This window comes from Triticum aestivum, chromosome 2B (genome assembly GCF_018294505.1).
Source record: "Triticum aestivum cultivar Chinese Spring chromosome 2B, IWGSC CS RefSeq v2.1, whole genome shotgun sequence".
Taxonomy (NCBI): Eukaryota; Viridiplantae; Streptophyta; class Magnoliopsida; order Poales; family Poaceae; genus Triticum; species Triticum aestivum.
This window is the reverse complement of record NC_057798.1, coordinates 796395844-796540022: the sequence shown is the minus strand read 5'-3', so window position 1 is coordinate 796540022 and position 144179 is coordinate 796395844. Positions and strand designations below refer to the sequence as shown.

The 144179-nt window shown below is 43.0% G+C and overlaps 1 protein-coding gene across 1 annotated transcript; it reads right to left on the bottom strand.

Annotated features, from left to right (window-relative positions):
* Positions 1 to 51348: 51348 nt before the first annotated feature.
* LOC123042832 (uncharacterized) lies at positions 51349 to 52024 on the bottom strand. The gene has a single exon (XM_044465210.1). The coding sequence runs from the start codon at positions 51891 to 51893 to the stop codon at positions 51537 to 51539; it is 357 nt and encodes a 118-aa protein (XP_044321145.1). The 5' UTR covers positions 51894 to 52024; the 3' UTR covers positions 51349 to 51536.
* Between the last annotated feature and the right edge of the window lie 92155 nt (positions 52025 to 144179).

Sequence of the window (144179 nt, the reverse complement as noted above, 5' to 3'; positions counted from 1 at the left end):
ACTCTTCATGCTCGCATCATGCATCATCATATATAATAACAAGTCCTACTAATTAATCATCATCATACAACTTCTACTCATTATTAATAACAAAGTCATACGATCATCATCCTCATAGTCGTCGAACCAACCCTACTTAATTGTTCTCAGCACATGATCATCGGTATTAGGTATAAATACCCTCTTTTAAGGTAAAATAGCATAAAACAATATAGACCTTGACTCTTCATTATGGAGAATGGAGATCATCCTGTCTCCAATTCTTGCGCTTCGCTTCCTTTGCTTCCAAGAACCTCCTTACGATTGTCCATACATTTTTTCCATTCTTTGATTGTCATGTCTCCACTTCTTTTAGAAATCCGGTATGGACAGTTGAGATTCGTAGGACGACCTGGTTGTATGTTCAAAACATCAAGGCGACCGTGCTGATACATCAGATGAGGCACACAATCATTCGGGATTATCTGTTGAAAAACATAGTAATAACTTCGTAGTTAGCAATGATGTACTAGTTTTAGAAGTATGCAAAAGATGCACGGATGTAGTAATAGTAAAAAAGCTTACAAGGATATCTCCATGGTAGTTACCATAGTTCAACACGTGCACTAGTGGCACGTATTGACCATAATGTTGAGGAATTCGATTGTAGATATTGTAATTCTCAAGATCAGTACAAAATGCGATCAAATGATTTTTCTTCTGATAAGTTAATTCGGAGCCATCGGTGTAGTGGGTTTTGTCTACCATCTTCCGCACATTCTTTTGAGAATGAAAATAAGTTGTCAATGGAAATAAGCTGTCAACTATTTTGAAATAAACAATATAAATTACTTAATAACTATGTTTGAGAAGCTCACATAGGGAAAGAATTGGAAGCGTATCAACAAGGACCCAAATGTCCATATTGTCTTGCTCGATTTTAGGATCACCAAGACCCATGGTGACAAGCATACCTTCATCAAAACCATACATCTTACAAAGTGTTTTCCAATTTTTACAACCAAAATGGGTTACACTCTGAGAATTGTACAACTTTACTTCAAAATCCACACCATGATGGGTCCTTAGGTGAATTTTCTTTGTTTCCATACTTTCATGGTCTTCAAAACCCATCCTCTCCAAGACATAACGTCTTGGATAGCATGGGATAAGCTAGTCGAATTGGAAAAGATGAAAAATACACGTTTAAATAGTTGAAGTCGTGCTTAATTACCAAAAACTATTGTCGCCGTTGCGTACCGTTTCAACATCAAAGGTCTCCTCGAGCTTAATGCTGAAGCGCTGATCTTCGTCCATCTCAAGGAACATGTCGCACATACCTCTATCGTCATGGCACGAGTCGCACTCCCTCGGGCGGTTTTCATCATCCGAGTACGACATTTCCTATGTTTATAATTCAAATATTAAACTTGTACAATTAAATATATGTACTAAAAAACCTAAATTAAATCATTATTATTCATCACGGGTTTACTATCGGTTTGACGAGCCTTTTCTTGAAAACTCTCATCTCATGTGGTGTACATATTCGACCGTCGGTGATGGTAGCTCCTTCTTTCATTCCCGAGTGCATTACACGGGAACGAAGGAGAAGCTACCCCCACGACAACAGTCGGGATTCTTCGTCCTCTCATATAGGTGGAGACTCGACAGACTTAAAGTCAACCCGAGGACTCATATTATAGGACTCATATTGACATGGAGATTTGGTTGGTCTCATCTCGAGGTCGGAGGGGGCTCGGTGACGGGGACGACGGCGCGGATGATGGAGGGGGCTCCTAGATTTCTGCATAGTGCTCTCCAATGTTAGCATTCAAAGTAGGAGTACTTTTCCAATTTGAGCATTCAATAAGGAAAACCAAATTGTAAAATAAAGTAGTATTCAAATTAGCATGCATTCAATTATAACCAAAACTACATCATCTCTTGTGTTTGTACATCGTCGAATATTTATCACTAATACTCCTCGAATACTATCATTCATATAGCATCGCTAATACAACTAGAACCATACCGCCCGAAGGGTATCATCACGGGCGGTGGACACCCAAAGATAAGGAACCATCACAGGATCATAGATCCAGTGAGATCCCTGAAGAACCTGCCAGGTATTGTCGAACCTGCCCTCCAATGCAACCATGTAGCGACGGACGTGCTCGTTCTCCTCGCTGACACGGTGATGTACCACCTCCGCGGTGTCCGGAAGCCTCGGCACCGTCACTGGCCCACGCAACCGCCACCAAACAAGGATCGGGTCAACAACGGGATGCCTCCTCACCAACCTATGCCCCCGGAAGGTAGCACCTCCCAATACCTGCCCGGCGGAGCCCAGTCCCGGACATGGCCCCTCTGATCAAACCAGCCTCCTCCGCCGAGTCGACGACGAGGATGCAGGATAGGCATCGTAAAATGAACTAAAAAAATAAACTAATTCTATTAATTTTCTTGCTAAAAAGAAACTACTTCTATATATAGTAAAATAAAGTAGTTTTATTAAATCAACTAGTTCAACTACTAAGCTCTTACTATAAATAAATAAAATAAAGTAGTTCTTACTAAAAATAAACTACTTCTATATATAGTAAAAGTTAATAAAGTAGTTTTATTAAATCAACTAGTTCAACTACTAAGCACTTACTATAGATAAATAAAATAAAGTAGTTCTTACTAAAAATAAACTACTTCTATATATAGTAAACTTTAATAAAGTAGTTTTGTTAAGTCAACTAGTTCAACTACTAAGCACTAACCTAAAATCAATATCTACTAACCTAAATAAAAAATTAATACATATATGAAAAAAAACATATATAAACAAAAAAATGCTATGAACATTCTATTCATACATACATAGGCACATCCATTCATCATATAGCTACCACATACATATATACATTATATATATGAACAAATGCAATGAACAAAAAAATTATACAAATTATATGAAAAAAACAGAGCCGTGGCGGCGGCAGCTCACATCGGGGGCGGCCGGGGCGACGCCGTGGGCGGCGAGGGCGATGGTGACGACGACGGGGGGCGGAGGGCGACGACGATGGTGACGGGCGACGACTCGGGGGCAGCGGAGGGCGACAGCGACGGCAGCGGGGGGCGGAGGGTGACGGCGACGGGCGACGGTGTGGTGTTGGGTGGCGGAGGGCGACGGGCGACGGGCGACGGCGACGGGCGACTGGCGACGGTGACAGGGCAGCCTGGCGGCGCCGCGGATGAGCTCGCGGCGTCGTCAGGTGGGGGGCAACTGGCGATGGAAACCTGAAAAATTTCCAAGTGCTGGCTTATATAGCAAAGGCTTTGGTCCCGGTTCGTCGCACCAACCGGGACCAATGAGCCCTTTAGTCCCGATTGGTGGCACCAACCAGGACCAAAGGCCTCTTTTCAGCAGTCCAAAGGGCGGGAAACAGAGACCTTTGGTCCCGGTTGGTGGCACAAACCGGGACAAAAGAAGGGCATTGGTTCCGGTTGGTGCTAAACATCGGTACCAATTCCTTCCATTAGTCCCGGTTGGTAGGACAAACCGGGACAAAAGAAGGGCATTGGTTCCGGTTGGTGCTAAAAACCGGTACCAATTCCTTCCATTAGTCCCGGACCAAAGGTCGTGTGCTGGCGCGGTGCGGTGCTATGTTTAGTCCCACCTCACTAGCCGAGAGGGGCTCGGAGTGGTTTATAAGCCCTGCCGAACCAACCACTTTGAGCTCCTCTCTACTGCAGGCTTATGGGCCTAAATTCACTCTCTGTGCTTGTGGGCCTATTGGGCCTACTGCGGGCCTGCATCCGGGCCCTAGTAATGGGTTTCTAGTCGTATGCACGCCTTGGTGGCCCTATAGGTGGCACTTTTTTTAAAAAAAAAATTCCAGTTTTTTTATTTCTTTTTTGTTTCTAATTACTTATTTATTTTCTTTTATGATAATTCTTTTTGCTATTAAAGTTTGTAAAAAATATTCTAATTACTTATTTATTTTCTTTTATGATAATTCTTTTTGCTTTTAATGTTTTGAACAGAATATACTTTTAGTTGCATAAATTCTATATAATTTTAGTTTCAATAATACTAAAGGTTTATAAAGGCTTTTTAGTTGATTCATTTAGTACCAGTTCTAAGGCTGTTACAAAGGCATTTTATTTGGTACAGGTTCTAGGGCTGGGGCCCCACGAGCACCTTTTAGTATCGGTTCGTGGCATGAACCGGTAAAAGAGTTTTTTAGTTGATTCTTTCTGCAGCTGTTTTTTAGTCCCACCTCACCAAGCGAGAGGCACTCGCAGCGGTTTATTAGCCCTGAGTGTAGAGACGATGAAGGGAGAGGCGCAGTGCTCACCTGCACGTTGCTTAGCTTCAAGCCTTGAGGAAGTGGTGTAGTCTGCACGGAGCTACCAGGGTTTCGGACAAAAATTACACATAGCTCCGTGCAGTCTACACTATTTACTCAAGGCCTGAAGCTAAGCAACATGCAGGTGAGCATTGCACCTCTCTTTTATTTTTAATAACTTATTACAACTCCGGACTTCTTTTTTTATTAAAGTTTATTTTATTTTATTTGCTTTCTACTTACATCATTAATTTTCATCCCTTTCTGACTTCATTTGTTATTTTTCATGCATTTACTGATTATTTTGAGCTATGAGACCCTGAAATTGAAAAGCATTTCAAATGAACTCTGAAAAGGTTGGAATTTGGCATGGTTTCATCATTTCACCCACATGGCATGTGCAAGAAAGTTGAGAGGGTTACGGCAAAAACTGGACGCACTTCGTGTACAAAACGGACAATCTCTTTCGAAGTATCAGGATTTCATACGGAAACTTGTCTGTTACAAAGGGATTTCATTTTTTTAAACTTATTTGAACTCCTGAATTTTTGTGTTCAGAATGCACCATTCAAAGCCACATCATCAATTTTCAACCCTTTCTGACTTCACTTATTATTTTTCATGCATTTACTGATTATTTTGAGCTATAAGACCCTGAAATTGAAAAGCATTTCAAATGAACTCTGAAAAGGTTGAAAGTTGGCATGGTATCATCATTTCATCCATGTAGCATGTGCAAGAAAGTTGAGAGGGTTACGGCAAAAACTGGATGCACTTCGTGTAAAAAACAGACAATCTCTTTCAAAGTATCAGGATTTCATACGGAAACTTGTCTGTTACAATAGGCATTTCAAATGAACTATGAAAAGGTTGAAAGTTGGCATGGTATCATCATAATAGTTGTGGAGAAAGTCTTCACTTTTTCTTCGCTTGTGTCCTTTCCTTATTGCATCGTAACCATGGATAATCTTCATCATTTATCAGGATGCTTGGGTCAGCCTTGACTTTGAAGGGAGGAATTTCATGAAACTTTTCATAATCTTCGGACATGTCTGTCTTTCCCTCCACTCCCAAGATGTCCCTTTTTCATGAAAGAACTATGTGACGCTTTAGCTCATCGTATGATCTATTCACTTCCTTATCTTTTCTTTTTCTTGGTTTGGTAGACATGTCCTTCACATAGATAACCTGTGCCACATCATTGGCTAGGACGAACGGTTCGTCAGTGTACCCAAGATTGTTCAGATCCACTGTTTTCATTCCGTACTGTGGGTCTACCTGTACCCCGCCTCCAGAAAGATTGACCCATTTGCACTTAAACAAAGGGACCTTAAAATCATGTCCGTAGTCAAGTTCCCATATGTCCACTATGTAACCATAATGTGTGTCCTTTCCCCTCTCGGTTGCTGCATCAAAGCGGACACCGCTGTTTTGGTTGGTGCTCTTTTGATCTTGGGCGATCATGTAAAATGTATTCCCATTTATCTCGTATCCTTTGTAAGTCAATACAGTCGAAGATGGTCCCCTGGACAACGAGTACAACTCAGCACAAACAATGTTGTCACCTCTGAGACGTGTTTCCAACCAACTGCTGAAAGTCCTGATGTGTTCACTTGTAATCCAGTCGTCACAGCGCTTCGGGTGTTTGGAGCGCAGACTGTTCTTGTGTTCATCGACATACGGGGTCACCAAGGTAGAGTTCATTAGTACTGTGTAGTGTGCTTGAGACCAAGAATATCCGTCCGTGCATATTATCGAGTCCCCTACAAGCGTGCCTTTTCCAGTCAGTCTCCCCTCATACCGCGATTTAGGGAGACCTATCTTCTTAAGGCCGGGAATGAAGTCAACACAAAACCCAATGACATCCTCTGTTTGATGGCCCATGGAGATGCTTCCTTCTGGCCTAGCGCAGTTACGGACATATTTCTTTAGGACTCCCATGAACCTCTCAAAGGGGTACATATTGTGTAGAAATATGGGGCCCAGAATGACAATCTCGTCAACTAGATGAACTAGGACGTGTGTCATGATATTGAAGAAGGATGGTGGGAACACCATCTCGAAACTGACAAGACATTGCACCACATCACTCCTTAGCCTTGGTATGATTTCTGGATCAATCACCTTCTGAGAGATTGCATTGCGGAATGCACATAGCTTCACAATGGCTAATCGGACGTTTTCCGGTAGAAGCCCCTTCAATGCAACCGGAAGCAGTTGCGTCATAATCACGTGGCAGTCATGACACTTTAGGTTCTGGAACTTTTTCTCTGCCATATTTATTATTCCCTTTATATTCGACGAGAAGCCAGTGGGGACCTTCATACTAAGCAGGCATTCAAAGAAGATTTCCTTCTCTTCTTTGGTAAGAGCGTAGCTGGCAGGACCTTCATACTGCTTTGGAGGCATGCCGTCTTTTTCATGCAAACATTGCAGGTCCTCCCGTGCCTCAGTTGTATCTTTTGTCTTCCCATACATGCCCAAGAAGCCTAGCAGGTTCACGCAAAGGTTCGTCGTCACGTGCATCACGTCGATAGAAGAGCAGACCTCTAGGTATTTCCAGTAGGGTAGGTCCCAAAATATAGATTTCTTCTTCCACATGGGTGCGTGTCCCGTAACGTCACTCGAAATAGATAGTCCGGTGGCACCCTTTCCGAAGATTACTTTTAAATCATTGACCATAGCAAGTACGTGATCACCGTTACGCATGGGGGGCTTCTTCCGGTGATCTACCTCGCCTTTGAAATGTCTGCCTTTCTTTCGACATTGATGGTTGGTCGGAAGAAATTGATGATGGCCCAGGTACACATTCTTCCTGCATTTGTCCAGGTATATACTTTCGGTGTTAGCTAAACATTGTGTGCATGTGTGGTATCCCTTGTTTGTCTGTCCTGAAAGGTTACTCAGAGCGGGCCAATCGTTGATGGTTACAAACAACAACGCGTGCAGGTCAAATTCCTCCTACCTGTGCTCATCCCACACACGTACACCGTTTCCATTCCACAACTGTAGAAGTTCTTCAACTAATGGCCTTAGGTACACATCAATGTAGTTGCCGGGTTGCTTAGGGCCTTGGATGAGAACTGGCATCATAATGAACTTCCGCTTCATGCACATCCAAGGAGGAAGGTTATACATACATAGAGTCACGGGACAGGTGCTGTGATTGCTGCTCTGCTCCCCGAAAGTATTAATGCCATCCGCGCTTAAACCAAACCATACGTTCCTTGGGTCACGTGCAAACTCAGCCGAGTACTCTCTCTTGATTTTTCTCCATTGCGACCCGTCAGCGGGTGCTCTCAACTTACCGTCTTTCTTACGGTCCTCACTGTGCCATCGGATCAACTTGGCATGATCTTTGTTTCTCAACAGTCGTTTCAACCGTGGTATTATAGGAGCATACCACATCACCTTCGCAGGAACCCTCTTCCTGCGGGGCTCGCCATCAACATCACCAGGGTCATCTCGTCTGATCTTATACAGCAATGCATCGCATACCGAGCATGCGTTCAAATCCTTGTACGCACCGCGGTAGAGGATGCAGTCAATAGGGCATGCATTTATCTTCTGCACCTCCAATCCTAGAGGGCATACGACCTTCTTTGCTGCGTACGTACTGTCAGGCAATTTGTTATCCTTTGGAAGCTTCTTCTTCAATATTTTCAATAGCTTCTCAAATCCTTTGTCAGGCACAGCATTCTCTGCCTTCCACTGCAGCAATTCCAGTATGGTACCTAGGTTTGTGTTTCCATCTTCGCAATTGGGGTACAACCCTTTTTTGTGATCATCTAACATGCGATCGAACTTCAGCTTCTCCTTTTGACTTTAGCATTGCATCTTTGCATCGACAATGACCCATCGGAGATCATCATCATCGGGCACATCGTCTGGTTCCTCTTGATCTTCAGTAGCTTCCCCCGTTGCAGCATCATTGGGCACATCGTCTGGTTCCTCTTGATCTTCAGCAGCTCCCCCCGTTGCAGCATCACCATATTCAGGGGGCACATAGTTGTCATTGTCCTCTTCTTCTTCGCCGTCTTCCATCATAACCCCTATTTCTCCGTGCCTCGTCCAAACATTATAGTGTGGCATGAAACCCTTGTAAAGCAGGTGGGTGTGAAGGATTTTCCTGTCAGAGTAAGACTTCGTATTCCCACATTTAGGGCATGGACAACACATAAAACCATCCTGCTTGTTTGCCTCATCCACTTCGAGAAAATTATGCACGCCCTTAATGTACTCGGAGGTGTGTCTGTCACCATACATCCATTGCCGGCTCATCTGCGTGCATTATATATAATTATGTGTGTGAAAAGTAAGAAAATCAGACAAGTATCTATCTAAAGTAAGAAAATCAGACAAGTATCTATCTAAAGTAAGAAAATCAAAAAGAAGATAAGAACAAGAGGCTCACCACGGTGGTGCCGGCGACGAGATCGGCGCGGGCGATCAACGGCGGTGAAAACGGGGACGGGGCGTGATGGACCGCTAAATGTAGACTAATCTCGGGAAAAATGGAGCTCTGAGGTCGAGCTTCGAGAGGAGAAAGCTTAACTAGTGTGGCTCGGGCATTTCATCGAACACCTCATGTGCATAGGAGGTGAGCTAGAGCACCCAAATGCCCTCCCCTCGCCGGCCAGAAAAAACAGAGTACTCTGCCGCTGCGATGGGTATATATAGGCAAATTATTTGTCCCGGTTCGTGGCATAAACTGGGACAAAAGCCCCCCCCCCCCCTCGGAGGGTATGGTGTTGGGGTGTCAGGTATGGTGTTGGGTTGTGCTCTAGGCAAAAGGTTGTCAGGCTCTTGCCGTTTGACGGTGCCGACGCCGTGGACAGCGTTTGACCTCCTCGGAGGCACCGGCGTGGATTCAATCCCCTGCACACCCTCGGATCCAGTTCTTTAGGTGAAATGCTATGGCCCGGCCAGGTCAGGCGACGGTGTCGACATTATCACTTCCCTCTTTGGGACATCGTTCTGAAGACCTTTGGATTCTGTTCGCGCTCCATGCGCTAGACGGTTACGACATTGCGGTCGACAGGTGCCCGACCAGCAATGTGTTAGTGTTGTGTCCAATTTTGGCAATGATGAAGGCCAGGAGTGCGCCACTTGTTGCAACCTGCGTGTTTTTCTTTCGTCGTAGATATTTTTTCAAAATGTTTTATCTCTTTAACCCAAATCACAAACGGTTTTCATCATTGATTTCTTGTGGGGAGATCATCAAAACTATATCCTTTGTTAATAGGTTTCAATGTTCTTTTTCATGAAAGAAAAGAAACCAAATAAAAACCAAAACAAAAAACCTCGAAGCCAAAAGAAAAGAAAATAAAAAGATCGTAATCAGAAAAAGACCAAAACTGAAGGAAAAAGATACCTCTGGTTCACCATTCGCTATGAGGAAGCACGGGTTGTGCTTCCCCTTTGTTTGGAAAACATGGACTATGCTTCACCTTTTTCTAGGGGCGAACAATCGTGCCTCTCGTAGAAACACTTGTTGGGCTTCTCGCCGAAGCACAACTTGAAAAATGTGAAAAACCGCCAAAACATAGGAAAACTAAGCAAATGGTGAAAAGTGGAAAAAATACAAAAAATAAACAAAAACAAAAATCAGGTGCGCACAGCGCACGACAAGCGTCAACGAAAAAAAAGGAAACAAGGATGAGCAATGTGAACATTGGTTTAGCCCACGCAATCCACTTGCTTTTTTTAGGTTTTTTTCGAAAAGGAGGATTCCCCGGCCTCTGCATCAGAACGATGCATACGGCCACATTTATTATAAAATAAAGTAGTTCAACAATGTCTTGCAGTCTGCAACAAAATGATAGCTCACAAAGAGCAATAGAAACAAAGACAAAAAAGGCCCAAAAGCCACAACCGGCTGGCAAAATATAGATAGGTAAACTAATCGCCTATCCTATTACATGACCGCCATCCAAACCGGTTGAATATATCCCGCGCTACCATCTCCCACCGGAGAGATGCAGTAACCAAACGCTCCCTGGCCTCCACCGGAGTGAGTAAGGACCACATACGGATTAGCGCAGTAGCTCGGAATAAAACCTGCAAAAAATGGATTGTTGATGTTCTGTTAAAAGCCAAATCATTTCTACAGTTTCAGATTGCCCATAACAACGCACATGCTCCTACTCGAATTTGTCTAGCTGTTTCGGACTCTATCCCAACAAGCCACGTTCCAAATAACGACCCGACCGAAATCGGAGGAGTAATGTTAAAGGAAATTTGTACCGAGCGCCACAGAACCCTCGCCAACGGGCAATCAAAGAAGAGGTGCTTGATATTTTCATCCCGATCACAGAAACTACACCTAGTAGAGCATGTCCAGTTGCGCTTAACCAAATTATCTTTCATTAAGATAACTTGTTTATGTACAAACCACATAAACACTTTGATTTCTAGCGGAACCTTAACTTTCCAAACATGTATGGAACTAGGAATAACATTAGAATTGATGACGTCAATCTTTAGGTAAGAGGAATCCACTTGCTTGGTTGTTTCTTTTGGCGATATTGGCCCTGACCTCTGGTTGCCGAATGTCGCTGGTGTTAAGGTGCCACAAACTCGAGTTAATCACTGGATTGCACAGCCATTGGGGATGGTCAAGATCAGTGTAAATGCCGCAGTAGGCCGGGCGCGAGGTGCAGCGGGAGCAATCTGTAGAGACCAAGACGGAGTCTTCTTGGGAGCTTCGGCGGTGGTTTTCTCCCATCTTTCAGACCCCGGCACCTTGGAGATGCTCGCAATGAGGGAGGCTCTGGCATTGGCAGATGACATATATGTCAGGAGGGCACATGTTGCTTCGGATTGTAAAGTGGCCGTCGACGACATCCAACAGCAAAACAAAGGAAGCTATGGGGCAATTGCACATGAAATCATACAACATAGGTCTGAATTTGACGCTTGTAATATACTTCATGAATTTAGGAGCTCGAATATCGAGGCTCACAAACTAGCAAAGCACGCTTTATCTTCCGGGGTTGGCCGCCATGTTTGGTTAGGCCAGCCCAACGATCTTGATTTCGTCCCTGTAGACATTGTGACGACGTAATAAAGCTTTGCAGTTTGTCTCAAAAAAATGTACGCTGGAGTCAACCCATGCACGGCGGCATAACCCTTTTTTTTGTTATTTCTTGTTGGCAGATGATTTAATTCCGCGTGCTAAAAAATAAATATGATTTAATTTCACAAGAAAGAAGAACCATAAAAATAAAGATGGAGATGCCAGGAATCAAACCCTGTGCCTCTATTCCGCATTCATTAGCACTCTACCAATAGAGCTACATCCCCTTTTCGAATGAGCTACATTAATTCATGCAACTAATATTAATTAACAGATTGCAATTAAGAAAAATACTGGTCATAAATATATATCCCAAGAAAAGCGTGAGTTTGTTTACATGGAGTGATAATCTTGTTAAACGGCAACCCGCCCCATATTTGACGTGGTTTCTTCAGATTTTCCGATGTTCCTCAACGAGCAAGTTAAGCACCATGCGGGGTTTGTTCATGCATGCGCGGATATCTATTTATTTTAGTTTTTATGAAAAGATGATATCCCAGCCTCTGCATTAGGACGATGCATGCAACTATATATTAATAATGTAAAATCCAGCAGCCGAACATCATCGACCCGAAAAAAAGTGAAAAACAAACACTGAGGCTGTATACATCGCGACAGTAACTTCCCCAGATAGCCACTAACCCTATGATACAAGACACAACATAAACGAAAAATACACAACTCCTAGGCTACGCCTTTAAGAAGGAATCGCCGCACGTGCGCTAATGATGACGAGTTCATCACAAGGTTGAACTTAGGATTTTCATCCCCAAAGCAAATCTTCATTCCACCACCTTCAACAAGGATACAACGCAAGCGCGCGACGACATTGCCCGTTCAGAGAACTTGTGTTTCCACCAGAGTGCATAAGCTCTTCGTTGAAGCCATCTTTACCATCCTCCCTTATCCAGCTACCGACGACTTGATAGTTGGATACCTCTGGAGGAGACAAAGGAAGACAAAGACATCCCATACCGCCTGCCTCCCGCTACTATCGCATCACCTTCGATCCAACAATAGCAGGCTAAACTTGACACCACCGCCAGAAGCACTGTGCATCACCTGCCGGCAACAGGCATGACTTGACGTCTCCATATAAGACGTCATGCGTAGCATCCGCCGGTAGCACATCCACTGGTGGCTTCGCCTGCCGACAACAGGCACCGCCCGACAACTCTGAAAGAGGCACTTGTGTCACCTGCCGAGCCGCATTGAACCCGGTCTGTTGATGGAAGGGACGTCCCATAGTGCCACCAGCCTCAGAAGGTCGTCACTCGTCACCATCTCGAGATCCGGACTCCGAGTCACCCACACGACTCCGGAGTGCGCCGCCATTGAAGAAGAGGGGCCGCCACCCCGATTCTAGGCGCTACAAGGAGCACCCAACGTCACACCAGCCGCTGTCTTCGCCCATACAACGGCAACCGCCGCAATCCCGCATCAAGCGCCGTCGACGCCAGAGAAAGCTCCGGCCGCCACGCACGTCCTGCGACGAGCTTGGACACGGGATCCCAAGATCCGCCGCCACCGCCGGCGCCACAAGGACCCACCACCTGGCCAGTCAACCCCGACGGAAGGGACGCTGCCACCACCATGGTCGGATCCGGGCCTGCCGTTGTTGTCGCCACCGCCAAGACCGGATCTGGGCTGAACGCAGCCGCCGCCACCGCCAAGACCGGATCTGGGCTGAACGCCGCCGCCGCCACAGCCACCTGCCACGCCGAGCCCCACCATCATCTTCTAGCCGCGTCCATCCGTCCGCACACGCTACGCGCAGCCGATCTCCACCCGTGCCGCCAAGCGCCACCGCCGGGAGCCGCCGCGCCGCCGGGCCTTGGATCCACTTGACGTTATCGCCGAAGCCGTCGTCCCGTGCTGTACGACATGGAGCGAAGAGAAGGGAAATCCCCTCCGCCGCCAACGCTGACCGGATCGGTGGCGCACACCAGTGGCGGTGAGGGAGGGAGCTGGGAGGCAGCGGACGAGCCCCGGCGGCTAGGGTTCGCCTCCTCGGTCGCTCGCGGGAGGCGACGCGACGGGGTTACGTCTAATCAGGAGGCCTCGTACCAGGCATGAAAAGCTATACATGCGCCATGCCATTGAGCAGGCTATACATAAACTAGTTTATATTCCTGTAACAAACAAAACAATCAACCAACACATGACGACACATGACCAGTTCAGCCAGCGAGAAAGGCACAAACTAAGTTAATTTGTGTGCTCGCTACTATCCATCACACAAGATCAGGTTGGGTACAAACGATGTGATCGCTGAAAGCTGGAGGTTCTCCGGTCTATCCAATTACCCGTACTCTCACACCGAATGGCGTGATGGCAACGCCAACGCAACGCTGCCATGAGCGTTGATACGGCCGTGTGTAATTTAAGTACCATGGTCGCTGATGATATAACAACGTCTCCACTTAGTACTGAATATGCGACGGACATTTTCCAAGATGAGGGTGGATTAGAAGACACCAAGTCTAAGCATGACATAGTTGTACAAATAATGAGCAAGTAGGGAGGTATGTTTCTATATCCCATTGTTACATTGTAGCCCAAGATGAGGCCTTCTCAGGGCATGTGTTCTCTGGACCGTCCGATTGAACTTCCAAACGAATCCTGGCCGTCGTTTTTCTTAATGGAATGATTCTGGCCATTGGATCGGAGTTGATGTGACAATCAATGAACAGTACACGTCGTTTTCACGCGTTCTACCGTCCTGTGTGTCTATGAGAGGTGGGGCACAGACGGAGCAGGCCCCTGTTGTCATCAGCTGCAGAAATGGGTCTGGCCGGTTCCGGTTTTAATAGGCGCAGGGCTCGTGCCACCGTCAGTAAATTTTGGGTGCCGCCGAGGGCAGACTCGGGATTTTAGGTGCTGGCACTTGCGTGGCGGTCTGTAGGTGGCTGGGCTGCGCGTATGGAGAGGATGGAGACCTTTGGTTGAGAACCCTAGCCGCGAATATCTCCTTCACACGCATGCGAGATGCATCATGCCGCCGCCGCCGACATCGACGCCAGCTGCCTCCTCCCCACGGCGGCCCTGCCCCTTCTCCTCTTCCTCCTGACTGCCGACGCTTTGCAGGAGGAGCATGAGCAGTGGCGAGCCGCCTCCTATTCAGCAGTGTGCATGATGGCGACCTCCTCCAAAGCATCAGCGGCAAGCCTTGGACTAGGCCACGGCACCAGCAGCGGACGATGAAGGCCACTGCAAGGTCCGTTCATCCCCCTCCTCTCTATCTCTATCTCTCTGTGTGTGTGTGACTGATTATGCTCTCCATATTGTTGCTGACCAAGATCTGAGCATACCCGTTGCATCCGTTGTTCGCCGTCCTCTTGGTCGCAGCCATCCACAATAAGAGGGGATGTCACGGCAGCCAGGTCCTCATCTATGTCCACTCCCTGACCACCATGTTCTGGTTGTAAGGGTGCTGAGTAGCAGCTGAGCCTAGAGGCATTATTGTTCTTGATTTCCTAGCTGAAGGACTAATGAAACTCTTTGGATTGGATTTCGATTTTGTAGCAGTTGTTCCTTGTGAGGGGGATAGCATATTATCCTGAAATAATAGTAGTGTTATCTTGAACATGTGAATCAGTTCAAGATCTTTGGCTATGAGACGTTTTGTATTGATTAGTTCTAGGACCTAAAGAAATCTAAAGGTGTGGATTTTATCTAATCATGTGGTGCCTCCAGCTTTGAGCTTGCATCTGAACCTAGCTAATCTGGTACAGTTATCAATAGCCGATGCTATTACTTACTTTTATCAAATCTGGAGTATTTCCCCCTCAGCGAAATAAAGAAATATATTGAGGTCAGTCACATTGTACACCCCTTTTTGGTTTCAGTGCAGCGTGGTCATATTGTGACACCAAGTTTTACCTTTGATCCTTGCCATACTACTCCTTTGTTGATACCATGTGAAGATGTATGGACCTGGTTCTTGATAGGTACATAGTTCTTCTATTCTTCAATGCATTTTAGATAGCGAAACTGCATAATTATTCGATGCCGCAGTAGAAAAGATGCATCTCTATATGATAATCGTTATGTATTTGATTTGGTGCTGCTATAACTGATGTGGATTCTTCTATGCTTGGACTGTTAACCATCTTTAGAAAAAGCTGATGCATTTGTTAATTCCCACGGTACATAATTTGTGATTATGATTATGCCTGTCAATTTGTATTCATGCTAAATTCATCCTGTTTCCTCTGTTGATGTTGTTTCCTTTGCATGCAAATAGCAATTATCGGGTACAAGTATTTATACCCTAATTTGTATCCTAACCTTACTATTTATAACCCTCTGAATTTTTCACCACCGATGATAAATTAATATATGCACGTGATGCTCCTAGGTTACTCCAGAAGGAAATTAAATGATATGGAACTTCATGTGATGCATGTTCCTTGATGTCAAATGAGTGCTGGGCACTCTCCCGCAAAAAAAACATATAACAAGCGAGTGTTGCGCTGGTGCATATAATTGTCATCTTTCTTATTTCATTTCCATGTAATATTTTTTGGTAGTCATCGTGAAATTGTCAATTCTAAACTTGTTATTCCTGTGCTGTCATTCCGTGAGACCCATTTGTTGACACCAGATTTTGGCATGGTCAAAAACATAATTAAGAAGGCTTTAAATGGAAAAGTGCTCAAAGTTAGAAAGTTCCATATCGTCAAAAGGAGAAACTTTGATATTTGGGCCATAGCCATCCAATCTCATCTCTAAGGCCGAAGATGCGTTTGAAGCACTGAGATTTTGTACTCAGAACACTATTCTGCTGATTACGCCCCCAAGATGGCATCATATCAGAAAAGTGTGTACACAGATTGTCTTCGTCTCGTCGAAACGATCGATTTTGATATGAGAAACGTCTAAATCAGAGTTCGTATGCAAAATTTAGAGCCAAAATAGTGTGATCCATAAGTCTGCCCCGGAAGTTCCAGGCAAAACTTCCGGGGAGGTTCCGGGCTAAACCGAAAGTTTGCACGCGGTGCACCCCAAAACTGGAATTTTAACATTATTTACAGATTTGCGGGGCCAGTTTCAACTAAGGAATTTTTCTACATTGCAAGATCTACAACTTTGTTTTGGGGACCATCGCGATCCGAAGCCATATGCAACCTGCAGGAGCTGTGCAAGAGGGCAACTTGATGTAATTTTAGCCCGGAAGTTCCGGGCTGACCGGAAGTTCCATCCCTCGTAGTCCGAGTTAGGTTATCTTTTGATGTTTTGGACGGGATTTGAGTCCTTTTCTTGTACGGAAAGTCCAGCCGCCTCATATATATGTAAGAGGTGATGGCCGATTGAATAACAACACACAATCGATCAAATCATATACCACTTTCATCTTTTCTCTTTTCTCCTTAACCCTAGTTCTTCTTCTTCCTCGTTCTTCGTTCGTTCTTCTTGTTGTAGGGCGCCGAACCTCGAGGCCTTAGGGGTGGTCAGGCCGACCTAGGGAAACCCATAGCGGCGGCGCGCCCTGACGGGGTCCCTCCCGGGCGTGTGGGGTTTCGGGTCATCAAAAACGCCCGCCGGATTGTTTGCGTACCGCACTTCCGGACGGGTCTCCTTCGACGTGAGCTGCGGTGCATCACCCTCGGCGTTGGAGATACACGGTGACGTGTTCGTGTGCGAACACACTTTTTGGCGACTTCGCTGGGGACGAAGCTTTGAACGGTCTCCGGCCCGTTCTTGCTACGAAGAGATCGTCATCTAGGGTTTGCAATCTGCAAAGGTAATATGAATACCCAATTCACATATGCAGATGCAAATAATGCATATTTTGTTGCCAGATCATCTAATGAGCATAATGTATCGGCTAGCCCTAGCTTTATCAATCATGCATCTAATTATGTGCAAGAGCCGATGTAACATAATCTTCATGCTTCAACTTTATATAATTTTAGCAACATGCAACATATGTATCCCAACTCCCATGCATAGGCAACCCCGCAAATCTATATGCCGATGAACAACATGATGAGTTCGGTTAATCAAGTTGAAACACCCCATGTAGGAACTTTCAATGGCATGCAACATAGTGTTTCATCTTTTTATTCATCGGCAACTAATTTGCAACATGTTATGTTGGGGAACGTTGCAGAAAATAAAAAGTTTCTATGCTTCACCAAGATCAATCTATGAGTTCATCTAGCAACGAGAGAGAGGAGTGCATCTACATACCCTTGTAGATCGCGAGCGGAAGCGTTCAGGAGAACGGGGTTGAGGGAGTCGTACTCGTCGTGATCCAAATCACCGATGATCCTAGTGCTGAATGGACAGCACCTCCGTGTTCAACACACATACGGTTGGGAAGACGTCTCCTCCTTCTTGATCCAGCAAGGGGAAAGGAGAGGTTGATGGAGATCCAGCATCACGACGGCGTGGTGGTGGATGCAGCAGCGATCTCGGCAGGGCTTCGCCAAGCTTCTGCGAGAGGGAGATGTGTAGCAGGGGGAGAGGGAGGCACCAAGAGCATGGGTGCGGCTGCTCTCCCTCCCCCCTCTTTATATAGGGCCCCTAAGGGGGGGGGGGGCTAGGAGATGGGATCTCCAAGGGGGGGCGGCGGCCAGGGGGTGGCTTGCCCACCAAGCCAGGTGGAGGCGCCCCCACCCCTAGGGTTTCCCAACCCTAGGTGCAGGGTGGCCCAAGGGGGGCGCACCAGCCCACCAGGGGCTGGTTCCCCTCCCACTTCAGCCCATGGGGCCCTCCGGGATAGGTGGCCCCACCCGGTGGACCCCCGGGACCCTTCCGGTGGTCCCGGTACAATATCGGTGACCCCCGAAACTTTCCCGATGGCCGAATCCTGACTTCCTATATATAATTCTTTACCTCCGGACCATTTTGGAACTCCTCATGATGTCCGGGATCTCATCCGGGACTCCGAACAACTTTCGGTTTACTGCATACTCATATCTCCACAACCCTAGCGTCACCGAACCTTAAGTGTGTAGACCCTACGGGTTCGGGAGACACGCAGACATGACCGAGACGGCTCTCCGGTCAATAACCAACAGCGGGATCTGGATACCCATGTTGGCTCCCACATGCTCCTCGATGATCTTCATCGGATGAACCACGATGTCGAGCATTCAAGCAACCCCATATACAATTCCCTTTGTCAATCGGTACGTTACTTGCCCGAGATTCGATCGTCGGTATCCCAATACCTCGTTCAATCTCGTTACCAGCAAGTCACTTTACTCGTACCGTAATGCATGATCCCGTGACCAGACACTTGGTCACATTGAGCTCATTATGATGATGCATTACCGAGTGGGCCCAGAGATACCTCTCCGTCATACGGAGTGACAAATCCCAGTTTCGATCCGTGTCAACCCAACAGACACTTTCGGAGATACCCGTAGTATACCTTTATAGTCACCCAGTTACGTTGCGACGTTTGGTACACCCAAAGCACTCCTACGGTATCCGGGAGTTACACGATCTCATTGTCTAAGGAAAAGATACTTGACATTGGAAAAGCTCTAGCAAACGAACTACACGATCTTGTGCTATGCTTAGGATTGAGTCTTGTCCATCACATCATTCTCCTAATGATGTGATCCCGTTATCAACGACATCCAATGTCCATAGTCAGGAAACCATGACTATCAGTTGATCAACGAGCTAGTCACCTAGAGGCTTACTAGGGACATGTTGTGGTCTATGTATTCACACATGTATTACGATTTCCAGATAACACAATTATAGCATGAATAACAGACGATTATCATGAACAAAGAAATATAATAAAAATCTTTTATTATTGCCTCCAGGGCATATTTCCAATAGTCTCCCACTTGCACTAGAGTCAATAATCTAGTTACATTGTGATGAATCGAACACCCATAGAGTTCTGGTGTTGATCATGTTTTGCTCGCGGAAGAGGTTTTGTCAACGGATCTGCGACATTCATATCCGTATGCACTTTGCAAATATCTATGTCTCCATCTTGAACATTTTCATGGATGGAGTTGAAACAACGCTTGATGTGCCTGGTCTTCTTGTGAAACCTGGGCTCCTTAGCAAGGGCAATAGCTCCACTGTTGTCACAGAAGAGAGTGATCAGCCCCGATGCATTGGGTATGACTCCTAGGTCGGTGATGAACTCCTTCATCCATATTGCTTCATGCGCTGCCTCCGAGGCTGCCATGTACTCCGCCTCACATGTAGATCCTGCCACGACGCTCTGCTTGCAGCTGCACCAGCTTACTGCTCCACCATTCAACATATACATGTATCCGGTTTGTGACTTAGACTCATACAGATCTGTGTCGAAGCTAGCGTCGATGTAACCCTTTACGATGAGCTCTTCATCACCTCCATAAACGAGAAACATATCCTTAGTCCTTTTCACGTACTTCAGGATATTCTTGACCGCTGTCCAGTGTTCCTTGCCGGGATTACTTTGGTACTTTCCTATCAAACTTACGGCAAGGCTTACATCAGGTCTCGTACACAACATGGCATACATAATAGACCCTATGGCTGAGGCATAGGGGATGACGCTCATCTCTTCTATATGTTCTGCCGTGGTCGGGCATTGAGCCGAGCTCAATCTCACACCTTGCAATACAAGCAAGAACCCTTTCTTGGACTGATCCATATTGAACTTCTTCAATATCTTATCAAGGTATGTGCTTTGTGAAAGACCTATGAGGCATCTCGATCTATCCCTATAGATCTTGATGCCTAACATGTAAGCAGCTTCTCCAAGGTCCTTCATTGAAAAACACTTATTCAAGTAGGCCTTAATGCTGTCCAAAAGTTCTATATCATTTCCCATCAAAAGTATGTCATCTGCATATAATATGAGAAATGCTACAGAGCTCCCACTCACTTTCTTGTAAACGTAGGCTTCTCCATCAGTCTGCATAAACTCAAACGCTTTGATCATCTCATCAAAGCGAATGTTCCAACTCCGAGATGCTTGCACCAGCCCATAAATGGATCGCTGGAGCTTGCATACCTTGTTAGCATTTTTAGGGTCGATAAAACCTTCCGGCTGCATCATATACAGTTCTTCCTTAAGATAGCCGTTAAGGAATGTCGTTTTGACGTCCATCTGCCATATCTCATAATTATAGTATGCGGCAATTGCTAACATGATTCAGAAGGACTTCAGCTTCGCTACGGGAGAGAAAGTCTCATCGTAGTCAACCCCTTGAACTTGCCGATAACCCTTAGTGACAAGTCGAGCTTTATAGATGGTAACATTACCATCCGTGTCCGTCTTCTTCTTAAAGATCCATTTGTTTTCTATCGCTCGCCGATCATCAGGCAAGTCTGTCAAAGTCCATACTTTGTTTTCACACATGGATCCTATCTCGGATTGCATGGCTTCAAGCCATTTGTTGGAATTTGGGCCCGCCATCGCTTCTTCATAGTTCGAAGGTTCACCGTTGTCTAACAACATGATTTCTAGGACAGGCTTGCCATACCACTCTGGTGTGGAAAGTGTCCTTGTGGACCTACGAAGTTTAGTAGCAACTTGATCTGAAGTACCTTGATCATCATCATTAATTTCCTCTCCAGTCGGTGTAGGCACCACAGGAACATTTTCCTGGGCTACACTACTTCCCTGTTCAAGAGGTAGTACTTCATCAAGTTCTACTTTCCTCCCACTTACTCCTTTCTAGAGAAACTCTTTCTCCAGAAAGGATCCGTTCTTGGCAACAAAGATATTTCCTTCGGATCTAAGGTAGAAGGTATACCCAATGGTTTCCTTAGGGTATCCTATGAAGACGCATTTTTCTGACTTGGGTTCGATCTTTTCAGGTTGAAGTTTCTTGACATAAGCATCGCATCCCCAAACTTTTAGAAACAACAGCTTAGGTTTCTTCCCAAACCATAATTCATACGGTGTCGTCTCAACGGATTTATACGGTGCCCTATTTAAAGTGAATGTAGCGGTCTCCAGAGCGTATCCCCAAAATGATAGCGGTAAATCAGTAAGAGACATCATAGATCGCACCATATCCAATAGAGTACGATTACGATGTTCGGACACACTGTTACGCTAAGGTGTTCCAGGCGGTGTGAGTTGTGAAACGATTCCACATTTCCTTAAGTGCGCACAAAATTCGTGACTTAAATATTCTCCTCCACGATCTGATCGTAAGAACTTTATTTTTCGGTCACGTTGATTCTCTACCTCATTCTGAAATTCCTTGAACTTTTCAAAGGTCTTAGACTTGTGTTTCATCAAGTAGACATACCCATATCTACTTAAGTCATCAGTGAGAGTGAGAACATAACGATATACTCCACGAGCCTCAACACTCATTGGACCGCACACATCAGTATGTATGATTTCCAATAAGTTGGTTGCTCGCTCCATTGTTCCGGAGAACGGAGTCTTGGTCATTTTGCCCATGAGGCATGGTTCGCATGTGTCAAATGATTCATAATCAAGAGACTCTAAAAGTCCATCAGCATGGAGCTTCTTCATGCGCTTGACACCAATGTGACCAAGGCGGCAGTGCCACAAGTATGTGGGACTATCGTTATCGACGTTACATCTTTTGGTATACACACTATGAATATGTGTAACATTACGTTCGAGATTCATTAAGAACAAACCATTGACCAGCGGGGCATGACCATAAAACATATCTCTCATATAAATAGAACAACCATTATTCTCGGATTTAAATGAGTAGCCATCTCGTATTAAACGAGATCCAGATAAAATGTTCATGCTCAAAGCTGGCACTAAATAACAATTATTGAGGTTTAAAACTAATCCCGTAGGTAAATATAGAGGTAGCGTGCCGACGGCGATCACATCGACCTTGGAACCATTCCCGACGAGCATCGTCACCTCATCCTTCGCCAGTCTCCGCTTATTCCGCAGCTCCTGCTTTGAGTTACAAATATGAGCAACGACACCAGTATCAAATACCCAAGAGCTACTACGAGTACTGGTAAGGTACACATCAATTACATGTATATCACATATACCTTTAGTGTTGCCGGCCTTCTTGTCCGCTAAGTATTTGGGGCAGTTCCGCTTCCAGTGACCCTTCCCTTTGCAATAAAAGCACTCAGTCTCAGGCTTGGGTCCATTATTTGACTTCTTCCCGGCAACTGGCTTACCGGGCATGGCAACTTCCTTGCCATCCTTCTTGAAGTTCTTCTTACCCTTGCCCTTCTTGAACTTAGTGGTTTTATTAACCATCAACACTTGATAATCCTTTTTGATTTCTACCTCTGCTGACTTCAGCATTGAAAATATTTCAGGAATAGTTTCACCATCCCATGCATATTGTAGTTCATTAAAAAGCTCTTGTAGCTCGATGGGAGCGATTGAAGGACTCTGTCAATGACCGCCTCATCTGGGAGGTTAATGTCCAGCTGGGACAGGCGGTTGTGCAACCAGACATTTTGAGTATGTGCTCACTGACAGAACTATATTCCTCCATCTTACAACTATAGAACTTGTCGGAGACTTCATATCTCTCGACCCGGGCATGAGATTGGAAAACCATTTGCAGCTCCTCGAACATCTCATATGGTCTGTGTTGCTCAAAACGCTTTTGGAGCCCCGGTTCCAAGTTGTAAAGCATGCCGCACTGAACGAGGGAGTAATCATCAGCACGTGGCTGCCAAGCGTTCATAACGTCTTGGTTCTCTTGGATGGGTGCTTCAGCTAGCGGTCCTTCTAGGACATATGCTTTCTCGGCAGCTATGAGGATGATCCTCAGGTTCCGGACCCAGTCCGTATAGTTGCTTCCATCATCTTTCAGCTTAGTTTTCTCTAGGAACGCGTTGAAGTTCATGTTGACATGAGCATTGGGCATTTGATCTACAAGACATTTTTGCAAAGATTTTTAGACTAATTTCATGATAATCAAGTTCATGTAATCAAATTATTTAATGAACTCCCACTCAGATTAGACATCCCTATAGTCATCTAAGTGTTACATGATCCGAGTCGACTAGGCCGTGTCCGATCGTCACGTGAGACGGACTAGCCAACATCGGTGAACATCTACATGTTGATCGTATCTTCCATACGACTCATGTTTGACCTTTCGGTCTCTGTGTTCCGAGGACATGTCTGTACATGCTAGGCTCTTCAAGTTAACCTTAGTGTTTTGCATGTGTAAATCTGTCTTACACCCGTTGTATGTGAACGTTAGAATCTATCACACCTGATCATCACGTGGTGCTTCGAAACAACGAACTTTCGCAACGGCGCACAGTTAGGGGGGACACTTTCTTGAAATTATTATGAGGGATCATCTTATTTACTACCGTCGTTCTAAGTAAACAAGATGCAAAAACATGATAAACATCACATGCAATCAAATAGTAGTGACATGATATGGCCAATATCATATAGCTCCTTTGATCTCCATCTTCGGGGCTCCATGATCATCTTCGTCACCGGCATGACACCATGATCTCCATCATCATGATCTCCATCATCATGTCTCCATGAAGTTGCTCGCCAACTATTACTTCTACTACTATGGCTAACGGTTTAGCAATAAAGTAAAGTAATTGACACGCAGGTCATACAATAATTAAGACAACTCCTACTGCTGGTTGTCATACTCATCGACATGCAAGCCGTGATTCCTATTACAAGAACATGATCTCATACATCACATATATATCATTCATCACAACTTTTGGCCATATCACATCACAAAGCAATTGCTGCAAAAACAAGTTAGACGTCCTCTAATTGTTGTTGCATATTTTACGTGGCTGCAATAGGGTTCTAGCAAGAACATTTTCTTACCTACATAAAAGCCACAACGTGATTTGTCAACTTCTATTTACCCTTCATAAGGACCATTTTCATCGAATCTGCTCCAACTAAAGTGGGAGAGACACACACCGGCTAGCCACCTTATGCAACTAGTGCATGTCAGTCGGTGGAACCTATCTCACGTAAGCGTACGTGTAAGGTCGGTCCGGGCCCCTTCATCCCACAATACCGCTGAAGCAAAATAAGACTAGTAGTGGCAAGAAACTTGACAACATCTACGCCCACAACAAATTTGTGTTCTACTCGTGCAAAGAGAACTACACATAGACCTAGCTCTCATGATGCCACTATTGGGGAACGTTGCAGAAAATAAAAAATTTCTACGCTTCACCAAGATCAATCTATGAGCTCATCTAGCAACGAGAGAGAGGAGTGCATCTACATACCCTTGTAGATCGCGAGCGGAAGCGTTCAAGAGAACGAGGTTGAGGGAGTCGTACTCGTCGTGATCCAGATTACCGATGATCCTAGTGCTGAACGGACAACACCTCCGCGTTCAGCACACATACGGTTGGGAAGACGTCTCCTCCTTCTTGATCCAGCAAGGGGAAAGGAGAGGTTCATGGAGATCCAGCAGCACGGCGTCGTGGTGGTGGATGCAGCAGCGATCTCGGCAGGGCTTTGCCAAGCTTCTGCGAGAGGGAGAGGTGTAGCAGGGGGAGAGGGAGGCGCCAAGAGCATGGGTGAGGCTGCTCTCTCTCCCCCCTCTTTATATAGGGCCCCTAAGGGGGGGCGCCGGCCCTAGGAGATGGGATCTCCAAGGGGGGGCGGCGGCCAGGGGGGTGGCTTGCCCCCCAAGCCAGGTGGAGGCGCCCCCACCCCTAGGGTTTCCCAACCCTAGGCGCAGGGGGGGGGCAATGGAGGGCGCACCAGCCAACCAGGGGCTGGTTCCCCTCCCACTTCAGCCCATGGGGCCCTCCGGGAAGGAGGCCCCACCCGATGGACCCCCGGGACCCTTCCGGTGGTCCCGGTACAATACCGGTGACCCCCGAAACTTTCCCGATGGCCGAAACCTGACTTCCTATATATAATTCTTTACCTCCGGACCATTCCGGAACTCCTCGTGACGTCCGGGGTCTCATCTGGGACTCTAAACAACTTTCGGTTTACTGCATACTCTTATCTCTACAACCCTAGCGTCACTGAACCTTAAGTGTGTAGACCCTACGGGTTCGGGAGACACACAGACATGACCGAGACGGCTCTCCGGTCAATAACCAATAGAGGGATCTGGATACCCATGTTGGCTCCCACATGCTCCTCGATGATATTCATCGGATGAACCACGATGTCGAGGATTCAAGCAACCCCGTATATAATTCCCTTTGTCAATCGGTACGTTACTTGCCCGAGATTCGATCGTCAGTATCCCAATACCTCGTTCAATCTCGTTACCGGCAAGTCACTTTACTCGTACCGTAATGCATGATCCCGTGACCAGACACTTGGTCACATTGAGCTCATTATGATGATGCATTACCGAGTGGGCCCAGAGATACCTCTCCGTCATACGGAGTGATAAATCCCAGTCTCGATCAGTGTCAACCCAACAGACACTTTCGGAGATACCTGTAGTATACCTTTATAGTCACCCAGTTACGTTGCGACGTTTGGTACACCCAAAGCACTCCTACGGTATCCGGGAGTTACACGGTCTCATGGTCTAAGGAAAAGATACTTGACATTGGAAAAGCTCTAGCAAACGAACTACACGATCTTGTGCAATGCTTAGGATTGGGTCTTGTCCATCGCATCATTCTCCTAATGATGTGATCCTGTTATCAACGACATCCAATGTCCATAGTCAGGAAACCATGACTATCAGTTGATCAACGAGCTAGTCAACTAGAGGCTTACTAGGGACATGTTGTGGTCTATGTATTCACACATGTATTATGATTTCCGGATAACACAATTATAGCATGAATAACAGACGATTATCATGAACAAGGAAATATAATAATAATCTTTTATTATTGCCTCTGGGGCATATTTCCAACATGTTAATCCAAACATGCCGGTGGATAGGGCAATTGGCCATGCTACTACTAGTTATTCGGCCAATTACCCTCAAACATCATATGCTACACCTCATGCTACTAGTTTTTTGGCACCATACGCAACTGTTGATGTCCATAATTCGGCTCCGCCCCTTAATGGTCATGGCCGAATAAGTGAAACTTGTACAGGAGCACAAATGCCTTCACTTACTACCGTGGCATATCATGTTCCCCCTACACAATTACAGAATTTCTGCAACATCTCATTGCCGAAAGAGTCTAGGAGAATTGGGGGGCAACCATATCCATACTGGGTAGTTGAGAACAAGCTTACATTCTCTTGGGATTTGTGCAACTCCATTTGAAAGGAACTAATAGAAGGCAGGAAGCCTCATGATTTTGCTACAGTAAAAGCTAGATTTGTGCAAATGATGCAGTTGCCTAGTGTTGTACCATCTAGTGCACCTCGTAAACAATTGCAAAGTTTCGGCACCTCATTGCCGGAAAAGTCTGAAAGTATTGTGGGGCAATCACATGAGGAGTGGATGGAAATTGAGATGAAAAAGTTTAAAACTCGCCAAGCTGAGATGTGGGCTAAAATTAGACAAGAGCGAGAAGCCTTGCAAATTCAAAAAGATAAATTTGTTGATTCAGGTAACAAAGAAAATTCGGTTATTGGAGAATCAAGTAGTATATATTCTGAGTCCATCAAATCCAAAGAGGCAAGCATTATTGAGAAAAGGCATGGAAAGCATAGAAAAACAACCATGCTTGATTTTTCTGAAGTCAATGGAACCTACTTCCTGCCCTATGAGTTCCGTGTCGTAGAAATTGACAAGCCTCAAGCACAAGAGCAAGTAGCCGAACAAAGTTCGGCTGATAAGGATCTTCAAGGTAATGATGCACAGAATAAAGAAAAGGATGATGAAAAGGCGTTGGAGAGTCATCCAAAGACGAAGCTAGATATTGTTCAAGTCACACCACCATCATGCTCTCCCAACGTATTTGAAGAGGTATGCATAGCGAGTAATTTACCTATTTTCAGATTTGGTCGCAACTTCATTATTGATGCATCTATAAGAAATATTCTCGTAAGTAATTTTGAAACACCAATGAAGAAGGGTAATTTACTTGTTAGCAATTGTTATGCAACATGTCGGTCAACCCATTGCGCCATTTATAAAGACCGATAATGACTTATTGTTACAGGCAAAGCTTTCCCCGTTGCTTTATGTAAAGTTCATATGTAGTTGGGTAGCTTTGCTTATTTCGTACATGGCATGCACTTGGTCTCAACTGAGACATGTATGTTCTAACTATTTTCATTTTAGAAATTTAAAGCCAAGGTTAAAATCTTCTGAGCAAACCGATGCAAGTATAGTACCTTATCCAAAGACATCGGAGATAGAATGGAAAACACAATGCATAGCCGAATGGGGAGATTCCAAATCTGAACCATTCGTTTTCTTATCTCCAAAGCCGTTCAAACAGCAAGATCGGATAGAAAACAAGAAGTATACTTTCAATTCAAGCATGTGTGATCAAATATTTGATTTGTTGCTAAAAAATAATTACATTACAATTCTTGATCACCATGTTAAGCCATCAATCCAAGGACAAATGTATTGTAAGTTTCATGATTAGTCCAAGCATAATTTTGAGTATTGCAACATGTTTCGTCAAATAGTAAAATCGGCCATTGAAGAAGGACGATTGAAGTTTGTTGAAACACCAAGAGATCACCACTCTATTTCGATTGGTCCTGATGGCAAAAAGTTTTTGCATTGGATTCTTCAAGCCGATCCATTTAAAGAGAATGTATAAGCTGCAGGTGATGGGATCAAGCTTTCAAGTAAAGAAGTTGTTGAAGAGCATAACGAATATAATCTTGAGGGCAAGAATTCCATCGAAGCTACAATGGAGACGCCAAGGACTGGGGGGGGGGGGGGGGCAGCAAGCAAATCCAATGATCGATGAAAGCAAACCAAAAGAAAACAAAGGCCGAAATAAGCGCAAGTGTAAGAGATCAAAAATCACCTTCACTGAACTATTGGATAAATATCAAAAGAAGAGTGAAGAGAAGAATGCTTATCGGCCAAATCATGCAAAGAAACCAAGATCACCCCCAAGGCGCAAATATAAGGATTGGTATTGGCAACGTGATAATTTTAATGCAACATATTCATATCCTTATTTTGGGACGCCAATGCCAATGTCGTCGATGCCTCCCTATGCTCATATAGATACATATTCATCATGGGACATGTATGATACAAGGGGACATTGTACATCTTATTCTGGACCATCTCACCAATACTATGCAGCTCCAAGAAGATCAACATTTGAACAATCACACGTCAAAGACCATTTCAGTCATAAGGAATCGGTCCAGAGCTCAAGGAAGAAGAAAGAGGTGGTAAAGCAAGTTTACCGCGTGCAAAGAGATGGTCATAAGTGTGCTACTTCAGATTTGATCTCAAATAACAACGAGTCAGTTAAAGTGTTGACATTGGCTACAAAAGGCAAAGAAGTGAAGCAATCAATTGATAAAAATCAGAGTGCCAAATCTGAAGAAAAGAAGTTGAGAGTACACAAGGTAAAACAAGAATTGCCACTGCTTCAAACAAAATCACAGCCAGGGTGCCCACTCGGCTTATCGTATTGGCGAAAGAAGGAATTACAAAAACTTAGTGCACAAGAGCTGAAAAACAAGAACATGACATGGGTTCCCAAGAGGAGCAGTCAAAATAAAAATGATGTGCAACCTTCTATTGCAACAAGTGTTACAAAAGTGAAGAAAGAGAAGGATGGAAGCGAAAAACAATTAAGCCGAAGGTTTGCATCACCCCATAAAAATCTTTGGTTAGCACATCATCCATATTCTTCAGCCATACCATTGATGCCTTTGGCATGGAATTCATCATCAGGTATGATAAATTCATCGACGACAAATTTGTGGCAATGGCCAAGGTGTTGGTGTTCTTTATTTATCTCCATATGGAGCTATTTTGTGAAGCCTCATGCCGCTTAAAATATTTTTGCACAATCATCAAAGCTGAATACGCATTGTCATTTGGATTGGAGCTTTGCCTTGCTATAGGTGCTATACATATTGAGGCTTTCGGTGATTCGTTATTAGTAGTGCAACAAATATCCAAGGGTTATCAATGTTTTGACGAATCACTTATAGTTTATCTTTTGGTATGTCTAGATGCAAGATTTACCTTGGGTTGCTTTAAAATTGTTCATATATCTAGGCATGACAATTCGAAAGAGTTGGCACAGCAAGCATCCGGCTACTATGTTAACCATGGTGTATTGCATTTCTATCAATAGCAGATGCTAGCTCTTGTCAACATAGGTAAGGCTGAATCGAGGCCCACCGCTTCGGCCACTAATGAAACTTTTATGCAGGCGAAGTAAGGATTGGAGGAAGTTCATTCTTGATTATCTGCAAAATCCTAGCGAAATGGTGAACAATATGGTTCGGAGGATGGTTTTGATCTATGGAACCTTATCACCGGATTGTTATAGAAGCTGAGAAGTTTTCACCCAAGTTTGCATTAAGAGGTTCAAACAAACAATGGCCGATATATACTTGTCGTCCTAAGAACATGCAAAATGGCCAATGGAGTGTTGACATCGTCCTTAGAACAAGCTATGCGGAAGTTATTTTTCGGCACACAAACTTTGCCGAAAAACAGGGGGGCATGTGTTGACACCAGATTTTGGCATGGTCAAAACATAATTAAGAGGGCTTTAAATGAAAAAGTGCTCAAAGTGAGAACGTCCCGTATCATCAAAAGGAGAAACTTTGATATTTGGGCCATAGCCATTCGATCTCATCTCCAAAGGAGAAACTTTGATATTTCAAAAGGACAAGCACTGAGATTTTGTACTCAAAACACTATTCAGCTAATTACGCCCCCAAGATGGCCTCAGATGAGAAAAGTGTCTACACAGATTGTCTTCATCTCGTCGAAACGATCGATTTTGATATAAGAAACGTCTAAATTGGAGTTTGTATGCAAAAGTTAGAGCCACAATAGTGTGCTTCATAAGTCTGCCCCGGAAGTTCCGGGCAAAACTTCCGGGGAGGTTCCGGGCTAAACCGAAAGTTTGCACGTGGTACACCCCGAAAACTGGAATTTTAACATTATTTGCAGACTTGCAGGGCCAGTTTCGACATCAAGATGACCTTGGATGAAAAAGTGATCAACTAAGGAATTTTTCTACATTGCTGGATCTACAACTTTGCTTTTGGGACCATCGCGATCCAAAGCCATATGCGACCTGTAGGAGCTGTGCAAGAGGGCAACTTGATGTAATTTTATCCCGGAAGTTCCAGGCTGACCGGAAGTTCCGGCCCTCGTAGTCCTAGTTAGGTTATATTTTGATGTTTTGGACGTGATTTGAGTCCTTTTCTTGTATGGAAAGTCCAGCCGCCTCATATATATGTAAGTGGTGACGGTCGATTGAATAACAACACACAATCGATCAAATGATATACCACTTTTATCTTTTATCTTTTCTCCTTAACCCTAGTTATTCTTATTCCTCGTTCTTCGTTCGTTCTTCTTGTTGTAGGGTGGCGAACCTCGAGGCCCTAGGGACGGTCAGGCCGACCTAGGGAAGCCCATAGCGACCGCGCGCCCTGACGGGGTCCCTCCCGGGCGTGTGGGGTTTCAGGTCATCAAAAGCGCCCGCCAGATTGTTTGCGTACCGCGCTTCCGAACGGGTCTCCTTCAACGTGAGCTGCGGTGCATCACCCTCGGCGTTGGAGGTACACGGCGACGTGTTCATGTGCAAACACCATTGGCATCAACAAACTGGTACAGGTTAGACACGGTAACTATAGTCAGTGCATTGTATTATCTCCTCATGCCACTATCCATTGTACTTTTAGTTCAGATTTTGCTTTCATACTCTATTTTTTCTATGCGTGGACTGCTTATTGTGATGCTTCTCATTATAATTTTCTACAATAGAAATAGTCATTACAAATGATAATGTACATCTTCCCTTTTCTAAGAATGAAATCTGTAACCATCTTTTCGATAAATGCTTATGAACAAGTCCGTTTTACATACTAACATGTCCTCATGATACAAGTCAGTTGGTTTGTTTATTAAAAAGGAACTACAATGTCCAGTGACAATAGCTGGGTAGAAACATTCGTTCTGACTGAACTGTAGTTTATCCAAATGACTATAACAATAATGTATTCAGATTTAAATATGTCCTGTACCAACAAGCAAACTCACTGTCCACTCTGTTGTACATTAATTCATATATAGGTAAACACACCAGACTGACTCAGATACTTATGAAACTTATGATAGCTGCAACATGAAAAGGAGCATAGATCGACGACCGAATACACATCACTAATGATGAAGGTATTGATTTGCTCCTCTGTTTATCAGCTTCTCATGGATCATAATGCATTGGATTAATATATAAAATGGTATTTGATGCTTCTTCCTGAAATAAACTAGGTGCCAACACTTCGTATAATTGATTACTAAGTTCTCTACCAGTATGCATAAGTATATAATTAGCTCTCATCTTTAATTTGACTTTTGAATGAGGTAGCTGAGCCACTGAAGCTTATTTCTATTTCAGACAGTAGTTGAGCATAAAGCAATAAACTTATTGGGCCAGCAGGTTCAAATTCAGCTCTTATGTTTTTATTCTATTTCCTATTGCAGAATCATTTGTTGATACTTTTCTCCCTTTTTTGTCATAAATTAAATGCAACTATCTCATTGTTTTCGCAATATTACACATTTGGTTCAAGATTTGTTTTTCATATGTTCAGTTTACTTAACCTTCTGATCCATTAAGATTGTCTCTTTTTGTGTGTGTGGTCATCGATACACTGCTTAATTGATTTGACAAATAATGATGGTAATAATGCCTATGTTGCGTATTTGCTTCAACATATAGCATGTGTTTTTAGTTTCACTGATTTTCACGACGGTGTTTTTGTTTATAAATAGCAGGAACCGAATATGCAGAGAGTATTGCATTTTTCATATCTTTGTGCATGTAAGGAAGACTGTCAGGCAATGAAGTTCCTGGAGTTGCAGGCCCAGTTGTTTTAGAATTTCTCAAAACTACATATTATTCCATCAATTGTTATTTAGTGTTCATATGAGAATTGAGCTGTGCATGCAAGCCAGTGTGTATGTTTTTGTGCTTGCATGAAAGAAATTTTGGCTCGCTGAAGAAGACCGTTGATTTTTTCAAAGACAAAAGCATAGTATGCCCAGTTTGTCAACCCTTCAATATTTGATGGCCTCCAGCACATCAACACGGGTACGCTGATAATTGGAAGAAGCTAGATCGTGTAATTAGATTACAACCCTAATGTTGATCTATATAATTAGAGTAATTTATACTACATTATGACGTGTTTCTCATAAGCGCGTGCTTCGGGGACTTGGCAGATAGGATCCGCTAATAGAGAGATTACATCGTGGTTGGTAATTTGATATGGACTCTATCCGAAAACTTGTTTAAAGACCAGGACTCTTATAACTGTATAAGAGGCGGACTCTTTGGAAATGCAGTATCAGAAGGTCCCTACCCCTAGACTCGGATATGCGATTATGAGCGGCACCATAGAAAATCACAGAGGAATAGAGGGTAGACCACACATATTCCTAACAATATATCCATTTGGCATGGCCTTTTCTCTTAGATACAATCTACGATGTGACAACTTACTGCCCATATTTTATGTTTTTGGTTGGGTGCCAGTTGTTTCTTTGTATTTAATGTACATTCTCCATATTTCTATTGCTGCAAAAATTCCAATTCTTCAAGCTGTAGGTTTTATTATAAGGCCATCTTCCATATATTGTGAGGGTGAGAAATTGTTGATCTATGCATGTGAACATAAAGAAATTTTTTAAGTGCTGTTAAGAATGTTACACTAGTAGAAAACAGGGCTTTCGTCCAGGCCAGTTTAGCCCATTAGTCCCGGTTCAATCCAGAACCGGGACCAATGGAGCTATTTGCCCCGGTTCGTGAGCCCAGGGGGCCGGCCGGGCCACGTGGGCCATTGGTCCCGGTTCGTCCGGACCTTTTGGTCCCGGTTGGTGGGACGAACGGGGACCAATGGTCCTGGCTCCTGGCCCACCACTATTGGTCCCGGTTGGTGGCTTGAACCGGGACCAAAGGGTTACCTTTAGTCCCGGTTCATGCCACCAACCGGGACTAAAGGGTTGGCCCTCGTTGCACCCAGCTTTTAGTCCCACCTCGCCAACAGAAGGGCGCCCACACCTGTTTATAAGCCCGTCCCTCTCTGTGTTGTTGATCTCCTCTCAAAGTGAAAATAGATGCACCTATAGAGGAAATTGGACCTAAATTTATAAATAGAAATTGATTATGAATTTATGTTTAATTTTCTCTATAAGTGCATCTATGTTCACTAACAGAGAAGTTTTTATTTTTTGTGACCTAAAAGAAAAAAAGAAATCACGAAAAAAATGTAAGTATTTATTTCTAAGTAGAACTGAAAAAATAATGGCACTAGTAAAGTTAATCACAAACTTCAAATTCACACAAATTTCAATGAATTCAATTTAACTATTCACACAAATTTCAAAAAATTAAAAAATAAAGCAAAAAACCAAAAGAAAATAATTAATGCAGAAAACAAAACAAAAAAACTGGAAAAAACTAAAAATAGCAACAATAAGTATTTTATTGTAAGTAGAAACAAAATAAAATGAATAAAGCAACAAAGAAAACAAAAAAAGAGTTTCCAAATTTGAAAACTAATGGCACTAACAGAAAGTTTATAATTTTTCTAAAAATAAAAGCAAAAAGAATTAAAAAATAAAGCAAAAAACAAAAGAAAATAAATAATGCAGAAAACATAAAAAAAACTGAAAAAAAATAAAAATAGCAACAATAAGTATTTTGTTGTAAGTAGAAACAAAATAAAATAAATAAAGCAACAAAGGAAACAAAAAAAGAGTTTTCAGATTTGAAAACTAATGGCACTAACAGAAAGTTTATAATTTTTCTAAAACTAAAAGCAAAAAAAATTAAAAAATAAAGAAAAAAACAACAAAAACTAAATAATGCAGAAAACAGAACAAAAAACTGAAAAAAAAAATAGCAACAATAAGTATTTTGTTGTAAGTAGAAACAAAATAAAATAAATAAAGCAACAAAGGAAACAAAAAAAGAGTTTTCAGATTTGAAAACTAATGGCACTAACAGAAAGTTTATAATTTTTCTAAAACTAAAAGCAAAAAAAATTAAAAAATAAAGAAAAAAACAACAAAAACTAAATAATGCAGAAAACAGAACAAAAAACGGAAAATAAAATAAAAATAGCAACAATAAGTATTTTGTTGTAAGTAGAAACAAAATAAAATAAATAAAGCAACAAAGAAAACAAAAAAAGAGTTTTCAGATTTGAAAACTAATGGCACTAAGAGAAAGTTTATAATTTTTCTAAAACTAAAAGCAAAAAGAATTAAAAATAAAGCAAAAAACCAAAAGAAAAATAAACCAAAACCAAAATAAACTAAATAAAGCAACAAATAAAACAAAAAAACAAAAAAAATGCCACCTACTGGGCCCCCACGGCCTGAATACGACTAGAAACCCTATGGGCCAAGATTCAGGCCCGTGGAAGGCCCAGTAGGCCCACAGGCACAAATGGCAGAGTTAGGCCCGAAAGCCTGCTTTAGAGAGGAGCTCGAGAGGGGAGCCGCACCGCACCTTATAAACTGGTGTGGCTCCCTCTCAACTAGCGAGGTGGGACTAAACATTTGGCGCGGGGCAGCACAAGGCCTTTGGTCCCGGTTGGTGGCACCAACCGGGACTAAAGGGGGCCTTTGGTCCCGGTTGGTGGCACCAACCGGGACTAATGCCCCCCTTTATTCCCGGTTGGTGCCACCAACCGGGACCAAAGGCCGCCGCTTCCCGCCCTTTGGGCTGCTGAAAATTGGCCTTTGGTCCCGGTTGGTGGCACCAACCGGGACTAAAGGGGGGCATTAGTCCCGGTTGGTGCGACCAACCGGGACGAATGCCCTTGCTATATAACAAGGACTTGTGAAAATTTCACATCTCCCTCGCCTTCCTAGCCAGTTGCCCCCGCTGCCAGGCTGCCCAAATCGCTCGCGTGCTCCTCGTCGCCGTCGCCGCCGCCGGCCGCCATCCCCATCTCCCCGTGCCCCTGCCCCGCGCCCGAGCCCACGCCGGCCGCCGCCCCGTGCCCCTGCCCCGTCCCCGAGCACGCACGAACGCGCCCCTGCGCCCCGGCCCGCCCCCACCATTGTCGACGTCGTCGCCGGCGCCCGCCCCCACTGCCGCCCCTGCCTCGACACCGCCCCTCCTCCCCGTTCGGTCCGGCTCCGGCGACCCCCTTTCCTTCCTGTCCCCTCGATCCTCTTTATATAATTTTTTCATATAATTTTTTTTCATATGCATATGTTGATTATATGGATGGATGGATGATGTATATGTTCATTATATGGATGGATGGATGATGTACGCTTTTTTTCATATAATTTTTTTAGGCAGATTTTTAGATTTTTTAGGCAGATTTTTAGAATTTTTTGTGTATGTATGTTATGTTTATATGTATGTATGTATGTTCATATGTATGTATGTTTATATGCAAAGCATATGCAAAGAAAATGTATGAATGGTCATATGCAAAGAAAAATGTATGTATGGTCATATGCAAAGAAAATGTATGTATGTATGTTCATATGAAAGAAAAATGTATGTATGTATATCTGTTTATATGTCTTTTTTTTAAAATTTTTTGTTTTTTGCATTTTTATAAAAATGTATATATGTTCTCTGTGTGTATATATGTTTTATGTTCATAGATTTTTATTTGAACATTATTTAAAAAAAACAAGCAATACAAGAAGAAGAAAAAGAATGAGAGGAAAAAGGAAAAAGAAGAGGAAGAAAGGAGAAGAAGAGGGGATAGGAAGAAGAGGAGAAATAAATAAGAAGAAGAAAAAAGAAGAAAAAGAAGAGGAGAAGAAGAAAAGAATAGAGGAGAAGAAGAAAAAATAGAATTTTTTTTCTATTTTTTCTTCTTCTCCTCTATTCTTTTCTTCTTCTCCTCTTTTTTTCTTCTTTTTTTCTTCTTCTTCTTCCTTCTTCCTTCTTCCTCTTTTCTTCCTTTTCCTTATTTTCCTTTCTCGAGGGATAAGAAGAAAAGAAGAGGGGAAGAAGAAAGAAAGGAATAGAGGAGAAAGAAGAAACTTTGACACGAGGGGGGGGGGGTACCGATACCCCCTCCCCGATAACATTATTTTCCCATGTATATGTATGTTGCGTCGTTGTCGATATAACGAGGGTGTCGAGGATCGCCGAGGGGTCGAGGGTCGGGAACTAGGGTAGAGGGTCGAGGGTCGTTAAGGGGTCAAGGGTCGAAGGTTTCAGGGTCGAGGGTTCCTATAGTGTCAAAGTATTGAAGAAATCCAATAGCTTGTGGGCGTCGATGCCCACGTCACTTGTGGGACATAGATGTACTGTTCAACGCCGACCCCCTCCCGATAGCTTCAACACGTGGGGGGGGGTCGATATTACCCCCTCCTAGCTTGAAGCGTTCTCGAGGCCACCCCCTAACCCTTGAAGCGTTGTCGAGGCCACCCCAAACCCTAGACGAATCCTTATTGTGATTAGCTAGCTAGTTCTACGTTTGCCACTAATATATCCATATCTGTCATGTTTGAATAATAATTGCCATGTTGTAAATATTTGTAGAAACTATGGACACCCCCCGAGACGAAGCACAAGAAGCGTTGTTGAGGGACATAATCGCAGAAGGAAGTGATGCCCTCTCGATGTTTCTCAACGACAACGATGGTCTGGAAGGAGAGGGTGAAGAAGCAGTTGGCCCTCTCCTCATTGATTTACATGGCTCTGATGACCCAATGCCGGTGCAAGAAGGAGAGGGTGAAGAAGTAGACCGTGAGGACGGCTCCGGTGATCACCAAACCGAGTCCGGCCAGGTATATATATTAGTTAAGCCTGTGCTGACTAGCTAATTGATGCATTCATTGTTTTGGTATGTACACATATTAATTAACTCTCGTCTTTGTTCTTTTTTCTAGCCCTCCGGATCGAGCACAACTTTGGTAAAGAGACGAGGCCCGAAGAAAAAGTTGAGCTCGGATGAAAAGTTTGAGATCATACAAATCACGCGCGACGGCCAACCGATTGAACCCTACCGGACAAAGAAGGCATTTGTTGCTCAGTGTGGGGTTCTGGTTAGGGACAAGATCCCGATCAGCATCCAGCAATGGTATAAGCCTAAGAACGAAGACCCTGAGGTGTCTTATGTCAATGAGATGCAGAAAGAGAATCTTTGGACTGAGCTGAAGTCAAATTTCACCCTACCGCCGGAGGATGATCCGGAGAAGCCAGTTATAGAGCCATTAATCAAGTCTTTTGCTCTGAGAAAGATGGCAGACCTATTCAGGAATTGGAAGAAAGACCTCAATAGGTATGTCGAAAAAAATGAGACACCAGAATTCATTGGCAAATATGAGAAGATCAGAGATGACTGGCCCACATTTGTGGCCCACAAGACATCGGAAAAGAGTAAAAAAATGTCGGCGACAAACAAGAGAAATGCTGAGAAGAAGAAGCTTCACCATCGCACGGGGTCAGGTGGCTACCTCGTAGCCCAGCCTAAGTGGGCCAAGGCTGAGAATGATCTGCTTGATAAAGGGATCGAACCAGAGACAATGAACTGGCCAGAACATTGCCGGACTTGGTTCTTTGGGGTCGGCGGATCCTTGGACCCTATAACAGGGAAGTGCATTTGGACGGAGGAACAATTGGACATACCAGTCAAGAAGCTTCAGCAATATATCGAAGCAGCGCAGCAAGGGACGTTCGTTCCAGACAGGGAGAAGGACGAGCTCACAATGGCCCTCGGCAATCCTTAGCACCCTGGACGGACACGAGGCACGCCAGGCTCCGTTTCGTGGAAGGCTGGATTTCCGGACGCAGGGGGTTACAAAACCCACGAGAGGAGGAAGAAACTGGAGCAGAGCCAACTGCAGTCGCTGCACGAAAGTGTAATGGGGCTAGAGGAACGAGAAGCAGATCGCGGCAAACGACCTGCCGAAGCTTCCCCCGAAGCTACCCCGCCATCTCAGCGGAAAAGCAGCGTGGCTTCCACCGAGCTGCTTCAGCCAGAGAATGCCTTGACGGCTCCTGCCAGCTATCCCGTGGATGCTATCACGGATGCTGAAAATTCCCACCTTATGGTGCAATGGAGCAATTTGAAGGTCAAGGCGGCTGTTGGCTCTGTTTATCCTACTAAACCCGACTCAACTTTTCACTGCCGGCCGATTCCAGAAGGATATGCGAAGGTGATGGTCGATGAAATAACGGAGGGATTTGAGGACCTCCGGCTTGACCACCCTACCGGTGAAGGGGAGTATCGGCTGGGTTCTGCTCTGAAGACTCCATGCCTATGGCGGAAGGATCTCATCAACCCTCCGAACTGGACGCCTCCGCCTCCTCCTCCTCCTCCGGCGAGTCAGGGCACTCCGCCTCCTGCACCGGCGAGTGACGATCAGGGCACTCGGCCCGCTTCTTCTCCGGCGCGTGGCGGCACTCCGCCTCCTTCTCCGCCTCACACAATCAGGGCACTGAGCTTTATTAATTAATTGCTCCATTTTTCTTTGAGAAAGGTGTGACATCTCCCTGGTGCCCCTACACCCTCATGAGCAGTAAATTCAAAACAAACAAAAAAGTAAAAAACTTTGGGGGATCAAAGATGATCAAACTTTTGTTGTTTTTGCAAAAGTTCCAGGCATAAATAACATTCAAGGGGCTCTCACACAAAAAAAATCACTGCTCAAAAGTGCACTTAAACTTTGACCGTGATTTTGTTTTGTTAGGTGAGGGCTCCTCGAATGTTTTTTGTGCTGAAACTTTGCAAAAATATCAAATGTTTGATCATGTTTGACATCCCAAAGTTTCAGATTTTTTTTGATTTGTTTCAATTCGTTTCGAATTTACTGTTCATGGAGGGCGTAGGGGCACCCAGGTGTCGATAGTTCCGTCTATTTTCTTTGCAGGAAATAATATTGAAGGACTATGTTCTTTTACTGATATAACTAACCTATTTCAGCTCTTTGTAGTTATCTGAAACCTGCATTCGCATTTTTCCTTTTCTTGTTTTCTTTATCTTTCTCCCATATTTCAGTTCTTTGCAGTAATCTAAAGCCAATATTTGTATTAGGCGGCGACATGCCTGAATCGAGGCGAGGCGTGGAAGAGTCGATGTGGAGTTTCCTTTGTAGAAAAGTTAACAAATTCACTGTGATTCTTTTGTTAGGTGAGGTATCCTCGAATGTTTTTGTGGCCTAAGCTTTGCAAAAATATCGAATGTTTGATGTCCCAAAGTTTTAGATTTTTTGAATTTACTGTTGATGGAGGGTGTAGCGTCACCCGGGTGTTTAAAGTTCTATCTATTTTTTCCTTGCAGGAAATAATACTAAACAACTTTGTTCTTTTACTAATATGACTAGCCATTTTCAGCTCTTTTTAGTTATCTGAAATCTGCGGTTGCATTTTGCCTTTTCATGTTTTGTTTATCTCTGTCCCATATTTCAACTCTTTGCAAGTATCCGAAGACAATATTTGTATTTATCTTTTTATGTATGTATTATGCATGTTATGGTTGCTGTGGCCATCTTGAGCACTTGCTTTTTCTAGAATATGTTCTATTATATATTCTACTAGAACCTGAATGAATGAGTAATCTTGCATTGACACAGTTACTTCCATAAGAAAATGTGTGGTGGTAAACTCGCACATCAATTTATTAGAACACAAGATGTACTCAACAACACCTGGTACTAGCTAATAGAATGACACACGAATAGACGAGTACATATAACGCAACACCCTGCTCTTCCACTAACATTACCAGAGTTGTTTCTTAATAGTTTTCACTTGATCTTTCAAATAAGAATAATGATCGAGTGAGCACACAACCATCATAGTGTTTGAAACCCACTAGGCAGTGAGAAGCACGAGGGAGGAGGGACCTCGACGAAGAGCATCAGGAGCTGTCTTGATAGTGGTCACCCTTGTTGGACAATGACATGAATAGTGTAAAAATGCAAATCAATTTAGTTAAATGCTTTTGTATAAGCAAATGAAAAGACAAACCAATACATAAATAATTTATGATTGCAGATTGTGCAATATTGTGGAGCTCTTGATCGTTCAAGGGAACTTTCCATTGAGCAATCTATTTCATATAAAAAATATATGAGGAAACACATGATGCGAAAGAGTCTTAACCAAAGGAGTTCACAATTGCTTCAATAAAAGTAAACACCAGTGTTTGCAGTTAGAGGGCCTTTGCCTCCCTAAGTGATAGCTAGAGGATTGCAAAATTACTAAATACTTAATCGAAATATTGCATGTTAGACATACACACCTTCAAAATTTCATCAAGGAATACGATGATTTATGTCTTTCCTATATATGTCAAAACATACATACAATGGGGCACACATATTATTACACAATCATCGTGGTTTACCTTACAATATTATTAATGTTCAAAAAATATGTAATTTAACTATTAATTGAACAAGTAATGATGGATTTTTAAATCAATGAATAAATTAGCAAAACCAAAATCGGGGTGGGGAGAGAAATAAAAGAAATGAACGTAAGACGAACCTTACATGTTTTTAAGTAGGAGAGACTTCTTCATTTTTGCAGGATTGTCACTTCTTCCGTGACTTTATTCACAAATGTTTTATGCTTCCAGGTTTTAAAATCCAACACTGATCACCGAACATGCCTTAGACATCCGGACCGACCTATCTAGACTCTTTGCCATCCATGGACGTGTCTGTACATCTAAAATCCCATAAACCGGTATGAAATCCGGGAGAGGTTGCAGGCGTTCAGACTCATGCTACATTTGCGTCCGACTACACGGGCTAACCCAAAACCCTTCTTGCACCTGCCGCTCCAAAAACCTCACCACGCATTCACTCTGCTGCAGAGCGGCCGACTACCGGCATTGATGCGGAGTAGACGGACGTGGCCAGAGTGCTGACTGCACAGGTGATGACTCGAGAATTTGTGAATTTTTATAAAGGGTTTTGACTTTGTTTTCATCAGGTTTCCATAATTTCTCGGTTATTCTAATGCTAATCATTCGAGAGAGAAGAAAAGTTATTTTCCCATTGTTTGGCAAGAAAGTCATTTGTGGAAGGAAAACAAGGAGGATTGCTCCAAATTAAGCCAAATGCAGCAACTTTCATGTTGGGAGTTTCACCATCAGGCACACTAGAATGCAAGTAAACCATCTATACGAGCGCTTGCATACATACCGGGTGCTAGGGACTTCCCCTCATTTATAGGAGCACCTTTTGTGAAGGCAGACAACATATCAGAGAGACTTAGTCGCCACCAGTTCATCCAGAATAGAGGGAGAAGAATTCCGATGAACAAGAACCATCCGAGATCTTTCTTGTTTTTTCTTCCACCTCCACACTCATTTCATTTCATCATCACCATTGTAAGGAGACTTCAAGTCGCAAGATCAGTTTGTTTAACTCTATTCCTACTCATCTGGAGATTGAGATTTGTTGAATCATTCATCTCATTGTGGATCATCATCGTATTATCAATATGGTTTTCATGGCTTTATTCTCTATGATTATTGGTTATCCTCTTCCGACGGGTGAGAAATCCTCCCATGGTGTGGGATTTGTAGGTGAATGGTAATATTCTTAATTGCTTGTCCTATATGTTGTCATTCGAGTTTGTAGTCTAACGATTTGTCTAGTAAGGGCCTAGGTAACATGATCCCAAGACCTAAACATGTAACACATATTATTTAGAAAATATGCAACCTCTAACATGACAGGTGGAGACATCCATGAGAACCAAAGACAAACAAGATAATGGTGATCCGTCGAACTTAATGCATGGTTCCAGTTTAATGACCTTAATTGTGGAGGCAACCACGTTGGGACAACGTAGAAGCAGCATCATAGTGTGGAATATAATCCCGGGAGTAGAAGTTCCATAGCCCTAGGGTGATCCTGCTACAAAAGAAGAAATCAAATACTAAAATCATGATACAAGATAACTAGGCTTACCGTTGCACTGGCGCACTTGGGGCATACCAATATCTGAAGTTTTTTGCGCCTAATCTCTCTACCAAATGAAAAACACTTTTGCGTTCAGTCATTAATTTATGTTCTTGTCTTCCAAGTCATTATTGTTCTCTCTTCAACCATCTCATCATATTTACTACTCTGGTTTATTTGACTCTTAGAATGGTAATAGCTTCTGCAGAATCATAAGTAGTTACTTCACATAAGAGCCATGACAACTTATGTGTGACAGAAAAGTTACTCATAAATACTCTCATTCGCTAGCTCTTCATTGGGAAGATAACTATTTGGGATACTTACACAAAGGTGCTACACTATCCTGTGTGTCCTGTAGACAATCAAGCATTTTCTGGCGCTGTTCTCAGGCAATGCAGAGCAGAGTATTGTTTCGGTACTGTCCTGAAGGTCTTGTTATTGTAGATGCTTCCTGTTACCGACATGGGTTCTACTTGTAGATGTTAAACATAGCATCCATAACGTAAATGAGCTGCGTGATACAGGAGGCTGCGTGGTATGTTTTTAGGAGGTTTAGATGTTAGGTAGAAGATATCTTATCTCATGTAAACTCTATCTCTATCTCTACCTAACTTTCTCTCCAAGTTGTAATCTCCTATAACGAACTTGTATGCACTATCAGGGAGGTACGCCCCTGCTCTATAAACACATATGTCATCCCTCCAGAAGAGGTACGACGCTTTCGCCTCCGCACATGGTATTAGAGCCATTCTCTTCCACATCGTCTAGATCAAATCCCCACCAGTGCTATCATGGCGTCCTCCTCCGGTGCTTCCCATCTTGGTCTCAGCGGCCAAGTTACGGAGAAGCTATCCCGCACCAACTACATCCTCTAGCGCATGCAAGTCACGCCGCAGCTCAGTGGCGCGGGCATCTTCGGCTACGTCGACGGCGCTACACCGGAGTCGGCCAGGATCCTCTCCACCAAGGACAAGGAAAGGAAGGAATCCACCGAGCCAAATCCTCTCCATCCCATCTGGGTGCGTGAGGATCAACATGTTCTTGGGTACTTGCTGAACAACCTCACCAAGGAGGTGCTTGTGTAGGTGACTGCGATCACCACGTCGCACGAGCTCTGGGCGGCACTGTCAGGCATGTTCTCCTCGCAGTCTCTCAGCCACGCCAACAACATCATAACCTCCCCGGTGAACGCCCAGAAGGGCAACAAGACCGTCACCACCTACTTCGCCAACGTGCGTGGCTTCGCCGACGAGCTCGCCGCCGCCGGGAAGCCGCTCCAGGATGATGAGCTCGTCTCCTACATCCTCCATGGCCTCGACATGGACTATCAACCCCTCGTCTCTGCCCTTGACGCGCGCATCACTCTAGTATCCCTTGATGATCTCTTCTCCATGTTAAGCAATTTCGATCAAAGGGTTGCGCAGTACTAGGGATCGGGTGATTTCAAGTCCTCTGCAAACGTCACGGCACGTGGGCGCGGCGGCTACTCTTGTCACCGTGGCCCTCCTCGCTCCAAAGTCAAGCAAGGAGGTGGAAGCAGCAATGGTGGTGTTAATTCTCCCAGCGGGCGCCCTGTCTCCACCAACAATCTGGGCCGCCGTGGCGGGTCCAGCAGGTCTCGCCCTGATGCTGTACGGTGCCAGATTTGTGGCAAACCAGGCCACATAGCAAAGAATTGCTGGTATCGGTTCGATGAAGATGAAGCCTTGTCTGAAGATGATGAAAAGGTTGATGCTGGTGCTGATGGTTCATACGGTGTAGATACCAACTGGTATCTCGACAGTGGAGCCACAAACTATCTTACTGGTGAACTAGAGAAGGTGACTCTCAGGGAGAAATACCATGGCAAAGACCAGATTCACACCGCTAGCGGTGCATGTATGAGGATCTGGCCACAAAGAAAACCCTCTATCGAGGTAGATGCGTTCGAGGTCTTTATCCGTTGATTCCGGAGCTTAGAAGACTCAATAAACAAGTTTGTGGTGCTATCAAGCTTTCGTCCACATAATGGCACGATCGTCTAGGACATGCTTCATTTTCTTTAGTTGAAAGTTTCCTTAAAAAAATAAACTCCCATTTGTTGGTGAGCGCAATGTTGAGACTATTTGTAATTCTTGCCAAAAAGCAAAAGGTCATCAATTACCTTATCCTATATCCACTAGTGTTTCTACTCAACCATTGCACACTAGTCTTTTCTGATGTATGTAGTCCATCCCCTAGCTCTTTTGGTAGACACACATACTACGTAAGCTTTATTGATGATTACAACAAGTTTTCTTGGATCTATCTTGTTAAGAAAAGTTCCGACGTGTTTCAAGTTTTTCAAAACTTTCAAGCACTTGTTGAAAGAATGTTTGATAGAAAAATTCTTGTTGTCCAATCAGATTGGGGAGGGGAATACGAAAAATTAAACTCCTTCTTCCAAAACCTTGGCATCTCTCATCACGTGTCTTGTCCTCAAGCTCACCAACAAAACCGCTCTGCTGAATGCAAGCATTGGCACATTGTTGAAGTTGGCCATGCCTTGTTAGCTGGCACCTCCATGCCTCTGAAGTTCTGGGATGAAGCTTTTCTCACTGTCGTACACATTATAAACATGCTTCCTAGTTGTGTCATCAACAATGACACTCCCATCAAAATACTTCTCCACACTAAACCAGACTATTCTTCTCTGTGTGTCTTTGGTTGTGCATGTTGGCCTAATTCGCGTCCATATAATAAACGCAAACTCATGTTTCGCTCAACACAATGTGTGTTTCTTGGGTATAGTGCTCAGCATAAGGGGGTAAAATGCCTTGATTTTTCCATGGGACGCGTCTACATATCTCGTGACATCCTATTCGATGAGACAAAATTTGTCTTTGCTGACCTCCATCCCAACGCCAGTGCTATGCTTCGCCAAGAAATTCTTCAGTTGTCACCTCATCTTGTTGGTCATGATCAAGGGGGAACTAATAGCTGTAGTGATCATATGTTGACTAACCCTCCTGACCATATGCATGAGCCTTCTACTACTAAAGGAAACCAAAACCACGAAAACAACTCGGAAAATAATGAAGAAATCAGTTCAACAGTGCCATATCACATGTGTCGTGGTGAAGGGGGCATATCCTCCTTGGGATCCGCTCTGGAGCAGAGCAGGCGATCCACCACAGGATCTGTGCAGCCGGATTCAGCGGACTCCGCCGCTGTCGCGCCAGGCGTGGCAGGCACACCTGAAGGTGCCTCTCCAGCGAACACGCGACGACCTGCGGCTGGCCCAGACGGCGCTGCAGGGGGTCTAGAAGGCGCACGCTTTCCTCCCCAACCGGTGGTGTACAAGCGGCGCGGCGCGGTTCATGCAACAGGGGCGTACCAGGGTGCGGACCCCAGCGGTCCCACGACGCCCAGTCAGCCAGGATCTTCTGCGGTGCATGCATCCTCTGAGCAACAACCGCACGCCATAGAAGATCCGCGTCGCGTCCAGCCAACGCTGGAATCTGCTGCAGCTGCTGGCGCGGGTGAATCCGCCTCGGGATCGGGTGCAACTCTGTCTCCTGGTCAGCTCACAGGATCTTCTGCGCCACAAACTGAGACAAGGCATACAAGACTACAAAAAGGGGTAATTGCACCTGTTAATTATAGACACATAACCAAGTATGGCATGGTTTGTTCTACAGGTGAATCAGGTGAGCCTCACACACTTGAGGAGGCCCTTGGTGATGAAAAGTGGAGGAAGGCAATGCATGAAGAATATGTGGCATTACAGAAAAACAAAACATGGCACTTGGTTCCTCCACAACAAGGTAAAAACCTTATTGACTGCAAGTGGGTCTTCAGGATCAAAAGAAAATCTGATGGAACAATTGATCGTTACAAGGCCAGACTAGTTGCAAAAGGTTTCAAACAGCGGTATGGTATAGACTATGAGGACACCTTTAGTCCAGTTGTAAAAGCTGCTACCATCCATCTTGTTTTGTCTATTGCTGTTTCCAGGGGATGGAGTCTCGGACAGCTAGACGTACAGAACGCGTTTCTTCATGGTGTTCTGGAAGAGGAAGTATACATGAAACAACCACCTGGGTTTGAAAACAAACATGCACCCTCTCATGTATGCAGGCTTGATAAAGCACTGTATGGACTAAAGCAAGCTCCAAGGGCATGGTATTCCCGTCTTAGCAGAAAGATGCAAACACTTGGCTTCATTCCTTCAAAGTCTGACACCTCATTGTTTATTTACAATAAGTTCAACACATCCATATTTGTTCTCATATATGTTGATGATATTATTGTCACAAGCTCTTCTGATAAGGCAATAGCAGGACTTTTGAAGGATTTAAGTGCTGAATTTGCTCTTAAGGATCTTGGAGATTTGCATTATTTTCTAGGGATTGAGGTAAAAAGGCACAAGGATGGACTTCATCTCTCCCAAGAAAAGTATGCAACCGATTTGGTAAGAAAGGCTGGCTTGCAAGGCTGTAAACCCACATCTACTCCTTTGTCTAGTATAGAGAAGTTGTCTCTCACAGAAGGAACACTATTGAGCCCTGAGGACAGCACCAAATACAGGAGTCTAGTAGGTGCACTCCAGTACCTGACACTCACACGACCTGATATTTCTTTTGCTGTCAACAAAGTGTGTCAATTCCTTCATGCACCAACCTCAGTTCATTTAACTGCTGCAAAACGCATAGTTAGATATGTGAAGAATACCTTGAGCATTGGTCTTAACTTTGGCAGGTCATCTTCTACCCTTGTTAGTGCCTTTTCTGATTCAGACTGGGCAGGTTGTCTGGATGACAGACGCTCAACTGGTGGCTTTGCAGTATTCTTTGGACCCAATCTTATATCATGGTGTGCCATAAAACAAGCCACAGTTTCCAGGTCCAGTACAGAGGCAGAGTACAAGGCACTGGCTAATGCCACGACAGAAATTATATGGGTACAGTCTATGCTTAAGGAACTTGGTGTGAAAAGTACTCAAGCTCCTTGTTTGTGGTGTGATAATTTGGGAGCCACCTATCTCTCAGCAAATCCAGTCTTTCATGCAAGAACAAAGCATATTGAAATAGACTTTCACTTTGTCAGAGAAAGAGTTGCTAACAAGCTCCTAGATATTCAGTTCATACATTCAAAGGATCAAGTTGCAGATGGCTTTACAAAGGCCTTACCTGTGCGCAGCTTTGAGGACTTCAAGCATAATCTCAATTTGATGAAGTTGTGATTAAGGGAGGGTGTTAAACATAACATCCATAACGTACAGGAGCTGCGTGATACAGGAGGCTGCGTGGTTTGTTTGTTAGGAGGTTTTGATGTTAGGTAGAAGATATCTTATCTCATGTAAACTCTATCTCTATCTCTACCTAACTTTCTCTCCAAGTTGTAATCTCCTGTAACGAACTTGTATGCGCTATCAGGGAGGTGCGCCCCTGCTCTATAAACACGTACGGCGTCCCTCCAGAAGAGGTATGACGCTTTCGCCTCCGCACAGTAGATACTTCATGTTACCGACATGGGTTTCTAATCGTTCTGGGAAGACTTATTTGCCAGATTATATGTCACATTTTTCACAGGATCCTGAAGCTGTATTGTTATAAAAATTACAAAAAATAAAACTACTAAGCTTAGTACATTGTTTTCAGAAATGATGATTGCCCACAAAGAAGAAAATTTTGCGAGGGAACACCCTGCTCCATATATGGGCTCAAGATCTCCTATAGTCTATCCTACAAATTTTGCTACTGAGTATTCTATTGACTGCAATCAAATTCATGAAGTGAACAATCATGCCTTTTCAGGGGCTAAGGAATAAGACCCTCGAGCACATCTTATGTTCTTTGATCCTTTAAGCAGGAGCTTTAAAATCAAAGATGTGTCCTGAGAATTTGTTTTATTGAAACTCTTCAAGTTTCTCTGAAAGGAAAGGACATCCACTCAAGTCCCTGATTACGTCCTCTCTTAGGCACGATGAAATACGACGTGTTCTCCTTTTGGTCAGCTTACCACTTTGCCATGGACGAGCGCAAGCGTCCATTGGCGAGCGCATCGAGCAGGGCAACGGGTGGCCGTCGTGCTATCTGGAAGATCATATGGGGGTGCCCTGATCTCCCAAAGGTATGGTTTTCTGTCCGGCAGTTGATTTCCAATACCTTAGCTACATGAGCGAATAATTTTTTGTGGAATTTAGAAACTAACGATATGTGCCCTCTCTATGGTGTGGAATGCGAGGAAAGTTTCCATGCAATGTGCATATTTCCCATAGTTGTGGACCTATGGCGTACAATGGAGATGGACTGGGCTATCGAATATTCAGGCCATTCTGAACATTGGGACGGACTGGCTCTTTGACATTTTGTACCCATTGTCGGACACGTCATGCATGGTGATGTTGATGATACTATGGAGATCTTGGCCTGTATGCAACAAGATGACGCACGAGAAGAACCCTACGCCCACAGAAGTGTTAGGGGGATTCCTTAATTAATGGCTACATATCTCCGCGCTCTTGTGCATTCAGTAGTATCCTTAGGCAGACGTAGTGAAGGGGATGGTCATATGTTACCTGCTGATGCATGTTGTTGCTCTAGCCAATCTTGGCAGGGCTAGTGGTCGTGCTCGCACACCCCTAAATGAGGGATTGGAGTCACCGACAGCAGGCTGGCTCAAACTCACCGTGGACGGGGCCTTTTGCTGTATAGGCCTGGAATGGATGCGCAAGTATAATGCCCAAAAAATGGCATGGTGCTACGAGATAGCGCTGGTCACATAATCTTCAGCTCTTCACATGCGATGATGCACTGGTGGCTGAGTTGGCAGCATGCAGAGAGAGTGTCACGCTTGCTCTGGAATGGAGCTCGCTACCATTTATCTTAGAAACGGATTGTTAAAAGGTGGTAAGGATGATTAATCAGATCACCACATACATCTGACCTGACGGTTGCCTTGTTCAGGACACAAAGGCCTTGGCCAGAGGAGAGAGGAAGGTGATAGTTAATGCGACCAGGCGTAAAAATTCTATTGGTCATGAACTTGTTATGATCGGTTGAGTTGATATTAAGACCACAGTCTGGATAGGCGCTGGCCCAACTGGTGTTGTAAACATTTGTGAACTGGAACGTGTTGATCCAGGTTAAGTTAAGGGAAGTTCCTCCCCCACCCCCCAAACAAAAAAGCTTTGTTGTATTCTTGTGCCTCGTTACACTTATTGATCCAAGTTACATTAACTTTCGTGTTTCTTTGATGTGAAATAAATTTTGTTTTGTCATAGCAAAGTGACATTATTTATTAGTGGCATCGGTGACCGGCACACCGCTGCCACCCACGAAAAGCGGCCACGCAACCAGCAGCCCCACCACCATTGCCAGCAGCAACCCGTGTGGTGCCCCGCATGGGCGCGCATAATACTGCTCATCTGTCATTGATACCTCCTTGCTCTCTTGCTAGCAGTCTTTGTCTCACCTGGCGACAATTGTGTGAGGCGTGATTATGGTTGCGGTCAGTGGGTAGAGTACTCAAGCCTTTAGAGAGGGGCGGGCATGTCATGTAACTAGTGGAGCGGAGATATCACACGAAGGAAAAAAAATGGTGGGGGTGTTGGCTACTGAATGTGGGCACCAGGAAATTTCCATCAAAGTTCAAACTAGTTTTTTTTTCGTAGAACGTTTAGGCCAACTCTAAACGATCCCCTATAAAATAGAGAAGGTTCCAGTTGAGTAAAGCTTAGTGGAGTATATTTATTCCACAAACTTTTGTTCGGACCTAGTCGATTCCCTTACTATAATGGAGTATAATTTGTTATTTTCTAACTTATGCAATTCTAGTTCACATTACAACTACATATAAACTGCACACATATAGAAACTAAACATAATTAAGTATGAAGGTTCAAGCAAATCACGTATATAGTTTGAGAAAGGTGTGGCAGCTCCTCGGGTGCCCTTACACCCTGATGAATAGTAAATTCAAAAAACAAATGAAAACAAATAAAAAATGAAACTTTGGGGGATCAAAGATGATCATACTTTTGATGTTTGTGCAAAATTTCAGCCACAAATAAGAATCGAGGATCCCTGGGAAAAAAAACTACAGCTCAAAAGTGCACACAAACTTTGAACACTAATTTTGGTTTTTTTAGGTAAAGGCTCCACGAATGTTATTTGAGGCTGAACCTTTGCTAGTACGTTGATTTTATCATGTTTGATGTTCCAAAGTTTCAGATTCTTGTGATTTTGTTTTCATTTTTTTTTTTGAAATTACAGTTCAAAGAGGGTGTAAGGGCACCTGGTTGTTGAAAGTCATGTCTCATATAATTTACGAACTTCAAAGTTTACAAAGCGAATTATTCAAATTTAAACACGTCGAATGGTTCAAATGTTGTAAAGAACATGTAAAAGCACAACTACGAAGTTCTACGGAAATAAGAGATTCATCCTTTTCTTGAATGTTAAAACCAACGATCTTTTACCGAAAAGAAACAGTTTATCATTTGAGGTGAAATTTACATTCTCTATACAAGCAAGGGGATGAATACATTTTGCCTATATCTGTGGACGAGCTCATAGCTCAGTGGTGGGAGCGTGGTGATTTCGGGTTCTTCTCCAGTTGGTCAAGTTTTTTTCATTGTGCCTATATCCAAATTATCCAAATTGTAATTTCTTAAAGGCAAACTCTTTGCGAAACAACTTAGCACAGTGCGAGTAGTACATGCTGCGCTCATGTCTATTTGTAAAGATGAACCATAAGATACCACGAAATAGTGAGCAAGCTATGTTCCTGCCTAGGATGATTTTATCGTCACTTGTTAGTACACGGATGTTTCAGCTAAATAACCCGTGAAACTGACTTCAAATTGCCATTTTATTTTCTTCTTTTCCTTTTGGAGATTCTAAGTTATGTTTTTATTTTCAGCTACTATCAACAGAACACCATGAGATTTTTGGAGTAGTACACTACACGGCACGAGGCAGTTGCAGCATCTCACTATCGATCCAAAAGGCACAGACAACGTCAAATTCAGTTACAACTTTTTGTTTGTCTGTCTTTGGGAACGCGAACGCGAGATGGATGCCAGTAGAACCAAGATTGGAATGCAACACGTTAAACGCAAAGTTGTCACTTTGTTATTTACTGCTGCCTGCTGGCCGGTGGTGGAAGAGAACAGGCACATGGAAAAGAACAACCAACCAGCCACCCCGACATGAGACTCTACCTACTGGCAGGCGCCTACTCGTCGTCGTCTCCGCCGCTGCGGAAGAGCGCCGACCGGTAGTAGAGGAAGGCGAGGATGAGGACCAACATGAGCGCCACGCCGATGGGGGATCCCGCGACGTGGTGCAGGGCGTCGGGCGCGGCGTCGGAGGACAGGAGGTGGATGAGGAGGAGGAGCCCCACCGGGAGGAGGAGCAGGCCCACGGGGCCGAGCAGCTCGGCGATGGCATTGGCGATGGCATCGGTGACCGCCTCGCCGCCGCGACCCAGGAAAAGCGGCCACACAACCAGCAGCCCCACCACGACCGCCAGCAGCAGCCCGTGCGGCGCCTGGGGCGGGCCAGCGTCGTACTGCTCGTCCACCATTGACATCGCCTTGCTCTCTTGCTAGCTGTCCGAGACCTTCCCCTTGTCTCGCCTGGCGACAATTGTGCGAGGCGTGGTAATGTCTGTGGCCTGTGGGCATAGCCCTGTACTCATGCTTTTAAAGAGGAGATAGGCGTGTGACGTAGTAGGAGGGGCGGTGTGGTGGTGGTAACGCAAGGCCACTGAAAATGGGCCCCACGAAACTTCCACGAAGGTTCATGCTAATTGCTACGGAATTTGGGTACTCGGATCCTTGCTTGCTGCTTTGAAACGTACAGCAATACATCACTCCAATATTTTTCAGCATATAATACCCCCTCCGTCCAAAAATACTTGCATGTGAGAGAAAAAGGATGTATCTAGACGTATTTGAGTTCTATAGACATCAATTTTTATTAGCATTGATTAGTGCTCTACCAATTGAGCTACATCTCCATTCACATGCATTACACTAATTTGAGATTACAATTATACTCGAACTATTTCCTTCCTGGCAAACAAAATGGTTAACTGGGACAGACATTGTCACATATGGTGAATACTAAACTCTTTGCAAAATCTTCCAGTTCAGACATGGGAGAGCACGAACATAATGCTAGTAAGAATCACAGAAAATCAGCTTAGTGTACAAACGATGACATCACAGAGGTCGGAGCTTTCTCCTATATATCCATCCATTGTCACAATGAATGGAGTGATAAACACCATCGTGGGTGGCAATTCTGCCCTGAAGATGCAGTGTTAGCTTATTAGAGCTTTGTGTTCACGTCTGATTTTGTTTTTTTTAGTTCACCATAAGTGTATGTCGAATCTGGAGCTGAAAGATTTTGAGGTTGTTTATCAAACATGGATATAAGTGCCCACGAGTTGTGGATTAGACAAGGCGACGGTGAGAAAGACCCGAAGACACACGGAGAGAGCAGCACCTCCGCCCCGGCAAAGAGACTCTTTGCAAAATTTCCAAGTTGAGCCAAAAACACGAAATAACACTACTATCAGCGAAGAATACACGAGCCCATAAATTGTCAGAGAAGGTCCCATATATATTACTAGAATAAGAACATTTCATATTACACCGATGAAGGTGGAACATTAACCTGCCTGTCAGAACAACACATTTAGTGGGCACAGAGCTGCCGTAAACAACTTCAGACTTCACAGTTAGAACACAGACTCGACGCCACAGATGTAGCACCAAATCACTCGGTGAATAGACTCACCGCCTCCACGTGCACCTTAGTTTCGACAGCTGAACGGACAGCTTTCAGTACTAGGGTATTAGTCTGGCCATGGATTTTAAGCAGGACGAGGTGAGACGAGAGACATGCTATAACCAGGGCTGACTGGGCATACTGCCCTTCCCAATAATTATACTATCGTGTTTGGGCAAACGGCAAATCACAATTACTATCATATGTCATATTCAAGTTTTACAATAGTAGCTAAAGGCCAAACATTCATCCATCAAACTGGCTCGGTTTCATAATGAAGCATTGCATGGATATTTGGAAGCTGCCACATACATCCCCCCCCCCCCCCCCCCCCCCCCCAATTCACGATCCTCAACACAGCGCATGCATATGAAAGCAACTCAAATAATACATACAAATCATGTCAAGCTACAATCTCTAGCTGAAAGAGGTAGCAAATACACATGCTCAACACGCATAACTGTTGTGTGATCGTATATACATGGTTTGCCAATTACGCTGGCTCGCTGAAAAAGCCGCAGTCAATACTTTCAGATCCTTGGATCATACTGATAACCCTTGTTATCGGAGGCCTTGTGGTACGGCCAAGATTTACACGGATTATACCTAAATAGAGGCATCTCTTTATTTGTTCACAATCTATTTATAAGGTCCTGTAATTCAATGCTCTCTGTAACACATTTCTCCATTTATTAAGTACCTACAAGACCAAAACAAAAATCCAAAATGTTAATATGGAAATGTAAAATGCTTGTCTGTTAAAAAAGGACCACAATTTTGAATTTGATACAAAATGTTCTTACCAGCTGCCTGATAATGTCATCAGAAGATGTTCTAGTAAGGCCCGGATAGTCCCTGTTTCATGTTACTACCCCCATGATTATTACACCTAAACTGAATATGTCTGATTTTGGTGTAATTATACCTCCATGCAAGAATTCTGGTGCCACGTATGTAACCATTGAAACATAAAACTTTAAACTATTAAAGTCACCATAAAGGAAACTCATCTAATTGCTTATAAATAAAATGCAATGAGTGAAAAAGTGACATCGACTTACAATGTTCCATCAAGAGAGGAAGTGCAGATAGTTTGTTGATCAATTAGTCTTGAGAGACCAAAGTCTACGATTTTTGGCACCATAGCTTCATCGAGCAATATGTTGGCAGGTTTTAAGGCCAGGTGAATGATAGGCTTAACAAGATTCTCATGGAGGTGACATAAGCCATAGCAAATCCCCTAGATTATATTGCAGCGTGTGCTCCAATCAATTCCACAAGATTCATCTACATTTGCAACCAAAAGAAGAGCATCCTAGAGACGTTAGCAGAAAATCATGCTCCAGTTAATGCATGAAACTCCTACCCTACAACATGGTATTGTACCTTATCATTTCACGTCTATAGACTCGTGTCATCATTTCCAAAGATTGATCAGTTGTCACACTCAGTATATGTGTGAACAAAAAACAGTTTTTTGGTCAAAATCTCAAACCTCACAAACTACAATCGTGGAAAAAGATGGAACCGAGAAACATACCTGACAAATACTTATCAAGCCTTCCCTTGGGAAGGTACTCCAGGCAAAGTAACCTTTTGGTGACCTATGCAAAAATGGATTTCACACTGTATCCAAACACACATTTCGTGTTTCATGGCAATACCCTAAAAGACGCACTATATTGAGGTCTTTGAGCATCAGAAGATGATAAACCTCATTCTCAAATTGCTTTTGCTGGTCAGGTCAAAATGATGATGCAAGCTTCTTGACAAAAATAATTTCCCCATTTTTCGGTACTCCCTGTTTAAAGGCATCATATCAATATGGATACTAGTTCTTGGTTCTTAACTATAGTTGTACGGAATCGTACCTTATAAACCACACCAAAACCACCACGAGCAATTACTCGCTCTTTGGAGAATTCGTTTCTGATTTCTTTCAAATGATGTAACAATATACCGCCCGGTCTTGAAGTCTGATCCTGGAATATGCTTTCCGGCTTAACTTTTTTGAATTGGTTAGTGAGGTGGAGAGGATCCCCATGTATATTTTGATTACTTAGCAAGTTCTTCGGACTATCAATGAGGTCAAAAGAATTTGAAACGCTGATGGTGGCGTCATCGGTGATGCTTACTTTCAGACCCATTATCGTTGCAGATGTGGAAATGTGATGACCTACATCCCTAGCCATGGTATGCAAAGTTGTCACTTGATGCTTGTGCTCCTGAGAAGTGCTTACATTACTATCGATTATATCAGCCGCAATCTGCTCACCTAGACATGGATGAGTATTATGCGAAACACTACCCATTGCCGGAAGACGGTTCGAAGTTCTGATGGTGGCATCATTGGTGATGTACACCTTGAGGCCTAATTCCCCTTTCACATCACTACTAGGGAAAACTCTATAGGTAGACAGGTAACAATAGAGAGGGTAAGACAGGCGCGCTACTGGTACTTAGCAGTAGCGAGCGCCACAATACAGGGCTGCAGGTATTCTTTAGCTGTAGCACGTTCCCACCAACAGGCACTACTGCTAATCGGGCCCCGCCGTTACCCTAGGGGTTGGCTATAGTAATAGCGTCCATCATGAGCCCGCGCTACTACTAATGCAAATAGTAGTAGTGTGTTCCCCCCTACACCCGCTGCTACTGCAGCCAGCCCGGGCTCGGCTCACAAGCCTCGCTTAGCAGTAGCGTGGGCCCTAGCATCATGCTACAACTAAGAGGCCTTGCGGCAACGTGGGCCGGTGACCCGCGCTGCTGCTAAGCCCACCTTATCTTCCCTAAGCGCACGGCCTCACACTCCATCCTCTCCATCTCCCCCCGCATTGCCTTTCTCCACCGCGACACCCGCTGCCGCCGTCGCCCACTGCTACCGTCGCCCTCCGCCGCCGTCGACATGGAGGTATCTGCCTCCATCCCTCTCCTCCGCCCCCTCCCATTACCCTTCTCACTCCTCCCACTGCCCTGCTCGCTCCTCACTGCTCCCACTGCCCTCCTCCCCTCCTCCTCCGGCTGCCCTCTCCTCCCTCCTCCCACTGCCCTCCTCCTCTCTCCTCTCTCCTCCCTCCTCCCACGCTGCCCTCCTCACTCCTCCCTCCTCCCCACCTCTTTCTGTTTAGAATTTTTTAGTAAAAAAATTATGTATAGAGATTCTTAGTAATAAAAAATGGGTAGAATTTGATTGTAGAATGTAGGTTTTCTTAATAAAATAGAACATATAGCTTATATGAATAGAATGTAGGTATTTTGAATTGTATAAAATACCAAATATAGCTAGAATGGAGGTTTTTTGAATAGAATAAATAGATGGATGGATAGATGTTTGGAGTAGAACTAGGGTATTTTTTGTAATATAATTTTTTAGTAAAAAAACAAGAAATAGAAATTTTCTTGTGATTGTTGCATTTTTGTTGATTGTTGATTTTGAAAAATGCCGACAAAATGGATGCATAGATGCATTTCGGAGAGAAACTCCGAGTGGTCTATGTTTAGCCAGAGTGTTGATTAATTTCTGTTTCGGTAAATTTCAGGTGCTCGACATGTCCTGTTTTAGCAAAGGTCATGCCGTATTTTTTCATGAATTTTGGCATGACGTGTGGTAGAAACTAGGAAATATCGAGTGCCCGTGGTTTGTCATGGGGTCGCTTCTCTTCCTTCTTCTCATGATATACCTTGGTAATGCACGAGAGGAGGAGGGGAAGCGGCCATCACCGACGGTCGAAATATCTGTGAGGGAGTGTCCACCATATACTGTCGAAATACCAGAGAGGAAGAATCTTGATTGTTGTCATGGGGGTCGCTTCTCCTTCGTTCCCGTGTGTTAGACATTTTTGTGTAATGCATTCGGGAACGAAGGGAGGAGCCACCATCATAGACGGTTGCAATAGAAGAGAGGGAGTGGCCACCATATACATCACGTGAGATAGAGTGTAGCAAGGAAGGCTCGATGGACTAGAAGTCAAACCGTGGTGAATAGTGATCTGTTTGTTGAGTGTCCTGGTAATTGCCGTCAATCGATTTTTAATCTTCGATTTATGAACATAGGAAATGTCTGACGACAATAGGATCCCTCAATGCGATACTACAACAACGACCTCGGTCTGTGTGACATGCCTCGCCTGTAAGATGGTCGACGCTTCACTATTAAGCTCGATGAGACCTTCGATGTTTGTACAGTATGCAACGACGACAAGTCTTTTTTCGTAATTAAGCATGACTTTTGCTTCTTCAGTGTGTAATTTCCGTTTTTTACAATTCGACTAGTGCATCCCCTGCCATGCAAGATGATATGTCTTGGAGAAGCTAGATTTTGAAGATCATAAGAATATGAAGGAAAAGAGAGTTCACCTCAGAAACCAACATGGTTACACTTTTGCTATAATGTTATACAATGCGGTGAAGGAAATATACCCTAGAGGCAATAATAAAGTTGTTATTTTATATTTCCTTATTCATTATGAAGGTTTATTATTCATGCTATAATTGTATTGATCAGAAACTTAAATACATGTGTGAATACATAAACAAATACCTTGTCCCTAGTAAGCCTCTACTATACTAGCTCATTGATTAAAGATGGTTAAGGTTTTCTAACCATAGACATGTGTTGTCATTTGATAACGGGGTCACATCATTAGGAGAATGATGTGATGGACAAGACCCATCCGTTAGCTTAGCATAATAATCGTTCAGTTTATTGCTATTGCTTTCTTCATGTCAAATATATATATTCCTTCGAATATGAGATTATGCAACTCCCGGACACCGGAGGAATACCTTGTGTGCTATCAAATATCACAACGTAACTGGGTGATCATAAGGATGCTCTACAGGTATCTCTGAAGGTGTTTGTTGAGTTGGCATAGATTGAGATTAGGATTTGTCCGAGTATCGGAGAGGTATCTCTGGGCCCTCTCGGTAATATACATCATAAGAAGCCTTGGAAGCAATGTGACTAATGAGTTAGTTACGGGATGATGTATTACGGAACAAGTAAAGAGACTTGCTGGTAACGAGATTGAACTAGGTATGAAGATACCGATGATCGAATCTCGGGCAAGTAACATACCGATGGACAAAGAGAATTTTGTATGTTGTCACAACAGTTCGACCGATAAAGATCTTCGTAGAATATGTAGGAGCCAATATGGGAATCCAGGTTCCGCTATTGGTTATTGACTGGAGAGGTGTCTCAGTCATGTCTACATAGTTGTCGAACCTGTAGGGTCCGCACGCTTAACGTTCATTGACGAAATAGTGTTATATGAGTTATATGATTTTGTGACTGAATGTTGTACGGAGTCTCGGATGAGATCACAAACATGATGAGGAGTCTCGAAATGGTCGAGAGGTAAAGATTTATACATAGGACGATAGTATTTGGACACTGTAAGTGTTTCTGTGTGCACCGGGTACTCATCGGGTCACCGGAAGGTGTTCCGGGCACCCACCCCCCCCCCCCACCCCGACAAGTGTTTGGGCCTTATGGGCCAAAGGAGGGGACATACCAGCCCATAAGGGGGCTGGTGCGCCCCTTCCCTTGGTTGGCCGACCCTAGGGGAAGGAAAGGAGAAGGGGTGGCCCCTCCTGCCTTTCCCTCCTCAAGAGGGAAAGGAAAGGGGGGGGGGTGTGCCACCTCCTCCTTCCTTCGTCCCGCACTTATACAAGGAAAGGTCGGGCGCCACTTTGGGGAGGACCCCAAGTAGGATTCGGCCTACTTGGGGATGCCTCCTGGCTGCTCCCTCCACCCCCACCTATATATACGTGGGAGGGGGCGCCTAGCACAACAGAACTTTGTCTTAGCCATGTGCGGCGCCCCCCTACACCGTTTGCACCCTGGTAATATTTTCGTAGTGCTTAGGCGAAGCCCTGTGAGATAGCTTCACCATCACAGTCACCACGCCATCGTGTTGTCAGAACTCATCCACTACCTCGCCGTCTTGCTGGATCAAGAAGGCGGATGACGTCACCGAGCTAAATGTGTGTAGACCACGGAGGTGTCGTACGTTCGGTACTTGATCGGTTGGAGCACGAAGAAGTTTGACTACATCAACCGCGTTATCAAACACTTCCGCTTACGGTCTATGAGGGTACGTAGACACACTCTCCCCTCTCGTTGCTCTGCATCTCCATGGATAGACCTTGCATGTGTGTAGAACTTTTTTTTGTTTTCCATGCAAAGTTTCCCAACAGTGGCATCCGAGCTAGGTCAATAGTTCTGCATATCTATGTTGTAGATCAATAGCTCGCATATCATGAACTTAGTCTTATAGTTTTGCATATCTATGTTGTAGATCAATAGCTCGCAATATAGCTCCCCTATATTTTCTTGATATGTTCCTAGAGAAAATTAAGTAGAAAGATGATAGTAGCAATCATGCGGACTAGGTCCGTGATCTGAGGATTCTCCTCATTGTTGCATATAAGAATTATGTCCTTGATGCACCGCTAGGTGACAGACCTGTTGCAGGAGCAGATGTAGACATTATGAACGTTTGGCAAGCTCGATATGATGAGTACTTGATAGTTTAGAGCGCCATGCTTTACGACTTAGAATCGGGGATTCAAAGACATTTTGAACTCCATCGAACATATGAGATGATCCAAGAGCTGAAATTGGCATTTTAGGCTCATGCCCGTGTTGAAAGGTATGAGACCTCTGACAAGTACTTTGCTTGCAAGATGGAGGAGAATAGCTCAGCCAGTCAGCATGTACTCAGAATGTCAGGGTACTACAATCGCTTGAATCAAATGGGAGATAATCTTCCAGATAAGATAGTGATTGACAGAGTTCTAAAGTCACCATCGCCAAGCTACTAGAACTTCGTGATGAACTATAATATGCAAGGGATGATGAAACTGATCACGGGCTCTTCGCGATGCTGAAATCAGTGAAGTTATAAATAAAGAAGGGGCATCAAGTGTTGATGGTTAACAAGACCACTAGTTTCAAGAAAAATGCAAGGGAAAGAAAGGGAACTTCAAGAGGAATGGCAAGCAAGTTTCCACTCCTAGGAACAAGCCCAAAGTTGGACCTGATGGGAATCGTTGCATGGAAATGAAAACAAATCTATGCACACGCAATGATCTATCCATGGAGATGCATAGCAACGAGGGGGAGAGTGTGTCTACGTACCCTCATAGACTGTAAGCGAAAGCGTTTCTCAACGTGGTTGATGTAGTCGAACTTCTTCGTGCTTCAACCGATCAAGTACCGAACGCACGGCACCTCCGTGTTCTGCACACGTTCAGCTCGGTGACGTCCCTCGCCTTCTTGATCCAGCAAGACGTCGAGGTAGTATATGAGTTGCATCAGCACGACGGTGTGGTGACAATGATGGTGAAGTGTTCTCCGCAGGGCTTTGCCTAAGCACTACAAAAATATGACCGAGGGTGTAAACGATGGAAGGGGGCAACACACACGGCTAAACAATTATCTGGGTTGTGCTAGCCCCCCCCCCCCATATATATATATATATATATATATATATATATATATATATATATATATATATATATATATAGGTGGGAGGGGGAGGGGAGAGGCCAGGAGGTGCCCCAAGTAGGACTGAATCCTACAGATAACCCACAAGTGTAGGGGGTCGCAACAGCTTTCGAGGGTAAAGTATTCAACCCAAATTTATTGATTCGACACAAGGGGAGCCAAAGAATATTCTTAAGTATTAGCAGTTGAGTTGTCAACTCAACCACACCTGGATAACTTAGTATCTGCAGCGAAGTATTTAGTAGCAAAGTAGTACAATAGCAATGGTAACAGTGGCAAAAGTAAAGATAGCAGTTTTGTAGTAATTGTAACAGTAGCAACGGAAAAGTAAATAAGCGGTGCACAATATGTGAAAAGCTCGTAGGCATTGGATCAGTGATGGATAATTATGTCGGATGCGATTCCTCATGTAATAGCTATAACATAGGGTGACACAGAACTAGCTCTAGTTCATCAATGTAATGTAGGCATGTATTCCGAATATAGTCATACGTGCTTATGGAAAAGAACTTGCATGACATCTTTTGTCCTACCCTCAAGTGGCAGCGGGGTCCTAGTGGAAACTAAGGGATATTCAGGCCTCCTTTTAATAGAGAACCGGAGCAAAGCATTAGCACATAGTGAATACATGAACTCCTCAAACTATGGTCATCACCGAGAAGTATCCCGATTATTGTCACTTCGGGGTTGTCGGATCATAACACATAATAGGTAACTATAGACTTGCAAGATAGGATCAAGAACTCACATATATTCATGAAAACATAATAGGTTTAGAGCTGAAATCATGGCACTCGGGCCCTGGTGACAAGCATTAAGCATAGCAAAGTCATAGCAACATCAATCTCATAACATAGTGGATACTAGGGATCAAACCCTAACAAAACTAACTTGATTACATGGTAAATCTCATCCAACCCATCACTGTCCAGCAAGCCTATGATGGAATTACTCACGCACGGCGGTGAGCATCATGAAATTGGTGATGGAGGATGGTTGATGATGACGACGGCGACGAATCCCCCTCTCCGGAGCCCCGAACGGACTCCAGATCAGCCCTCCCGACAGAGATTAGGGCTTCGCGGCGGCTCCGTATCGTAAAACACGATGAAACTTTATGTCCGATTTATTTCTCCATGAAACGGAATATATAGATTTGGAGTTGAGGTCGGTGGAGCATCCGGGGGGCCACGAGACAGGGGGCGCACCCAGGGGAGGGCACTCCCCCCACCCTCGTGGACAGGGTGTGGGCCCCCTGGCCTTGATTCTTTCGCCAGTATTTTTTATATTTTCCAAAAGTTATCTCTGTGGATTTTCATGTCATTCCGAGAACTTTTGTTTTCTGCACAATAAACAACACCATGGCAGTTCTGCTGAAGACAACATCAGTCGAGGTTAGTTTCATTCAAACCATGCAAGTTAGAGTCCAAAACAAAGGAAAAAGTGTTTGGAAAAGTAGATACGTTGGAGACGTATCAACTCCCCCAAGCTTAAACCTTTGCTTGTCCTCAAGCAATTCAGTTGATAAACTGAAAGTGACAAAGAAAAACTTTTACAAACTCTGTTTGCTATTGTTGTTGTAAATATGTAAAGCCACCATTCAAGTTTTCAGCAAAGATTATGAACTAACCATATTCATAATAACACTTAGGTCTCATGTTTACTCATATCAATGTCATAATCAGCTAGCGAGCAATAATAATAAAACTTGGATGACAACACTTTCTCAAAACAATCATAATATGATATAACAAGATGGTATCTCGCTAGCCCTTTCTGAGACCGCAAAACATAAATGCAGAGCACCTTTAAAGATCAAGGACTGACTAAACATTGTAATTCATGGTAAAAGAGATCCAGTCAAGTCATGCCCAATATAAACTAATAGTAATGAATGCAAATGACAGTGTGCTCTCCAGCGGGTGCTTTTTAATAAGAGGGCTGATGACTCAACATAAAAGTAAATAGATAGGCCCTTCACAGAGGGAAGCAGGGATTTGTAGAGGTGCCAGAGCTCGATTTCAAAATAGAGATGAATAACATTTTGAGCGGCATACTTTCACTGTCAACGCAACAACTATGAAATGGCGATATCTTCCATACTACATACATTATAGGTGGTTCCCAAACGGAATGGTAAAAGTTTATACTCCCTCACCACCAACAAGCATCAATCCATCGCTTGCTCGAAACAACGAGTGCCTCCAACTAACAACAGCCCTAGAGGAGTTTTGTTTAATTATATTGATTTGTTTTGATCTTTTTGGTCATGGGACTGGGCATCCCGGTTACCGGCCATTTTCTTGTGAATGAGGAGCGGAATCCACTCCTCTTGAGAATAACCCACCTAGCATGGAAGATACTGACAACCCTAGTTGAAACATGAGCTGCTCGAGCATACAAAACATAATTTCATTTGAAGGTTTGGAGTTTGGCACATACAAATTTACTTGGAACGGTAGGTACATACCGCATATAGGAAGGTATAGTGGACTCATATGGAACAACTTTGCACTACTAGGGAAAAGCCTAGCAGCAGCGCGGTTTTGGGCCTATTAGTAGCGCGGGGGCCGGCGCTACTAATAAGGCGCTACACCTAACGTATAGCAGTAGCGTGGGTGCCACCCGCGCTGCTACTAAACCCGCGCTATTACTACCAGCGCGGGTTTTTTTTGAATTTTTTCGAAAAAATATTTCGATTTTTCCCTAATTTTCAAATTTCTGAATTATTTTAACCTCAAATCTCTAATCACCCATCATCGCTGCTCAATTTAATCACTAATCACCCCTCATCATTCCATATCATCTAACTTCCCGGACGGTCACCCATCCTCTCACTAGTCCAGCCTGAGCACGCTTAACTTCCGGGTTCTATTCTCCCTCGTTTCCAAGTCTGCACTTGTTGTTTTCCTGACAATAGTAAGAGATCAATCCTATTAACCTCAGGAATTTAGCTTGAGCATGAAGTCACACATTTCACTATTTGAGTTTGAAACTATTGTTCTAAAAAATTAGTAACACTAATATTTCTTGAATAATTAGTTTGACCACAGTTTGACCACAATTTGACCACAGTTTGGCCATAGTTTGACCAGATTTGACCAAAAATTCAAAAAAACTAAAATAATTATTTAGTATCACTAATATTCTAGAATAGTTAGTTTGACTATTGTTTGACCATAGTTTGACCACACAGGTTGAAATTTTTTCGATTTTTTTCACTCTAGATCTTAAAAGCCCCGTAACTTTTTTTCTGTTTGGTTTTTGAGGATTTTGAAAATGTTTAACGGGGTTCCCCCGGTTAAATTTGGATCTAACTTTTCGAGTAGATGATTTTTCATATAAAAAACTTTTTCATCCGAGTTAGTATGCAAAAGTTATGCCCATTTTTACAAATTCTCGAGTGATTTTGCAAATAATGTCGAAATTCATGTTTGCAAATTTTCCCAACAACTAGACCACATATCACATGGGAAACTTATTTTCTTTTATTTTTTTGACATTTCATCATTTTCTTTTATTTTTTTTAAACTGAAAAGGCGATCCACAAGGGGGGGGGGGTAGAGTTTGAAAATGGGACCTTTAGTAGTAGCGCGGTTTTTTACCCCCTCGCTACTACTATGGCACCACTTAGTAGTAGCGAGGGCTAAAAACCAACGCTACTGCTATCAAACTTAGTAGTAGCGAGGTTTTAAAAACCCGCACTACTACTATGGCATGTCCCCGGGGGCACGGTAGAGACTGCTTAGTAGTAGCGAGGGTTAAAAAACCGCGCTGCTGCTATCAACTTAGTAGTAGCGAGGTTTAAAAACCTGCGCTACTGGTAAGTAGCAGTAGCGAGGGTTTTTAACCCTCGCTACTAGTAACTTTCTGCGTATAGGCTTTTCCCTAGTAGTGTTGGGGTTTATGGAGTTTGAATGCACAAGCAGTATTCTCACTAAGTATAGGTGAAGGCTAGCAAAAGACTGGGAAGCGACCAATTGAGAGAGCGAAAACAGTCATGAACATGCATTAAAATTAATTTACACCAAGTACAAGCATGAGTAGGATATAATCTACCATGAACATAAATATCATGAAGGCTATGTTGATTTGTTTCAACTACATGCGTGAACATGTGCCAAGTCGAGTCACTCAATTCATTCAAAGGATGATACCATCCCATCATACCACATCATAATCATTTTAATAGCATGTTGGCACGCAAGGTAAACCATTATAACTCATAGCTAATTAAGCATGGAACAAGCAACTATAATCTCTAAATGTCATTGCAAATATGTTTACTTCATAATAAGATGAATCAAGAACGATGAACTCATCATATTTACAAAAACAAAAGAGGTCGAGTTCATACCAGCTCTTCTCATCTCAATCAGTCCATCTTATATCGTCATTATTGCCTTTCACTTGCACGACCGAACAATGTGTATAATAATAATAGTGCACGTGCATTGGACTAAGTTGGAATCTGCAAGCATTCAACTCAAGAGAGTAGACAAGTAATATGGGCTCTAAGTTAAATTAACAATCATGCATATGAGAGCCACTAAACATTTTCAATATGGTCTTCTACTCTTGACCCCCAAAGGAAAGAAAAGAAATAAAACTATTTACACGGGAAAGCTCCCAACAAGTAAAAGAAGAATGAGAAATCTTTCTGGGTTTTCATTTTAATTACTACTACAGGCATGGAAATTAAACTAACTAATTTTTTTTGTTTTTCTTAAGGTTTATCAAACACACAAGAAGAAAGCTAGAAAAATAAATTAAACTAGCATGGATAATACAATGAAAGAGTATGAGCACCGACAACTAGAATAGTCTGTGAACATGAATGTAAAGTCGGTGAGAAATACGTACTCCCCCAAGCTTAGGCTTTTGGCCTAAGTTGGTTTAATGCTAAGGATAGCCTGGCTGATATCCGTAGTTATAATTGGGGTTGTACTGAGATGCAGCAGCAAATGCATCCTGAGCTGCGGCATGTTGGCGAGCCGCCTCCGCTCTCCCCTCGTGTTCAGCTGCCTCCTCCCTGGTAACAACATATCTTAGTTTTGCCTGGTAATCAAAAAGGGAAGGATCAGGGAGAGTAACATGGACAGAGATACGTCTGTCAAAGATTAGTCGATACTGAAGGAATTGTTCATTCCTCAAAAGAAAATGATGTTTGACCATCGCGTCATAATCTAAATAAGCAGGAAGCAACTCCATATCCCCCTCTCGTGGGGCTATATCAAGATAATTAGCAACACGGGTCGCATAAACCCTCCAAATAAGTCTCCAGACATACCATTATTATGCAACCTACGTGCAATTATTGCCCCCAAGTTGTAATCTTTATTACCTAACACAGCACTCTTGAGGACAAAAGGATCTGAGAATCACATGTGACATGCTTCATCTTTACCGTTAATGCATCTACTAATGCAGAGAGAAAATAGTGTATAGCGCGAAAATGAATGCTCCCTACGGTAGCTTATGCTATATCCCTAGATTCTCCCACAGTAATACTAGGAAGAAAGTCTTTATATTCAGATCTGTGGGGGTCAATAACATTGCCCCACTGCGGGGAGTTTGCAAGCAGTTGTAAAATCTTCTAAGTCCATGGTGTAAGATTTATCATAAATATCAAACATGACACTCTGAGAATTACGGGAAGATTTATATTTAAACCTTCTTACGAATGAATCAGTCAATTGATAGTACTAAGGACACTTATCTTGTAAGAAGTCCTCAAGGTCGGCATTACGCACATATGCGTCAAATTCATCCTTAATGTCTGCTTTGACCATAAACTTGTCTGATGGCCACTCGCAAGCTCGCACTTTAGCATCCCTTGGTGGTTCCTCATCTTGCTCACGCATAGCATGTATGGGTCCTTTCTTTGTTGAGGAACCACCTTGATACATTCTCCTAGACATATTTATTTTTCTGAAAAATTTCTGAATTTTTTAGTAACTTCAAAATAAAAGTGAATAGAACTAAACAAGATTGGTAGCAACTACTCCTACAAGTGCCTAGAGCCTATATCATGCATTGGAATTACTTGGGACCTCATAAATTTAACATGCAAGCTCAAGAACAGGGTCACCTATGCAGCAAAAATTTGCAATGCATAAAGCACTAGAAAAAAAACTAATTGGATCGAAGGAGGATTCACATACCAAGCAACAATCTCCCAAAGCAGTTTTTTGAATGGAGCTTTGAGCAAGGAGATCGAAAATCGCAGCAAAATGAGCTAGAACTCGTGCTTGAGCTGGATGGGATTTTTTGGGAAGAAGATGGAGTGTGTGGGCGCAGGAATAAGTGGAGGTGGGCTACCGTGGGCCCAAGAGACAGGGGGCGCGCCCAGGGGGTGTGGGCGCGCCCTCCACCCTCGTGGCCAGGTGATTGCCCCCCTGCAGTGTTTTCAGTGCCTAAAATCCTCAAATATTCCATAAAAAATCATATTGCAGGGCATTCGGAGCACTTTTATTTTCGGGATATTTTTTATTGCACGGATAATTCAGAAAACAGACAGATAATACTATTTTTTTCTTTATTTATTCTAAATGACAGAAAGTAAAAAGAGGGTACAGAAGGTTGTGCCTTCTAGTTTCATCCATATCATGATCATCAAAATGAATCCACTAACAAGGTTGATCAAGTCTTGTTAACAAACTCATTCCGAATAACACGGAACCGGAGAAATTTCGAATAACACTAGGTTACCTCAACGGGGATATGAACATACCCAACAATACGAATATCATATTTTTTTTTTGACAGTAGGAAGAGGAAATTCAAAACCTCCAATAATGATAGTTGGAACTTTTCCAATAGAATTGATGCTATGAACTTCAGATTGTTTCCTCGGAAAGTGTACCCTATGCTCATTACCATTAACATGAAAAGTGACCTTGCCTTTGTTGCAATCAATAACAGCCCCTGCAATATTCAAAAACGGTCTACCAAGGATAATCGACATACTATCGTCCTCGGGAATATCAAGAATAAAAAAGTCCGTTAAGATAGTGACGTTTGCAACTACAACAGGCACATCCTCATAGATACCGATAGGTATGGCAGTTGATTTATCAGCCATTTGCAAAGATATTTCAGTAGGTGTCAACTTATTCAATTCAAGTCTACGATATACAGAGAGAGGCATAACACTAACACTGGCTCCAAGATCACATAAAGCAGTTCTAACATAATTTCTTTTAATGGAGCATGATATAGTTAGTACCCCTGGGTCTCCATGTTTCTTTGGTATTCCACCTTTAAAAGTGTAATTAGCAAGCATGGTGGAAATTTCAGCTTCCGGTATCTTTCTTTTATTTGTAATGATATCCTTCATATATTTAGCATAAGGATTTACTTTAGGCATATCAGTCAAGCGCATACATAAGAAGATAGGTCTAATCATTTCAGCAAAGCGCTCAAAATCCTCATCATCCTTTGTCTTGGATGGTTTCGGAGGAAAAGGCATGGGTTTCTGAACCCATGGTTTCCTTTCTTTACCGTGCTTCCTAGAAACAAAATCTCTCTTATCATAACGTTGATTCTTTGATTGTGGGTTATCAAGATCAACAGTAGGTTCAATCTGTGCATCATTATTTTTGATAGGTTGAGCATCAACATGAACAATATTATTAACATTATCACTAGGTTCATGTTCATCACCTGATTGTGTTTCAGCATCAGAAATAGAAATATCATTGGGATTCTCAGGTGTGTCTACAACCGGCTCACTAGAAGCATGCAAAGTCCTATCGTTTTTCTTTTTCTTCTTTTTGGAAGAACTAGGTGCCTCTAAGTTATTTCTCTAAGAATCTTGGTCGATTCTCTTAGGGTGGCCTTCAGATACAAAGGTTCCTGAGTCATTCTACCAGTTCTAGTAGCCACTCTAACAGCAAAGTCATGTTTATTATTTAATTCATCGAGCAAATCACTTTGAGCTTTAACTACTTGTTCAACTTGAGTGGTAACCATAGAAGCGTATTTGCTAATGATTTTAAGTTAACCTTTAACTCTAGCCATATAATCACTCAAGCGTCCTATCTCGAAAGCATTATTCTTTAATTCTCTACCAACGTAGGCATTAAAACTTTCTTGTCTAGACATAAAGTCATCGAATTCATCTAACCATGGGCTATGAAGTTTAGTTGACGGGATTTCAACTTTATCATATCTATAGAGAGAATTTACCTTTACTACCTGTGTCAGGTTATCAAGACAATGTGTTTCTTAAACAAGCGGTATATTAAGACCATGTATTTCTTCAATAGGTGGTAAATTTTGAACATCTTCAGCTTTAATACCTTTTTCTTCCATCGATTTCTTTGCCTCTTGCATATCTTTAGGACTGAGAAATAGAACACCCATCTTCTTTGGTGTTGGTTTAGGAATAGGCTCCGGAGTTGGCTCAATTGGCTCAGGAATTGCCTCAGGAATTGGCCCAGGTAGAGTCCAATTATTTTCATTAGTCAACCTATTATTCAATAACAACTCAGCTTGGTTGGTTGTTCTTTCCCTGAAAACACAACTAGCACAACTATCCAAGTAGTCCTTGGAAGCATCGATTACTCCATTATAAAAGATATCAAGTATTTCATTTTTCTTAAGAGGATGATCAGGCAAAGCATTAAGTAATTGGAGAAGCCTCCCCCAAGCTTGTGGGAGACTCTCTTATTTGATTTGCACAAAATTATATATTTCCCGCAAGGCAGCTTGTTTCTTATGAGCATGGAAATATTTAGCAAAGAAGTAATAAATCATATCCTGGGGACTATGCACACAACGAGGATCAAGAGAATTAAACCAAGTCTTAGCATCACCCTTTAATAAGAACGAGAATATCTTAAGGATATAATAATAGCGAGACTTCTCATCATTAGTAAATAGGGTGGCTATATCATTCAACTTGGTAAGATGTGCCACAACAGTTTCAGATTCATAGCCATAAAAAGGATCAGATTCAACCAAAGTAATTATTTCAGGATCAACAGAGAATTCATAATCCTTATTAGTAACACAGATAGGTGAAGTAGCAAAAGCGGGGTCAGGTTTCATTCTAGCATTAAGAGATTTCTGCTTCCATTTAGCTAATAACTTCTTAAGATCATATCTATCTTTACAAGCAAAAATAGCTCTAGCAGCTTCCTCACTAAAACATAACCCTCAGGAACAACAGGTAATTCATAATCAGGGGGAGAACTTTCATCATCACTATCATCAATAATAGCATCTTCAATAATTTCATTCTCTCTAACCCTAGCAAGTTGTTCATCAAGAAATTCACCTAACGGCAAAGTAGTATCACGCACAAAAGTAGTTTCATCATAAGTATCATGCATAGCAGAAGTGGCATCATCAATAACATGCAACATATCAGAATTCAAAGCAGTACCAGGTTTAGGTGTCGCAAGCTTACTCAAAACAGAAGGAGAATCTACTGCAGAGCTAGATGGCAGTTCCTTACCTCCCCTCGTAGTTGAGGGAAAAATCTTGGTTCTTTCGTCTTTCAAGTTCCTCATAGTGACCAACAGATATAAATCCCAAGCGACTCGAAGAATAGAGCTAAGCTCCCCGGCAACGGCACCAGAAATTAGTCTTGATAACCCACAAGTGTAGGGGATCGCAATAGCTTTCGAGGGTAAAGTATTCAACCCAAATTTATTGATTCGTCACAAGGGGAGCCGAGAATATTCTTAAGTATTAGCAGTTGAGTTGTCAATTCAACCACACCTGGATAACTTAGTATCTGCAGCAAAGTATTTAGTAGCAAAGTAGTATGATAGTAATGGTAACAGTGGCAAAAGTATAGATAGGAGTTTTGTAGTAATTGTAACAATAGCAACGGAAAAGTAAATAAGCAGAGCACAATATGTGAAAAGCTCGTAGGCATTGGATCAGTGATGGATAATTATGTCAGTTGCAATTCCTCATGTAATAGCTATAACATGGGGTGACACAGAACTAGCTCCAGTTCATCAATGTAATGTAGGCATGTATTCTGAATTTAGTCATACGTGCTTATGGAAAAGAACTTGCATGGCATCTTTTGTCCTACCCTCCCGTGGAAGCGGGGTCCTAGTGGAAACTAAGGGATATTGAGGCCTTCTTTTAATAGAGAACCGGAACAAAGCATTAGCACATAGTGAATACATGAACTCCTCAAACTATGGTCATCACCGAGAAGTATCACGATTATTGTCACTTCGGGGTTGTCGGATCATAACACATAATAGGTGACTATAAACTTGCAAGATAGGATCAAGAACTCACATATATTCATGAAAACATAATAGGTTCAGATCTGAAATCATGGCACTCGGGCCCTAGTGACAAGCATTAAGCATATCAAAGTTATAGCAACATCAATCTCAGAAAATAGTGGATACTAGGGATCAAACCGTAACAAAGGTAACTTGATTACATGGTAAATCTCATCCAACCCATCACCGTCTAGCAAGCCTACGATGGAATTACTCACGCACGACGGTGAGCATCATGATATTGGTGATGGAGGATGGTTGATGATGACGACAGCGACAAATCCCCCTCTCCGGAGCCCCGAACGGACTCCAGATCAGCCCTCCCGAGAGAGAGTAGGGCTTGGTGGCGGCTCTGTCTCGTAAAACGCGATGAAACTTTCTCTCTGATTTTTTTCTCCGTGAAACGGAATATATAGAGTTGGCATTAAGGTCGGTGGAGCATCCGGGGGCCCACGAGACAGGGGGGCGCGCCCAGGGGGGAGGGCACGCCCCCCCCCCCACCCTCGTGGACAGGGTGTGGGGCCCCTGGCCTTGATTCTTTTGCAAGTATTTTTTATATTTTCCAAAAGTTATCTCCGTGGATTCTCAGGTCATTCCGAGAACTTTTGTTTTCTGCACAATAAACAATACCATGGCAGTTCTGCTAAAACAAAGTCAGTCCGGGTTAGTTTCATTCAAATCATGCAAGTTAGAGTCCAAAACAAGGGCAAAAGTGTTTGGAAAAGTAGATACGTTGGAGACGTATCACCTACTTGGACTCCTCCCTAGCCGCGCGCCCCCTGCCATATCTATCGGAGGGGGAAGAAAAGAGGGGGAAGGGGGAAGGAAGCGGGAATCCTATTCCCTTTCTTTCCATTACTCCTTCCCCTTTTCTTCTCCACCTTGGCAGGCCCATATGGGTGGCGCACCAGCCCCTTGTGGCTGGTGCATTTCCCCTCTTGGCCCATAAGGCCCATATCTTTTGCCGTGGGTGCTCGGAACCCGTTCCGGTGATCCGATATGTACCGGGTACCCTCCGGAACACTTCCAGTGTACGAATACCATCGTCCTATATATCAATCTTTAACTCTCGATCATTTTGAGACTCCTCGTCATGTCCATGATCTCATCCGGGACTCCGAACAACATTCGCTCACCAAATCATATAACTCATATAATACTATATCGTCAACGAATGTTAATCGTGCGGACTCTACAGGTTCGAGAACTATGTAGACATGACCGAGACACCTCTCTGGTCAATAACCAATAGAGGAACTTGGATGCTACCTGGATGCCCATATAGCCTCCTACATATTCTACAAAGATCTTTATCGGTCGAACCGTTATGACAACATATGTAATTCCCTTTGTCTATCGATATGTTACTTGCCCGAGATTCGATTGTCGGTATCTTCATACCTAGTTCAATATCATTACCGGCAAGTCTCTTTACTCGTTCCTAATACATCATATCGTGACCAACTCCTTAGTCGTTTTCTTGCAAGCTTATGATCTGCATTACCGAGAGGTCCCTGAGATACCTCTCCGATACTCAGAGTGACAAATTCTAATCTCGATCTATCCGACTCAACGAACACCTTCACAGATACCTGTAAAGCATCCTTATAATCACCCAGTTATGTTGTGACGTTTGATAGCACACAAGGCATTCCTCTGGTATCCGGGAGTTGCATAATCTCATAGTGGAAGGAATATGTATTTGACATGAAGAAAGCAGTAGCAATAAAACTAAACGATCATTATGCTAAGCTAATGGATGGGTCTTGTCCATCACATCTTTTTACTAATGATGTGATCCCATTATCAAATGACAACTCATGTCAATGGTTAGCAAACCTTAACCATCTTTGATCAATGAGCTAGTCTATTAGAGGCTCTCTAGGGACACGGTGTTTGTTTATGTATTCACACATGTATCAATGTTTCCTGTTAATAGAATTCTAGCATGAATAATAAAACTTTATCATGAATAAGGAAATGTAAAATAACAACTTTATCATTGCCTCTAGGGCATATTTCCTTCAGTCTCCCACTTGCACCAGAGTGAATAATCTAGATTGCATTGTAATGATTCTTGCACTCATGGAGTCTTGGTGCTGATCATGTTTTTCTCGCGGAAGAGGCTTAGTCAACAGTTCTGCCACATTCAGATCTGTATGTATCTTGCAAATCTCTATGTCTCCATCCTTGACTTTTTCACGAATGGAGTTGAAGCGTCTCTTGATGTGTTTGGTTCTCTTGTGAAACCTGGATTCCTTTGCCAAGGCAATTGCTCCAGTGTTGTCACAAAACATTTTAATTGCATCCAATGCACTAGGTATTACTGAAGGAAATATGTCCTAGAGGCAATAATAAAGTTATTATTTATTTCCATATTTCATGATAAATGTTTATTATTCATGCTAGAATTGTATTAACCGGAAACATAATACATGTCTGAATACATAGACAAACATAGAATCACTAGTATGCCTCTACTTGACTAGCTTGTTAATCAAAGATGGTTAAGTTTCCTAACGATGGACATGAGTTGTCATTTGATTAACGGGATCACGTCATTAGGAGAATGATGTGATTGACTTGACCCATTCCGTTAGCTTAGCACTTGATCGTTAAGTATGTAGCTATTGCTTTCTTCATGACTTATACATGTTCCTATAACTATGAGATTATGCAACTCTCGTTTACCGGAGGAACACTTTGTGTGCTACCAAACGTCACAACATAACTGGATGATTATAAAGGTGCTCTACAGGTGTCTCCGAAGGTATTTGTTGGTTTGGCGTATTTCGAGATTAGGATTTTTCACTCCGATTGTCGGAGAGGTATCTCTGGGCCCACTCGGTAATGCACATCACTATAAGCCTTGCAAGCATTGTAACTAATGAGTTAGTTACAGGATGATGCATTACGGAACGACTAAAGAGACTTTCCGGTAACGAGATTGAACTAGGTATTGAGATACCGACGATCGAATGTCGGGCAAGTAACATACCGATGACAAAGGGAACAACATATGTTGTTATGCGGTTTGATCGATAAAGATCTTCGTAGAATATGTGGGAGCCAATATGAGCATCTAGGTTCCGCTATTGGTTATTGACCGGAGACGTGTCTCGGTCATGTCTACATAGTTCCCGAACCCGTAGGGTCCGCACGCTTAAAGTTAGATGACGGTTATATTATGAGTTTATGTGTTTTGATGTACCGAAGGTAGTTCGGAGTCCCGGATGTGATCATGAACATGACGAGGAGTCTCGAAATGGTCGAGACAAAGATTGATATATTGGACGACTATATTTGGACACCGAAATAGTTCCGGGTAAGACTGGGACAATAACGGAGCTCCCGGAGGTTATCGGAACCCCCCGGGAGGTATATGGGCCTTAATGGGATTTAGTGGAAAGGAGGGGAAAGGAGCAAGGGAGGGGGCGCCCCCCCCCAAGCCCAATCCGAATTGGGAAGGGGGACGGCCCCCCCTTTCCTTCATCCCTCCTTCCTCTTCCTTCCCTGTCCTTCTCCAAATAGGAAAGGGAGGAGTCCTACTCCCGGTGGGAGTAAGACTCCCCCCCTTGGGCGCGCCTCCTCCTCTTGGCCGATCCCCTCCTCCACTCCTTTATATACGGGGGAGGGGGCACCCCATAGACACAACAATTGATCATTGATCTCTTAACCGTGTGCGGTGCCCCCCTCCACCATAGTCCACCTCGATAATATTGTAGCGGTGCTTAGGCGATGCCCTGCGTTGGTAGAACATCATCATCGTCACCACACCGTCGTGCTGACGGAACTCTCCCTCAAAGCTCGGCTGGATCTGAGTTCGAGGGACGTCATCGAGCTGAACGTGTGCTGAACTCGGAGGTGCCGTGCGTTCGGTACTTGATCGTTCAGATCGTGAAGACGTGCGACTACATCAACCACGTTGTGCTAACGCTTCCGCTTTCGGTCTACAAGGGTACGTGGACACGCTCTCCCCTCTCGTTGCTATGCATCACCATGATCTTGCGTGTGCGTAGGAATTTTTTTGAAATTACTATGTTCCCCAACAGTGGCATCCGAGCCTGGTTTTATGCGTTGATGTTATATGCACGAGTACAACACAAGTGAGTTGTGGGCGATACAAGCCATGCATACTGCTGACCAGCATGTCATACTTTGGTTCGGCAGTATTATTGGATGAAGCGGCCCGGACCGACATTACGCGTACGCTTACGCGATACTGGTTCTACCGACGTGCTTTGCACACAGGTGGCTAGCGGGTGTCAGTTTCTCCAACTTTAGTTGAACCGAGTGTGGCTACGCCCGGTCCTTGAGAAGGTTAAAACAACACTAACTTGACGAACTATCGTTGTGGTTTTGATGCATAGGTAAGAACGGTTCTTGCTCAGCCCGTAGCAGCCACGTAAAACTTGCAACAACAAAGTAGAGGACGTCTAACTTGTTTTTGCAGGGCATGTTGTGATGTGATATGTTCAAGGCATGATGCTATATTTTATTGTATGAGATGATCATGTTTTGTAACCGAGTTATCGGCAACTGGAAGGAGCCATATGGTTGTCGCTTTATTGTATGCAATGCAGTGGCCCTGTAATTGCTTTACTTTATCACTAATTGGTAGTGATAGTCGTAGAAGCAATAGTTGGCGAGATAACAACAATGCTACGATGGAGATCAAGGTGTCACGCCGGTGACGACGGTCATCATGACGGTGCCTCAGAGATGGAGATCACAAGCACAAGATGATGATGGCCATATCATATCACTTATATTGATTGCATGTGATGTTTATCTTTTATGCATCTTAGCTTGCTTTGATTAACGGTAGCATTATAAGATGATCTCTCACTAAATTTCAGGATAAAAGTGTTCTCCCTGAGTATGCACCATTGCCAAAGTTCATCGTGCCCAGACACCACGTGATGATCGGGTGTGATAAGCTCTACATCCATCTACAACGGGTGCAAGACAGTTTTGCACACGCAGAATACTCAGGTTAAACTTGACGAGCCTACCATATGCAGATATGGCCTCAGAACACTAATACCGAAAGGTCGAGAGTGAATCATATAGTGATCAACATAGTGATGTCTACCATATGATCAACATAGTGATGTCTACCCCATTTCATGTGATGATCGGTTATGGTTTAGTTGATTGATCACGTGATCACTTAGATGATCAGAGAGATGTCTATCTAAGTGGGAGTTCTTAAGTAATATGATTAATTGAACTTAAATTTATCATGAACTTAGTCCTCGTAGTATTTTGCAAATTATGTTGTAGATCAATAGCTCGCGTTGTTGCTTTCATATGTTTATTTTGATATGTTCCTAGAGAAAACTGTGTAGAAAGATGTTAAGTAGTAATGATGCATATTGGATCCATGATCTGAGGATTGTCCTCATTACTGCACAAAAGAATTATGTCCTTGATGCACCGCTAGGTGACGGACCTATTGCAGGAGCAGATGTAGACGTTATGAACGTTTGGCTAGCTCAATATGATGACTACTTGATAGTTTAGTGCACCTTGCTTAAACGGGGGACTTCAAAGATGCCTTGAACGTCATGGGCCATATGAGATGTTCCAGGAGTTGAAGTTAATATTTCAAGAAAATACCTGAGTTAAGAGATATGAAGTCTCCAACAAGTTCTATAGCTAAAAGATGGAGGAGAATTGCTCAACTGGTGAGCATGTGCTCAGATTGTCTGGGTACTACAATCGCTTGAATCAAGTGGGAGTTAATCTTCCAGATAAGATAGTGATTGACAGAGTTCTCTAGTCACCATCACCAAGTTAGTAGAACTTCGTGATGAACTATAGTATGCAAGGGATGACAAAAACGATTCCCGAGCTCTTGGTGATGTTGAAATGGACGAAGGTAGAAATCAAGAAAGAGCATCAAGTGTTGATGATTGACAAGACCACGAGTTTCAAGAAAAGGGAAAAGGGAAAGAAAGGGAACTTCAAGTAGAATGACAAGCAAGTTGTCACTCCCGCGCATAAGCCCAAAGCTGGACCAAATCCTGAAACTGAGTGCTTACACTGCAAAGGAAATGGTCACTGGAAGCGTAAATGCCCCGAATATTGGTGGATAAGAAGGATGGCAAAGTGAACAAGGGTAGATATATTTGATATAAAGGTAATTGATGTGTACCTTACTAGTGTTTATTGTAGCCCCTGAGTATTTGATACTTGTTTGGTTGCTAAAAATTAGTAACTTGAAACAGGAGTTACAGAATAAACAGAGACTAGTTGAGGGTGAAGTGACGAAATGTGTTGGAAATGGTTCCAAGATTGATATGATCATCATTGCACACTCCCTATACTTTCGGGATTAGTGTTAAACCTAAAAAAATGTTATTTGGTGTTTGCGTTGAGCATGAACACGATTTGATCATGTTTATTGCAATACGGTTATTCATTTAAAGTCAGAGAATAATTGTTGTTCTGTTTACATGAATAAAACCTTCAATGTTCATACACCCAATGAAAATAGTTGGTTGGATCTCGATCGTAGTGATACACATATTCATAATATTGATGCCAAAAGATGCAAAGTTGATAATGATAGTGCGACATATTTGTGACACTGCCGTTTGGGTCATATCGGTGTAAAGCGCATGAAGAAACTCCATAAAAATGGACTTTTGGAATCACTTGGTTATGAATCATTTGATGCTTGTGAACCGTGCCTTATGGGCAAGATGACTAAAACTCCGTTCTCTGGAATAATGAAACGAGCTCCTAACTTATTGGAAATAATACGTACCGATGTATGCTATCCAATGAGTGTTGATGCTCGTGGCAAGTATCGTTATTTTATGACCTTCACAGATGATTTGAGCAGATATGGGTATATCTACTTAATGAAACACAAATCTGAAACATTTGAAAAGTTCATAGAATTTTAGAGTAAAGTGGAGAATCCTCGTAACAAGAAAATAAAGTTTCTACGATCTGATCGTGGAGGAGAATATTTGAGTTACGAGTTTGGCATTCATATAAAACAATATGGAATAGTTTCACAGCTCACGCCACATGGGACACCACAACGTAATGGTGTGTCCAAACGCCGTAACCGCACTTTATTGGATATGGTGTGATCTTTGATGTATATTAATGATTTACCACTATCGTGTTGGGATTATGCATTAGAGACAGCCGAATTCACTTTAAATAAGGCACCATCAAAATCCGTTGAGACGACGCCTTATGAGTTGTGGTTTGGCAAGAAACCAAAGTTGTCATTTCTTAAAGTTTGGGGCTGCGATGCTTATGTGAAAAAGTTTCAACCTGATAAGCTCGAACCCAAATCGGAGAAGTGTGTCTTCATAGAATACCCAAAGGAAAAATGTTGGGTACACCTTCTATCACAGATCCGAAGGCAAAACATTCGTTGCTAAGAATGGATCTTTTCTAGAGAAAGAGCTTCTCTCGAAAGAAGTGAGTGGGAGGAAAGTAGAGCTTGATAAGGTAATTGTACCATCTCCCGAATTGGAAAGTAGTTCATCACAGAAATTAGTTCCAGTGATTCCTACACCAATTAGTGAGGAGGCTAATGATGATGAACATGAAACTTCAGATCAAGTTACTACAGAACCTCGTAGGTCTTCCAGAGTACGGTCCGCACCAGAGTGGTACAGTACTCCTGTTCTGGAAGTCATGTTACTAGACCATGATAAACCTACGAACTATGAGGAAGCAGTGATGAGCCTAGATTCCGCGAAATGGCTGGAGGCCATGAAATCTGAGATAGGATCCATGTATGAGAACAAAGTGTGGACTTTGGTGGACTTGCCCGATGATCGGCAAGCCACAGAAAATAAATGGATCTTCAAGAGGAAGACGGACGTTGATAGTAGTGTTACTATCTAGAAAGCTCGACTTGTCGCAAAAAGGTTTTCGACAAGTTCAAGGTGTTGACTACAATGAGATTTTCTCAGCTGTAGCGATGCTTAAGTCTGTCTGAATCATGTTAGCAATTGTCACATTTTATGAAATCTGGCAAATGGATGTCAAAACTGCATTCCTTAATGGTTTTCTTAAAGAAGAGTTGTATATGATGCAACTAGAAGGTTTTGTCAATCCTGAAGGTGCTAACAAAATGTGCATGCTCCAGCGATCCATCTATGGACTGGTGCAAGCATCTCGGAGTTGGAATATTTGCTTTGATAAGTTGATCAAAGCATATAGTTTTATACGGACTTGCAGTGAAGTGTCTATTTACAATAAAGTGAGTGGGAGCACTACGGCCTTTCTGATAAGTATATGTGAGTGACATATTGTTGATCAGAAATGATGCAGAATTTTTCTTGAAAGCATAAAGAAGTGTTTGAAAGGAGTTCTTTAAAAGAAAGACCTCAGTAAAGCTACTTACATATTGAGCATCAAGATCTATTGAGATAGATCAAGACGCTTGATAAGATTTTCAATGAGTACATACCTTGACAAGATTTTGAAGTAGTTCAAAATGGGACAGTCAAAGAAGGAGTTCTTGCATGTGTTGAAAAGGTATGAAATTGAGTAAGACTCAAATCCTGACCACGGCAGAAAATAGAAAGAGAATGAAAGTCATTCCCTATGCCTCAGTCATAGGTTCTATAAAAGTATGCCATGCTATGGACCAGACTTATTGTATACTATGCCCTGGTTTGGCAAGGGGGTACAATGGTGATCTAGGAGTAGATCACTGGACATTGGTCAAAATTATCCTTAGTGGAATAAGGATATGTTTCTCGATTATGGAGGTGACAAGAGGTTCGTCGTAAAGGGTTACGTCGATACAAGATTTAATGCTGATCCATATGACTCTAAGTCTTAGTCTGGATAGATATTGAAAGTGGGAGCAATTAGCTAGAGTAGCTCCGTACAGAGCATTGTAGACATAGAATATCTTTGCAAAATACATACGACTCTGAATGTGACAGACCCGTTGACTAAACTTCTCTCACGAGCAAAACATGATCACACCTTAGTACTCTTTGGGTGTTAATCACATAGAAATGTGAACTAGATTATTGACTCTAGTAAACCCTTTTGGTGTTGGTCACATGACGATGTGAACTATGGGTGTTAATCATATAAAGATATGAATATTGGTGTTAAATCACATGGCGATGTGAACTAGATTATTGACTCTAGTGCAAGTGGGAGATTGAAGGAAATATGCCCGAGAGGCAATAATAAAGTTATTATTTATTTCCTTATTTCATGATAAATGTTTATTATTCATGCTAGAATTTTATTAACTGGAAACATAATACATGTGTGAATACATGGACAAACATAGTGTCACTAGTATGCCTCTACTTGACTAGCGCGTTAATCAAAGATGGTTAAGTTTCCTAACCATAGACATGAATTGTCATTTGATTAACGGGATCACATCATTAGGAGAATGATGTGATTGACTTGACCCATTCTGTTAGCTTAGCACTTGATCGTTTAGTATGTTGCTATTTGCTTTCTTCATGACTTATACATGTTCCTATAACTATGAGATTATGCAACTCCCGTTTACCGGAGGAACACTTTGTGTGCTACCAAACATCACAACGTAACTGGGTGATTATAAAGGTGCTCTATAGGTGTCTCCGAAGGTATTTGTTGGGTTGGCCTATTTCGAGATTAGGATTTGTCACTCCGATTGTCGAAGAGGTATCTTTGGGCCCACTTAGTAATGCACAGCACTATAAGCCTTGCAAGCATTGTAACTAATGAGTTAGTTACAGGATGATGTATTACGGAACGAGTAAAGAGACTTGCCGGTAACGAGATTGAACTAGGTATTGAGATACTGACGATCGAATCTCAGGCAAGTAACATACCGATGACAAAGGGAACTACGTGTGTTGTTATGCGGTTTGACCGATAAAGATCTTCGTAGAATATGTGGGAGCCAATATGAGCATCCAGGTTCCGCTATTGGTTATTGACCAGAGACGTGTCTCGGTCATGTCTACATAGTTCTCGAACCCGTAGGGTCCGCACGCTTAAAGTTACATGACGGTTATATTATGTTCTGGTGGTGCCTACACCAACTAGAGAGGAAGCAGCTGATAATGATCATGAAACTTCAGATCAAGTTGCTTCTGAACTTCATAGGTCCACCAGAGCACGATCCGCACCAGAGTGGTAGGGTAATCCTGTTCTGGAAGTCATGTTATTAGACCAAGGCGAACCTATGAAATTTGGAGAAGCTATGATGAGCCCAAATTCCGAAAGATTGCTTGAGGCCATGAAATCAAAGATAGGATCCATGTATGAGAACAAAGTATGGACTTTGGTAGACTTGCCCGGTGATCGGCAAGCTTATCAGGTTGAAGCCTTTTGTTCTAGTTGGTGTAGGCACCACGGGAACGGATTTCTCTCAACGGATTTAGACGGTGCCCTATTTAACATGAATGCAGTTGTCTCTAATGCATAACCAGAAAACGATAGTGGAAAATCGGTAAGAGACATCATAGATCTCACAATATCTAATAAAGTAGGGTTAGAACGTTCGGACACACCACTACACTATGGTGTTCTAGGTAGCGTGAGTGATAACCCGCAAGTATATGGGATAGTTGTAGCCTCTTTCGATAAGTAAGAGTGTTGAACCCAACGAGTAGCTAAAGGTAGAACAAATACTCTCTCAAGTCCTATCGGCCATTGATACGACTCTACGCACGCTTGACGTTCGCTTACCTAGAACAAGTATGAAACTAGAAGTACTTTGTAGGTGTTGTTGGATAGGGTTCAAGATAATAAAGAGCACATAAATAAAAAGTAGGGGCTATTGAGATAAAGAAGCAATAAAGTAAATATTAGTAGAGAGCTTTTTGTTACGAGAAAGTTATTTGTCCAAGGCAATCGATAACTAGACCGGTAATCACTATTGCAATTCTATTTGAGGGAGAGGCATAAGCTAACATACTTTGTCTTCTTGGATCATATGCACTTATCATTGGAACTCTAGCAAGCATCCACAACTACTAAAGATTCATTAAGGTAAAACCCAACCATAGCATTAAAGTATCAATTCCTCTTTATCCCATACGCAAACAACCTACTTACTCGGGTCTGTGCTTCTGTTCACTCACGCCACCCACCATAAGCAAATCATGAACATATTGCAAACCCTGCAACGGGGATCCCTCACGCTTGCGCGACACGGAGCGCACCATAGGACAGCACCAATAATAAAACATGCAACTCAAACCAATCACGATCAACAATTAACCCATAGGACAAAACGGATCTACTCAAACATTACAGGATAGCCATACATCATTGGGAAATAATATATAGCGTTGAGCACCATGTTTAAGTAGATATTCCAGGGGGTAAGAGAGGTGTTACACCGCTGCATAGAGGGGGGAAGAGTTGGTGATGAAGGCGGTGAAGTTGTTGGTGAAGATCGCGGTGATGATGATGGCCCCCGGTGGCGTTCCGGCGCCACCGGAAGCAAGGGGGAGAAGGCCCCCCTTCTTCTTCTTCTTCCTTGACCTTCTCCCTAGATGGGAGAAGGGTTTCCCCTCTGGTCCTTGGCTCCCATGGCGTGGGAGGGGCGAGAGCCCCTCCGAGATTGGATCTATCTCTCTGTCTCTCTCTGTTTCTGCGTTCTCAGATTCTGCCCCTTCACTGTTTCTTTTATATCCGGAGATCGGTAACTCCGATTGGGGTGAATCTTTCGCCCAGATCTTTCTCATAAAATTAGCTTTCTTGCGGAAAAAGAAGAGTGTCAATTGCCTTGCGGGTGGCCCACTAGAGTGCCAGGCGCGCCCGGGGGGGAGGGTGCGCCCCCCTGTCTCGTGGCCACCTCGGGCACCGTTTCGCGTTGATTCCTCCTCCGGAAAATCCAAAATATTCCAAACTAATTCTCCGTCTGTTTTTATCCCATTTGGATTCCGTTTGATATTGGGTTTCTGCGAAACATAAAACATGCAACAAATAGGAACTGGCACTGGGCACTAGATCAATATGTTAGTCCCAAAAATAGTATAAAAAGTTGCCAAAAGTATATGAAAGTTGAAGAATATTGGCATGGAACAATCAAAAATTATAGATACGACGGAGACGTATCAGCATCCCCAAGCTTAATTCCTGCTCGTCCTCGAGTAGGTAAATGATAAAAAAAATATTTTTTTATGTGGAATGCTACATAGCATAATCTTGATGATATGTCTAATCATGGCATGAATATTAAGACACGAGTGATTCAAAGAAATAGTCTATCATTTGACATAATAACGATAATACTTCAAGTGTACCAATAAAGCAATCATGTATTCTCAAAACAACATGGCCAAAGAAAGTTATCCCTACAAAATCATATAGTCTGGCCGTTGCTCTATCTTCATCACACAAAGTATTTAATCATGCACAACCCCGATGACAAGCCAAGCAATTGTTTCATACTTTAGTAATCTCAAACTTTTTCAACTTTCATGCAATACATGAGCGTGACCCATGGACGACATAGCACTATAGGTGGAATAGAATGGTGGTTGTGGAGAAGACAAAAATGAGAAGATAGTCTCACATCAACTAGGCGTATCAACGGGCTATGTAGATGCCCATCAATAGATATCAATGTGAGTGAGTCGGGATTGCCATGCAACGGATGCACTAAAGCTATAAATATCTGAAAGCTCAACAAAAGAAACTAAGTGGGTGTGCATCCAACTTGCTTGCTCATGAAGACCTAGGGCATTTTGTGGAAGCCCATCATTGGAATGTACAAGCCAAATTCTATAACGAAAAATTCCCACTAGTATATGAAAGTGACAACACAAGAGACTCTCTCTATGAAGAACATGGTGCTACTCTGAAGCACAAGTGTGGTAAAAGGATAGTAACATTGCCCCTTCTCTCTTTATCTCTCTTTTTTTTGTGGGCTTCTTTGGCCTCTTTGTTTTTATTTGGGCTTCTTTGGCCTCTTTTATTTTTTATAAAGTCCAATGTCTCATCCCTACTTGTGGGGGAATCAAAGTCTCCGTCATCCTTTCCTCACTGGGGCAATGCTCTAATAATGATGATCATCACACTTTTATTTACTTACAACTCAATATTACAACTCGATACTAGAACAAAGATATGACTCTATATGAATGCCTCCGGCGGTGTACCGGGATATGCAATGATCTAGCGTAGCAATGACATCAAAAAATGGACAAGCCATGAAAACATCATGCTAGCTACCTTACGATCATGCAAAGCAATATGACAATGAATTCTCAAGTCATGTATATGATGATGATGGAAGTTGCATGGCAATATATCTCGGAATGGCTATGAAAATGCCATAATAGGTATGTATGGTGGCTGTTTTGAGGAAGGTATATGGTGGGTGTATGGTACCGGCGAAAGTTGCGCGGCACGAGAGAGGCTAGCAATGGTGGAAGGGTGAGAATGCGTATAATCCATGGACTCAACATTAGTCATAAATAACTCACATACTTATTGCAAAAATCTACAAGCCATTGAAAACAAAGTACTACGCGCATGCCCCAAGGGGGATAGATTGGTAGGAAAAGACCATCGCTCGTCCCCAACCGCCACTCATAAGAAAGACAATCAATAAATAAAATTGTGCTCCAACTTCATCACAAAGCGGTTCACCATACGTGCATGCTTCGGGAATCACAAACCTCAACACAAGTGTTTCTACTAATACATAGTCACCCACTAGCATAACTCTAATATCACCATCTTTATATCGCAAAACTATTGCAAGGAATCAAACATATCATATTCAGCGATCTACAAGTTTATGTAGGATTTTATGACTAACCATGTGAATAACCAATTCCTGTCATCTCTATAAATTGATATAAGTGAAGCAAGAGAGTTTAATTCTTTCTACAAAAGATATGCCCACGCTCTAACAAATATAAGTGAAGCAAAAGAGCATTCTACAAATGTCGGTTTTCTAAGTAAAGAGAAACAGGCAATCCAAACTTCAAATGATATAAGTGAAGCACATGAAGCATTCTATAAAGCCATACTCAAAAGATTTAAGTGAAGTGCAATGAGCATTCTATAAATCAACCAAGGACTATCTCATACCAGCATGGTTCATAAAATAAAAATGAAAACTAAATGCAAAAGACGCTCCAAGACTTGCACATATCGCATGAACGAAACGAATACGAAAACATACCGATACTAGTTGAAGAAAGAGGGGATGCCTTCCGGCGCATCCCCAAGCTTAGACGCTTGAGTATCCTTGAATATTTACTTGGGGTGCCTCGGGCATCCCCAAGCTTGAGCTCTTGCCTCTCTTCTTTTTCCTCATATCGAGACATCCTCGATTAGACACTTCATCCACACAAAACTTCAACGGAAAACTCGGTCAGATCCGTTAGTATAATAAAGCAAATCACTAATCTAAGTACTGTTGCAAACCAATTCATATTTTGTTTTTGCATTGTGTCTACTATAATATAACTTTTTCATGGCTTAAATCCACTGATATACATTGATAGATTCATCAAAACAAGCAAACTATGCATCAAAAACAGAATCTGTCAAAAACAGAATAGTCTGTAGAAATCTGAATATTCACCATACTTATGTACCCCAGAAATTCTACCAAAATTAGGAAAGATAAAAAATTTGTACAGAAATACAATGCAAAAGGAATCAGAACCATTTGAGGTTCCAGTTCAAAATGTAAAATCACGCACTACAGCCAAAGTTTCTGTCCTGCACCGTACAAACCAACAAGCATTGTAAACATCCTGAAGGCAAACCTTGGCACATTATTTTTATAATACAATGGAATTGTACAAGGGGATAATTATTTTTTATGAAAAGTTTCTGTAATCAAGATTCACAAAGTTTCCGTGAGCATGAACAAAGTTCAAGGCTAGCTCCCACTTCAACAATGCTTGTCTTTCTCACTTTCACTTTCCTTTTTGAAAAGTTTTTAGCTTCCCCTCTTTAATTTTTTTTGTTTTTAGACTATATAAAAGCACTCAACAGAAATAAATGACTCTCTAAAACTTCCGGGTTGTCTCCCTGGCAGCGCTTTCTTTAAAGCCATTAAGCTAGGCATTTAGTGCTCAAGCAATGAATCCACCCGGATCCCAAGGTATATCAAAGCCAATTTTAATTAACAATGATTTGTGATTTAGTAGTGAGCACAAAGTAACATATATCAAGTAACAACGAAGTCTAACTCTCTTCCTATGCATCGGCATGTCAGAAAAGAACAAGTCATGCACACATAGTAAAGGCCAATGCATAGTATAAATAGTTTCTTGCAATTTTAGCATATTCGAAACATAGAGAGGTGGAGATATAGTTCCTCTCTCATAATAATTGCAAGTAGGAGCAGCAAGCACATGCATATTATATCTATCAAAATCATCATGTGTAGTAGTAAAATGCAACCCATCAATATAATCCTTAAGAAGCACAAACTTTTCCGATATAGTGTAGTAGGGAGAATTCAAAAAGATAATAGGACTATCATGCGTGGATGCAATAGCAACAATTTCATGTTTAACATAAGGAACTATAGCAAGTTCATCTCCATAAGCATAATTCATATTGGCATCTTGGCCACAAGCATAGCAAGCATCATCAAAAAGGGGTAATTCAAGAGAATCAATGGGGTCATAACAATCATCATAGCAATCATCCTTCGGTAAAATATTAGTCTCTTCCTCCTTTTGTTCTTCGCTCTCCTCATCATCTTTTTCATCCAATGAGCTCACAGTTTCATCAATTTCTTCTTCCATAGCTTCCTGCAAAATATTAGTCTCTTCTTGGACAGCGGAGACTTTCTCAATAAATGCATTAATATTGTAATTGTATTCATAATTTTCATAGCAATATCTAAGTATAGCAAGATTTTCTGGTCTGTAAACTGAATCATCAAAATCGTCAACCACTTTAAACATAGATTCAATCTCATAAGCACCCATAAAAGCAACAAATTCTTCTATTTGTTCCACATCATAGTAATCATATACACCATTAGCATAGGAAGCTAAGGTTTTATTATCATTGAATTTGCATGAAAAGGGAAGGTGTGGAGACTTCATCCTAGAGCAACAAGTATAATCATCTATCAAGCATAGTTGACGAGCATACCAACGCAACATAGAAATTTGATCCCATAATAGTTTCCCTGTTTGTGTCAGCCGATAATCCCTAAAGTATTCACGTTGATCCAACGTGTCTCCCATAACAAAGTTGAATGGGGTTTTCTCAGGATTATTAAAGTAGTACATAATTTCTTTCACATAACGAGCATCGAGGGTTTTAGGAGGTTCCCCATCTCCATGAGTAGCATCTACACCAAAAAAATTTGGTATTTCATGTTCCATATCCATAACTAAAGATAGAGAAGACCTTAGAACAGCAAATAAAAATTACTTAGTGACAAAGTAAACAAGCACACACGAGAATATTCACCCCACGCTATGACTCCCCGGCAATGGCGCCAGAAAAAGGTCTTGATAACCCGCAAGTATATGGGATAGTTGTAGCCTCTTTCGATAAGTAAGAGTGTCGAACCCAACAAGGAGCTAAAGGTAGAACAAATACTCTCTCAAGTCCTATCGGCCACTGATATGACTCTATGCACACTTGACGTTCGCTTGCCTAGAACAAGTATGAAACTAGAAGTACTTTGTAGGTGTTGTTGGATAGGGTTGCAAGATAATAAAGAGCACATAAATAAAAAGTAGGGGCTATTGAGATAAATAAGCAATAAAGTAAATATTAGTAGAGAGCTTTTTGTTACGAGAAAGTTATTTGTCCAAGGCAATCGATAACTAGACCAGTAATCACTATTGCAATTCTATTTGAGGGAGAGGTATAAGCTAACATACTTTCTCTTCTTGGATCATATGCACTTATGATTGGAACTCTAGCAAGCATCCGCAACTACTAAAGATTCGTTAAGGTAAAACCCAACCATAGCATTAAAGTATCAAGTCCTCTTTATCCCATACGCAAACAACCTACTTACTCGGGTCTGTGCTTCTGTTCACTCACGCCACCCACCATAAGCAAATCATGAACATATTGCAAACCCTACAATGGGGATCCCTCACGCTTGCGCGACACGGAGAACACCATAGGACAGAACCAATAATAAAACATGCAACTCAAACCAATCACGATCATCAATTAACCCATAGGACAAAACGGATCTACTCAAACTTCATAGGGTAGCCATACATCATTGGGAAATAATATATAGCACTGAGCTCCATGTTTAAGTAGAGATTACAGCGGGTAAGAGAGGGGTTACACCGCTGCATAGAGGGGGGAAGAGTTGGTGATGAAGGCGGTGAAGTTGTTGGTGAAGATCGCGGTGATGATGATGGCCCCCGGTGGCGTTCCGGCACCACCGGAAGCAAGGGGGAGAGGGGCCCCCTTCTTCTTCTTCTTCTTCTTCCTTGACCTTCTCCCTAGATGGGAGAAGGGTTTCCCCTCTGGTTCTTGGCTCCCGTGGCGTGGGAGGGGCGAGAGCTCCTCCGAGATTGGATCTATCTCTCGGTCTCTCTCTGTTTCTGCGTTCTCAGATTCTGCCCCTTCACCATTTCTTTTATATTCGGAGATTCGTAACTCCGATTGGGGTGAATCTTTCGCCCAGATCTTTCTCATAAAATTAGCTTTCTTGCGGAAAAATAAGAGCATCAACCGCCTTACGGGTGGCCCATGAGAGTGCCAGGTGCGCCCAGGGGGGAGGGCGCGCCCCCTGTCTCGTGGCCACCTCGGGCACCGTTTCGCATTGATTCTTCCTCCGGAAAATCCCAAATATTCCAAAATAATTCTCCGTCCGTTTTTATCCCGTTTGGATTACGTTTGATATTGTGTTTCTGCGAAACATAAAACATGCAACGAACAGGAACTGGCACTGGGCACTGGATCAATATGTTAGTCCCAAAAATAGTATAAAAAGTTGCCAAAAGTATATGAAAGTTGAAGAATATTGGCATGGAACAATCAAAAATTATAGATACAACGGAGACGTATCAGTGAGATGTGAAACTATTCCATATTGTTTTAAATGAAGGTCAAACTTGTAACTCATATATTCGCCTCCATGATCAGATCATAGAAACTTTATTTTCTTGTTACTATGATACTCCACTTCACTCTGAAATTCTTTGAACTTTTCAAATGTTTCAGACTCGTGTTTCATTAAGTAGATATACCCATATCTGCTCAAATCAGCTATGTAGGTTAGAAAATAACGATACCCGCCGTGTGCCTCAATACTCATTGGACCGCATACATCGGTATGTATTATTTCCAATAAGTCATTCGCCCGCTCCATTGTTCCGGAGAACGGAGTTTTAGTCATATTGCCCATGAGGCATGTCTCACAAGTATCAAATGATTCATAATCAAGTGATTCCAAAAGCCCATTTGCATGAAATTTCTTCATGCGCTTTCAACCAATATGACCTGTATGGCAGTGCCACAAATATGTTGCACTATCATTATCAACTTTGCATCTTTTGGCATCAATATTATGAATATGTGTATCACTACCATTGAGATTCAACAAAAATATACCACTCTTCGAGGGTGCATGACCATAAAAGATATTACTCATATAAATAGAACAATCATTATTCTCTGATTTACATGAATAACCGTCTCGCACTAAACAAGATCCAGATATAATGTTCATGCTCAACGCTGGCGCCAAATAACAATTATTTAGGTCTAAAACTAATCCCGAAGGTAGATGTCGAGGTAGTGTGCCGACGGTGATCACATCTACCTTGGAACCATTCCCGATGTGCATCATCACCTTGTCCTTAGCCAATCTCCGTTCAATCCGTAGCTCCTGTTTCAAGTTACAAATATGAGCAACCGAACAAGTATATAATACCCAGGCGCTACTACGAGCATTAGTAAGGTACACATCAATAACATGTATATCAAATATACCTTTGTTCACATTGCCATCCTTCTTATCCGCCAAATACTTGGGGCAGTACCGCTTCCAGTGACTAGTCCCTTTGCAGTAGAAGCACTTAGTTTCAGGCTTGGGTCCAGCTTTGGGCTTCCTCCCAGGAGTGGCAACTTGCTTTCCATTCTTCTTGAAGTTCCCCTTCTTTCCCTTGCCCTTTTTCTTGAAACTAGTGGTCGTGTTAACCATCAACACATGATGCTCCTTTTTGGTTTCCACCTCCACAGCATTGAGCATTGCGAAGAGCTGGGAAAATTGTCTTATCCATCCCTTGCATATTATAGTTCATCATGAAGCCTTTGTAGCTTGGTGGCAGTGATTGAAGAACTATGTCAATGACACCATCAACTGGAAGATTAACTCCCAGCTAAGTCAAGTGATTGTAATACCCACACATTTTGAGTATGTTTGTTCACCGAGAGAACTGTTCTCCTCCATCTTGCAGCTATAGAACTTGTTGGAGACTTCATACTCCCTCCATTTCTTTTTAGTCTGCATATAAGATTTGGTCAAAGTCAAACTTAGTAAAGTTTGACCGATTTTGTAGAAAAAACATCTATAATAGTAAAGTTATATAGTATGAAAATTAATTTCATGATGCATCTAATATTATTGATTTCATATTGTGAATCTTGGTAAATTTTTTCTATAAACTTAGTAAAAGTTAACAATGTTTGACTTTGGCAAATCTTATATGCAGACTAAAAAGAAACAGAGGGAGTATCTCTCAAACCGGGAATTTCCTTGAAATATTAACTTCAACTCATGGAACATCTCATATGCTCAATTATGTTCAAAACGTCTTTGAAGTTCCGGTTCTAAGCCATAAAGCATGGCACACTAAACTATAGAGTAGTCATCAGACCGTGTTTTGCAGACATTCACAATGTCTGGATTAGCGGGAGGGGGCTTGTCACCTAGCGGTGCATCAAGGACATAATTCTTCTATGCAGCAATGAGGATAATCCTCAAGTTACAGACCCAGTCCATGTAGTTGCTACCATCATCTTTCAACTTAGCTTTCTCTAGAAATACATTGAAAATTAGGAGAACGGTAGCACGGGCCATTGATCTACAACATAGATATGCAAATACTATTAGGACTAGTTCATGATAAATTAAGTTCAATTAATCAAATTACTTAAGAACTCCCACTTAAATAGACATCCCTGAAGTCATCTAAGTGATACGTGATCCAAATCAAGGAACCCATGTCCGATCATCACGTGAGATGGTGTAGTCATGAATGGTGATCACTTTATGCTGATCATATCTATTATATGATTCACATTCGACCTTTTGGTCTCCAGTGTTCCGAGGCCATGTCTATACATGCTAGGATCGTCAAGTTTAACCCAAGTATTCCGCATGTGCAAAACTATCTTGCACCCGTTGTATGTGAACGTAGAGTCTATCACACCCGATCATCACGTGGTGTCTCAACACGACGAACTGTAGCAACGGTGCATACTCAGGGAGAACACTTTTACCTTGAAATTTAGTGAAGGGATCATCTTATAATGCTACTGATGACCCACAAGTATAGGGGGTCAATTGTAGCCTTTTCAATAAGTAAGAGGGTCGAACCCAACAAGGAGCACAAGGAAATGGCAAGTGGTTTTCTACAAGGTAATTTCTGCAAGTGTTGAAATTGTAAGTAACAGAGTAGTTTGATAGCAAGATAATTTGTAACGAGCAAGTAACAATAATAGTAACAAAAGTGCAGCAAGGTAGCCCAATCCTTTTGAGGCAAAGGACATGCCAAAATGGTCTCTTATAATATGCAACGCGTTCCTGAGGGTACACGGGAATTTCTCTAGTCACTTTCATCATGTTGATTTGATTCGTATTCGCTACTTTGATAATTTGATATGTGGGTGGACCGGTGCTTAGGTGTTGTTCTTACTTGAACAAACCTCCTACTTATGATTAACCCCCTCGCAAGCATCCGCAACTACGAGAAAAGTATTAAGAATAAATTCTAACCATAGCATTGAACTTTAGGATCCAATAGGTCCCTTACAGAATAGCGCATAAACTAGGGTTTAAGCTTCTGCCACTCTCACAATGCACCATCTAATAACTACTCCACAATGCATTCCCTTAGGCCCAAAAATGGTGAAGTTTCATGTAGTCGACGTTCACATGACACATATCAAGTTGACATGATTACTTGCAACAAGATTTCTCTCGTGACCTCAAGAACAAAAGTAACTACTCACAAATGATAATCATGCTCAAGATCAGAGGGGTATTAAATAGCATATTGGATCTGAACATATAATCTTCCACCAAATAAACCATATAGTAATGAACTACAAGATGTAATCAATACTACTAGTCACCCACAAGCACCAATCTATAGTTCTGGTGCACAGATTGAACACAAGAAATGAACTAGGATTTGAGAGGAGATGGTGTTGTTGAAGAGGTTGATGGAGATTTCCCTCCCCAAGATGGGAGAGTTGTTGGTGATGATGATGACGATGATTTACCACTCCGGGAGGGAAGTTCCCCCGGCGGAATCGCTCCACCAGAGGGAAGAAGTGCTCCTTCCCAAGTTCCGCCTCCAGACGGCGGTGCTCTCGTCCTGAAAGTCCTCTCCTTATTTTTTTTCTAGGTAAAAATGACTTATATACCAGAAGAGGGGCACCGGAGGTGGGCTGGCTGAGCACAACCCACAAGGGCACACTTGGGGGGCCAGGCACGCCCTGGTGTCTTGTGCTCACTAGGTGGCTCCCCTCTGATGGTTATTTTCTCCAATATTTCTTATTTATTCCATAAAAATCATCATGAAGTTTCAGCTTATTTGGAGTTCTGCAGAATATGTAGCCTGACGAAGCTTTTTCAGGTCCAGATTTCCAGCCGTCGGAATTCTCCATCTTTGTGTGTACCTTGCATATTATGAGAGAAAAGGCATTAGTATTACTCCAAAAATAATTATTATGCATAAAAACATTATAAATAACAGTAGATAAACATGATGCAAAATGGACGTATCAACTCCCCCATGCTTAGACCTTGCTTGTCCTCAAGCGAAAACCAAAATCGAAAAACATGTCCACATGCTTAGAGAGAGAGAGAGGTGTCGATAAAAACAAAATAGGGACATAGAAGCATGATGTGAATAAGTATAACAACAACAAACTGTAACATAAAACTCTTATCATAGACCTTTTATCATAGACTTCTCATGAATAAGTGACAATTCATCACAACGTCGAAGTATAAAGCATAAACTCTATTAGAAACAAATAAACTATGTTCTCAATCAACTTTGCAACTACAATTCATCATCTTTTCAGGAAGGGTCATGTATCGGAGACTCTAGGCAAGTCCACATACTCAACCATCATGTAGTCTTCTATGATTACTAATACTCACTGCCTACACATGAGCAAAAGGTTTCAACTAGACACATAAAAAGATAGGGGCTTATAGTTTCGCCTCCCAGCGTATTCACCTCAAGGGTAATGTCAACAATAATAACTCATGCTACCCATATTCAACTGGACATATGTGCCTAGATCTTTCCTGACCACATGATGCTTGCCAAAGGAGGAAAAATAAAAAGGAATAGAGAGAAAACCTTGACTCTTGCATAAAAGTAAATACATAAAAGTACAAGATAGGCCCTTCACAAAGGGAAGTAGAGGTTTCCATGCTCTTAGTTGTTTGTACGCTCAACCCCTTAGTGCAAAAGAACGTCACGTTATATTGCCTCTTATGACAGCAACCTTTATTATGCAGTCTGTTGCTTTTATTCTTTGCTATCGCAAGTTCGTACAACGCTCAATTTCTCTTACACTAAATGATCTAACACTTTTATAAGCAACTTTTATTGCCTTATTGTAACGATGACAACTTACTTTAAGGATCTTACTCAATCCTTAGGTAGGTATGGTGGACTCTTGAAAATCAGATTTGGGTTTAAGGTTTTTTTTATGCACAAGTAGTATCTCTACTTAGTGCGGAATTTTTGGCTAGCAAAGATGGTGGGCAAGCACCACATGTTGAAGGATCTATGACAATATAACTTCTATGTGAATATGAAAAAACATAAATCATTACGTTGTCTCCCTTATCCAACGTCAACAATTTTGGCATATAATGTTTTGCTGGGGGCTGACAATCACAAAAGATTTCCAGGATAGTGTATTTATATGTGAATCTTCTCTTCCCTTATTAATTTTTTTCATGAGTTGCATCATTGACCAATACTATGTTTATCAATCTCTAATGAAATTTTCTACTTATACTTTTCCTTATGTGGTGTCATTACATACCATAAGATTAGCATATGATCGTTTTCATTTATTTCCTTTCTCTTTATTGAAACATGAAAGTAAAGAAAGCAAAAACTAAAACTAAACTTTATTATATACCTCGCACACGATTACAAGGATAGATCACTGAGCAAACTCTTAAAAAGAAAGGATCAAACTAAACTTTTATTCATCTAAAGGAAAAGATAACTAATGATCGAACCAAAATAAGTAAAGGCAAAATATAGTGGGGTGATACGATACCGGGGCACCTCCCCCAAGCTTGGCGATAGCCAAGGGGAGTGCCCCTACCCGATACTCAATTTTCTTTTGGTGATGAAGAAGAAGGTGGTGGTGATGAAGTGGTAATGATCTTGTCCTTGGGTTTCCATGGCAGAGGTCCACCATCATAAGAGGAGGAATGAGTCTCACGGGTCCTGCAACTGGCAGTCAAACTCATACCTTTAAACCTCGCCTCGTATTCAAAGACTTGGTTTTGGAGATTGTAGATCTGTCTTTGGAGGAAGTTGATTTGCTCATTGAGGTTGAAGATGATGCCCTTCATGGACTTGCCATCCACCTTGAGATCACGGGTAAGGTCCATGATCACGAGGTGATTGGCATTGAGCCACGCTCCACCATCCCCTTCATCGGAAGACCTCCTGCTCCATAGCATCCAGACTGGTCTCCATGGTTCCCGTCCCCTTGGGGCCTTGCACATCGCGGATGTGAAGCACCCCCTCATGCATCTGGATGTCCTGAGGGCGCTGCACCACTTCCCGCAAATATGGGTTGACGACGTTCTTGAAGAACTTGTCCTTGGAGGAGCTTGAAGCGGCCGTGGTAGATGGGATCTGCCAGAAAACAGCAAGGAAAACAAAATAGAAGATTTCTCCGTGATACGGTGGTCAATAGGTTTGGGGGGTATATAAAGTTTTTTTATCTTGGTAAACAAACAAACAGGAGAAAAATAGAGTCTGGAAGGTACCCGAGGCGTGCACAACCCACCTAGGCGCGCCTGGCAAGCTAGGCACGCCTGGTGTCTTGTGCCCACCAGGGTGACCTTCCTAGTTGTTTCTTATTTTCCTAATTTTTGTAATATTTTAAAACTGACAAAAAATATTTTTGCGGAGTACCAGGGTACCAGAGTCCAGTTACTTACTATATCACGTACCTCCTCTTTTTCATGATCCTGGATTGTTCCTGTTCATGCTCAAGTACACAACATCTAATAATACACTAGTAGAAAAGGGGGCAATGGTCCAGACCGGGTCAGCCCATAGTCCCGGTTCAATCCAGAACCGGGACCAATGGGGGCATTGGACCCGGTTCGTGAGCCCCGGGGGCCGGCCGGGCCACGTGGGCCATTGGTCCCGGTTCGTCTGGACCTTTTGGTCCCAGTTAGCGGGACGAACCGGGACCAATGTGCCTTGGTCCTGGCCCACCACCATTGGTCCCGGTTGGTGGCCTGAACCGGGACCAAAGGCTTCCCTTTAGTCCGGGTTCAAGCCACGAACTGGGACCAGTTAATTGCGTATATATACCCCTCGCCCTCGAGCAGAGCACTCTCACTGCTCCGTTTTTCGTGGCCGGCAAGGAGAAAGCTTTGTGGTGCTCTAGCTCACCTCCTATGCACACGAGGTGTTCGATGGAATGCCCGAGCCACACTACTTAAGCTTTCTCCTCTCCAAGCTCGACCTCCAAGCTCCATTTTCCTCAATATTTGTCTAGGTTTAGCGGTCCGTCACGTCCCGTCCCCGTCTTCACCACCGTCGATCGCCCGCGCCGATCTCGTTGCCGGCACCACCGTGGTGAGCCTCTTGTTCTTCTCTTATTTCTGAAAGGAAAAAAATTCTTACTTGTATGTTTATATAGATACTTGTATAATTTTCTTACTTTTATTATTGCATCTTATATAGTGCGATGGTTTTGGTATCCGCCCCCGTCGGCCCTCGTCATGTCTATGATTCGGATTTGGTATATATTATCTTTTCATAACTATTGGTTCATCTATTGTTTATGACAATTATGCCGACCAACGTGACATAGATTTTATTTATCTAGGAGGTTGTTGAACCGGAAATTCCAACCGACCCTATTGTCGAGTGGTTAAATTTAGTTGAAGAACAAAACAATTTCTTGAAGGAAAAAATTAGAAAAATTGAGGAGGAGAAGATGATATTGGAGTTGCATGTTGCGGATGTCGTGGATGATCACAAGATCAAGATGGATGCAATGTGCTTGAAGATTAGAAAGATTAGAAAATATGCCATTCATACCGAGGCTTGGTATCATTATGTCGTTGGATTAGTTGTTACATTGGTTGTGATTATGATCGCATTTGTTTTCGCATTGAAATGTTTTACATAGTTTCAATGTATGGTTTAATTAATTTATATGCTCTGCGGAGCTTTATGTTGTTAGATGAGAACTATGTATGTACTTTGGTTTTAATGTGATGATGAACTTTTATTAATTTGGTCACTTAATTATCTATTCATGATGTTCTGTAATGATTTTTGACACACTTAATTATATATAATGCACACAGATGAACCGGCAATGGATGTACGGTTCAAGACACACCTCCGAGTACATTAAGGGTGTGCATGAATTTCTCGAAGTGGCTGAGGCAAACAAGCAGAATGGTTTTATGTGTTGTCCATGCCCTATATGTGGGAATACGAAGTCTTACTCTGACCGGAAAATCCTTCACACCCACCTGCTTTACAAGGGTTTCATGCCACACTATAATGTTTGGACGAGGCACGGAGAAATAGGGGTTATGATGGAAGACGGCGAAGAAAAAAAGTACGATGACAACTATGTGCCCCCTGAATACGGTGATGCTACTGAAGATCAAGAGGAACCAGACGATGTGCACGATGATGCTGCAACAGGCGAAGCTGCTGAAGATCAAGAGGAACCAGACGATGTGCCCAATGATGATGATCTCCGCCGGGTCATTGTCGATGCAAGGACGCAATGCGAAAGTCAAAAGGAGAAGCTGAAGTTCGATCGCATGTTAGAGGACCACAAAAAAGGGTTGTACCCCAATTGTGAAGATGGCAACACAAAGCTCGGTACCATACTGGAATTGCTGCAGTGGAAGGCAGAGAATGTTGTGCCTGACAAAGGATTTGAGAAGCTACTGAAAATATTAAAGAAGAAGCTTCCAAAGGATAACGAATTGCCCGACAGTACATACGCAGCAAAGAAGGTCGTATGCCCTCTAGGATTGGAGGTGCAGAAGATACATGCATGCCCTAATGTCTGCATCCTCTACCGCGGTGCATACAAGGATCTGAATGCATGCCCGGTATGCGGTGCATTATGGTATAAGATCAGACGAGATGACCCTGGTGATGTTGACGGCGAGCCCCCCAGGAAGAGGGTTCCTACGAAGGTGATGTGGTATGCTCCTATAATACCACGGTTGAAACGTCTGTTCAGAAACGGAGAGCATGCCAAGTTGATGCAATGGCACAGTGAGGACCGTAAGAAAGATGGGAAGTTGAGAGCACCCGCTGACGGGTCGTAGTGGAGAAAAATTGGGAGAAAGTACTGGGATGAGTTTGGAAGTGACCCAAGGAACATTTTGTTTGCTTTAAGTGCGGATGGCATTAATCCTTTCGGGGAGCAGAGCAGCAATCACAGCACCTGGCCCATTACTCTATGTATGTATAACCTTCCTCCTTGGATGTGCATGAAGCGGAAGTTCATTATGATGCCATTTCTCATCCAAGGCCCTAAGCAACCCGGCAACGACATTGATGTGTACCTAAGGCCTTTAGTTGAAGAACTTTTACAGCTGTGGAATGGAAACGGTGTACGTACGTGGGATGAGCACAGCTGTGGAATGGAAACGGTGTACGTACGTGGGATGAGCACAAACAGGAGGAATTTGACCTAAAGGCATTGCTATTCGTGACCATCAACGATTGGCCTGCTCTCAGTAACCTTTCAGGACAGACAAACAAGGGATACCACACATGCACGCACTATTTACTTGACACCGATAGTATATACCAGGGAAGCTGCAGGAAGAATGTGTACCTGGGCCATCGTCGATTTCTTCCGACCAACCATCAATGTCGAAAGAAAGGCAAGCATTTCAAAGGCGAGCCAGATCACCGGAGTAAGCCCGCCATGCGTACCGGTGATCACGTACTTGCTATGGTCAATGATTTACACGTAATATTTGGAAAGGGTCCCGGCGGACTAGCTGTTCCGAGTGACGCTGGGGGACACGCACCCATGTGGAAGAAGAAATCTATATTTTGGGACCTACCCTATTGGAAAGACCTAGAGGTCCGCTCTTTGATCGATGTGATGCACGTGACGAAGAACCTTTACGTGAACCTGCTAGGCTTCTTGGGCGTGTATGGGAAGACAAAAGATACAGCTGAGGCACGGGAGGACCTGCAATGTTTGCACAAAAAAGACGGCATGCCTCCAAAGCAGTATGAAGGTCCTGCCAGCTATGCTCTTACCAAAGAAGAGAAGGAAATCTTCTTTGAATGCCTGCTTAGTATGAAGGTCCCGACTGGCTTCTCGTCGAATATAAAAGGAATAATAAATATGTCAGAGAAAAAGTTTCAGAACCTAAAGTCTCATGACTGCCACGTGATTATGACGCAACTGCTTCCGGTTGCATTGAGGGGGCTTCTACCGGAAAACGTCCGATTAGCCATTGTGAAGCTATGTGCATTCCTCAATGCAATCTCTCAGAAGGTGATCGATCCAGAAATCATACCAAGGCTAAGGAGTGATGTGGTGCAAAGTCTTGTCAGTTTCGAGCTGGTGTTCCCACCATCCTTCTTCAATATCATGACGCACGTCCTAGTTCATCTAGTTGACGAGATTGTCATTCTGGGCCCCGTATTTCTACACAATATGTACCCCTTTGAGAGGTTCATGGGAGTCCTAAAGAAATATGTCCGTAACCGTGCTAGGCCAGAAGGAAGCATCTCCATGGGCCATCAAACAGAGGATGTCATCGGGTTTTGTGTTGACTTCATTCCTGGCCTTAAGAAGATAGGTCTCCCTCAATCGCGGTATGAGGGGAGACTGACTGGAAAAGGCACGCTTGGAAGGGACTCAATAATATGCAGGGACGGATATTCTTGGTCTCATGCACGCTACACAGTTCTACAAAACTCTACCTTGGTGACCCCGTATGTGGATGAACACAAGAACAGTCTGCGCTCCAAACACCCGGAGCAGTGCGACCACTGGATTACATGTGAACACATCAGGACTTTCAGCAGTTGGTTGGAAGCACGTCTCAGAGGTGACAACACTATTTGTGATGAGCTGTACTTGTTGTCCAGGGGACCATCTTCGACTGTTATGATTTGGAAAGGATACGAGATAAATGGGAATACATTTTACAGGATTGACCAAGATCAAAAGAGCACCAACCAAAACAGCGGAGTCCGCTTTGATGCAACAACCGAGAGGGTAAAGGACACATATTATGGTTACACAGTGGACATATGGGAACTTGACTACGGACATGATTTTAAGGCCCCTTTGTTTAAGTGCAAATGGGTCAATCTGCTAGGAGGCGGGGTACAGGTAGACCCACAGTACGGAATGACAACAGTGGACCTGAAAAATCTTGGGTGCACTGACGAACCGTTCGTCCTAGCCAATGAGGTGGCACAGGTTATCTATGTGAAGGACATGTCTACCAGACCGAGAAAAAGAAAAGATAAGGAAGCGAATACATCATACGATGAGCCAAAGCGCCACATAGTTCTTTTTGGAAAAAGGGACATCGTGGGAGTGGAGGGCAAGACAGACATGTCTGAAGATTATGAAAAGTTTCATGAAATTCCTCTCTTCAAAGTCAAGGCTGACCCTAGAATCCTGATAAGCGATGAAGATTATCCATGGTAACGGCGCAATAAGCAAATGACACAAGCGAAGAAAAAGTGAAGACTTTCTCCTGCAACTATTATGATGATACCATGCCAACTTTGTAACACACGAGTATGATACCATTGTCCGTTTTGTACATGCACATGCTATGTGGGTGAATTTATACCCCCGTCGTCGCCCCTGCCCCGTCGCCGCCAGGTGCTGCCCCGACGCCGCCCGCCGGCCTCCCCCCCCGACACCGTCATCGTCGCCCGCGCCCGTCGTCGCCGTCACCGTCGTCGTCGTCGCCGGCCACGCCCCTGCCCCGGCCCGCCGTGGTCGTCGCCGACGCCCTCGCCGTCCGCCCCCGTTGTGAGCCGCCGCGCTGTCGAGGCTCTGTGTTCAATGCTTTTTTTTCATACATACATGTGTATTTTTTTGTTCATTGCATTTTTTCTAATATATAATTAATGTATATATGTATGTGGTAGTTATATGATGAATGGATATGGCTATGTATGTATGAATATAATGTTCATAGCATTTTTTTTATATATGTTTTTTCATATATGTATTAATTTTTTATTTAGGTTGTTAGTAGATATCGATTTTAGGTTAGTGCATTTTAATTAGGTTAGTGTAGAGGAAAAAGTAAAATAAGGAAAAGGAAGAAAAGAGGAAGAAGGAAGAAGGAAGAAGAAGAAGAAAAACAATGAGAGGAAAAAGGAAAATAAGAAGAGAAGAAAGGAGAAGAAGAGGATAGGAAAAGAAGAGGAGAAATAAATAAGAAGAAGAAAAAAGAAGAAAAAGAAGAGGAGAAAAAGATAGGAATAGAGGAGAAGAAGAAAAAATAGAAAAAAAATCTATTTTTTCTTCTTGTCCTCTATTCCTTTCTTCTTCTTCTTCCTTCTTCCTTCTTCCTCTTTTCTTCCTTTTCCTTAATTATTTTCCTTTCTCTAGGGAGAAGAAGAGAAAGAAGAGGAGAAGAAGAAAGAAAGGAATAGAGGAGAAATAAATAAGAAGAACAAAAAAGAAGAAAAGGAAGAGGAGAAGAAGAAAGGAATAGAGGAGAAGAAGAAAAAATAGAAAAATTCTATTTTTTCTTCTTCTCCTCTATTCCTTTCTTATTCTCCTCTTTTTTTCTTCTTTTTTTTCTTCGATCTTCTCCTCTATTCCTTTCTTCTTCTCCTCTTTTTATTTCTTCTTCGTTTTCTTATGTTTTATCGGGTCTGTCGCCGTCAGGCTGCTCGCCTTCGCCCTCGCCGCCCCCTCGAGATAACTTCGACATGAGGGGCGGTCGATATATATACCCCCTCTCGACCGTGATAACCTATACAACGGCAGCACCCCCCTCGTCCCTCTCGCTCGACCAAAACTCTCGAGGCCACCCAAATTTACCAAGTTAAAAGAGCGTTGTCGTCGAGGCCACCCCAAACCCTTGAAGCGTTGTGTCGAGGCGATCCCAAACCCTAGAGAAGCAGCGTCGAGGCCACTAACATGATTCCGTATTGTGATTAGCTAGCTAGTTATACGTTTGCCACTAATATATATCCTTCTGTACCATGTCTGAATAATAATTGACATGTTGTAAGTATTTGCAGAAACTATGGAGCACTACCGAGACGAAGCAACAGAAGCGATGTTGGGGGAGATGATCGCAGAAGGAACTGATGTCATTGCGTCATTTTTCAACGACGTCGTTGGTCAGGAAGGACTTGGTGAAGATGAGGGCTATGTTCATGATGGCTCCGGCCCATTAATGCCGGTACAAGAAGAGGGCTATGTTCATGATGGCTCCGGTGATGACCCAATGGAGGTACAAGAAGGAGACCGTGCTGACTGCTCCCGTGCCTGAACCGAGTCCGGCCAGGTATATATATATTAGTTAAGCCCGTGCTGACTAGTTAATTGATGCATTCATTGTTTTGGTATATGTACACATATTAATTACTCTCGTCTTTCTTCCTTTTAATTTCTAGCCCTCCAGATCGAGAACAACTTCAGTAAGGAGACGAGGCCCGAAGAAAAAGTTGAGCTCGGATGAAAGGTTTGAGATCATAGAAATCGCGCCCGACGGCGAACCAATTGAACCCATCCGGACAAAGAACGCATTTTCTGCTCAGTGCGGGGTTCTTGTTAGGGACAAGATCCCGATCAGCATCCAGCAATGGTATAAGCCTAAGGACGACCCTGAGGTGTCTTATGTCAATGATATGCAGAAAGAAGATCTTTGGACTCAGCTGAAGGCAAATTTCACCCTACCGCCAGAGGAGGATCCGGAGAAGCCAGTTAAAGAGCAATTAATCAAGTCTTGTGCTCTTAAGAAGATGGCAACCCTATTCAGGAGGTGGAGGAAAGAGTTGAACCATTTTGTCGAAAAAAAGGCACCAGAATTCATCGGAAAATATGAGAAGATCAAAGATCACTGGCCCGCATTTGTGGCCCACAAGACATCGGAAAAGAGTAAGAAGATGTCGGCGACGAACAAGCAAAATGATGCGAAGAAGAAGCTTCACCATCGCACGGGGTCAGGTGGCTACCTCAAAGCCCGGCCTAAGTGGTCCAAGGAGGAGAATGAGATGGCCAGACCGTTGCCGGACTTGGTTCTTCGGGGCTGGCGGAACCTTGGACCCTGTATTAGGGATGTGTCGTTGGACGGACGAGCAACTGGAACTACCAGTCAAGAACCTTCGACACTATATCAATGCAGCATAGAAAGGGACGTTCGTACCAGACAGGGAGAAGGACGAGCTCACGATGGCCCTCGGGAATCCTGAGCACCCTGGACGGACACGAGGCATGCCAGGCTCCATTTCGTGGAACGTTGGTTTTCCGGACGCAGGGGGTTACAAAACCCACGAGAGGAGGAAGAAAGAGGAGCAGGGCCAACTGCAGGCGCTGCACGAAAGGGTAATGGGGCTAGAGGAACGAGAAGCAGCAGATCGCAGCAAACGACCTGCCGAAGCTTCCCCCGAAGCTACCCCGCCATCTCAGCGGAGAAGCAGCGTGGCTTCCACCGAGCTGCTTCAGCTGGAGAATATCTTGATGGCTCCTGCCAGCTATCCCGTGGATGCTATCACGGAGTCTCAACATTGCCACATTATGGCGCGATGGATGAATTTGAAGGTCAAGGCGGTTGTTGGCTCTGTTTATCCTACTGGATCCGGAGCAACTTATCACTGCCGGGCGATTCCAGAAGGATATGCGAAGGTGATGATGGATGAAATAACGGAGGGATTTGAGGACCTCCTGCTTGACCACCCTACCGGTGAAGGGGAGACTAGGCTGGGTTCTGCTCCGAAGACTCCATGCCTATGGCGGAAGGAGCTCATCAACCTTCCGAACTGGACGCCTCCGCCTCCTCCTCCTCCTCCTCCGGCGAGTCAGGGCACTCCTCCTCCTCCACCGCCTCCTCCTCCGGCGAGTGAAGATCAAGGCACGCGTGGCGGCACTCCGCCTCCTTCTCCGGCGCGTGGCGGCACTCCGCCTCCTTCTCCGCCTGCGCCGGCGCTCCCGAGCAGCCAGCAGCCTCCTCCTTCTCCGCCTCGCCAGCAAGGGCGGAAGAGACCCGCCGCCGCCCCGGCTGCTCCGGCGCGTCGTACTCCTTCTCCTCTGCCTCGTAAGCAAGCATGAAATAAGACAGACGCCATAGCCGCTCCGTCTGCTCTGGCGTCTAGCAGCACAACCAGAGGCGGGAGGCAATACAGATACGGTCCACCTCTCAAGCCACTAGAGAAGTTACCGTACAAGAGGACCGAGGAGCAAAACGATACAATTGTGCGGACCCACGTGAAGGAGTTCTTTGAAGGGGTGAAAGCAAAGAGACATCCACCTCCGGAGGAGAAGGTAGATCCGGTGAAAGCAAAGCGCACTATCGATGCCCTGAGGAAACCACCAAAGTCTCCGCCGAGAACCAACTATGAGCGCAACTGAACAGACATATCTCCAAGACCAGCGGTCGGGAACTACTATCAGTGCTAAAAGGTTAAAAGAACGAGCAAAGGGGAAAAAATTGCCCAGCTCGGCGAACAAGCACAGCAATCGTGCCCCCCGCTCAATGTGTCTAATGCTCCGGGGACGGTGGCCGGTTATAGCAATCTTGCAGATTGCCTGCCTGACGATCAACTTCCTGATTTCTTGGAGGTGGACGAACACAGATACAAGTACGGCCGGGAAGCCTCTCGTCAAAGATGAAAAATCTCTGACAACAATGATGCAAAGATTCCATAATTGGTACATGGAAACCTGCAGAGAGTCTGGGGGTACGAATGCTTTGTATCTGAATATTAAAGAGGAGCACGACCTCATTGCAAATGATCTGTTGACTGTTCCATTTGATGAGTTCTTCGCGTTCTTCAATCAAAAGGCCCTCGATAAACTAATGGTCTTTTGCTACTGTCTGTAAGTACTATTTCTATCATTAAGTCTCTATATATAGCTCCGCTCTTTCATTTCATGTATTTATAATTAATTATCCTCAATATATTATGCAGATTGAAGATCGTCGAGTGCAAAAAACAAGAAATTTATGATATTGGGTTCATTAACACAAATATCATAGATGAATTTTTGGTTAAAAAGGACATCAAAGAGGCCGAGGATAACTTGCGACGATCGTTGATCAAAAATCAAAACAAAGATACCATACTCTTTCCTTACAACGGCGAGTGTTACTGTCGTGTGCATATTCGGTTTCCCTTATTACTCGAGCGAGGTTATAGTAATGTAATTGATGAGTTATGCATGGAGTCAAGTTTGGGTATGATGGAGTCAAGTTTTGCAAGTTTGGAACTAAATCGTCACATTCTGTGCAAGTTAGGGTACCTGGAGTGCTATTACCTCCTCTTCCAGATGGGTAGAGATGGAACAGTAGGGGATCCCGTGCACCTTGCATCGTTCCACTGCTCCCCTCCCTCGTCGCCCTGCTGCTGCTGCTGCTAACCTCCTTCCGCGTTAGGATCAGGGTGGCTACGGATCTTTCCTTGTCACAGCCGAGGATTGGCCACTGTCTTGTATTGGCACCGCGTGTGAAGTTTGATCTTGGAGGTAATCTTTGTTTTGAGCTGGAGGTGAGCTATTATCTATTCTCCTAAAATTCTCATCCTTGTATTGCTATATGACGAGCTGAGTGAAGCCAAAGTCAGCTCTAATTTGGGATCTTCATAATTTATCTGATACATAGTCCCTTATCCATGTATTTCTAACGAGAGACTCTATGCAACTGAAATTTTCCTATATTGCAGTAAATGTCCACCCGCCTTAGATCTATAACAATATGGCCAATCTCTATAATGTCAAGACAAACTGAAGTCTAAGTCACTTGATTGAAATTTATGCATTTTCAGTCAAGTGCTTGTTATTAATTTATTTTTCTTTTTTTGCTATATGATACTGGAGGCCTCATGTTTTTATACCATATTAAAAGAACATATGACTTACAAAACAAATGTGGTACCTTAGTAATTATTGTTCTACTCCGGCAAGTAGGATCAGTGATCACAGTCTCTTGTTATTTCCAGCTTACGTAGGTGCGTCTTCGACCAAGTATATGATGGGCAGATGACATGGAAGGAATACTCCCGGTTTTCTGAAGACTGACTACGCTCCCTTGAGGACTATGCAGCAACAAACACAGGTAAGTGTGCATTGACCTAGAATAGTTATGTGGTTGGCAATGCAGAATTTAACATACTTTACCTTGAGTTGTTACGTGCGTTACTTTAGCTGCCTAAGACATCCTACATTATATTAAAAGAACATATGCATTAGAAAAGAAGTACGATACCTTAGTATTTTTGTTCTTCTCTAGCGATTAGGAGTCCCAAGATCATCATCCTGCATCTGTTGGAAGTTCCATACCGATCACATCGACTCTTGTTATTTCCAGCTTATACAAGTGCATCTTTGACCAAGTAGAGGACGGGAAGATGATGCAGAAGGAATACCCTGATTTCTGAAGCCCGATTACGCTCCCTTGAGGACTACACAGCAAAAAACTCAGGTAACTGTGCATTGGGATCTAGAATGGATGTGGGTGGCAATACAGATTTTGACATACTTTACCTTCAAGAGTCTGTGTGTTGTTTTAGCTTCCTTTGACATCCTAAAATATACAGGTGTAAATTTCATATGCTAAAATCAAGCAGATATTTGAGCACTCCATGCTGCATCTGATTGTACAGCCTAGATGGAGATAAAAAACCTATTGTGGTACATAGTTATGCCCTTGGAAATATTTAAAAAGATAAGTACTCAACAGATCAGTGTTGCAGTTAAATTTGATGGTTCCAACTCATGTTTCAGAGTTACTAATGAATAATTTGTCTAAAAATGCACCAATATGGCTATCGTATAAATGGACTAAACCAATGAAAATATGTGTCAAAATTGTTTATTATATTATTGAAATACACATATCCGAAATATGTTTACTGTAATAGCGTCATAAATAATTTATAATATTATTCTACTATTGGTATATAGTGATTTTACCTCATAATAGATAGTTTCACAGGTCCACTCGAAAAGTATGAAATTCCCCATGTTGAAAACAAAAAAATAAAAAGGGGCATGAATGTCTTTCAGAAATATCAACAAAAGAGAATAGGTTACTCCACCACCAATCGGAATCCTTGAAAGCTCAGTTCACCAGCCTTGCAGCAAGTGTGTACCCACAAAGCAATTCTTTCTCTGAGTCAGCACTTAGTGGTTCCACAGGGTTCTCTGCTACATTTGTGTCAGGGGTACGTAAAACATCAAAGAGTAGAGAACCATGGTGTGTGTATGGGAGGTGGCACTATTAGGATCAGGGAAAAGGCATCCTGAAGGCTTTTGGATTGTATATATACAAAAGGCATCCGACACACGAGGTGAATTAATTTTTGACACTATTCTCAACGGAAAGGTGTCATGTGCACGAGCCATTATCTGAAGAAAACACCCCTGAATCGAAAAGCTAACTGGCACTTGGATAGGTTGTCTCTGGAGTTAAAATTTATACTCTCAGCGTAATCACTTTAATTTATTCAGCACCTGAACATTAAACAACCTTACCAGACATCGCAAGGGAAGGCTGATTTTCATCTTGGAACCTGACTGTATGTTCCTCTTTTTTCTTCCAATAAGCACCTCGCCTCCGGGCGTTTAGCTGCTACCTTTTTTCGTCAGTGAAGTTCTTGTTGCGTTCATTCATCACAGCTCCTGTTGTCTGCTGCTCAGATGTTGGATTACACAGTGAACCTTCACAAGATAGAGCATTAGGCCCTATCTGGTTCCCACATCGACATGGGAAGATTCTAGAGCTTCTGGAACAGCAGAAAAGCCATAAGCTGAGTAAATATACGAAGATGAACCCCCGTAAGCACTTATTAGTTCGTATGAAAGACAGATCGGGTAATACCATTTGAACTTTGTGGTACATTTATGCCATAAACCATTGTGAGATTACTGGGAGCCGGCAATGAAGGATCATTATGCATGTATGATATTGCTGGGTCATCTGCATCTGTATGATATGGTATTCTGATAGCGGAAATTATACCTGCAAGTACGTCTTCGTCTGGTTTATGTTCAGTTGCCTTCGTTTTTCAATTCCACATACGTACCTATCAAATGGCAGCTCCCTGAGACGAAAAGATCATTGCTTGATATATGTAGCAACATATATAAAGCTGTACCCTAAGGATTGCTTTTATAGCAGTAGATGATTCTTTATTGTTATATTGTCGTGGTTTTAAGTTTTTTTCTTTCTTTTTACAAGGCAAGGACAAGGACCACAACATACTTTCTGAATCTCAAAGGAATTAGAACTTGAAGACTATAAAACAGGGCTGTGCTTGTACAGACTATAAAACATGACTCTGCTCACATAAGACATCATGCGTTAGTCTATCACAGGAATCTAAAGGTGTCATCTTGTGCGGCTTACATGATGCTTGGCATGTGTATGAAACAAATTGAAGTTGTACCTTATGCATTTCGTTACGAATTAAACGTCAAGATACGAATTTGGTACGTATGGGTAGAAATGCCTAATAATGTACTGTTACGAATTAAAGATCATATGTGTAATATCTCCTGACGGTGAACCTGTTATGACCGTCATATTAGGTGCTTAGCCCAGTGGGTTGTGGGCCAAGTTATCTTATCGTTATTAGGGGCTTAGCCCGATTAGCTTATCGTTTGCTTAGGAGTCAAGTAAACCTCTCTCTACGTAAGGAGAGGAGATGTATCAATCTAATCAAGCAAGAAGCAATAAGTATTTGCTCGGCTTCCCTTAGGGAGCCGGGAGACCTAACCCTAGCCACTCTTGCGTCCGCCGTCGCACCAGCCGCAAGGACGGCGCCCAGCCGCCAGCCGCCGCGCACTCACATCCGACCTCCTCCCTCCTTCCCTTACAGGCTACACCCTAGACCGGGTAGAACCCTAGTTTCTACCAATTTGGTATCAGCTAGCTTGGCTTCGACCATGTCAACACCACCACCAAGCTCGTCGCTACCCCTCGCCACCACCGCCGCCGCGCCATCGCCAATCATCTCCACGGCACCGCTGGTCCTTCCCTCTGCGCCGATGGCTTCCACCGCCGCCGCATCGACCGGCCAGTCGCCGCCCCCATCCACGGGTCCGCCGCCATCACCCTCCACCACGCCGCTCGTCTACTCCCCAGAGGCCATGACCGGCGTCCTCAATGATCTGGTCGTCGCGGTCCAAGGAATCCGGCTCTTCCTGGCCGGTCCATACGGGCCGCCAACGCCTCCACCGCAGGCCGTGTCGTCCGAACCGCCGGCCCTGCCGTGGTACTCGGTCCCCACGGCAATCGCCGGGGGCCATCCGTAGCTCCAGCCGCCGGCCGCCCAATCGTTGTCCTGGCCGGAGTGGCCCGCACCAGCTCTCGCGGCGCCACTCGCGCCTCCCGCGCCCGCCCCAGCGTTGTCCTGGCTGCAGTGGCCCGCGCCGGCTCTCGAGGCGCCACCCGTGCCTCCCACGCCTCCCGCGCCCGCCCCAGCGCTGCAATGGCCGTACTGGCCCGCGCTGGCCCCAGCCGCACCAACCGCGTCAGTCCAGCTTCCACCGCTGCCGCCCAGCTCCGGACTAGGCCAGTCCACATCAGGGGACCTCCCGATCCAGCAGGTCCAGTTTCCGCCGTCACCGTCCCCGATTCCGTGACCGCCAGTTTACACGGAGGCTGGGCACCCATCTTTGCAGTCTGGGGCCTCGTTCGGCTCCTCTGGGGCCTACGACGGCGTCCCCACCGTTGACCGAGCGCCGTCATCATCATTGCTCCGCACCGCCGAGTCGTCGGCCATGGCGCGCCGACCCAGACGCCGCCACGGTTCGCCAAGATCGACTTTGCCACTTATGACGGCACGGAGGACCCGCTTAACTGGCTCAACCAGTGCGACCAGTTTTTCCGTGGGCAGCGCACGCTCGCGTCGGAGCGCACTTGGCTGGCATCCTACCACCTCCGCGGTGCAGCCTAGACATGGTACTACGCCCTCGAGCAGTACGAGGGCGGCATGCCCCCATGGGAGCGCTTCCATGAGATGTGGCTCCTTCGTTTTGGGTCGCCGATCCGTGGGGGCTGCCTGGCCGCGTTGGGCCGCCTTCCCTTCACCTCTACGGTGCAACACTACAGCGACCGCTTTCAGGCCCCGGCATGCCACGCGTCCGGTGTGACGGCTCACCAGTGGGCCGAACTCTTCGTCGGCGGTCTTCCAAATCATATCTGCGTGGACGTCGAGCTACAGGGACCCCAGGACCTCCAGATGGCCATGTACTACACCCGCGTGTTCGAGCGCCGCGCGGTGGCCATGCAGCAGGCATCACCGTTCTGGGCCATTGGGTCGCTAACCGAACCAGATGTTCCCGCGCAGGGTCGGCCTGCTCAGGCTTCCGCTGCACCCCTCGCCGCGACCGCGGCGCGCCCATTCTGCCGGCTCACCTCGGCCGAGCTACTCGAGCGTCGCTGCCAAGGGTTGTGCTTCAACTGCGACGAGCCCTACACGCCCGGCCACGTCTGCCCGCGACTCTTCTACCTGGAGGCTGCAGACTACATTGAGGAGGACGCCGTCGCCGCCGACTTGACCGCCCCAGCTGTCGCAAAGGTGTTTGACGCTGGTTGATCACCTCGAGGAGTTCAGCAAGCGCTTCCCCACCTTACAGCCCGAGGACGAGCTATTTGTGCAGGCCGGGAGAAGTGTTATGACTGTCATATTAGGGGCTTAGCCCAGTGGGTTGTGGGCCAAGTTATCTTATCGTTATTAGGGGCTTAGCCCGATTATCTTATCGTTTGCTTAGGAGTCAAGTAAACCTCTCTATATAAGGAGAGGAGATGTATCAATCTAATCAAGTAAGAAGCAATAAGTATTTGCTCGGCTTCCCTTAGGAAGCCGGGAGACCTAACCCTAGCCACTCTCGCGTCCGCCGTCGCACCTGCCGCAAGGATGGTGCCCAGCCGCCGGCCGCCGCGCAATCTCATCCGACCTCCTCCCTCCTTCCCTTACAGGCTACAGCCTAGACCGGGTAGAACCTTAGTTTGTACCAGAACCAAAAGGGGGCGACACATAAGGTCTCACACGAAACTTTAATGGCAAGCACGTGGTGATGATAAATGGTTGTGGTAAATGGTTGTGTCAATATGCAATGGCTGTATGAACTCTGTATAAACTTTAGATAATACTACCTATCTTCGATCTGTATGGGTTGTAAGAACCTCCGGGACCTCGACGGCAGTGATGGAGGACCTTGGCAGCGGTGTCCCGACGGTGAACCGGAGGTCCGCAATGAACGCGGAGGCGGCGGCTCCTCCAAGACCTGCGCGGCGGCAAAGGGATCCGCAATGGAGGCTCCTCCAGGACCTCGGCGGTGGCAAAGGGGTCGGCGGCTAGGGCGTGGTTTACGTCGGCGTAGCGAATAGATCGGTGGCGGCCAAGGTGGCTGGGGCATGGTTATCGTCCTCGTAGCGAGAGGATCAAGAGGGCAGTCTGGATGGACTGTTTTTTTCCGCGAGGAGACCTCGCTCCATCGTTCGTGCGAGTCGGCCGTGATTTTTTTTCATCCGTTATTTCCGTTTGACAGATGATAGCTATAGTTTAGTCAGATTTTTTCTCGTGGGAGGGGATTTGCTAGGTGGTCTTCGTTGGTTTTCTTGGTTGCGACGGGATTGTTACGTGGGAGGTGGGAGAAGGACGAGAGAAACCAGACGAAGCCTCGACGGTTGTGTTTTTTTCCTAGTGGATCTAAGTATGGAAGGGATCGGTGGAGAAATAAATCGGAGAGGGAGGTGATCTGTTTGGAATATGGTATTATTTTTGAATTCATAATTACCAAATATTTACATAATTGAATTGAGTCGACACCTATCAAAGCAAGCACGAATAAATGGAAGGAGTATCAGACGTGATTCGGTTTTAAGTGCGAAGAAGAAGAAATTAACGTGGGAAGGGTGGTGGGAGGTGAGATGAAAAAAACCGAACAAAAAAACCCAGACGGAAGTGGTGGGACTATTCAACCAACTCGTCCATTAGGAGTAGAGATGTGGGTCATCCCAAAAGTAATGTTTTAAATCATAGAAGATTTTTTTTCTTTTGTTGGTATGTAAAGCTAGGTGGTAAATATTTAGTAACAATATAATTAGCATGGTTAGCATACTAAGGTGTACTATTAGAAACATTTATTGTAGCTAATTTCTCATCAGAAAAACTATCATCAATGGGTAGTGGGTAATCAAGGACATTCTCTAGCCTAGAAAAGTTATCAGCTACGGGGTTCTCCGCTCCTTTCCTATCAATGATATGCAAATCAAATTCTTGTAGCAAGAGGACCCATCGAATAAGCCTAGGTTTAGCATCCTTATTTTCCAAAAGATATTTTAATAGCAGCATGGTCGGTGTGAACAATTACCTTTGAATCTACAATATTGGATCTAAATTTATCACAAGCAAACACCACTGCTAGAAATTCTTTTTCAGTTTTAGCATACACTACAGGAATCAAGCACTTTGCCATCTGCCATGGCTGACGGCAAAGGCATGCCTAGCGGACGGCAAAGGCCTTTGCCATCAGCCAGCAGACGGCACCACGTCCGGCTGAACGAGCTACGGCAAAGGGCACTTTGCCATATGCTGGCGGATGGCAAAGATGCAAAGGCCTTTGCCGTCAGCCAGCAGACGACAAAGGGCATGGATGGCACAGGTTAGGCTTAGGTCCGTTAAGGGATTAACGACGTGCTTTGCCGTCTGCTGGCAGACGGCAAAGACCTTTGCATCTTTGCCATCTGCCAGCGGACGGCAAAGTGGCCAAATAGGCTAGCCCAGGTAGCTGCCACATGGCTGGCTATGTCGTCTACTAGCAGACGACAAAGATGCAATCTGCCAGCAGACGGCAAAGCAACCATATAGGCCAGCCCAGTGCCCCCCTGGTTGCACAGGTAGCTGCCACGTGGCAGCTTTGCCATCTGCTGGCAGACAGCAAACCTCTTTGCATTGCCCCTGTTTTGTCTATTTTTCTTAAATTCAATCAATTTCACATACATACATACATACATACATATATATATATATATACTTCCAACAAGCATACATATCCCTACCATATGGATATGATCATCCAACACATATAACATACCAACTCAAAAGTCCATATCCAACATATATATAGCCAATATATATCCAACAACAAGCATACAATGGTTTCATCCATACATACATATATAGGTAGCAAGTTTCACATTGTTCATCCTACAAAATCAAAACAAAAGGGAAGGACAAGGAGAAGAGTAGAATCCATCAATGCAAGCTTCCGTGATCTAAAGCAAATCTGCAAATTGGGAAAGAAGAAAGTTAGAAGAAGAAGAAGAAGAAGAAGAAGAAGAAGAAGAAGAAGACTAGAAGAAGAAGTAGTAGTAGTAGTAGTAGAAGAAGAAGACAAGTAGTAGTAGTAGTAGTAGTAGTAGTAGTAGTAGTAGTAGTAGTAGTAGTAGTAGTAGTAGTAGTAGTAGTAGTAGTAGTAGAAGAAGAAGAAGAAGAAGAAGAATTTTTCTTCTCTTTCTTTTTCTCCTCTTCTTTATCTTCTTCTTCTTCTAAGTAAGGTAACCTAGGTAATTATGCCATTTTTTAAGCTAAGCTAGGTAAAAAATGCGAAGTGTAGGTCATTTTAGCGCTAAGCTAGGTAAATAGGTCATTTTGGAGCTTAGTCAGGTTATTATGTCATTTTCTAGGAAAATAAGTAAGTCTATGTCATTTTGGAGGTAACTAAGATTATTATGCCATTTTTGACCTAAGTATGCTAAGTATGTCATAAATGAACTAAAGAAGCTAAGTATATGCCATTCTTGAGCTAACATAGATAGTTATGCCATTTTTGAGCTAACTAAGCATATTCATTCATTTTGGAGGACAAAATGGTAAGTGTAGGTCATTTTAGAGTTATCCTAGTTAAAATCGGTCATTTTGGAGGTCGGTAAGGTAATTTTGTCATTTTGGAGGAAAATAAACTAATGATATGATAGTTTGGAGCTAAACCAAGTTTATTATGCTATTTTTTACCTAAGTATGCTAAGTATGTCATAAATTAACTAAAGAAGTTAAGTATAGGTCATTTTTTAGCTAACCTCGGTAGTTATGCCATTTTTGATCTAACTAAGAATATTTATTCATTTTGGAGGACAAAATGGTAAGTGTAGGTCATTTTAGACCTATCCTACTTAAAGTAGGTCATTTTCGAGCTAGGTAAGGTTATTTTGTCATTTTGAAGGAAAATAAACTAATTATATGCCAGTTTGGAGCTAAACCAAGGTTATTATGACAGTTTGGAGCTGCGTTTCTAGAATTTTTTCATCTGTTCACTGTCGAAAAGTTTTTTTTCCAATCCGAGGTGGTACTAAACTTTTGTGCATCTATCCGTTATAAAAAAAAAAGGTTTATCCAGAATTCTACAAGTGGGCCGCGCGCTCCTGCCCAACAAATCTAGCCCAGTAATTATCTTGCCCATGCAGTTGAAAAGACCTTATTTGTTGCACAGGGCAACAAATAGTTAAAGCTACGCACAGGTCGCCCAAGACTGGGCCTGCCCATTTTTATTTTTTCAATGTTCTGTTTATATTTATATTTTTCTGTTCCTTTTCTTTCCTATTTATTTTTCACATTTCCCTTATTTACTTTTATTTTTCCGTGACCTAAGAATTTACAAAAATACTTAGGATTTCAATTTGTGTTCGAATATTCAAAAAAAATCATAATAAAAAAATTATTTTCAGAAAATATTCGAAACTTTTCAAAAATATCATTTCAGAATTTGCTTAACATTTAAAAAAATGCTCCTTTTGTTTTTAAGGAAATTGTGTTTTTCAAAATTGATTGACATTTTTTTTATGAAAATCAACTTTATAAAATCTTCCACATTCAAAGAATATTCTTATTTTAGTGAAATATTCACAAATACATAATAATGTTTGCTTCAAAGAATTTATTTTCTAAAATTGATCTAAATGACCCTTTTTTAAAAAATCAAAAATCTTGTTTTTTTATAAAAGCTTGATGTTTTCAAAATTTTGTTTGTGAATTTAAAAAATTATTTCTGTTTCTAATTTTGTTCATGTTTGTTCCTCTATACCAATACCTACTAATACTAATAAAGCGAGGTGCATTTCTCTAACTGTTTCATCCGTTCACCGCTGAAAAGTTTTTTTCCCTATCCGAGGTGGTACTAAAGTTTTGTGCATCTATCCGTTATAAAAAAAGGTTTGTCCAGAATTCTACAATTGGGCCACGCGCGCTCCTGCCCAACAAATCCGGCCCAGTAATTATCCTGCCCATGAAGTTAGAAAGACCTTATTTATTGCACAGGGCAACAAATAGTTAAAGCTACGCACAGGTCGCCCAAGACTGGGCCTGCCCGATTTTATTTTTTCAATGTTCTGTTTATATTTATATTTTTTTGTTCCTTTTCTTTCCTATTTATTTTTCATATTTCCCTTATTTATTTTAATTTTTCCGTGACCTAAGAATTTAACGAAATACTCAGAATTTCAATTTGTATTTGAATATTCAAAAAAATGTTCATAATTAAAAGAAATATTTTCAAAAATATTCGAAACTTTTCAAAAATATCGTTTCAGAATTTTCTTAACATTTAAAAATTCTCATTTTGTTTTTAAGAAAATTGTGTTTTTCAAAATTGTTTGAATATTATTTTATAAAAATCAAATTTTATAAAGTCTTCGACAGTCAAAGAATATTCTTATTTTAGCGAAATATTCACAAATACATAATAATGTTTGCATCAAAGAATTTATTATCTAAAATTGATCTAAATGACCCTTTTTAAAATAATCAAAAATGTTTTTGTTTTTATAAAAGCTTGATGTTTTCAAAGTATTGTTTGTGAATTTCAAAAATTATGTCTGTTTCTAATTTTGTTCATGTTTCTTCCAAAAATAAACAGATTTTTCAAAACAAAATGTTCGCAATATTTCAAAACTGATTGGGATTTCAATTTTTTTAACATTTCCATGAATATTTGGCACTTTATATTTCTTTGAATGTTCAAAAAGAATCTAATAATATTTTGAATCTGACTCTAGAGTATTTTCTTAAATATATGCACTTGCCATTGGTTAGCAGCGCGCGTTTGTCCTATGCTCGTTAGCAATAAATTTAAAAAATTGTGGGCATGTGCCAATAAAGAGAATATGTTGTTTGGCTCTACTTCGAAAAAAAGTGAGCATACGAGCGCTAAAATAATCAACGAGAATAAACTATCATAAAGAAGGAACATTCATCCGATTACTCCGTCGTGGGAGAGAGTGGTCGAAGCATTTGTGTCCCGAACATCGCCGCGCATCCACCTAATGAGGAGGCATGCACAATCCCGAGATGCAGGCAGACCAGGAGGAAAAACGGCACGAGTTGGATGCTCACCGCCATGCCAACTAATCCCATCACTATGAAGATTTCGCGAGCCAAACATGTTCAACAAGAAGACCACAGCTCCTTGCTCTGTCACCTACTATTGTGGAGACCATTTTTGGTAGACACATCAATTATCTTTCCTATTGCTTATCGCAACAAAAATATCTCTCCGCTGTAACACATTCGTATGCGTTCGTCTGCTAGAAAAAAGGTTCTTCTTCCAGAATTTTGTACATGGGCCGGACACTGTGGCCCAGCAAAGCCAGCCCACTTATTTTTCTGCACATGTAGCTGGGAAAATTCTATTTTCCGCACAACACAACAAATAGTCGGAGCTTCGCGCAAGACAACCAATAATGTGTTGTCCCATATTTCTTTGTTTCTTTGTTTTATTTCTATTTTTATTCTGCTTCCCCTATCTCTTTTTTCAATTCAAAATTCTCAACAAAAGTTTAGAATTTCAAAAAATAATCATATATAGAACATATTCAAAATTCAAAAGTTTTGTTGCTATTTTCAATAAATATTTGGAAATTAAAAAAAGTATCCCATTTTTTGACATTTCTAAAAAGAAAATGCCAAATGAAAAAATGCCTTCAAACAAAAAAACAAATAATGGGCTGGCCCATTTTCCTTTGTTTCTTTATTTTACTTCTATTTTTATTCTCTTTCCTCTATCTCTTTTTTCACTTACATGTTTAGTTTTATTATAGAATTTATTTCATAAATTCAAAATTCTCAAAAAAATGTTCAAATTTCAAAAATAATAAATAAATTATAGAAATGTTCAAAGTTCCAAAATTTTGTTGCTATGTTCAAAGAATATTCGGAACTTGAAAAAAGTTTCCCATTTTTCGAGATTTGTATAAAGAAAATGGCAATTTAAGAAATGCTCCAAATTTGAAAAATATTCTTGTTTTAGTGAAATTTTCACAATTCAAAATAATGTTAAAAGATAAACATTTTCGAAAAATGTTATGAAGTTTCAACACATGTTCCCATTCTAAAAATATGTTCACAAATTCAAATAATGTTCATGTTTTTTTTAAAAAAAATTGGTGTTTTCAGAAAATGTTTTGAATTTTAAAAAACTTCCCCTTTCAAATTTTGTTTGCATTTTTCTGTAGGTGTACATAATTTTCGAAAAAATGTTCAAGATTTAAAAAATGGTTCATGTTTCATACAATATTCAGAAACTTCATACCTTAAAATCTCCTCGATTGAAAGAAAAAGTAGATTTAAGAATTCATGGGCCATCTCTGGCGTATGATGTAACAGAACTCTTAAATGCCCTAGATCATCGAATGGAAAATTAGCGGATTGATTACTTCCCACGTGGGGAAACCGAGAAGCTAAATGTTCTTTGTTCACGTGCGCACATGGCTTTGTTTGCACATATAATTCTCACTAACTTTAAATACATACTAATTTTTCTCCCGGTGCAACGCACGGGCATATGTGCTAGTTATGTCATAAATGAACTAGCTAAGCTAAGTATAGATCATTTTTGAGCTATCCTAGATAGTTATGCCATTGTTTTAGCTAACTAAGCATATTAAGTCATTTTAGAGGAAAAAATGCTAAGTATAGGTCATTTTATAGCTATCCTAGGTAAAATATGTCATTTTGGAGCTAAGTAAGGTTATTATGTCATTTTGGAGGAAAATAAGCTAAGTATACATCATTTTGGAGGTAAATAGGTAATTTCTTAAGCTAAGTATGCATTTCTTAAGCAAAACACTTGGGAAAACTTACCATCATCACGGAGATGAAGGACCGGTCGCGGTTGCACCAGTGCCAGACAGAGAAGGATCAGTCGATGCTTGTCGGGAGGCATGCTGCACCAAAGATCATTTGCATTGTCTCCTTACCACGATGCAACTCAAATGTGAATACTAGTAACTAATGACCATTCAAACGAAACTCACCGTGGGCGCTATACCCATCTGGGGCATCAATAGAGGGGTCTGACTGTTGTTCTAGCACATGGTCTACACATTTTGTTTTCACGAGTCAGTCATATTAGTTAGTAATGAAATGAACATTACATGCATGATTTGGCTAATATGCAGGAGAAACTTACCACGAGGATCTCATATAGGGCCCGGTGAAACGCGTCGTTCCGGTTCCTCTCCTCCTCCAACAGCCTAGCCGTCCTCTCCTCCATGTCCTTCTCCCTCTCCGCCGCCGCCTGTTTGCCTCCGCTAGAAGCTCCTGGGCCCTAGCTTCGATGGCAAGCTCCATTGGCCGTGGACGAGGCCTTATCTCAGGATCGGAGCTCGTCTGGCGCTTCTTGATCTCCGGGAGAGTTCTAGGACAGCGTATCAGTCCATCCCCAATGGCTACCGAGCCATGGTACCTCCCGTCACCAGATAGCATCACGATCTTTGGATCAAAAGGACTCTGGCTCAGGTTGAAGTCCTCCCCTTTCCTCGTCTTCCCAACGTCTCTGTACCTCATGAGCTTGTTGTGGGAGGAGATGTTGGTGAAGCTCTCTGGATGATCGAGCTCAGACTCAGAGAATGCCTTGGCGTTCTTGTACGGGGCATTATGGCCATGGCATAGAGGTCGAACAGCGGTGGCACCTCCTTCTTGTTGTGTCGCGCCTAAAAGAGAGGAACAAAATATTAGTTAAGGGCTCAAGCTAGCATGAAGAATGAAATTGCATTAATCATGAAGCAAACCACATACCTAGTGATCCCTGTACTCAAACAGGTTGGAGCTCCCTTGATGGTGTGGCACACCTTGCATTTGGGTACACTTATCATTGGCCTTGTTGTCGACGGCTAGCCATTAGGAAGAGCACCACTCATCCACCAACGGCTCGCAACAGTCCATCCTATCTGCACACCATCTCGGGGGCACCTAAGTTAGACAAGAGAAATTTCAGCGCTATGCCTATGAATCAAATCAAGGAAACTAAGTACAAGGCCTTAACAATAGGTAATTACCTTCATGTACTTCTCCTTACTAAGGAACTTGGTGCATCACTTCTTCTTGGACCTCTTAATGTTAGTCGAGGTGTAGTAGCCTCGAGCAGCCTCCACCCGAGCCTCGTGTCGTATGTTCTGAAGTAGGCGCTTGCACTCGGCTTCGACAACCATAGCCGCGTCCGCCTCGTGTTCCTCAAGACACCTGTAAAAGGTCTGCAATCAAACAAGACACCACTGATTAGTACAATCAATAGGTATTGTTGATTTTTAATTCTGTAAAGGAGAAATTACCCAAAATGTCCGGATCACGATGTCGGCCACCGTCTCGCACAAGAGACCGTCGACCCTCTCCTCCGGCGGGGCCGAGGCAACCAAGTAAAGCTCTGAGCTCAGTGCTAGCTGTGGAACCTCACCCTCACCTAGTAATGTGACACGCCCCGGGAAGTTCTGCCGGCAAAGCACACCAAGGACCTGGTTGGGCCTGTGGACACCACGGGCGTGTATCCAACCCCTGCAGTATGACAAGGCCAACACATTAGAGATTAATTTGAAGAAACGTGATGGAAAAATGTTAAAAAAGAGTAAATGCACTTACTTCTCCCCATTAGGCACAATCAAACATCTCTCATTGCGGGTCGACGGCACGGGCGGGGCTTCTACCACCACGCTGGTAGACCTTCTTGCCCCCCTCAACCAGCTCGCCCTCGCTATAGCTATCCTCAGAGAAGCTATCCTCGCCACCATCAGCATGACCACTAGCCTCCGGAGTCAGGTGGGACGAAGACTCTGGGACCGGAGTCGCGTAGGACGAAGACTCTGGGGCCCGAGTCTCATGGGATGAAGGATCGGTGACCCAAGGCTCGTCGGCCCGAGGCTCGTGGACCGGATTCCGAGACGGGTCCACGTCAGACGGAGCAGAACTATGCTCGGGAATCAGCTGGGGGTGGCGGCGAGGAAGGCGTAGGGGCCTTCCTACCTCTCCCACCACCACGTCCACCTCTAGAACCCCTCTTCGTCTTCCTCCGAGCTCTCACGGCCGAAGAAGAAGCGCCCGCCGGTGGTGTCGGCATACTGTCTAGCAGCGCTCTCCGGAGGTGTTGGGGTGGAATAGAAGCACACCTCCCAGCACGCGCCGAGGAAGGAGGCTCAGAGAGCTCTCGACCCGCGCCCACCATCTGCCAACACCTGCAATGACAAAGAGTAAACGAAATTAGTACAACATAAACATAATAAAAAAAATTAAGTGTATCATCATCTTGAACATATTAAAAAATTTGAATACCTAATAACATGAACTAATTAATAATATATATTTACATTATAATAATTGAATACCTAACATTACTAATAGTACTCTTCATCGTCCATATATGCTCTGGGGTCAATAAATGCATCATCGTCATCACTATCAGTAATGATGTGCTCATCATCATTGTCAATAAATGCATCAACATGTTGAAGGCATCCTTTACGTAATCGGTCAAGCATTGACAGGTCATCCACAGCAGTAACCTCTTCTAGTTCCGGCTCTTCTTGTTCCGACTCAAGGGTGAAGTTGGATTCATTGTCGATGTCTACTTCAATATTCTGGTGTGAAGTAGAGCGGTTCTTGAAAAGTTTTTTGGAAAGATGTGTTTTTTGGAAGAATTCTCCTTCATATGTGTCTTGGTAATGTGAGGTTCATAATCCTCTTCATTGGGGGGAGGTGGTCTAACACATGGCGGCACTTCATAAACGACATCCCAACTATTGAGATTTGGATCACTTTGACATGCCCATAGTAGATAGAGAACTTGGGTTGCCTTTTGATCCGTAATATAGACATCGGGAACATCCAAATGGGTGCTTTTGTTTGGTTTCCACTAGCCCTATATTTTCATGAGTCCTTCTAGTCTCCTTCAGCTAGAACCAATAATATTTGAAGACTACGACGTTTGGTGGGTTTGCACCATAGAATTGAAGTTCATAAATTGCTTCAACTCTTCCATAATACTCAGTATCTCCTTCGCCGATAGCAGAGACACAACATGTTGTAGACTTTTGGTCGGCCATAGATAGATCTTTGCCATAGGTACGAAAGCAATACACGTTGATGTCGTATTTGTCAAATGAGCGGACCTTAAAGTCAAGACCATTAGCGACTTGTCTCAATTCGGTGTCCATAAACTCTAAATTAGCCTACAAGTTTAGTACGAAAGGATTGTTGCATTAGCTGCAAATTAGACAAAGAAATGAAATGGTCTAACTGAAAATACCATTTGTTTGAACCAAGAGATGAAACCGGGATAGCCGCCTCCATGCTTTGCCAGAAGCTCATACTTTTCGACGGAATCCTTTTGGATCACCATTCCATACAAGAATTTGGCAACGTATCGACTATATCAAATATATCCGGGAATAAGATCAGTTCAAAGGAATTAGAAGTTGCGAAACAATGTACTGAGAACTTATTCGATGTACGGCCGCACTTCTGTTAGGTTGTTCAAGATATACAACGAAATGGTCGATCATTCTTCGACATCCAACGAATAGGGATTAGAAGCACCGGCTGGTGCGAGATTCCCTTTGAATAGGCTGAGGTTGGATCCACCCTTTTTAGGGTCGCCAGCATTATACCGAGGCTTCGTATTATGCAAATGACAATTTTTGGCTTGGTAGTGCGCTGTCACGAAGATTGCCGCCTCCTCAGTAATGAATGCCTCGACCATCGATGCTTCAATTCTATGTTTACTTTTACATTTTGCTCAAAGCGTCTTCTGCATCCTCTTAGTTGCGTAGCACCAATGATCTTGCACGCCCCCCAAATCTTGCCTCAGTCGAGAGAAGCAAAATCAAGTGCTGCATTGGACTAAAGAAGCCCGGCAGAAAGATCTTCTCTAACTTGCAGATCAACTCTGGTGCCAACTCTTCCATTTCTTCTAGCAGGTCAGGCGATAGTTCCTTCGCACAAAGAACACGGAAGAAATAGCTCAGCTCTGTCAGTACTAGCCATTCATCCTCAGGGATGAAGCCACACAACATCACTAGCATTACCCGCTTAATCCATATGTGCAATTCATGACTCTTGAGACCAAATATCTTCAATTTTTCAAGACTCGCTCCCCTCTTTAGATTTGCTGCATACCCATCGAGGAACATCAACTGCATTTTCACCCACAAGATAATTTCCCTCATGGCTAGCCTTCCAAGATTGAACCATGACTTTGGCTTTTTCCAGTTCTGCTTTCCTTTCAGTGGTTGCATGTATTGTAACGGTCTATCACATAGCGCCTCCAGATCTACTCTAGCCTTAGTATTATCCTTTGACTTCTCCTCTATGCCGAACAATGTACCAAAAAGTGCCTCGACGATATTCTTTTTAGTGTGCATCACGTCGATGTTGTGTGGGCAAAGGGGGTCTTTGAGGTAAGGCAGATCCCACAAGCATGTCTTTTGAGTCCAGGCGTGTTTCGAATTATACCCCTTGAAATACCCTGAACGCTCTGGATCTGGCCTGAGAGCGTTTAACAGATCTAGGGTCTCTTGTCCTGTCAACGGAGGTGGTGCAGTGTTTTTGACAACTTTACCTTTGATGAAGTTCTTCTTCTCTTTTCTGAACTTATGGCAAGGATCCAGGAACTGTCTATGCAAGAAAACTTGCGACCGGCTTGAAGCCAACGAAACTCAAGAGCTCCCTTGCATGTGGGGCATGGGAACCTTCCATGCACACACCAGCCAACGAATAGCGCATACGCCGGCAAGTCATGCATCGAGTACATGTACCAGACACGCATTAAGAAGTTCTGTTTGCTATAGGCGTCATATGTCTTGAACCCATTATCCTAGGCTTCTTGCAATTCGTCCTTTAGCGGCTGCACGTACACATTCATATTCTTCCCCGGATAGTTGGGCCCTGGAATTATCAACGTCAGGAAAATGTTCTTTCTTTCCATAATTTGTCCGGGGGGAAGATTGAGTGGAATGACAAATATGGGCCAACAACTGTATTGGGCTGCCATCAGACCCAACACACTGAACCCATCCGTGCTGATGGCGACTCAAGGATGCCTCGGATCTGCCGCTTTGTCCTCATGTAATGCATCGAAGCGCTTACTCGCTTCACCGTACGATGTGTGCACCATCATCAGCTTCCCATCAGCATCTAGCTGGGTTCTTTTGCCCGTTTTGTGCCATGTCATCTGTCTAGCCGTCTCTTCGACCATGAAAAGACGTTGAAGTCTTGGTACGATTAGCATATACCGAAGAACATTAACGGGAATTTTGGCCTGCGTCTTCTCACCCATACCGTTGCCTACCACAACTACCTAGATGACTTCCAAATGGGACAATAGTTCAAGTCTGCATACTGAAGCCTAAATAAGGCACATCCTTTCTCACAGCCATGTATCTTCTCATAGGGCATCTTAAGAGCACAGAGGATTTTGTCTGACTGGTACAGGTTTGCAGGTAGTACATGGCCTTTGGGTAGAAAACGTCCAAATATTGTCAGCATCGCATCATAGCATTCTCTACCTAGGTTGAATTGAGCCTTCAGAGCCATTATTTGTGAGATGGCAGTTAAAAAAGCTCAGTGTGCTCGTGGAAAGGACGTTTTGAAGAATCCAACATTTCATTGAAGGCCTTTGCAGATTCCTCCATCTCCTTGTCCGAGTCCCAAGGATCATCAAAGTTTTGCACTATGTCTTCTATCCCGGTACCATGCTCGTCGGTGCGACGATGAACCACCTCAGCTCTGGCACGTTGGGCAGACTCACCATGAAATGTCCAGAACGTATAACCAGGCGTAAAACCAAACTTCTGTAGGTGTTTACTCATTACAAGCTCATCCCTCCTATGATAGTTGTCGCACCGGGCACAGGGGCACCAGCTTATTGTCTGGCCATTTGCAAATGCGGTTCTCACAACCCCCCTAGTTTTTGTTAACCATTCATCTGCCATGTCTTTCTGACTAGTGTGACCGGTGTACATCCACGCACGATCACTCATATTGCATAGCTACTGGACACACAAGAAATATATACATAATTTAGCAAACCATGTCCATCAGTTAATGGAGTTCGTCACTTTTATTACATCCATGCAACCTAGACGCTAATAGGTAAATATAGGTCCTAATCCCAGCCGAGTATGTGTAGATTGGGTTCGTTTTCCATGCTCTGCTCCGGATCCGATGCAAAATTTTGGCAGCACCTCCCCGTTGTTATCCTTATACATGTCTCAGCAATAAGCAGAGAGGATGTGTACCCGGAGAACAATAGTGAGGCACTGACAAAATTATGCATCAGATCCGGAGCAGAGCATATGGGAAAACGAACCCAATCAACACATACCCATGCTATCCATGGACAACATTGGACAATTCGAAAGAATCACGGTTATAAATATGCAAATGCATGCATATTTATAGATGTAACCCTTTCGAACGGGAGACGCATAGTGGTCACGCATACTGATGATTGAAGACACCTATAGCTAGCCAGTTTCATCAGCTCGAAGACCGGAATAGAGCAAATGAAGGGGGGGAGATGTCATTTGTGCTCACCCACAAACGCAGGGGCGGAGATCGTCAAACGCAGGGGCGGAGGTTGTCGAACACCAGAACCTATCAGCGATGGAACAACTGCACATTTAAAACCACCTTATCAACACAAATATGATGTTTTTTATAACAAAATCAAAATATATATGACCTAACTCATAATTCACAAATATATGACCCTGTTGGCCTCTAGAAGGCCGAAGAGCACCTTTTTGGGAGGTGTCGGGGTGTCGAGGGTGTCGTGTCGGGGTCGGGGTGCTGTGTCGGGGTTGGGGGTGTCGGGGGTCGGGGTATTGGTGGTGCTGTGTCGGGGTCGGGGTGCTGTGTCGGGGTCGGGGGTGCCGTGTCGGGGTCGGGGTGCTGTGTCAGGATCGGTGTGTCGGGGTGTCGTGTTGGGGTCAGGGTGTCAGGGTGTCGTGTCGGGGTTAGGGGGTCGGAGTGTCGTGGTGTTGGGGGTGTCGTGTCGGGATCAGGGTGTTGGGTTGCCGGTCATGTGTTCTTCTTGTTCTATTCTCCTGATCTTCTTCTTCTTCTTCTTCTTCTTCTTCTTCTTCTTCTTCTTCTTATTCTTCTTCTTCTTCTTCTTCTTCTTCTTCTTCTTCATCATCATCTTCTTCTTCTTCTTCTTCTTCTTGTTGTTGTTGTTGTTGTTGTTTATTTTCCTTTTTCCTCTCCTTCTTTCTCTTCTTCTTCCTTCTTCCTCTTGTCTTCTTTTTCTTCTTCATTTTCCTTATTTTCCTTTTTCCTCTCCACTTCTACTTTTTCTTCTTTTCTTCGTTTTTTTCATCTCACAAAATGTACTAATAACCTAAAATATGACTAACCTAAAATCTACTAACCTAAAATATGACTAAATATTAAAAACTAACCTAAAATCTACTAACCTAAAATGCACTAACAGTACAACCTAAAAACTACTAACCTAAATTCTACTAACAGTACAACCTAAATCAAAAAATAGCAAGAAAAAAAGAAAAAAATTAAGAACCTCACAAGGGGGCGGCTGGACAGAGCGGCAACGGGCGGCGGGGGGCGGAGCGGCGACAGGCGGCGGGGCACCGGGGCTGCCGGCGGTCTTGGCGGGGTGACGTGTGGTCGGGGTCGCGCAGCGGCTGGACGGTGCGGTGGGGTTCAGGGGCGGCGAGGGCGGTGGGAGTCGGGGGCGGCAGCTGGCAGGTTTCGGGGTCAGGAAGAGGAGAGAGAGCGGGAGAGAAGAGAGAGAGGAGGTGGGGGTGGGCCATTAGAGCCATTAACTATTACTTTCTTTGTCTTCTGCTGGCGGACGGCAAAGATTCTTTGTCGTCCGCCAGCAGAGGGCAAAGAGGTCGGGTGACCGTTGTAGTGTACTGGCATCCAGTGGACCCCACCGACACCTCTTTGTCGTCTGCTGGCAGACAGCAAAGAATCTTTGTCGTCCACTAGTAGCGTAGGTTTTTTCACACTAGTAGCGCAGGGTACCGCGCTACTGCTACGAGGCTACAGCTATTTTTTAGTAGTAGCGCATTTTTTACCCCGCGCTACAGCTAAGAAGTTAGTAGTAGCGTGTGCAACCCACGCTACTACTATTCTGCACCTACGCTACTACTATCTAATTACTAGTAGCACACCATTTTGCCCCATCTCTACTGCTAACTAATTAGAAAATAAAAAAATAAAAATTAGATGCAATATTCATGGATGGAAATCAAGACACGTCTAGTGCAACGGTCACATAACCATCTTAGCAATTGCAACGTTCATGGATGTAACATTGAACATCTCAACTCAAAGACATCACCAGATCCCATTTAACATCATACGCGAACAACCAGACCACTTCTCTAGATGTATCTACCAAAGCCTCGGAGTTCAAACTCCGATGGACCTGAACCCTCCCTCCCCCCGGAGGGTGGCGTTGGTGTCGGGGTCCTCCACCTTGGCAACCTCTAGCGTCGCAATCACCTAGACGATCATCTGCGTGACGCAGTCTCTGGGCTTCACTATGAAGTCCGCCCCTCAGGGGTTGAAGAGCACGGCACCCACCGGGATGTGGTAGTCCTGCGTTATCTCTCCGGCTTGAAGAGCGTTTCCGGTGGTGTGGAGGTAGTATTGTTTTATCTTTCCTCCTTGGTTGCCGTACCTGCAAAAAGGAGAAGACAATATCAACGACCCAATCAACCGGTGGCATCAAACGATCATCACTGCGCAAAAGATTTTGGTTATGACTAGTTGTTGCTGAACCAAAAACATTTGAAGTTTTGAAAGCATGGATGCAATGCAGTGTATGTAAATTTGAAGTTTCGGAACAGAATCACGAACTACCTAGACCAACTCAAAAGTTCAGAAATTAATGGCAGCTCTAAGAACTGTTTGACTTAAGTTAGGGCATCTTAACCTAGTGCACTCAATAATAGTACACTTAATACCTGGGATTTGCTTGGGAAGGCCCAATTTTGAACATAAAAAAATGAACGGTAGCACTAGTTTGTGGTGTTCGCAAATGATTCATTCTGAAAATCTGTTCTCATCAGAGAAGCAAAACTTTCAGGTGAACTGAAGTGGTGAACAGTTCTATGCAATATAGAGCATGCGCCTTATTTGGGTGGAAAAGAAACTATCTACTGCAGCAAACTATAAATTCAATATCCAGATATCTAGAATGAAAAGAACAAAGGTTACTGCACTATTTTAGCCGCTACATGTTTCAGTTTGATTATCCAGATATATAGAGCATGCTACCTGAATTTAACACTAGAAATTTCAGAGATTCAGAGCAATATTGGATTAATTTGCTAGGATTTCCATAGGTAAAGGCCACTGGCGGCTAGATCCCCTACAAGTCCTACCTGAAGTGAAAAGAATGATTTTTATTTTCAATTGCAAGTGCTCAGTTTTGACTTAGTTACAACATTGTCAATGACTTGAAGATGAAGAGGACTGCTATTTTTGTTCATAACCAAACTCTAGTCCCTTGAAATCAACTATCAAAACTGAACCAGCATTACTACATATAATATACTGGATTCTGCAGCTAAGCTTAAGGATACAAAATTAATTGCCATCAAATCAAACAATGATTTGCCCAGCAGCAAATCCAAATACTAGATGGAAATGGTCCAGAATAACACCAGGGAGGTACAATTTATGGTAGTACATTTCATCATACTTGGCAACATCAGTAGGTCAGCAACAAATTATTGTTGATACAGTGGAGGCCAGCACCTAGCGTCCAGCAGCAGCTAGCAAGCACACACACAAATAGAGAACAAGTACACAGACAGAGTGACAGAGACACCAAACATGAACGCGCGCACGCCGCAGCAAGCACCAACAGAATAAGCACGACAGCATGCACCAAGCCAGCAAGAGCGGGAGGACTATACATCAGCACATCACCGGAAGAGAGCAGAGACCGAGAAGGGGCCGGGGGGATACCTTGTTGGTGAGTGCGAACAGGCAGCCACGGCGGCAGACACTCCTAGCGGCGGCGAGGCAAGTCCACAGAGCGGCGAGGCGAGTTCAGATGCCCGCGACAGAATCCAGGCAGCGGCGGCAGTGGTGCACTGTGGGGTCGCACCTGAATCCTCGATCCAATCTGCTATCCTCATAGTGAACACATCCATCCATGGCTTTAGGCCCGCACCTTGCAGCTTCTCCATGCCTGCCCCCTTCCTTCAACTGCCTGCACACAACCACGCGAACACACACACGCACCAGATCCAGGGAAGAAGAACAAGAACCAGAGGAAGAAGAAGATGCTTGTTTTGGAGAGGATCCCGTGCTGCTGCACCTCTGCCAGATGCGGGCTAGGGTTTCAAGCGGCGTTAGAGGTTGGGGGTAGAGTAGGCATCGGCGGCAGGATTGGGAGGAGCAGCGGCGAGGAGAAGATTGGGTGGGCATTGGAGGGAGAGAGGAGCGAGAGAACTCATCGCTTAGTCGCGGTGTGGTGCGACTAAGTGGTAGGGCATGTCGATTAGTTGTAGCGCGGGGGCACGGGTGCGGCGCTGCTACTAAGTAAAAGTGCATCATCCTACCCCCATCTATTCGTACTAGTAGCGTGCCTAAAAGAAACCAACACTGCTGCCAAGTCATACCAGTAGTGCGCTTTGTACCCAGCGCTACTGGTAATTACCAGTAGCGTGGGGACACAAACAAACGCTATTGGTAAACTTTTATGTATAAGCATTTTCCTAGTAGTGCTTCTTTGCCGTCTGCCGGTTCTTTGCCATCTGCTTTTTGGTAGCTGACGGCAAAGACCTTCTTTGTCGTCTCCTAGCGGATGGCAAAGAACTGACAGACGGAAAAATCCCTGATGCGAGTAGCGATAATTTCTTTGTGCACTGTCTAGAGTTTTACTTGCATAATGAATAACATTTAGTTTCTCATCAACTCTTTGTCCTAGAACAGCACCAACAACATAACCACTAGCATCACTCATAATTTCAAAAGGCAAGTTCCAATCAGGTGGTTGAACAATAGGTGCAGTAATTAAGGCTTTCTTGAGTGTTTCGAAGGCTTCTAAACAATCATCAACAAAAACAAAAAGAACATCCTTTTGCAAAAAGGTTTGTAAGAGGCCTAGAAATTTTAGAAAAGTATTTGATAAATCTCCTATAGAAACCAGCATGACCTAGAAAACTATGAAAACCTTTGATATCTTTAGGACATGGCATTTTCTCAATTGCATCAACCTTAGCTTTGTCCAACTCAATACCTCTTTCAAAAAATTTCTGGCCCAAAACAATACCTTCATTAACCATAAAGTGGCACTTCTCCCAATGAAGACAAGATTTGTCTGCTCACATCTTTGCAAAACTCGATCAAGATTGCTTAAACAATCATCAAAAGATTTCCCATAAACAGAAAAGTCATTGATACGTCTGCAACGTATATCTATAATTTTTTTATTGTTCCATGCTGTTATATGATCATTCTTGGATGTTTTACAATCATTTTCTAGTCATTTTATATCATTTTTGGTACTAACCTATTGTAATAGTGCCCAGTGCGAGTTGTTGTTTTCTGCATGTTTTTTACATTGCAGGAAATAAATACCAAACGGAGTCCAAACACAGCGAATTTTTTTGAGGATTTTTTTGGGCCAGAAGACATCCATTGGGCCAAGAAAGCACTAGGGGGTGCTCTGAGGGAGGGGGGCAGCACCCACCAGGGCACACCTGGGGGCCCAGGCGCGCCTAGGTGGGTTGTGCCCACCTCAGGTGCCTCCTGAACCACCTCTTTGCTCTATAAATATCTCAATATTACAAAAACCCTAGAAGATCGGCGAAAATCAATTTCAGCCACCACAGAGTCCAGAACCACCAGATCCAATCTAGACACCATCATGGAGGGGTTCACCACTTCTATTGGTGCCTCTCCGATGATGCATGAGTAGTTCTTTGTAGACCAACGGGTCCGTCCTTAGTAGCTAGATGTCTTCCTCTCTCTCTCTCTCTCTATCTATCTATCTATCTCTCTCTCTCTCTCTTGATTATCAATACAATGGTCTCTTGTAGATCCATATGATGTAAGTCTTTTTGCGATGTGTTTATTGGGACCCGATGAACTTTGAGTTTATGATCTGATCTATGTTTTTATCCATGGAAGTTATTTGAGTTTTCTTTGATCTCTTATATGCATGATTGCTTATAGCCTCATATTTCTTCTATGATATTTGGGTTTTGTTTGGCCAACTTGATCTATTTATCTTGCAATAACAAGAGGTGCTTTGTGATGGGTTCGATCTTACGGTGCTTGATCCCAGTGACAGAAAGGGAAACGACATGTATGTATTGTTGCTATTAAGGATAACAAGAAGGGGTCTATTTCTACATAAATAGATCTTATCTACATGATGTCATCATTATTATTGCATTACTCTGTTTCTCCATGAACTTACACTAGATGCATGCTGGATAGCGGTCGATGTGTGGAGTAATAGTAGTAGATGCAGGTAGGAGTCGGTCTACTAATCTTGGACGTGATGCCTATATAATGATCATTGCTTGGATATCGTCATGATTATTTGAAGTTCTATCAATTGCCCAATAGTAATTAATTTCCCACCGTTTGCTATTTTCCTCGAGAGAAGCCACTAGTGAAACCTACGGCCCCCGAGTCTCTTTCATCATGTTTACCTTTGCGATCTATTTTCCTTTGCCTTTATTTTTAGATTTATTAAACCAAAAATACAAAAATACCTTGCTGCAATTTATTCATTCTGCGATCTATTTATCATATCTACCACTTTTACCTCACGTTATTTGCCTATCTTGAGCCACCGTACCCAAAAGGGATTGACAACCCCTTTTACATGTCGGTTTGCGAGTATTTGTTATTTGTGTGCAAGTGTTGTTTACGTGTTGTGAGGAGTTCTCCTACTGGTTCGATAACCTTGGTCACATCACTGAGGGAAATACCTACCATCTCTATAATGCATCATCCCTTCCTCTTTGGGGAAATACCGACATAGTTCTAGCAGACATCAAAAGGAATTTCTGGCGCCGTTGCCGGGGAGGATCTTCAACATCAACCAGGTTCCTAATCACAATCTCATCTCCTCGCAATTTACATTATTTCCATTTGCCACTCGTTTTCCTCTCCCCCACTTCACAAAAATTTGCCATTTTATTCGCCCTGTTTTTCGTTTGCCGTTTTCTCGGCAGATGTCTTATTTGCTTGAACTCGTCACCATGAGTGACTTTGGTATGGCAGAAACAAATGATGGCCTCACTCCTAAAATGGAGCGTACGGGTAATCTGGATGCCAAAACTTTTGTCTTGGGGAAGGGAATTTTATGGAAAAAGAACATATCTAAGAATTTTTCAGTTATGTCAGAAAATTAAGCCTTGATGATATTCCTATACTTAAAAGGATAAATCTTATGTGGAAGCCATTTCGGCACTTGTTCTAAAACTCGAAACTATATTTATTCGTACTCATCCTACCTTGCAAAGATTGTTCTCTGAGTTGCCCGTTATAAATGACCCTAAAGCTAAAAAGTTAGCCACTCTTGTTTTGATGAATGAATTCGACTACATAATACGGGAAGCTAGGGAAATCTTTGATTTTTATGGCATGAATCATGAAAAGCCCGTGATTGATGAAATTCTTTATAATAGTGATTATGCTTTGAGACATTTTCTTGGATATAACCAAATCATTGATGAGAATCTTAAAAAGCAAGTCCCCGTTTTAGATATGATCCAACAAGCTTTTAATGATGTTAGTCAACACTATTCTTGGATCACTACCGGAAATCAATGGGGTTATGATAAAAAGCAACTTGATAGTGCTAAAGTTTCCATGGATAATTTTTTTTATGTTTTATTTAGAAAACCTCCCGACACAAATACCTCCAAGGAAAACAAGGATAAGGGTGACAAAACTTAGATCCTACGCGTTATGCCTAGCTAGGGGCGTAAAACGATAGCACTTGTTGGGAGGCAACCCAATGAATAAAATTTATTTTTGCTTTTTATTTCTGTCCTTGTGTGTTAAAACAATTATGCTACTTTTATGATTGTGTCTTTTGTGTTTTAGTTAGTGTTTGTGGCCAACAAGGCCTTTGGGAAGATTTGGGTGAAAGTTGATTTGATCTTGCTGAAAAACAGAAACTTTGCGCTCACGAGATTATTTGTCATTTTTAACAGAAGAATGATTTTGAGTTGATTCGTTTTGCAAAAGATTAATAGACAAATTGTTCACGTCAACCAATTTATTTCAGAATTTTTGGAGTTACATAAGTTTTGTAAATATTCAGATTGCTACAGACTGTTCTGTTTTTGACAGATTCTATTTTCTTTGCGTTGTTTGCTTATTTTGATGATTCTATGGTTTTCTTTTATGAGTTTTTGCCATAGAAAAGTTGGAATACAGTAGATATAATGCAGAAACAAAATATGAATAGGTTTTCAACAGTACTTATAGTAGTGGTTTGTTTTCTTATAATAACGGATCTCACGAAGGTTTTGTTGAGTTTTGTGTGATTGAAATTTTCAAGTTTTGGGTGATCTTATGATGGATGAAGGAATAAGGATTAGCAAAAGGATAAGCTTGGGGATGCCCTAGGCACCCCAAGGTAATATCCAAAGAAGTAGCAAGCAACTAAGCTTGGGGATGCCCCCGAGTGGCATCCCCGCTTTCTTCTAACAACCATCGGTATTTTACTTGAAGCTATATTTTCATTCGTCACATATTATGAGTTTTTTTTGGAGCGTCTTGTATGATATGAGTCTGTGGTTGTTTTGCTTTGTGTTTTAAGTCTTGAATCCTTGCTGAACACACCCTTTTGAGAGAGCCAAAAATTATGTTATGATTGCTCCTATGCTTCACTTAAATTTTTAGATCCATGGATTTGCTCTAGTGCTTCACATTATATCTTTTTGAGCACAGTGTGCTTTGTTATTTTTGAAGAAATGCTCTCATGCTTCACTTAGATTTATTTGGGAGTTAGTAATTTTTTTATAAATTCTCTCTTGCTTCACTTAGATTATTTTGAGAGAACGAAAAATTATGCTCATGTTCTTCACTTATGTTTGTTTGCGCTTATCAAAAGCAACATATGAAAATAGTCCCAAAGTGATAGATATCCAAGGAGGATATAATAAAAACTTTCATGAAGATCATTGGACAAAATAAACTTGATTCTTAGTAATGGTTCTGAGATATGACGATATGGTATGCGAGTCATGTTGATGAGTAATTGTGCTTTAGTAAGAATATTGATGTTAAGGTTTGTGATTCCCTATGCAAGCATGAAAGTCAATAGTTATGTAATTAAATTTATATCCTACTTGTGGTGCATTATTTGGTGTTACTTATGCTTAATACTTGGGTATGAGATTTTTTGCTTTTTGGTTGGTCGCTTCTCAATCTTTTTGCTAGCCTTCATTTTTGCACTAAGTATGATCACTACTTGTGCATCCAAAACCCTTTAAACTAGTTTTTGCCATATGAGTCCACTGTACCAACCTATATGCGGTATTTCCATGCGGTTCTAAGAAAATTTGCCTGTGCCATCTCTAATTTTCAAAATAAATTACTTTTTTGTGTGCTCTACTGCTCGTGAGGCGGTGAAGGGTGACCAATATTTTCCATGCTGGATGTGTTATTCTCACGATGAGTGTTTATTCACTTGTAATTGCACGAGAGTACAGGAAAGGTATTAGGGATGCCCAATCCCGAAATGAAAAATGAATTTAATTTTGTTGTCAAATAATAAATTCCTTTGAAAGTGTTGGTATGGAGGGCAACCGTGGATTCGGCTAGCCATGGAAAGTGAAAGTAATGGTTGAAAAAGGAATAAACTTTATTTTCTGTTTGGGAACCGCCTATGATGTATCTAGCATGGAAAGTGTTGGGATATCTAAGTCATTTTCATTGGTGGAAAAAATATGCCTCTCAAAAATATTATTATCTCTCAATTTAAGCTTTGAGCTCTGGCACCTCTACAAATCCCTACTTCCCTCTGGGAAGGGCCTTTCTTTTACTTATGCAATTTTTATTTTGAATTTGAGTCTCCGTCTTCTCTTATAAAGCACCAACTAAGGGGCACTATGATCGTATTTGAGAATTGGGTGTAGCTAATATTCGAGTGTGTTTCATGAATAGATCAATGATTGAGCAGAATGGGCTAGGGATAACTTGCTTTAGTGTTGATATTTTGAAAGATATGGTTGCTTGTTGATATGCTTGAGTATTAAAATCTTCATGTCAAAACTAGACTATTGCTTTGAATCATATAAAAGTCCATATGTCCATGCTATAAATAAAAGAATTGTGATGAACATGTTAGGCAGCATTCCACATCAAAAATTCTGTTTTTATCATTTACCTACTCGAGGACGAGCAGGAATTAATCTTGGGGATGCTGATACCTCTCCAACGTATCTATAAATTTTGATTGTTACATGCTGTTATATTATCATTCTTAGATGTTTTATAATCATTTTATAGTCATTTTATATAATTTTTTTGTATTAACCTATTGACATAGTGCCCAGTGCCAGTTGTTGTTTTCTGCATGTTTTTTACATCACAGGAAAACAATACCAAACAGAGTCCAAACGCAGCAAAACTTTTTGAGGTTTTTTTAGGCTAGAAGACATCCATTGGGCCAAGAAAGCATCAGGGGGTGCTCCGAGGGGGGTAGCATCCACAAGGGCGCGCCTGGGGCCCAGACGCGCCCAGGTGGGTTGTGTCCACCTCGGGTGCCCTCTGAATCGCCACTTTGCTCTATTAATAGCCCAATATTCCAGAAACCCTAGGAGAGTCGACAAAAATCAATTCCAGCCGCCGCAGTGTCCAAAACCACCAGATCCAATCTATACACCATCACGGAGGGGTTCACCACTTCCATTGGTGCCTCTCTGATGATGCGTGAGTAGTTCTTTGTAGACCTACATGTCCGTAGTTAGTAGCTAGATGGCTTCCTCTCTCTCTCTCTTGATTATCAATACAATGGTCTCTTGGAGATCCATATGATGTAAGTATTTTTGAAGTGTGTTTGTTGGGATCCGATGAACTTTGAGTTTATGATCAGATCTATGTTTTTATCCATGAAAGTTATTTGAGCCTTCTTTGATCTCTTATATGCATGATTGCTTATAGCCTCATATTTCTTCTATGATATTTGGGTTTTGTTTGGCCAACTTGATCTACTTATCTTGCAATGGGAAGAGGTCCTTTGTGATGGCTTCGATCTTACGATGCTTGATCCCAGTGACAGAAAGGGAAACGACACGTATGTACTGTTTCTATTAAGGATAACAAGATGGGGTATATTTCTACATAAATAGATCTTGTCTACATCATGTCATTGTTCTTATTGCATTACTCCGTTTCTCCATGAACTTAATACACTAGATGCATGCTGGATAGCGTCGATGTGTGGAGTAATAGTAGTAGATGCAGGAAGGAGTCAGTCTATTAATCTTGGACGTGATGCCCATATAATGATCATTGCCTGGATATCGTCATGATTATTTGAAGGTCTATCAATCGCCCAACAGTAATTGTTTTCCCACCGTTTGCTATTTTTCTCGAGAGAAGCCACTACTAAAACCTACGACCCCCGGATCTCTTTTCATCATATTTTCCTTTGCGATCTATTTTCCTTTGAATTTATTTTTAGATCCATTAAACCAAAAATAAAAAAATAGCTTGCTGCAATTTATTTGTTCCGCGATATATTTATCGTATCTACCGCTTTTACCTCACATTATTTGCCTATCTTGAGGCGCCGTATACGAAAGGGATTGACAACCCCTTTTACACGCCAGGTTGCGAGTATTTGTTATTTGTGGTGCAGGTGTTGTTTACGTGGTGTGAGGAGGTTCTCCTACTAGTTCGATAACCTTAGCCTCCTCACTAAGGAAAATACCTACCGTCGCTATACTGCATCATCCCTTCCTCTTTGGGGAAATACCGACATAGTTGTAGCAGACGTCAGTCATCCATAAAAACCTCAACAATCTTTTCACAAAAGTCAAAGAATATAGCAGTCATACATCTTTCACAGGTAGTAGGTGCATTGCATAAACCAAAAGGCATATGTATATAGGCATAAGTTCCAAAGGGGCAAGCAAAAGTGGTATTTTCTTGATCAGGTTGAGAAACTGGTATTTGTGAAAACCAAGAATATCCATCAAGGAAGCACAAAATGTGTGTGCTTAGATAATCTTTCTAGCATTTGATCAATCGAAGGTAGAGGGTAATGGTCTTTTCTAGTTTCTTTGTTTAATTTTCTAAAACCAATTACCATTCTATAGCCTATAACAATTCTTTATGGAATAACTTCATTCTTATTATTAGGAACAACAGTAATACCTCCCTTTTTAGGGACACAATGAATTGGGCATACCATCTACTATCAGCTATAGGATATATTATACCTGCTTCCAGAAGTTTTAATATTTCCGTTCTTACCACTTCTTTCATCTTTGGATGTAACCGACATTGGTGATCAACAATGGGGTTAGCATCAGGTTCCATATTAATCTTGTGCTGACATAGAGTGGGACTAATGCCCTTTAAATCATCAAGAGTATATCCAATAGCAGCTCAGTGCTTCCTTAGAACTTTTAATAATCTTTGTTCTTCATGTTCTGAAAGGTTAGCACTAATAATAACATGATATATATTTTTCTCATCAAGATTAGCATATTTGAAAGTGTCTGGCAATTGTTTTAATTCAAACACAGGATCACCTTTAGGTGGAGGAGGACCTCCCAGAGTTTCAATATGCAAATTGTGTTTAAGCAAAGGACGTTGTTCAAAGAAGATCTTATCTGTTTCATTTCTTTCATGTATATGTAAATCATTTTCATGGTCTAGCAGATATTGTTCTAGTGGATCAGTAGGAGGCACAACAATGGAAGCAAGACCAATTATTTCATCCTTACTAGGCAATTCTTTCTTATGAGGTTTTCTACTAAACTTGGAAATACTAAACTCATGAGACTCATCACCAAAGCTAACACCGACAGTTTGTTTCTCACAATCTATTTTAGCATTGACAGTATTGAAGAAAGGTCTACCAAAGATAATGGGACAAAAGTCATCTTGTGGGGAACCAAGAACAAGAAACTCAGTAGGGTATTTTATTTTCCCACACAAGACTTCAACATCTCTTACAATCCCAATTGGTGAAAAGGTGTCTCTATTAGCAAGCTTAATAGTAACATCTATGTCTTCTATCTCCGCAGGTGCTATGTCATTCATAATTTCTTGATATAAGGTATAGGGAATAGCACTCATGCTAGCACCTAGGTCGCATAAACCATGATAACAGTGATCTCCTATTTTAACTGAGATAACGGGCATCCAACAATAGGTCTATGTTTATCCTTTTTATCGGGTTTGGCAATTCTAGTAGCTTCTTCACAGAAGTAAATAACATGCACGTCTATTTTTTCTTCCAGGAGATCCTTAGCCATAGCAACACTAGGTTATGCTTTGATTTATTCATCAGGCTTCGGTGTTCTAATATAGCTTTTGTTGACCACAGTTGAAATGTTAGTATGTTCCTTCATCCTAACATGGAAAGATGTTTTTTAATAAAAGCAGCAGGAACAACTGGATCAACGTTATAAATAATAGTTTCATGCTTAGCCAGTGTTGGTTCTTTAGTTTCTTATTTAATAGGTAGGTGATATTTAAACCACTTCTCTTTAGGGAGATCAACATGAGTAGCAAAAGATTCACAAAAGGAGGCTACTATCTCAGAATCAAGACCATATTTAGTGCTAAACTTTTGAAAAGCATTGGTATTCACAAAAGATTTAACACAATCAAACTTAAGCTTAATACCTTACTCTTTACCTTCATAAAGTTCCCAATCTTCAGAGTTGCATTTAATTCTTTCCAAAATATCCCACTGGAATTCAATAGTCTTCTTCATAAAAGAACCAACACAAGTATCAAGCATGGATCGATCATTATGAGAAAGCCGAGCAAAAAAATTTGGATAATAATTTCTCTTGAGAGCTCATAATTGGGGCATGAATATAACATTTACTTAAGACTCCCCCGAGCTAGAGAAATATTTCTCCTTCACGAGGCCAAAAATTACATATGTAATTCCGATCACGATGAACTAGATGCATAGGATATTTTTTTTGGTGAAACTCCAATTCCAAGATCCAATATCATCGCATAGCCTATACCATGCCAATGATTTTCCCTTAAAAGATAAATGGGAAACCTTCTAATTAACTTCATCTTCGGGTAAACCTGCAAGCCTAAACAATCCACAAATTTCTTCCACATATATCAAGTGCATATCAAGATGTTCGGTTCCATCTCCTGCATAAGGATTAGCTAGCAATTATTCTATTATACCCGAAGGAATTTCATATTCAATACTTTAAGTAGGTGTACTAGGTTGAGGGGTAACTAACTGTGGTTCCGGTCGAGGTGAAGATACCCCGAACAAACCCCTCAAAGGATTGTTTTCCATAGTAAGAAGGGACAATAAATTTCAGCACGTAGTAATAATTTTTCCTTACCAATTTCCACTTGCCAAGAGCGCTTCACTCCCCGGCAACGGCTCTAGAGAAGAGCCTTGATGGCCCAAAATTATAGGGGTTCAATTGTAGCCTTTTAGATAAGTAAGAGTGTTGAACCGAACGAGGAGTAGAAGGAAATGACAAGTGGTTTTCAACAAGGTAATGTCCGCAAGTGCTGAAACTATATCTAGCATAGTAGTTTGATAGCAAGATAATTTGTAGAAAGCAAGTAACAATAATATTAACAAAAGTGCAGCAATGTATACCAATTCTTTTGAGGCAAAGGACATGCCAAAATGGTCTCTTATAATAAGCAAAGCGCTCTTGAGGATACACGGGAATTTCTCTAGTCACTTTCATCATGTTGATTCGATTCGTGTTCGCTACTTTGATAATTTGATATGTGGGTGGACCAGTGCTTAGGTGTTGTTCTTACTTTAACAAACCTCATACTTATGATTAACCCCGTTGCAAGCATCCGCAACAACGAGAAAAGTATTAAGAAGAAATTATAACCATAACATTAAACTTTTGGATCCAATCGGTCCCTTATGGAATAACGCATAAACTAGGGTTTAAACTTTTGCCACTCTCACAACCCATCATCTAATAACTACTCCACAATGCATCCCCTTAGGCCCAAATATGGTGAAGTGTCATGTAGTCGACGTTCACATAACACCACTAAGGGAATCACAACATACATACTATTAAAATACCAAACACATATCAAGTTCACATGATTACTTGCAACAAGGTTCCTCCCGTGACCTCAAGAACAAAAATAACAACTCCAAAATGATAATCATGCTCAAGATCAGAGGGGTATTAAATAGCATATTGGATCTGAACATATAATCTTCCACCAAATAAACCATATAGTAATCAACTACAAGATGTAATCAACACTACTAGTCACCCACAAGCACCAATCTATAGTTCCAGTACACAGATTGAAAACAAAAGATGAACTAGGGTTTGAGAGGAGATGGTGCTGTTGAAGATGTTGATGGAGATTGCCCTCCCCAAGATGGGATAGTTGTTGGTGATGATGATGACGATGATTTCCCCCTCCCACTACTAGGGAAAAGCCTAGCAGTAGCGCGGGTCTAAGGGCTATCAGTAGTGTGGGGAACCGCGCTACTGATACTGCGCTACAGCTAATGTTTAGCAGTAGCGCTGTTTTACATGTGCTACTTCTATACCTACTTAGCAGTAGCGCTTTCCAAACCAGTGCTACTGCTAAGTGCTTTAGCAGTAGCGTTTTTCTGTCCAGCACTAAAGAGCGCTACTAGTATATTTTCTCATATCTTCTTTTGCTGCGTATTTGTGATGTTTTTGTACAGGTTTTATACACTATTCTAATCATATCATAAACATGCAATATGCTCATCATATCATACACATAATAGTCTCATCGTATCATCCAACACAAATCATGTCGTCACATTATAATCACGATATAGCTATACAAGTTACATGACATGTCTCATCATACATAATGTAGTACTTCTTGAGGCATCGGTTCGTATCGCTCTCTCGCACTAGCGTGAACATAAACTAACTACTGGTTGTCGCTCAAAAACCGGTACACCTGGGCCTGACACTCCGGCCACTCGTCGTATACTCCTGGCATAGCACTTCTTCGCCATCGATGATATATGCACCTGCATCGTCACATGAGTCGATGATATGCAACATATATAGTTGAGCAACAGAAAGAGACCGACTTGGCAAAAATAGAAGCAACATATAATAAGCATAAATAACAAAGTTCATCGTACCCAAAATGCCCTAACTAGAGTGTTCTTCGCTAGTTGAGGAGGACGGTTTAATTACATCACAAATAAAGTTTTGTCATGCATAACTCAAAGTTTCGTCATACAGAAAGTATGGACTAAACAGACACATTGTCATATATCATCAATCACTCCAACATGTCGTGCCATCCATCCAAGTCAAGGAGATAGTCCCCGAGCTTATGAAAGGCTTTGGGTCGAGACGCTGAGCCGATACGCGTGTTCGGTCGTCTTCTCGCGACAGTTGCCCCTCTTCGTAGAACATCCCTGTTTTTTCGACGACCTCCTTCATGATGATTTGGGCAAGTTCACGCTGGATGTGATAGAACTCAGCTCGAAGTCGATGATCCGGGATATCTCCTAGGCTCTTTGCCCATTGCAGAATATGGGCATCGCCAGATGTAGGTGACATGCGAAGGTTCTGCGGATTCCGTCTGTACTACATCATGTGGTGGGGGACATAGAATCCAGCACTAAGATTACCACTCGGTTGCTGGATGCAGCACAAGTTGGTCTTATGGCCGAAGGCGGGCCTGCAGTTCCTTGTCTTCTTGATCTTGATCTCTCCACCCCATACGTCGTAGCTAAAGATAGCACTGTCGAGAACAGACTTGTGTGCGTAATCCTTTTTCTTCATGTTCTTCAATGAGCCCATGTAAAGAGCGTGGGAGAATCGGGAGTAAAGGATGATGAGGACGACGCACCCGTGGCTGCGCAATATAAGTACACCTCAAATTAGCCTCCACCATGCAAATGAATGATTGAAAACGAAGGAAGGATATCCGCGCAAATGACTTACATGGGATGATAAGGCACGAGATTCGTCTCCTTGTCCTTATTGGCGACCATGAAATCAGCAATGTAGTCCCTCGCGTATTCACGGTGCTTTGGCAGACTGCCAAGAAGCCCTCGTGCATGAAGTACGGGTTAGCGACACAGATATAAGGTATCTGCTTAATCCCGATGATGTAGTTCAAGTACAAGACAAAAAGGCGGACAAACGTAAAATCCAACTTTTTCAAGTGAAACATGTCGAAGATGTAATCGAATCGAAGGAAGAACTTATTCGCGGGGAATGTGTCGACGTACAACCTTTGTCGCTGCACGTTAACCATGTAGAGTGGGTATCCTGGATTTTTCGAGGCGATTAGGCTTTTCTCTCTCCGTAGCACATCATCATGAAGTCTCCTTAGATCGCCGTATATGGCCTCTACCACTGCCTTAGGTAGGATCGGATGACCGGGGATATGGCATTTTGCCGCACCGGGGATAGCTATATGGTCTTGAACTCTAGGCCGCTGAGGCGGCGGGATCATAGAAGCAGCTTTGTTGCCTTTCCTTGGTCTCTTCCTATGCTTCTTTGCTACTGGAAGGTTTTCTATAATACGTTCATCCTCCGGCAATTCGGGCACCGACTCATGACGCTCAAACCCTGAGTACTCATACTGCTGAGCCATCAATCCTCCATCGTCATAGGCGCCAGTATTGAGATACTGTAGAGTGTCATCATCATCCTCATTGTCGGTGTACAAAAGTGTGGGTACTTCTGTACCCCTTACTTGTGCACGGACAGTCGCAGCCATGCCTTCAGCATGGCCTGGCGAAGCAGAGGAGGACACCAGGAAGCAAGGAAGGTACGAAGAATATCAAGACAGATGCTTAGAGTAGCAAGCAGCAAGAGGCAAGCAGGGCCACGCCCGGCAACAAGCCTTGCCGAGGCAACCTGCGAGGCCCCCGGCAAGCTCCTTGCCGGGGCAGCTTGCAAAGAGACCTGCAGGGCCACCACCCTTGGGGTTGAGAGCTCTGACACCATAAACAATGTTAAAGACCAAGATCTGGAGAGCGCATGCCTGGTAGTATGCATCCCCTCACAAAGATTAGCAACCCACGAAACCACGTGGGATTAGGAGACGAAGACCCCCAGCAAGGCCCTTGCCGGGGACAACTCCAAGGCCCCCGGCAAGCCTTGCTGGGGATGATCGCTTTGCCGCGGCCAGGCCTGCGCTCGACAAGGTTTTGCCACTTCACCACCACTCTAGCGCAATGATAAGCATGCCAGCTAAGCAGACGCCTGCATGGCGGCATGCAGATCTTTGTGGAAGCCCACCATCTTGCCAACACAGCAGCTGTTTGGCCAGCGTGGTGCTGCATTCCTTGTCGGCTCGGACGCGTGGTGAGGCGAGGAAGAGCGGTGAAGGATGGGATGGCTTCCGTTGCCGTCCCTAATAAAGCGAGAGGACACGTAGGCAACGCATTAAATGAGCTTGTCCTATGTTGATCGAGCGATAAGATCGTACTACTATAGCTTGCCGCCTCCTGTGTGCCGCTTTGGCAACCCCTTTGTGTATAAAAGGAGGCCCTAGGAGCACAGAGAGAGGATTCAGACTTTTGGACAAAACACGCACCGTAGCTAGTTCAAAAGCTCAAGAACACACATATAACCAGATAAAGCAGGACTAGGGTATTACGCATCCTTGCGGCCTGAACCTGGATAAAAATCCTCTGTGTACTAACGGCTCAACTTGCTCTTCGTGCAACTAATCCCCCGCCGAACGTAGAAGGGATCCTTGTGACCTCATAGGTGATTGGTTTCCCCAACATCTTTGGCTCGCCAGGTAGGGGGCGTTTGGTTGTGAGAATCTGGTCTGTTGGTTAGGACAACAGTTTCTTTGTTGCCATGGCTCCGAAGAATAAGGTGACCGCTGCGACTAGCCTGGGCGAGGTCGTCCGTGCCATCCTGGTGTGAACGGCCAGGCGAGCGGCGGCATCTACGGTCGCAACGGAAACTTACACAGTAAGAAAAAACTAAGTTATCTCAACTTTGAGTAATTCTTCCTTTTTTATAAGGTTATCAGCCGTCAAGTTCTTCAAGGGGCTAGACTGCCGCTTTGGTGTGCCAAACAGGGTCATCACCTACAACGGCACGCAGTTCACAAGCCGCACCTTCATGTAGTACATCCAAGACCTCGGCAGCAGACAGAGTCTTAGGACAAGCTACGCAAGTGCGGAAGACGCTGGATTGATGAGTTGCCGGCGGTTCTTTGGTCAATCAGAATGACGCCAAATCAAGCCACCAGCCAGACATCCTTCTCCCTCGTATACTAGGCAGAGGCAGTACTCCCCACGGAACTCATATACGGGTCACCTCGAGTGCTCGCTTATGACGAGCTTGAGCAAGAGCACTTGCGGCAATATGACATAATGCTCCTTGATCAAGATCGTCTTCGGGCAACTGTGTGAGCTGCACGCTACCAGCAAGCCTTGCACCGCTACCATAGATGCAAGGTTCATGCCTGAAGCTTTGAGGAAGGTGAACTTGTTATTCGGCGCTTTCAGTCGGCCAAGAATTCCAACAAGTTGACGCCAAAGTGGGAAGGCCCTTATCGGGTAATATGAGTCACCAAGCCTAGCGCAATCCGCCTAGAGACCGAAGATGGTATTACGGTGAGTAACTCCTGGAACATCGAACATCTTCGCAAGTTTTACCCATAAGGCGCGGTTGCGGGGCCCCCTGGCAGACCACTTTTTGTACAAGCCTTGCCGGCAAGGCATGTAACCCTTTTTACAAACCTAGTCGTAGACCCTGAGCAAGAAATAAATAAATGAAACGCTGGCGCCCTAAGTTTTAGCATGCATGCTAGGTCGAGTCTCTCTCTCTCTCTCTGTTAGGGTTGATAGTTGATAACCCACAAGTATAGGGGATCAATTGTAGCCTCTTTAGATAAGTAAGAGTGTCGAACCCAATGAGGAGCTAAAGGTAGAACAAATATTCCCTCAAGTTCTATCGACCACCGATACAACTCAACGCACGCTTAACGTTCACTTTACCTAGAACAAGTATGAAACTAGAAATACTTTGTAGGTGTTGTTGGATAGATTTGCAAGAATATAAAGAGCACGTAAATATAAACTAGGGGCTGTTTAGAAAAAGAAGCAATAAAGTTAGTATAGCGAGTGTGGAAAAGTGGTGGTAGGAGTTGCGGAATTGTCCCTAAGCAATTGACTACTTTACTAGACCAATAGCAAGTTTTATGTACACTACAAAAAAAGACACATCCATGACATTTTGGGCCGAACG

Bases quoted from the DNA above. Each gene is read 5' to 3' on its own strand.
- LOC123042832 (XM_044465210.1), bottom strand. From the start codon at position 51,893: ATGTCAATGGTGGACGAGCAGTACGACGCTGGCCCGCCCCAGGCGCCG.